This window comes from Heterodontus francisci, chromosome 16 (genome assembly GCF_036365525.1).
Source record: "Heterodontus francisci isolate sHetFra1 chromosome 16, sHetFra1.hap1, whole genome shotgun sequence".
Classification (NCBI taxonomy): Eukaryota; Metazoa; Chordata; class Chondrichthyes; order Heterodontiformes; family Heterodontidae; genus Heterodontus; species Heterodontus francisci.
The window spans coordinates 93,809,812-93,931,707 of NC_090386.1; the positions used below are offsets into that span (position 1 = coordinate 93,809,812).

General features: G+C 43.8%; 1 protein-coding gene across 1 annotated transcript; it reads left to right on the forward strand.

Annotated features, from left to right (window-relative positions):
- Positions 1-48,259: 48,259 nt before the first annotated feature.
- asip1 (agouti signaling protein 1) lies at positions 48,260-120,730 on the forward strand. Its single transcript, XM_068048860.1, has 4 exons — positions 48,260-48,356; positions 108,717-108,898; positions 114,186-114,256; positions 116,555-120,730. Exons 2-4 carry the CDS (start codon positions 108,733-108,735, stop codon positions 116,744-116,746), a joined length of 429 nt encoding a protein of 142 aa, XP_067904961.1. The 5' UTR covers positions 48,260-48,356; positions 108,717-108,732; the 3' UTR covers positions 116,747-120,730.
- Positions 120,731-121,896: the final 1,166 nt, after the last annotated feature.

Here is a 121,896-nt window from a genome sequence, read left to right on the forward strand (position 1 = left end):
GTGCCTCTAAACATATATTACCCTCTTTGTTCCTAATAGTCCCCACTCCACCTCTTACTACCTGCTTACTAGTTACATGCTCGTAGAAGATTATTGCGTTCCCTTTTATGTTGACTGCCATTCTATTCTCATATTCTCTCTTTGCTAGTCTTATTTTCCTCTTCACCACCCCTCTCAACTTATTGTATTTGGCCTGGTTCTTGCTTGAATAATTCACCTGACATGCATCATATAGCCTCTTTTTTTGTTTCATCATAATCTCTATCTCCCTTCACAATCAAGGAACCTGATGTTAGGTTCCCCTACCCTCCGCCCTTGTTGGAATGTGCCTAGCCTGTATCTGAAGCATCTCTTCCTTAAAGATAGCCCATTATTCTGTTATAGATTTTCCTGTTCATTTTACATTTTACCCTGGCTAGATCCCGTTTCATTGCATCAAAATTAGCCTTCTTCCAATCTAGATGTTCTACCTTATATTGTTTCATGCTTTTCTGCATTACTCGTCTAATTCTTATGATACAATGATTACTCTTACCCAAGTGCTCCCCCACAGACACTTGGAACTTCAAGGAAGTTCTCCCGAACACATGTCAGAAATTCCTCCCCCTCATTTCCCTTTACTCTAAAGTTTTCCCAATTGATATTTGGGTAATTAAAGTTCCCCAATATCACCACTCTATAGTTCTTGCACATCTCTGTGATTTCCCTGCAGATTTGCTCCTCTCTCTGTCTCTCACTATTTGGAGGCCTATGGAATACTCCCAGTAACATGATAATACCCTTTTTGCTTCTCAACTCTAACCAAATAGATTCTGTCCTTGCCCCTTCAAGGATATCCCCTATTTCCAATCCTACAATGTGTTCCCAAATCAGTGCTACCACTTCACCTCCCTTTCCTCCTTCTTTATCTTTTCTGAAAGCTTTATATTATTGTACATTAAGCAGCTAGTCCTCACCATTTTTAAGCCACGTTTCCGTTATAGCCACTACATCATATTTCCATACTATTTGTGCTTGTAGCTCACCAACCTTATTCTCCAAACTTTGTGCACTTACATACATAGCAGAAGAAACGATGGGGAATGGAGCCATTGCTGGACAAAGGTAGAAGGGGAATGAAGGAGGCAGCATCAAGGCGGGTGGGGGGCTGGCATTTGAAGGTGGCAGCACTAACAGGAGGAAGGCATGTGAAACTAGCAGCACCAATTGGGAAGCGGCCATATGAAGGTGGCAGCACTAATAAGGGTGCATGTGAAGGTGGCAGCACCAACAAGGGGCGGGGGGGGAACATGTTGCAAGGGTGACAGAGGGGCAGTGGCAATTGCTCCCAAGGGGCTAGCCAGGTCTTGGACGAGGTGGCCTGCAAAGAACACGCAGGACTAGGAGACAGCCTACCTGCCATAGGCCTGATACATCCAGTCTTCCTGGATCCCCACTGGAGGAGCAGTGCAGAGGGAGGGAAGCCCAGGCAGAGGCAGAGCAGGAACCTCAGAAACAAAAAGAGGGCCAGCCTCTGGGTAGGCACAATGGAGAAGGGTGCAGAGGGCAGCAGGAGCGAGTCCACTATACACACATTGACTGTCTCTAGATGTCTGAGTGGCAGTGCCATCCTTCAGGACGAGCTGAGACCTATGGGATTTGATGGACACCCAATGCCAGGGGCCCTGAAGACTACCATGGCTCTCAACTTCTACTTCTGGTTTTTTTTCATGTTTGCACTTGCTGCTGTTCAATATTCAGTCCGTTAACACCTATTCTGTACTAATGCTTTGTCTTTCAACACACCATTAACATATTGTTTGCCTTTGCTCCATGACCTTTTGGTCAGCTATGTGGCCTTGTCCAATCTGCACCTTCTCCTTTGTTATCTCTTGCCCCACCCCCACCTCACTTGCTCATAACCTGTGACATTTTTAATATTTGTCAGTTCCGAAGAAGGGTCACTGACCCGAAACGTTAACTCTGCTTCTCTTTCCACAGATGCTGCCAGACTGCTGAGTGGTTCCAAGCAATTCTTGTTTTTATCTCAACTTCTACGCGTCCTGATCTTTCCAGGGATCATGGGGGCAAGTGTGGAATCTCACATGTTGAGGCCCATCTGTGCATCAAGCAGGTGACCAATGCCATGTTCAAGAGGGCCAGCCACTATGTGCACTACTGAACCAACATGGACAGTCAGGCAGAGAGGTCCATCAGCTTCGGGGTCATCGCTGGATTCCCCAGGTTCAGGGTGTGATCAACTGCATGCATGTGGCCATCAATCAACAGGATGGGCTTCCATTCCATCAACATACAACTGGTCTGTGACCACCAAAAACAGATCCTTCAGGTCTGTGCACGGCTCCTGGAAAGCAGCCACAACGTCTACATATTTCAGCAGTTCCAGGTCCCAGAGCTGTTCTGACCCCCTGCTCACCTTCAGGGATGGATTCTTGGGGACAAGGGCTACCCACCAAAGACATGGCTACTCACGCCAGTGAGGAACCCTCGCACTGCAGCAGGGAAAAGTTACAATACCTGCTACGGCTCCACCCGAGCAACCATTGAGCAGGCCATTGGTCTCCTGAAAATGCAATTCAGGTGCCTGGATTCATCCGGCGGAGACCTTCAATATGCCCCAGTGAGGGTTTTGTGCATCGTGGTGGTCTGTTGTGCACTGCAAACCCTGGAATTTCACAGAGTGTGAAGAAGGGAGTTTGGTAAGTGAGTGAATTTTAAGGGTTAATCCCTCAAGACTAGTTTTTGTTTTGTTTACATCTAGTAATTAATTGAAATTCAGTTGAGGTAAGTTAGGTTTCTTGCAGTTTTAAACAGGGGTATACTAACACTCTGAGAGCATCTGTAGCTAGTTAATTAGGTAGCTAGCTTAAACTGGTTTCTGAACTGTAGCAGAGCTCTCGCAGAGCTGACACAGCATTGTTTTCAGAGTTTAAATTCAGGGGACGCTCAGGGCTGCTTGTCCGCATTGAGTGCTGCTGGAGGGCACAGAGTGTTAAGAAGGCAGTTTGGTAATTGAGGGAGTTGGTAAGGATGGGAACTATAAATTAAGAAGAAAATAAATCTAGGTGCACAGAGTGTAAAGTGGTAGTTTAGTGCATGAGTCCTTCCTTCCTTCCTCCCTTCCTTCCTCCCTCCCTTCCTTCCTCCCTCCCTCCCTCCCTCCCTTCCTCCCTTCCTTCCTCCCTTCCTTCCTTCCACCTTTTCTCAGTCTCCAGTAGCTGCCTCTCTCTTTGATACGGGAAAGAAGTTGATTGGTGAGTAACTGGTAAGTTATTTTACTTTTCATTGTAATAAAACATTTTTAAAGTTATGTTATGGCAGGTCAACTTGGCCAAGTTGAATGTACGTCCTTGGGTATGTGGAAGTCATGGACGCACCATGTGTCCTAGACGAACACATCTGCAGGACGTGTCACTGGCTACAGAAGATTGAGCTCTGGATTTCAGAACTCGAGCGGCGGCTGGAGTCACTGTTGTGCATCATTTAGGGAGGTGGTCACACTGCAGGTTAGGAGCATGCAGGTGGAGAGGGAACAGTGACCACCAGGCACTCTAAGAGAACCAGGCAGGCAGTGCAGGAGTTCCCTGAGTCTATCTTGCTTGCTAATAGGTTTTCCATTTTGGATACTGGTGAGTGCGATGGTTCCTCGGGGGTGTGCAGCCAAAGCAAAGTCTGTGGCACCATGGGTGGCTCAAATGCACAGGAAAGGATGAAGAAAAGTGGAAGAGCAATGCTGATAGGGGAGTCAATAGTCAGGGGATCAAACAGGCGTTTCTGCGGCAGTAAACGTGACTCCAGGATGGTGTGTTACCTCCCTGGTGCCAGGATCAAGTATGTCACGGAGCAGCTGCAGGACATCCTTCTGGGGAAGGCTGAACAGTCAGAGGTCCTGGTCCACATTGGTGTTAATGACATAGGTAGGAAGAAAGATAAGGTCCTGAAAGCAGATTTTAGGGAGTTAGGAAGAAAATTAAAAAGCAGTACCTCCAAAGGAGTAATCTCAGGATTACCCCCAGTGCGAGCGAGCATAGGAATAGGAGGATTGTTTGACTGAACACATGGCTGGAGAATTGGTATAGGAGGGAGGGCATCAGATTTCTGAGCCATTGGGACCGATTCTGGGGCAGGCGGGACCTGTACAAGATGGATGGGCTACACCTTAACAGGACTGGAACTAATATCCTCGCAGGGAGATTTACTAGTGCTGTTGGGGAGGGTTTAAACTAGCTTATCAGGGGGATGGGAACCTGAGGGCTAGCTCAAATTGGAAGGAAGTAAAGCTGGTAACAGGAGGTAGAAAAGTAGCAAGCAACATTAGAAGGCAGGCAAAACAAAGACGATCATCAACGAGGCGTAGAATTCAGAATTATGTCAAGAAGACAAGGTTAAGAGCACTCTACCTGAATGCATGCAGCATTCGCAACAAGGTAGATGATTTAAAGGCACAAATAGAGGTAAATGGGTACGATCTAATTGCCATTGCAGAAACGTGGCTACAGGGTGACCAAGACTGGTAACTGAATATTCAAGGCTATTCGACATTTATGAAGGACAGGAAGAAAGGGAGGTGGTGTTGCACCAATAATAAGGGATGGGATCAGTATGTCAATAAGGGAAGATCTCAGATCGGAAGAACAAAATGTGGAATCTGTTTGGGTGGAGCTAAGAAACAGCAAGGGGCAGCAAACATTCGCAGGAGTTGTTTATAGGCCACCAAACAGTAGTGGTAGTGTGGGGCTTAGTATTCATCAAGGGGATTTAGACAGACTTAGTGAGTGAGCAAGAACGTGGCATATAATGTGGAAAAATGTGAGGTTATCCACTTTGGTAAGAGGAACAGATGTGCAGAGTATTTCTTAAATGGTAAGAGATTAGAAAGTGTAAATATACAAAGGGACCTGGGTGTCCTTGTCAATAAGTCACTGAAAGCTGACATGCAGGTGCAGCAAGCAATTAAGAAGGCGAATGGTATGTTAGCCTTATCGCAAGAGGATTTGAGTACAGGAGTAGTGAAGTCTTGCTTCAATTGTATAGAACCTTGGTTAGAGTGCACTTGGAGTACAGTTTTGGTCCCCTTACCTTAGGAAGGATATTATTGCCATCGAGGGAGTGCAATGAAGGTTCACCAGACTTGTTCCTGAGATGGCAGGACTGTCCTATGAAGAGAGATTGGGGAAACTGGGCCTGTATTCTCTAGAGTTGCGAAGAATGAGAGGTGATCTCATTGAAACCTACAAAATACTTAAAGGGATAGACAGAGTAGATGCAAGTAAGATGTTTCCCCTGGTTGGGGAGTCTAGAACCAGGGGACACTATTTCAAAATAAGGGGGAAGCCACTTAGGACAGAGATGAGGAGAAATTTCTTTACTCAGAGGGTTGTGAATCTTTGGAATTCTCTACCCGAGAAGGCTGTGGAAGCTCAGTCATTGTGTATGTTTAAAGCAGAGATTGACAGATTTCTAAATACAAATGACATAAAGGGATATGAGGTTAGTGTGGGAAAAAGGCATTGAAGTGGATGATCAGCCATGATCATATTGAATGGCGGGGTAGGCTCGATGGGTTGAATGGCCTACTCCTGCTTCTATGTTCCTGTGCAGAGTGGGGATAATGAGATCATCGATTGCCACCCCTCATCCAACGAGGAAAGTGTGAAGAAGGCTGCTGAGTAGGCAGTACAGGATGAGGAACCTCTTGCACCAGAGGCAAGATGAAATGACAGACATACAAGGGAGGGTCGGGACAATCTCATAAGTACCTGTTTCTTGTTACCCTGATGCCCTTTCACAATCAATGCAATAAACACTCACCTTTGTGCAAACATGACGTTGCCTCCTACATCTTGCACTCCATTGCCTAGCGCCAAGGTTTACAGCATGCACTGACAAAGCTGAGAAGCTGATCAGATGTGGCCTACTCCAACAATGGCAGCCCATTGAGGGAGTAAGGCTGTAGATAACATCTAACAAGGCAGCAAGAATGGAAAGGATAACCAACAGCAGTGCCTCTAACATTTATTGAGTGGCATAACATAATAAAGCTTAACATGTACAAAGTCTAAACTCCATGAACCGCAAGTGTATCTAGGTGCTCCTCTTAACTCGATTATGTGTTCTCTTACTTGGTGCCACCCCTCGGCTCACAGATGACATGGAGGCAGGTTACTGATCGGGCTGTCCCATGGCTTGGGATGACCTTGGCAGCTGTCCTCTGGCTATCTGAGACCTGGAGGGCCCTGTGATGCTGAAAGGCTCCTGCACAGGTGCAGTACCCTCCTCTGTCATTGCAGCTACTGGAGCTGCTGCGGTCAACGGCAGAGTGGCTGAGCAGCCACTGTACATTAAAGGTGTGCAAAGGAAACCCGACCCCAGTCTGAATGCCAGAGCCAGAAGCCCAACATGACCGGCCCAAACCTGACACATGTCGTCGGATCCCGTTGGGGTCAGTTCAGGTGGCAGGCCTTTACATCAGTACATCAGACCTTTACTGTACATACCAGGGGTACCCTGAGAGGAGCCCGCAGATGCAGAAGGTGACCACTCCTCCTCCCTTCCAAGGCACACTTGTATATCCCTGCTGACCCGAGAAGGATGTGCATCTGGTGGAAACTCCAGGCACCTCCCACCCCCCTCTCACATTGCCACTGCTGCATAGAACTCATGAACAAGGTGATGGCGTGCAGATCTGTGCTCATCTCCAGCATCCACCCAGTTGTTTGCTTGATCTCCAGGAGGGTCGCCATCCTCTTAATGGACGAAGCCATGCACCAATATGCCTGAGACACAGCAGCACTCATGGCCTGGATGGACTCCTCCACAGTTGGTGCATGGGTGCGCATAGCCACTGGTAGCTCTTCAAATGTTCCCATACCTCTCACTGTACTTCCAGCAGGTGCCATGTTGTCGATGACTGCAGAGGCATGTCATCAGCCTGGGGATCACTTGGGCCTGGCCTACCACAGTCCTCTGACTGTCAGTGACCTCAGCTGTCACAGCCTCCGTCAGCTGCTTGAATGCGTCTGTGCTTTGTTTTTTTAAAAATTCATTCATGGGGTGTGGGCATCGCTGGCTAGGCCAGCATTTATTGCCCATCCATAATTGCCCTTGAGAAGGTGGTGGTGAGCTGCCTTCTTGAACCGCTGCAGTCCTTAGGGTGTAGGTACACCAACAGTGCTGTTAGGAAGTGAGTTCCAGGATTTTGACCCAGCAACAGTGAAGGAATGGCGATATAGTTCCAAGTCAAGATGGTGTGTGGCTTGGAGGGGAACCTGTAGATGGTGGTGTTCCCATGCATCTACTGCCCTTATCCTTCTAGGTGGTAGAGGTCACGGGTTTGGAAGGTGCTGTAGAAGGAGCCTAGGTGAGTTACTGCAGTGCATCTTGTAGATGGTACACACTGCTGCAACTGTGCGTCAGTGGTAAAGGGAGTGAATATTGATTAGGGTGCCAGTCAAGTGGGTTACTTTGTCCTGAATGGTGTCAAGCTTCTTGAGTGCTGTTGGAGCTGCACCCATCCAGGCAAGTGGAGAGCATTCCATCACACTCCTGACTTGTGCCTTGTAGTTGGTGGTGAGGCATTGGGGAGACAGGAGGTGAGTTACTCGCTGCAGAACTCCCAGCCTCTGACCTGCTCTTGTAGCCATAATATTTATGTGGCTGTTCCTATTCAGTTTCTGGTCAATGATGTTAATGCCATTGAACATCAAGGGGAGATGGTTAGATTCTCTCTTCTTTGAGATAGTCATTGCCTGGCACTTGTGTGGTGCGAATGTTACTTGCCACTTTTCAGCCCAAGCCTGGATCTTGCGACCGGCTTGTGACCCTGAATCTAATTGCGAACACATATCCACCAACATGAGAGTATTTGCACTGATGGAAGGTGCAGGAGTATGATGTGATGGTGCACCCTCTGAGGATTCCTCCTCCTCCTCGGAGGTGGACTGATGGCCCCCACTCTCTATAGCTGTGTGTCCTTCAGGATTACTGAGACCTGTATGACAGAACACAAACATTTAGGGGTTAAGGGTTTCACATCTCCTCATCCCAGTCATGTACCCTTCTGCCCCTGCACTTGTTCACTCATCTCTTGTGATGGCACTCCTGTATTGCCATCAGCAATCGCTTTGCTGCCCTGAGACCCAGCCAGACCCAAGGCTCTGCTAGGTCAGGATACCCCACTCTGCAAGACCTCCACCAGTCTTGGCCATCTCTTTATTGTTGTGTGCCCGTTTCTCCTGCAAAGAGAGGTATTGAGTACAAAACCAGGGAGATTGTGCTGAACCTTTATAAAACTTCAGTTCGGCCACTACTAGGGTATTGCATCCAGTTCTAGTCACCACACTTTAGGAAGGATTTGAGGATCCTTGAGATGGTGCAGAGGGGATTTACCAGAATGGTTCCAGGGATGAGGAATTTTAGCTACAAGGTTAGGTTGAAGAATCTAGGGTTGTTCTCCTTGGAGTTAAAGAGATTGGGGAGAGATTTAATAGGTTTGGATAGGGTAGACAAAGAAAAGCTATTCCCATTAGCTGATGGTACAAGGACGAGGGGACAGGGATTTAAGGGTTTGGGCAAGAGATGCAGGGGGGATGTGAAGAAGAACTTTTTTACACAGCACGTCATAATGGCCTAGAACATGCTGCCTACGAGGGTGGTGAAAGCAGAAACAATTAATGATTTCAAAAGGAAATTAGATGGACACTTGAGGGAAAGAAATTTGCAGGGCTACAGGAATAGAGCCAGGAAATGGGATTGATTGGATTGCTCAGCAGGGAGTGGCTTGAATTCAATGTGTTAGATTTTGTGGAGGAGGCGGGGCTCCTGGCGCCGGGCCAAAAAGGCGGACAGAACACCGCCCTGGCCTTTTCATGTCCCTCCCCACCCCCCACCACCGGACTGTTCCTCCATTGTTTTGCTGCCTAGGTGCCCCACACCAGGATCCCCATCCTTTTAAAGACAGGGATCCAGCTTCCAAGAGCTGCCGGTCATTCACAGGGCCAGGAACTCAGCACTATCAGCAGCATCACCGCAAGCGGTGGCCACTCTCAGTACTGCAGAGGCCTTGGACCCAGGCCCAGCACTGGAACCCCGGAGCTCAAGTAAGTGAGGCAGGGTTGGCGGGGCCAGTCCGGAAGGCCCCAGAGAGGACGGTTGGGGGTTGGGCATGAAGTCCAGGGGGAGCGGGAGCCATGGAATTGTAGGTTTTGCCGGCAGGTGTCCTCCGTGAGCCACAGATTGCCCACGAAGGAGGGACCCCCCCCCCCCCAAAGCCCACAGGGAGGGCGCCTGGTTTTACAAGGCGCCCTCCCCGCATGGCGAAGGCCTGTCCCCCTTATCACCGGTCACTACCTCCCACCTAGTATACCCTCTTCTGTTGCCACATGCAAAAAGAGGAAAGTAGTCTGAAGAACTCACCTTGGCGGAGCAAAGGAGGTCATTGACCTGTTTGCGGCACTGCACCCATGTTCAGTGGTGACACGAAGGCTGCTGACCTCCTCTGCAATCTCTGCCCAGGATTGCTTGGTCAGGCGTGCTGGTATCTTCTCATGCCTTGCCCTTGGAAACTGGAGGGGAACCTGCAGGAAGGCATCACTGAACCATTGGGCCATCTTCTGCCATGGCTGCAGCAGGCTCAGCTCCTTTGGGGTCTTCTGCACTGCTGGTCAGGTGGAGGGGTCTTCTGTGCTGATGGTCATGCAAGCATTCAAACATTGCAGCAGTGTGGGCTGCCATTTAAATATGGCGCCAGCACCTGCCTTTCAGTTAGTTGACGACCTCTTGGTGCCTCTTTGCCCACCTCCGCTCTTTAATTGGATGGTTCCTGGGCCTCCCCTCAATTAATTCACTGGCTGCCGCTTAGAGTCATAGTGTCATAGAGTTATACAGCACAGAAACAGGCCATTCGGCCCATCGTGGCTGTGCCAGCCATCAAGCACCTATCTATTCTAATCCCACTTTCCAGCACTTGGCCCGTAGCCTTGTGTGCTATGGCATTTAAAGAGCACATCTAAATACTTCTTAAATGATGTGAGGGTTCCTGCCTCTACCACCCCTTCAAGCAGTGTGTTCCAGATTCCAACCACCCTCTGGGTGAAAAATGTTTTCCTCAAATCCCCTCTAAACCTCCTGCCCCTTACCTTAAATCTATGCCCCCTGGTTATTGCCACCTTTGCTAAGGGAAAAAGTTTCTTCCTATCTACCCTATCTATGTCCCTCATAATTTTGTATACCTCTATCAGGTCCCCCCCTCAGCCTTCTCTGCTCTAAGGAAAACAACCCTAGCCTTTTCAGTCTCTCTCCATAGCTGAAATGCTCCAGCCCAGGCAACATCCTCGTGAATCTGCTCTGCACCCTCTCCAGTGCAATCACATCCTTCCTATAGTGTGGTACCCAGAACTGTACACAGTACTTCAGCTGTAGCCTCACCAGCATTTTATACAGCTCCATCATAACCTCCCTGCTCTTGTATTCTATGCCTCAGCTAGTAAAGGCAAGTATCCCATATGCCTTCCTAACCACTTTATCTACCTGTGCTGCTGCCTTCAGTGATCTATGGACAACTACACCAAGGTCCCTCAGACCCTCTGTACATCCAAGGGTCCTACCATCCATTGTATATTCCCTTGCCTTATTAGTCCTCCCAAAATGCATCACCTCACAAACAAGGTGGCCGACCCCATGGTGCTCATGTGTAAGTGGCATCCGCTTCCAGTGCCACTGACAAGACCTGCAGCCTCTGAACAAAACTCTGGCCAATGTGTATGAGAGAACAGATAAGTTAATTTTTCAGGTGTGGTCTCTTCATCAGGCCCATCTGTTCTGATGATGGGTTCTTACCTGAAATATTAATTTGCCTGTTCTGTCCACAGATACTAATTGACCTGCTGAGTGCTTCCAACATTTCTTGGTTTTGTTACAGATTTCCATCATCTGCAGTTTTTTTCTTTTTCTTTTTATTTAAATGGTTCTATTTGTGTTCTTGCTTTGAAAAACTACTTCGTTGCATGTAGTCACAGTATTGCATCAAATGGTTTTCATGCAGAATTAGCTGCTACTAATCCAGTGGCTCACATGTAAAATACTTCATAGCTCTCTTGGTATTAACTTGAGATAAGTTGACAGTTGCAACAAACTGCTGACTAAAGTTTAAACCATATGCAAATTTTTGTACTTTTCTACCTATCATCCCATTTTTAGTGATATATACTAGGAACTGAGTGGTGAATTTCCTCTCTGAATTTATCTCTGCCATCACTACTGCTTTTAGACACTATGAACTCCATCTGGCGCCTTTCTGCTTTAAGTAGCTCTTAATAAATAATAATACTTACATTTATATAAGTGCTTTATCGCATTGACAAAATATCTCAAAGTGCTCCTCACATTGAATTATTTTTGGAATACTGTGGTTTGTTTTGTATCTGAGAATAGCCATTGAGAGGATCGGATTTGCCCTCGCGTCTGCCGCTGCTAATATTCAGTACCTTCCTGGTATATATTTGCACTATTGGAATGGCATCAACCAAGGAAACAAGTAGCAAAGCATTGTAATCCAAGTTATTGAAGTTTATTGAGGGTGAAAGGTCATAAACCAGACACACCATGCTTTATATTGAGGCTGAAAGGTCATAAACCAGGCATACTACACTTTTCTTTACCTCGTATCAGCCTGGCAAAGACTGTTTTATCACAATGGAATCAGGAGCGAGGAATGATTTACAGCAACATCTTGAGTTCATTTTTAAAAATGATTGAAGTTTTTAAAAAAGCATAAAAAAGCATTCTGTCTACACATACCTCAGAGGAAGTTGAGGTAAAAGACCCGGTGTTTTGGTATTTGAAGGAAGTCAAGGAAGCCATAGAGGAACACTGGTAGGATGCCAGGAATTGACAAAATGACAGCAGAAATCCCAAAGAATTGTTGCGATATAATGGTAAAAATGACAATAAGGGTCAAAATTGGACCTTGTTTTACCTCTTCTCTGGGCATGAAATGGGATCAAAAAGATCCAGTTTTTTGGGGTTATGTCGCACACTTCATGGGCATCTGAAATATATTCAATGCCATACTGGCTCAGGCAAAATTCAGGTGCTCTTAAAAATCACCTTAAATGCATTAGGCCCCTTGCACGTGCTAATATGGATATACTGGTGCGGTAATATAATGGTTGTTACAACATGAGTAATCCAGAGACCTGGACTACCAATCCAGAGTCATGAGTTCAAATTCCACCACAGCAGTTGGGGAATTTAAATTCTGTTAATTAAGTAAGTCTGGAATAAAAAGCAAGTATCAGTAATGGTAACTATGAAACTATCAGATTGTTGTAAAAATCCATCTAGTTCACTAATCTCCTTTGGGGAAGAAAACCTGCCGTCTTTACTTGCTCTGGCCTATTTGTGACTCTAGACCCACAGCAATGTGGTTGACTCTTAACTGCCCTCTGAAATGGCCTCGCAAGTCACTCATTGTCACCACAACCTTTTCAATGGCAATTATGGATGGGCAATAATACCAGCGACACACACATCCTGTAAATGAATAAAACAAAATAAGGAGCCTAAAGTTGGTTTAAGGACCCCTCTCTGAAATTGGTCGGGGCAAGTTCTGATTAGCTTTTTCAGGCTCTACAGCAGCCTAACCATTTATTCTTAAAGGAAGGTAAAGATAAGGTAGCATAGCAGCATATAGCCCAGGAGGCCACTTGGCCCATCATGCCTCTGCTGGCACTTTGAAAGAGCTATCCAATTAGTTCTTTCCCCATAGCCCTGTATTTTTTTCACTTTCAAGTATATACCCAATTCCCTTTTGAAAGTTACTACTGAATTTGCTTTCACCAGTCTTTCAGGTAGTGCATTCCAGATCATAACAACATGCCCCTTTTTTTTTCACTTACCTTGCGTACCTTCAGGCTCCACAGTAATGCTACCGACCTGCCTTCATCTAGCCTTCTGGTCGCTTCCCTACACCCTTGCAGGAGCTACTTATGGGGCTCTGACGGCATCACAACTGGCCCAAATTGGTCTTCAGCAAACCAGTGAGCTGCCACTGGATGCATATTCAGCTGAGGTTCAAGGGCCAGTTTTGGATGAGCCTTGAGCCTTCGGCCTTCTCCACATTCTGTAAGCACACCAAGCATTTTGTAACCACAAACGCTCCTCAACAAACTTCCCCAACACCAGTCCCCCACCTCCCCCAACAAACCCCAACTGTATCAATCAAACATGGTATGGTCAGAAGAAAATAATTCCATGGACTGGATGAAAGGTATCTAGCAAACAAAAGGAGGCTTTAGATTGTAACAACTGATGTGGCTGACTTAACTATCCATTTAACAGAAAGGAGTTTGACTGAATTGGATTCGTAAACCTGCAGACAAGAAAGTGTGTGAAGTTAGAAATGGAGTACTGTGCAACAATCAAACCTCTTTACTCAGCAATATTTAGATTGGGGGTGGCTGTTTGAGGGTAAATCAACATCTGACATGTGGGAGTCTTTCAAACGTCAGTTGATTAGAATCCAGGACCAGCATGTTCCTGTGAGGAAGAAGGATAGGTTTGGCAAGTTTTGGGAACCTTGGATAACGAGGGAAATTGTGAGCCTAGTCAAAAAGAAAAAGGAAGCATTCGTAAGGGCTGGAAGGCTAGGAACAGACGAAGCCCTTGAGGAATATAAAGACAATATGAAGGAACTTAAGCAAGGAGTCAGCAGGGCTAAAAGGGGTCATGAAAAGTCATTAGCAAACAGGATTAAGGAGAATCCCAAGGCTTTTTATACGTATATAAAGAGCAAGAGAGTAACCAGGGAAAGGGTTGGCCCACTCAAGGACAGAGGAGGGAATCTATGTGTGGAGCCAGAGGAAATGGGCGAGGTACTAAATGAGTACTTTGCATCAGTATTCACCAAAGAGAAGGACTTGGTGGATGATGAGTCAAGGGAAGGGAGTGTAGATAGTCTGGGTCATGTCGTTATCAAAAAAGAGGAGGTGTTGGGCGTCTTGCAAAGCATTAAGGTAGATAAGTCCCCAGGGCCTGATGGGATCTACCCCAGAATACTGAGGGAGGCAAGGGAAGAGATTGCTAGGGCCTTGACAGAAATCTTTGTGTCCTCATTGGCTACAGGTGAGGTCCCAGAGGACTGGAGAATAGCCAATGTTGTTCCTTTGTGTAAGAAGGGTAGCAAGGATAATCCAGGAAATTATAGGCCGGTGAGCCTTACGTCAGTGGTAGGGAAATTATTAGAGAGGATTCTTCGGGACAGGATTTACTCCCATTTGGAAACAAATGAACTTATTAGCGAGAGGCAGCGTGGTTTTGTGAAGGGGAGGTCATGTCTCACTACGTTGATTGAGTTTTTTGAGGAAGTGATGAAGATGATTGATGAAGGAAGGGCAGTGGATGTTGTCTATATGGATTTCAGTAAAGCCTTTGACAAGGTCCCTCATGGCAGACTGGTACAAAAGGTGAAGTCACACGGGATCAGAGGTGAGCTGGCAAGATGGATACAGAACTGGCTCTGTCATAGAAGACAGAGGTTGGCAGTGGAAGGGTGCTTTTCTGAATGGAGGGATGTGACTAGTGGTGTTCCGTAGGGATCAGTGCTGGGACCTTTGCTCTTTGTAGTATATATAAATGATTTGGAGGAAAATGTAGCTGCTCTGATTGGCAAGTTTGCGGACGACACAAAGGTTGGTGGAGTTGTGGATAGTGATGAGGATTGTCAGAGGATACAGCAGGATATAGATCGGTTGGAGACTTGGGCAGAGAAATGGCAGATGGAGTTTAATCCGGACAAATGTGAGGTAATGCATTTTGGAAGGTCTAATACAGGTGGGAGGTATACAGTAAATGGCAGAACCCTTAGGAGTATTGACAGGCAGAGAGATCTGGGCGTGCAGGTCCACAGGTCACTGAAAGTGGCAACGCAGGTGGATAAGGTAGTCAAGAAGGCATACGGCATGCTTGCCTTCATCGGTCGGGGCATAGAGTATAAAAATTGGCAAGTCATGCTGCAGCTGTACAGAACTTTAGTTAGGCCACACTTAGAATATTGCGTGCAATTCTAGTCGCCACACTACCAGAAGGACGTGGAGGCTTTGGAGAGGGTACAGAAGCGGTTTACCAGGATGTTGCCTGGTCTGGAGGGCATTAGCTATGAGGAGAGGTTTTTTTTTAAAAATTCATTCATGGGATGTGGGCGACGCTGGCCAGGCCAGCATTTATTGCCCATCCCTAATTGCCCTTGAGAAGGTGGTGGTGAGCTGCCTTCTTGAACCGCTGCAGTCTATTTGGGGTAGGTATACCCACAGTGCTGTTAGGAAGGAGTTCCAGGTTGGATAAACTCGGATTGTTTTCACTGGAACGACGGAGGTGGAGGAATGGCATGATAGAGGTTTACAAAGTTATGAGTGGCATGGACAGAGTGGATAGTCAGAAGCTTTTTCCCAGGGTGGAAGAGTCAGTTACTAGGGGACATAGGTTTAAGGTGCGAGGGGCAAAGTTTAGAGGGGATGTGCGAGGCAAATTCTTTACACAGAGGGTGGTGAGTGCCTGGAACCTGCTGCCGGGGGAGGTGGTGGAAGGTGGTACGATAGCGACGTTTAAGAGGCATCTTGACAAATACATGAATAGGAAGGGAATAGAGCGATACGGTCCCCGGAAGTGCAGAAGGTTTTAGTTTAGACAGGCATCAAGATCGGCGCAGGCTTGGAGGCCTGTTCCTGTGCTGTACTGTTCTTTGTTCTTTGTTCTAATATCAAAGTAAAAGTCATTAGTAAACAAAAAGGCAGCTTTATTGAAGTCAATTTTGAAAAGGCCTTTCAGAGCCCAATAGATTTACACTGCATTATGGATTTCCTCAGAAGTACTTAAACACTTTTAAGGAATTCCAGAATGATATATGACCAAATGAAGTTGACAGCTCACCCATATAAAAATAAGGACAGAAAGCATGACATTAAAATGGAAACTGGATAACATCTCTGCACAAGACTTTCATGCTTCAATTTTTACCTGCCACATCCCCACCTCTTCAGTTATTCTCTATCTCATAAATGTATTTAACTTATCATAGAATCATAGAATGGTGAAGGCACAGAGGGAGGTCATTCAGCCTGTCAACCTGTGCTGGCTCTCTGTCAGATAAATTTAGCTAGTCCCATTCCCCCGCCCTTTCCCCGTAGCCCTGTAAGTTTTTTCCTTTCAGGTGCTTATCCAATTCCCTTTGAAAGCCACGATTAAAATTCCAGATTGTAAGCACTCAATGTGTAAAAACATTTTTCTTCATGTGGCCTTTGGGTCTTTTGCAAATCAACTTAAATCTGTGTCGTCTGATTTTGAGACTATTTTGCCAATGAACAGTTTCTCTATCAACTCTGTCTGAACACCTCAAGATTTTGAACACCTCTGTCAAATCACCTCTCAATCTTCTCTGCTCTAAGGAGAACAACCCTAACTTCTCCAGCTATCCAAGTAACTGAATTCCCTCATCCCTGGGACCACTGTCACAAATATTTTCTGCACCCTCTCTAAGGCCTTCACATCCTTCCTGAAGTGCGGTGCCCAGAATTGGACACGATATTCCAGTTGAGACCGAACCAGTGTTTTATAAAGGTTCATCATAACTTCCTTGCTTTTGTACTCTATGCCTCCATTTATAACGCCCAGGATCCCATTTGCCTTTTTTAATCACTTTCTCAACCTGCCCTGCACCTTCAATGATTTTTGCAGATATACCTCCAGGTTTCTCTGTTCCTGCAGCCCCTTTAGAACTGTACCCTTTTGTTTAGATTGCTTCTTCTCATTCTGCTGACCAAAATGTATCACTTCGCATTTCTCTGATTTAAATTTCATCTGCCACATGTCTGCCCATTCCACCAACCTGTCTATGTCCTCTTGAAGTCTATCACTATCCTTACAGTTTACAATACTTCCATGTTTAATGTCATCTGGAAAATGTTAAATTGTGTCCTGCACAGTCAAGTCCACGTCATTCATATATAACAAGAAAAGCAGTGGCCCTAGTATCAACCCCTGGGGAACCCCACTGTATAACTTCTTTCAGTCCGTAAAACCACTGTCCACCACTACTCTCTGTTCCCTGGCACTGAGCCAACTTCATATCCATGGTGTCACTATTTCTCTTATTCCATGGACTTCAACTTTGCTGACAAGGCTGTTTTGTGGTACTTTATCAAACACGTTTTGGAAGTCCATATACACTACAACAACTGCATTAACCCTCATTAACCCTCTCTGTTATCTCATCCAAAAACTCAAGCAGGTTAGTTAAATAAGATTTGCCTTTAACAAATTCATGCTGGCTTTCCTTAATTCATCCACACTTGTCTAAGTGACTTAATTTTATCGTTTCTAAGAGCTAAAAGTTTAAACTTACAGGTTGCTGGGTTTATCCTTACACCCTTTTTGAACAAGGGTGCAACATTTACAATTCTCCAATCCTTTGCCACCCCTCTCCCCACAGCTCCCCTCCCACCATCCCCCTCCCCCCATCACAACACCGCCCACCCCCACCCCCAAACCATCGTATCTGAGGAGGATTGGAAGATTATGGCCAGTACCTCTGCAATTTCCACCCTTCCTTTGCTCACTATCCTCATATGCACCCCTTAGGTTCTGGTAACTTGTCAACTTTAAGTACAGCCAGCTTTTCTAATACCCTCTCTATCAATTTTTAGCCCATCCAGTATCTCAACTGCCTCCTATTTCACAATGACTTTTGCAACATTTTCTTCATTGGTAAAGACAGATACAAAGTACTCATTTAGTACCTCTGCTTCCATGATTAGGTTTCCTATTTGGCCCTTCATCGGCCTCACCCCTCCTCTTACTATCCATTTACTATTTATATGCATATAGAAGACTTTTGGATATTGTTTTATGTTAGCTGCCAGTCTCTTCTCATATTTTCTCTTTGTCCCTCATTTCCTTTTTCAGTTCCCCTCCAAACTTTCTATATTCAGCCTGATTCTCATTTGTATTATCAACAGGACATTCATCATACACATACTTTTCTGCTTCATCTTACTCTCTATCTCTTTCATCACCAAGGGAGCTCTGGCTTTGATTTCTCTCATATGTCTCTTATTAAAGCACAACTTTCTCCCTTTTGTATTCCAGCTACCTTGAGCTCAAGGCCAACATTCCATTAGTCTTTCCATTTGCCTTTTGTACTGTCCAATAGCTTTCCGTGCTCTTCCACACTCCTAGTTTTTCATCATTTAGAAAATTCTTCCGATTTCATTCACAGTGGATGACCTCACACTTCCCAATAATGAACTCCTTTTGTCATAGTAGTGCTCACTCACTTAATCTGTGTATGTTTTGTAACATCTTGCTTCTACCTACACAACTTAACTGTACTTCGCATTTTAGTCTTATCTACAAACTTGGATATACAACTCTCATTCCTTTATCCGAGTCATTGGTAAATAAGATGAAAAGCTGAGGTCCCAGTACAAATCCCTAGGCAATACCACTTGTCACATTCTGCCACTGAAATATGTACCCTTTATCCCTGCTCCCTGTCTCCTACCTCCCAACCAATTTTCAACTCATGCCGCTTGATTACTTCCAATTCTGTGTACTTACATTTTGCTAATAATCTCTTGTGCAGAACCTTATCAAGTATCTTATGGAAGTCCATGTAAACAACATCCATAGACAGTCTCTTATCCACCCTATTCGTGACCCCTTCAAAAATTCAACTAAATTTGTCAGAAATAGCTTACCCTTCACAAATTCATGCTGACGTTCTCTGATCAACTTAAACTTATTCAAATGCTGAGCCACTGTGTTCACATTGATAGACCCTGTCCACAAATTCTCTAGTCCTGACACACTGCTATTTTCTATTCTATGTTCATTTATTTATCCAGTGCTAACTGAATTGCCTTTAGTGTTAAATTAGTTTCTTCCATTGCTCCATGTAGTAAATTTATTCAATTAGGTCTATTTACTTATTTAAAGTTGATAGTTTGGTATTTTTACCCTTGTGTTATGAAAACCGTACATGACAAATGGGAAATAATAATTTCATTGATTGAAAATTTGCCTGAGACTTTTACTGGAAATTGTTACAAATAACTTTTAAAAAAAGAAAAGCTAACAGCCAAGATGGCCATGACAATTTGCATGTGAAACAGCAACAGAGGAGACCAGAGGCAACCTCGCCAGAACAATGGGGTGCTCTCTCATTAAATTACCTGAGATGGCTTTCTCAACACAGTTATCAACAGCCATTGACACCCATTGACTTTGAAAGAGCCAACTCCCACCAAGTGTGACTGGACAGCCTAAGGGGTGGGGGGTGGGGGGGGGGTGCGGGTAAAGCCTTCAATCTCAGTGAAAATTCCAGAAGGACCTCATTAAAACACAAAGAGGTGGTAATGTCATATGCCTGCTTGTGCAACTCTGGGGAGATTATGAGATGTGACTCAGACAGCAGAACTGTAACTGTAAGCCATCAAGGGAGCCGAACTCTCTCTCTCTCTCTCTCTCCCTCCCTCTCTCCAGTACAGATTCAGAGAAGGCCCGGCTGCTAAAGCTTGGCTCAGGTATAAAATTAAAACCTGAACTGGGCCCGACCTGACCACAGCCACCTAAGAAAACCTATCTGATTGGTCTGATTAGGTTTAAACAAGAAAGATGTAAGTTTATTAGCCTTACCACTCTAACTCGGTTAAAATTACTGAAATACGCAATGCAAACACGCCAGCATGCATACGAGATAAACACACACACAAACAGATACAGAGGGGGAGAAAGAAGTAGAGGGGTGTTGAAGTAGGGTTGTCAATAAAGGGAATTCAGTTACTGTCTTTTGCTTTTGATTTAAAGGCCTTGGTTGAAGTTGAGGTCTTGGAGTTCTCGCTGGGGCCCAGTGTACAATTTCTGACTTTCTTCTCTGGTATCAGAATGCTGAAGAGGTCCTCTGTCTTGAGGCTTAAGCTGCTACTGTGGGTCCCTGGGACTTTGCTGGAGAGAGAGACCGAGAGAGAAGTCTTCTCCTTGGTGTTTAAGTTTGCCGTCTGTCTCCTTTCTGTGTGGGACAATTCAAAAAAGCCCCCAGTCTGGTTCATTTGCAATTACAATTAGAGAGCAGTGAGAAAAGACTCACTGAGGAGGTAAGCTAAAACACTGTGTTTTATAAAGATAAACCCTGTTACGGCCAAACCAGGAAAGGGGCAAAAGGGGAGCCTGAGACCCCTTTCTCACCTGGTCCTAACACTTGTATTAAATCATCAACTGGTTTATTTACAGCACTTTAAACTATCTCAGCTCTTACAAGATCTCAGTACATGTCTTCTAAGAACAGTCGCTGTTTAGTAGAACATTTTAGCTCTGTGTCTTTTAGTTTCAGTTTCAACTCTTCAGCTCCACCCATAGGCTTAGTCAATCAAGCACAGTGAACACAGATAAGTGGACAGACTAATACAATCAAACCTAGATTAATCAAACACTACATGCAGATCATACATTAAATTTCTCAGGGACTGATATTCCTCCTGCTGTGTTGACTATGAAATCCCTTTTCCAAATGTTTCCCTCCATTTGTTTAATCTCTCCTACTGTGCTCCATTGCTTTAAATAAGGTCTGGGCACTTCTTTCCCAGTGACAGTAGCAGCATGTTTATTCACTTGAAGCAAATGCAGCACCATATGATATGCTTTAATCCCATCCCAACTCAATCAAAGAAACAGAAAAACATTATCAATGGATGGATCATGAGAATCACAAAGATACATTGAAGGCAACACTTCAGGAAACAAAATATTGGAACATCTAGAACAAAACCTTCAGGAAATACAGGTTACCTTCTTCAGGATGGATGGAGAGTCTGTACCAAGCAAAGCCCCCAGAAACCAATGGGGAGGACCAGTTCCTGACATATCTGGATGCCACCTAATTCTCAGTCTTTCCACTGCAGTCTTGCCAGACTTATGGCAAGTGGGGCTGTGAATGTTTGAATTTCCATACCCGGAGACAGAAAAAAATATTGCAGGAGTATTATGTTACCATCATTCAAAGATCCCAATTGTCAGGCAATCAAGTTTTAAGATACTTTTTTTGAAATAGGCTGTGTAAAGAGTTATGGGAAAGGTTAGTTAGTGAGGATTAAGGACGTAGGGAAAAGTGGTGAGCATCAATGAACAAACTTCCCTTATCTGAGTACAGGTCTGCCACATTTCCTTATCCTTGCCTTGGTAAGGATGTCTCATTGTTTTTGATTGGTATTAACTTGCAATGTGAGTAACCACTAACTAGATTATCTGCATCTAACGTTATCTTCCTGTGCAAACTATCTTGTGAACCTTCGCTTCTGCCCGGCCTCACCTGAAGTCAGTTTTTGTCAGAAGTATATCCCTGATGATATGACTGGCTCTGCTAAATAGATAACATGTTGTCAGGGGTCATTGGTGGGGGAGTGGTGGGAGGAAGAGGGAAGGTGCTGGTGTTGCTGACCGACACATTTTTCCAAAATAGGCAAGAGTGGTGAAACAAGAAGATATAGGCTATGTGAGGATATTTAAGGATGAGGTTTGTTAAAGAAGTTAACGCCACTGGGTGGCACAGTGGCGCAGTGGTTAGCACCGCAGCCTCACAGCTCCAGGGACCCGGGTTCAATTCTGGGTACTGAGTGTGCGGAGTTTGCAAGTTCTCCCTGTGATCGCGTGGGTTTTCGCCAGGTGCTCTGGTTTCCTCCCACTGCCAAAGACTTGCAGGTGATAGGTAAATTGGCCATTGTAAATTGCCCCTAGTGTAGGTAGGTGGTAGGAAATATGGGATTACTGTTGGGTTAGTGTAAATGGGTGGTTCTTGGTCGGCACAGACTCAGTGGGCCGAAGGGCCTGTTTCAGTGCTGTATCTCTAAATAAAAAATAAATTTGTGTAGCTTGGAGCACCTGGACTAGAGACAAGAACTGGAGAGCCGGGTTATCCAATGAATTGTTTCCTTGTTACATCGAAGTATGTATAATCTGCCTTCTTATTATAATGGCATGCCCGGTACAGCCATATTACATTATTACTTTTAAGATATGAACTTAATTCAAGGTGGACTCTTTAAAATTGACTTTACCTTTTAAACAAGGTGGAAAATGTTGCATTAGATGGCCACTGAAAGTCAGATGACCTGGCCTGTGTAGTTGAACATTGCCTCACTGTCTTGAAATGACAAAAGGATATATTCCAGACTAAGATGTGTCAGTTACACCGATCCTGAAACCATCAAGAGACATTCCTGAATTGAATGGTTTCTTCTGAACCAAAAGATGTGAAGTAGCTACATCATAAAAGGATTATACTCATCCAGACATTAATGGATGGCCATGAATTCCACATCCTGGTCCATTGTGTGGTCACACCAGGGGAAAGGGCATGTGTCAACTAACAAAGACTCTAATTTGATGGATTTTAACCTTAAAAGGCAACCCTCGGAGGGGGGAAGGTGAGAAAGAGAGAGAGATCACAAAAACGTTACCGAAGGTATCCAGCCAAAGGCTGTGGAAAGACCCAGTCTAAACAAGAAGAAGCCACCCTATTGTTGATTCTACACTTCAACCTGGTGCAGCAGAGAACTGCAAGTGACCTCCATCTCCAATCTGATATCTTAATCACCAGAAATCTACAATACCTGAACCAAATTCAAGACTACAAACAACCCAGGCCTGCACCTTTAAAAAGACTGCTCTACTTAGAAGATTCAACAGGTTTACCATAAACCACAAACACCTACCACACCTTGAACTCCAACCCTTTGCCTTCTTTCTGTCTTTTCCTGAGAGGGTGTGAGAGGTGTTGCGAACATTTCAGGGAATGAATATTGTTCAATAAATAGTTAATCTTCTTAACCCTACAAGGAAACCTGTCACAGTCTATTTATTTGACAAGCAAAACACTCGGGCTAACTCATCATCATTAAACAAAACACAATTGTGGTCAGTTGGGAGGTGAACTGTGGGAACCACCCACACCCTTTACCACCTGTCTGTAACAGTAATTAACATTTAAAATAAAGAATGTCAATTGCTGACACCAGAGTCCAAATCTGATGATTATTTAAGATATCAAGACGTTATTTTAGTACCTTGCTCTACGGCAGCGAGGCCTGGACAACGTATGCCAGCCAAGAGCGACGTCTCAATTCATTCCATCTTCGCTGCCTTCAGAGAATACTTGGCATCAGGTGGCAGGACTATATCTCCAACACAGAAGTCCTTGAAGCGGCCAACACCCCCAGCTTATACACACTACTGAGTCAGCGGCGCTTGAGATGGCTTGGCCATGTGAGCCGCATGGAAGATGGCAGGATCCCCAAAGACACATTGTACAGCGAGCTCGCCACTGGTATCAGACCCACCGGCCGTCCATGTCTCCGTTATAAAGACGTCTGCAAACGCGACATGAAATCGTGTGACATTGATCACAAGTCGTGGGAGTCAGTTGCCAGCATTCGCCAGAGCTGGCGGGCAGCCATAAAGACAGGGCTAAATTGTGGCGAGTCGAAGAGACTTAGTAGTTGGCAGGAAAAAAGACAGAGGCGCAAGGGGAGAGCCAACTGTGCAACAGCCCCAACAAACAAATTTCTCTGCAGCACCTGTGGAAGAGCCTGTCACTCCAGAATTGGCCTTTATAGCCACTCCAGGCGCTGCTTCACAAACCACTGACCACCTCCAGGCGCGTATCCATTGTCTCTCGAGATAAGGAGGCCCAAAAGAAGAAAGATTTTACATCAATCAAATTTGTTAACAGTGAAACAGATTCAAGAACAAAAGCACTCTCTCTCTCTCCCAATAATGGAAACGAATAACCAAAAACAATAAGCCTTCCCTCCTTAGAATATTGCCATGAGATCCTTTACATTTACTTGAGAGGTCAGATAGGGCCTCGGTTTAAAGTCTCGTCCAAAAGATAGCACATCCAACAGTGCAGACTCCTTCAGTATCAGCCTGAATTATGTACTCATGTCTCTGGAATGGACTTGAAGCCACTAGTAATTGTAATGAATTTAATCACTGAACATACAAGTTCCCCGATTTTAATTGGCAGTCAGGCCTCGAGCTGTCTAGGCCCTAAGCTCCATAATTCCTTCCTTAAAAGTCTTTGCCTCTCTACTTCACTTCCAAGAACAAAGAACAAAGAAAATTACAGCACAGGAACAGGCCCTTCGGCCCTCCAAGCCTGCGCCGATCCAGATCCTCTATCTAAACATATCGCCTATTTTCTAAGGGTCTGTATCTCTTTGCTTCCTGCCCATTCATGTATCTGTCTAGATACATCTTAAAAGACGCTATCGTGCCCGCGTCTACCACCTCCGCTGGCAACGCGTTCCAGGCACCCACCACCCTCTGTGTAAAGAACTTTCCACGCATATCCCCCCTAAACTTTTCCCCTCTCACTTTGAACTCGTGACCCCTAGTAATTGAATCCCCCACTCTGGGAAAAAGCTTCCTGCTATCCACCCTGTCTATACCTCTCATGATTTTGTACACCTCAATCAGGTCCCCCCTCAACCTCCGTCTTTCTAATGAAAATAATCCTAATCTACTCAACCTCTCTTCATAGCTAGCGCCTTCCATACCAGGCAACATCCTGGTGAACCTCCTCTGCACCCTCTCCAAAGCATCTACATCCTTTTGGTAATGTGGCGACCAGAACTGCACGCAGTATTCCAAATGTGGCTGAACCAAAGTCTTATACAACTGTAACATGACCTGCCAACCCTTGTACTCAATACCCCGTCCGATGAAGGAAAGCATGCCGTATGCCTTCTTGACCACTCTATTGACCTGCGTTGCCACCTTCAGGGAACAATGGACCTGAACACCCAAATCTCTCTGTACATCAATTTTCCCCAGGACTTTTCCATTTACTGTATAGTAAGATGCTTGTTGACACCTACCTCTTTGATCAAGCTTTCGGTCATCTGTCCTAATATCTCCTTTTGTGGCTCGGTAATAAGTGTTTGCTTGATCACGCTCTTGTAAAGCGCCTTGGGACATTTTACTACAGAAAAGGCATTGTATAAATGTACGTTGTTATGGTTGTTCAGTTCTGTAACTGATCCGTGTAGCAATGATGCAACATTACCAATTGTCCCTGCTACTATATACTTCATTTAACACAACTGTACCATCTTTACCGTGCGAACCTTCCCTTATAGTAAGTTTAAAACAACAAACACAAATAGGCCACAGCTGGCAAAATAAATCTAAATGGAAATTCTCAATTAATTATACGAAAACAGCATGCACAAACATATTAAAATAGTTTTCTGAGCTAAGCATGCCATAAATATCCTGAATTAAAAATACAAATGGCCTTGGGCATGTAAATGGAGTTTTCAAACTCTATTCCGGCAGAACTGATGAAAAGCTACCTTTGTTTTAAAATAATTAGATTCAGGGAAAAGAAAATTAATCTCTAGGACGTGCAGTACCTTTGTCAGAACAGACTAAGTTATTATCATCCTGAACAATGGCAGTTTTCACAACAGAGAATGTCACTCACATTGCCAGACAGGAAGCACAGAAAACATTGCTCCGGTTTTCCTCAGCGCAGTGTCCAAGGCTCAACCATCTTCAGGTGCTTCATCAATGACCTTTTCTCTATCATAAGGTCAGAAGCAGGAATGTTTACTGATGATTGCACAGTGCTCAGTTCCATTCACAACTCCTCAGATAATGAAACCCACATGCAGCAAGACCTGGATAACATTCAGGCTTGGGCTGATAAGTATGTGGCAAGTAACATTCCCGCCACATAAGTGCTAGGCAATGACGATCTCCAACAAGAGAAAGTCTAACCATCTCCCCTTGGCATTCAATGGCATTACCATTGTTGAATCCTCACCATCAACATTTTCGGGGTCACCGTTGACCAGAAACTTAAATGGACCAGCCATATAAATACTGTGGCTACAAGAGCCGATCAGAAGCTGGGTATTCTCAAGTGAGTACTTAACCTCCAGACTCACCAAAGACTTTCCACCATCTACAAGTCACAGACACAAGTGTTATAGAATACTCACCAATTGCTTGGATAAATGCAGCTCCAACAACAGTCAAGAAGCTCAACACCATCCAAGACAGGACAGCCTGCTTGATTGGCACACTTTCCACTATCTTAAACATTTGCTCTCTCCACCACCAGAGTGCCATGGTTGTAGAGTGTACCATCTACAAGATGCATTGTAACAACTTGCTAAGGCTTCTTTGACAGCACCTTCCAAACCTGTGACTTCTACCACTGAGAAAGACAAGAACAGCAGGCAAGTCAGGAAATGGAAGGGAGGGAGGAACTCAAGAAAATTGCAATCACCAAGGAAGTGGTACTGAACAAATTGTTGGAGCTGCAGGCTGACAAGTCCACGGGTCCTGATGGACTTCATCCTAGGGTGTTAAAAGAAATGGCTAGTTGATGCATTAGGTTTAATTTTCCAAAATTCCCTAGATTCCGGGAAGGTTCCGTTGATTGGAAAATAGTGAATATAACTCCTTTATTCAAAAAGGGAGGGAGAAAGAAAGCCGGAAACTACAGGCCAGTTAGCTTAACATCTGTCTTAGGGAAAATGTTAGAAGCTATTATTAAAGACGTTACAGCAGTGCATTTCGAAAAATTCAAGGTAATCAGGCAGAGTCAACATGGTTTTGTGAAAGGGAAATCATGTTTAACCAATTTATTGGAGTTCTTTGAGGGAGTTACATGTGCTGTGGATAAAGGGGAACCAGTGGATGTATTGTACTTAGATTTCCAGAAGGCAGTTGATAAGGTGCCACATCAAAGGTTATTGCCGAAAATAAAAGCCTATGGTAAGGGGTAACATAATGGCATGGATAGAAGATTGGCTAGTTAATTGGAAATCAGAGAGTAGGCATAAATGGGTCATTTTCTGGTTGGCAAGATTTAACAAGTGGTGTGCCACAGGGATCTGTGCTGGGGCCTCAATTTTTTACAATTTATATAAATTACTTGGATGAAGGGACCAAACGTATAGTTGCTAAATTTGCTGATGACACAAAGATAGGTAGGAAAGTAACTTGTGAAGAGGACATTAGGGGGCTCAAAGGGATATAGTTAGGTTAAGTGAGTGGGTAAAGACCTGGAAAATGCAGTATAATGTGGGAAAGTGTGGAATTGTCCACTTTGGCAGGAAGAATAATAAAGAAGCATATTATCTAAATGGTGAGAGATTGCAGAGCTCTGAGATGCAGAGGGATCTGGGTGTCCTCGTGCATGAATCACAAAAGGTTAGTATGCAGGTACAGCATGTAATTAGGAAAGCTAATAGAATGTTATCGTTTATCGCAAGGGGAATTCAGTACAAAAGTAGGGAGGTTATGCTTCAGCTATACAGGGCATTGGTGAGACCACACCTGGACCAGTACTGGTCTCCTTACTTAAGGAAGGATGTAAATGCTTTGGAGGCAGTACAGAGAAGGTTTACTAGACTAATACCTGGAATGGGTGGGCTGTCTTACAAGGAAAGATTGGACAAGCTAGGCTTGTATCCGCTGGAGTTTAGAAGAGTAAGAGGCGATTTTTGGAAACATATAAGATCCTAAGGGGTCTTGACAGGGTGGATGTGGAAAGGAAGTTTCCCCTTAAGGGAGAATCTAGAACTAGGGATCTAGAACTAGAACTGTTTAAAAATAAGAGGTCGTCCACCATTTAAGACAGAGATTAGGAGAAATTTTTTCTCTCAGAGGGTTGAGTGTCTTTGGAATTCTCTTCCTCAAAAGCAGGTGGAAGAAGAGTCTTTGAATATTTTTAAGGCAGAGGTAGATAGATTCTCGATAAGCAAGGGGGTGGAAAGTTAACGAAGGTAAAGCCTGGCTCAGGTATAAAATTAAAACCCGATCCAGGCCTAACCCGGCAACAGCCGACCCGAACCTGACCCGGGCCCAAGTCCTTCGATTTTTTAAATGCCTGACCCAACATGAACCTGACACATATCAAGGTTTGGTCGGGTAGCCAGGCTTTACTGCAGAGTGCAGAGTCCGGATTGCAGGTTTCCCATCTTGACGTCCTGAACGTTCATTTGAAGGTTACTTCCCGGAGCAAGGCAGCACTGCCCACATCCAGCCCGACCCGACCTGAGCCCGCATGCTGGGCCCAGAAGACAGACCCAACCCCACCCGACCCTAACCCACACATGTCATCAAGTCTGGTCAGGTTCGGGTCAGGTAGCCAGTCTTTAATCGGGGGTAGGTGGTAATGTGGAGTAATCAGTTCAGCCATGAACTTATTGAATGGCAGAGCAGGCTTGAAGGGCTGAGTGGCCTACTCCTACTCCTAATTCGCATGTTCATATAGAGACACCTCCACTTCCAGTTCCCCTCCAAGTCACACACCATCCTAACTTGGAAATATATCGTCGTTCCCTCTTTGTCACTGGATTGAAATCCTGAAACACCCTACCTAAATTCACCATACAGATTGCAGTGGTTCAAGAAGGTGGCTCACCATCACCTTCTCAAGGGCAATAAATACTGGCCTTACAAGCAAAGGCCACATCCCATGAATGAATAACAAAAAACCAGCCTGCTGCTTGAGACAGTTCTTCTCTCAACTCCAGCCTACAAACTTTCACATTCTGGACAGGCTGGGAGGTGGGAAGACTGGCAAGATGATGCAGGAAGGTTGCAGGTGGAGTGCCCATTGTCTTCCTGCTGCCGTGCCATCTTGCCAGCAGTGGGAAAGGTGACAGGTGGCCTGTGCACCCAGAGCCCAATTGAGCCACTTAAATGGCCAGCCTGTTCCCACCTCTGCTGGAATTTTACTATCGGTGGGGGTCGGGGAGGGGCGCCCGTCTGTGGGGAGACCACCAGGTAAACCTTGGTGATCTCCCAGCGGACACCAGGAGGACACTCTCCTCTTTGGGCACTCTTTGGCCCACGGAAGGGCCCCTGGTGGGAAAGGCCATCCACACAAAACAGCATTGCTTGCCCTCACCAACCCTTGCCCCACCACCCCCCCCCCACACCCGTCTGAGGCCTGCGTGACTGGCCCCAGCACACCTACACATCACCTACCTAGTTGTGAGGGTATACACCCATCAATGCACCTTCTTCCTCCAGCAATGGCCATCACTCCCGGTGGTGCTGCTCAGGCTGCTGAGCTGGTTAGCCAGCAGCTCTTGGGGGCGGGCAGCCATCCTTAATAGAGACAATTGGCTGCCACTGACAAGATGCGGTCCGGGTCCCACTGACCACCGAAGCGGGATTGCCACCCACCACCCCCTCCCCCCACCACTTCTGCTTTCAGGCCCAGCAGTGGGACCCCTGCTGCCAACATTAATTCCAGCGCAAAGGTTTTCCCTCTCCTATCAATACTACAATGCTTTACATGCTATAAATGTCATCTCATGTTCAATCTACGCTCCTGTGTACCATCTTCCATTCTGTATCCTCACTCTGTTGTAATTGAAACTTGCTGCAGAACATCCTCTCAAATTGATTCTCTCCAATGGCCTCAAAACTGTTGACAACTTACTTCGTTCCATTTTCTTTTTTTCCGACAACATACAGACTTTTTACACCCCAGTTTGGTGTCAGCTATGTTGGTAAAACTAAGGGCATCTTTTTTGGCTCCTGCCGGTATGTAATGGCCTTGCCTCCATCATCTTTGTTGGTTGTAATGTAAGGCTTGGTGTGAAACGTCAGCATGTTGTTCAGCCCTGAGCTGAGTTCCTTCTCAAAAACTCCTATTATAAAGATTGGTTTCTTCCACCTTCAGCAAATCATCTGTTTCTGCTCTAACCTTCCTCCCTCCCCATGCCACTGGTGCTGAGTCTCTATTCCATGCCTTTATCACCTTCAGGTTCAATCTATAATATACTCCGAATAGGCTTTACTACATTCATCTTCCATCAATTATAACTCATATAGAACCCTCTGTCCTCACCTTCACAAAGTCCATTATCCTGTGTTCCATGTCTTTGTGTGCACTTTTGTATCAAGGATCATTGGTGCTTCCCCAATTTTTGGCTGATTTCAACCTGACATATGAGGCGTTCCATCCCTCCACCACCTGCAAAAAGAATAAAACACCAGAGCTGCAACCAACAAGGAGTTCTGTGGTCAACAATCCCTCTCCAATCCCACGAGGTAGAGCTTGGCTACCCGACCCGGACCCAAAGACATGTGTTGGGTTCAGGTCAAGTCGGGTCGCTCTTCCGGGTCCAGCACTCGGGCTCTGGTCAGGTCGGGTCGGGTCGGACACAGTGACAGCCAGGACGTCAAGGCGGGAAACGCTCTGCACTAGTCTACAGTGAGCGATTTCATTGAAGGCAGAGCACAACCTCTTTAATATAATCAACTTTATTCCGGTGGTCGCGTCAGGTCGGATCGGGCGTGGGAAAAATGAAAGGACTCGGGCCAGGTCAGGCTCAGGTCAGATGTGGTTCTGTCGGGCTCGGGTCGGGTTTCATTTGCAGACCCGAGCAGGCCTTTACCATGAGGGCCCTTACCAAGCTTCATTGACCCAAGATCAATACTGAAATATCCTCATCCTAAAATTCCTCAATGGTCTCACCCCACTTTATTTCACTGATTTCCAATTCGACATCATTATATTTCCCTCCCCCCCGCATTCCTCTGACACTGCGTTATGATTGTTTCTCAATCCATACCAAGGAATATCATCAGTGGTGGTCAATCCAGTATCGCCTGTATTCTGTCAGATTGTGAAAGCTAACCCGGTGACAGTGTCAGGATGGTGTGTGGCTTCCAGGGGAACTTGCAGGTGGTGGTGTTCCTATGCATCTGCTGCCCTTGCCCTTGTAGGTGGTAGAGGTTGCGGGTTTGGAAGGTGCTGTTGAAGGAGCCTTGGTGCGTTGCTGCAGTGCATCTTGTAGATGGCACACACTGCTGTCACTGTGCGTCGGTGGTGAAGGGAGTGAATGATGAAGGTGTGGATGGGGTGCCAATCAAGTGGGCTGCTTTATCCTGGATGATATTATTGAAGCTGTATCCATCCAGACAAGTGGAGAGTATTCCATCACACTCCTGACTTGTGCCTTGTAGATGGTGGACAGACATTGGGGAGACAGGAGGTGAGTTACTCGCTTCAGAATTCCTCGCATCTGACCTTCTCTTGTAGCAACAGTATTTATGTGGCTGATCCAGTTCAGTTTCTGGTCAATAGTAACCCTCAGGATGATGATAGTGGGGGATTCAACAATGGTAATGCCATTGAACATCAAGGGGAGATGGGTTAGGTTCTTTGTTGTTGGAGATGGTCGTTACCTGGCACTGATGTGGCACAAATGTTACTTGCCATTTATCAGCCAAGCCTGGATGTTGTCTGGGCTTCAGGAATCTCGCCTGATTACATCTCTGCAATGGCACCTTACAACACTTTTTATATTAACTATGTTTTATAAATGCCATTATCATATGCATATTAAAAAATTATTTCACAACCTTCAGTTTCCAGTGCACTGTCCAGTATGGACTGAGCCATACAGAAGAGAAACATAAGAACATAATTAGGCCATTCAGTCCCTTGAGTATGTTCCACAATTCAATTAGATTATGGCACATTAGTACCACAACTCCATTATCTCAAAAAAGAATCATAACAATAAGCTATCAACATTTGTGGAGAGAGAACAGTGTTTACATTTCAGGTTGATGACCTTCCATCAGTTCTGATGAAAGGTCATTGACCTGAAATGTTAATTCTGTTTTTCACTCCACACATGCTTTCAGAGCTGCTGAGTAGAGGCAGAGCCATTAACCTCAGTTCCCCTGGGCTAGGGAAAGAAAAATCAACTGGGGTTCCCCTCCTGATCACTATTTAGTGACCCTTTGCGACAAAACATGCATATGGATGCCAGATGTAGAGATGTTAAGCATCAGCTGTGATGCACCCCAACATACAGAATAGCCTGTCGATACAGCCAAGCTCACACGGGCAAATTACAGGAAGGCTGGCAGAAAACATAGAACTAAACTCCATCCTAAATTAGTGCCTTGAGAAAGGGGAAGAAAACTAGGGGTGGGGGAGGGGGGTGGAGTGGAGTAGGGTTACAGTTTTAATGCCAAATAAAATGCTGTGATATGAAAATAGATCTAAGTGAGTGTTACCGACACTCTGTAAACCATTAGTGAGACCACAGTTATGGTCATAGAACTGACAAAAATATACAACAGCAATCATCGGCCTGGCAATAAAATGCTTATTTGGACATTGTCCATCTGAAGAAGTGAAAGCGCAATTGTATGGTGATACTGTTAGGTTTTTCACTACAGCATTTTAAAACTTTTACAATCACAATTGTTAGTTCCTTTCATGACCTCAAGATGCTGTACAGTCAATTAAGTACTTTTGAAGCGTAGTCAATGTTGTAATGTAGGAAACATGGCAATCAATTGCACACAGCAAGATCCGACAATCGTAAAGCGATCATGACCACATAATCCATTTTAGTGATGTTGGTTGAGGCATACATGTTGGCAAGACACTAGCAGAATTGCCAAGCTCTGCTTCGAAATAGTATCATGGCACTGAGAGGGCAGATGGGATCTCACCTTAATGTTTCATGTGAAACACAGCACCATGACAGTGCAACACGTCCTCTACACAAGAAGTGACAGCCTTGATTATGTGCTCAAGATTCTGAAGTGGGTCTTGAACCCATGAGCTTCTGATTGAGAGGTGAGTGTCCACCACCACCATGCAGAGCAACTAGGGATAGGCAACAAAAATGTGGCCTGGTCAGTGTCACCCACATCTCAACAGGAAATAAGAGAACAAAATTATTGGAGAGGGGATCTAATTAAATTTACAGCCACTGTCATTTCTGTGTCATTATTATCTGGTGCACTGTTTGGAAGTTGTAATGCATGCTTCAACTGAATACTATTGGAAAAATGTCAGTGTGATAAAAGTTGGTGCTTACAAACATAAACAATGTGTTAGGCAAAAGAAGTTCTGTTCTAGATTGATGCATTAGTCGAAAGAGAGGCACATTGCTGAATAGTGAGTTATGCAGCAAAAATCAGTTTGCTTTGCCCTATAGTGGTGCATTAGTTACTCTAAACAAACATATACAAACATATATGCATGCATTTTGCATAGAGAAAATAAAAAAGTAGGCCTTGCATTTATACAGCATCTATCACAACCTTAGGACATCTCAAAGCCTTTTACATTCATGGAAGTACTTTTAAGAGTAGTAGCTGTTGTAATGTAGAAAACATTGCAGTCAATTTGTACAGAGCAAGCTCTCAAGCACAGCAATGAAATAAATTACCAGATAATCTATTTTTCAGCCAGGAGACCAGGAGAACTCCCCTGCTCTTCTGCAAAGTGCCGTAGCATCATTTACATCCATCTGAGCATGCAGACTGGGTCTCAGTTTAATGTCTCAACTAAAAGACAGCATTTTCAACAGTGCAGCACTCTCACAGTACTATACTGGAGTGTCAGCCTAGTTTATGTGCTGAAGTTCCTGGAGTGGGGTCTTGAAATTGAAACATCCTGACTCAAGGCTACAGTGCTACCCACTGAGTCACGGCTGACATGTTGCTCTTGCACAACCAGCACAAGTCAGCACACTTTTTTTGAGTATTATAAGAGGAAACGTTTTAATTTAATGCTGTCTGTGCAACAAGAGCCCATACTCAAGCACAGAGGTCAACTTCCTGACTTGAAGCCTATGTTATTAATGGTGAAAAGGACAAGTAATCTTACCCGCTATTCTTCTACTCCTTTCAGTGTTGCTGCTACCCTGGATTGTGGCCATTGAACCTTAATCTAGGTTTTACTATAATTAATAAACTCATCACCCCAGGAGCAGTCCAAGATCCACATAGTTGAGTAAACTCCATGTTGAAAATTCCATTTCACATGGATATTGAGCTTGATAGACTGACAATGTAGAAGAGGAAGATGCTGTGTATTAGAGGTGAGAATAATAAACAGCACGAGTAGTGAAATCAGGAAAAAAAATGCAGTTGCCTTTGAAAGGATTGATAAACTGTGTGAAATAAAAGTAATGCATTTTCAAGATCAGCCATAACTTGATACTTCTGTACAAAAGTTAAACAATGACAATAGAGTCACAGAGTCATTACAGCACAGAAGGAGGCCATTTGGCCCATTGAGTCCATGCCAGCTCTCTGTAGAGTAAACCAATCAGTCCCATTTCCCCACTGTATCCCCATAGCCCTGAAAGTTTATTTTCCTCAAGTACCCATCCAATATTCTTTTGAAATCATTCTCTCCACTTCCACCACCCTCCTAGCCAGCGAGTTCCAGGTCATTACCATTCGCTGCGTAAAAAAGTTCTTCTTCACATCCCCTCTGCATCTCTTGCCCAACACTTTAAAGCTGTGTCCCCTAGACCTTGTACCATTAGCTCAAAGGAACAACATTTTTTGTTTACCTTATCTAAAACCTGTCATATTTCTGTACACCTCTATCAAATCTCCTCTCAATCTCCTTTGTTCAAGGAGAACAACCCCAGCTTCTCCAATATAACCTTGTAGCTAAACTTCCTCATCCCAGGAACTATTCTGGCAAATTTCCTCTGCACCCCTGTTTTTGTACTCAGTACTTCTACTTATGAAGCTCAAGATCCCATATGCTTTGCCAACTACTCTCGCAATGTGTCCTGCCACCTGCAAAGGTCTATGCACATGAACCCCACGTCCCTTTGTCCCTTTACACTCTAGAACTGTGCCAGCCTGTATAGAGCATATAGTACAAAAGCAGGGAAGTTATGCTGAACCTTTATAAAGCTCTGGTTAAGACACAACTAGAGTACTGCATCCAGTTCTGATCACAACACTTTAGGAAGGATGTGAGTGTTAATCTGTTAATTGTGTATCAATTGTTTGATTATATGCAGGTGAAGGGTGTTAATTGGGGTCTTGTGCACTTATAAGCAGACACTCACTGAGACTGGTGGAGGAGCTACATGTTTGTAATCCTTTTGCTCTGTACAATAAGTGTGAAACTGAGTAAAGATAGGCTCCAGCATTATCCTTCCATAAACAAGCTTTCTTGAGTTTAACATGGTAGTAGAGAATGGTTGCCTAAAGCTGAAAGTTGGAAACTAAGAAAAGTTTTTTTACATAGAAAATTAAAATCTCATGGGCTATTGTGGAAAATATGGCAGAAAGCAAGTGTAAATTATCTGATGTTCTCTGAGTCTGAACCATATGATCAGTGGAAGAATGAAATGATGTGGACATGGGTTACATCTCTACCAAACAGGAAACAAGGTATGGCCTTGGCATTGTAACTTTCTATCAAAGTAAAATCAGAAATAAAATGTTTTGTGAACTGGATGGTTGTCAGTTGGATACTGTAATTTACAAGAAAGATGACCTATTGAATGCGTATGAGGCGTGGTCAGACTTTGATAGATTTTGGAAAACAGTTGGTTATTCAACAGAGGACTATATCATGGACTTTAGCAGACTATATAGAAGATTGAAGAAATTCAATTTGGAGATCCCTGGTTCAGTGCTAGCTTTTAAATTGCTAGATTGAGCTAGGGTGTCGCATATGGACAGCCTCCTGGTTCTTACTGAGGTTCAGTTCTTGAAAGATGACTCTCTGTTGGATCAAATGTCTGCTGCCTTAAAGAAATTCCTGGGGAAACAGCCATATCCTGCAGCCCTGGTAGAACAAACAGGGCATTCTGCGGTGACACAAAGAATGGAGGACTTAATGTTTACTAGATTTCAAAAAGTATCATTATGCAGTGAACTGCTCTAAGCGAAGGGGCACAGTCCTCGAAATAACACATGATGCAGAGAATTCTGAAGCAGAAGAGGAAGATACTGATGAATCTGAATGAATTGTACTAGTCACAAGGAGTTTTAGTCCTGTGATTAATGTCAGTTGTGGATTCGTTCAACTGTGCTGTATTGGATAGTGCTTGGACGTCAACAATATGTGGAACTGATTGGTTACAGTGTTATCTGGATTCACTTAGTAGTGAGGATTAATGCAAGATTAAGGAGTATAAAAGTACTACCAGCTTTAGACTTGGTGATGACAACACAATGAACTCACTGAAGAGAGTAGTAATTCCATGTTATATAGCTGAAGTAAGCCACTTTATCAGTACTGATATAGTCTCTAGGGAGATACCTTTACTGTTGAGTAAGCCTTCAATGAAAAAGGCACAAATGAAACTTGATATGGAGCATGATAAAGCAATTGTTTTTGGAAAGTCAGTGAATTTGCAGTTTACCCAGTCATGGCATTATTGTACACCTTTAACAAAACCTGATGTTTCTAGACAGTGTTAGAGAAGTATTAATGGCATCCGGTTCTAAGAATCAGAGATAAAAAGCAAATTGTCTTAAAATTGCAGACAATTTGCTCACCCTACCTGTCAGCGATTAAAAACCCTGCTACAGGATGTAGGTGTGATTGATGAAGAGTATTCGAGGATAATAGAAGAGATTAGTGAAAAGTGCAAAATTTGTAAAAAGTCTTGGACACCATTATATCCTATTGCCAGTCTTTCATTGGCATGTGACTTTAATGAGGTAGTTACCATGGATTTAAAGGTGTGGGACAAAGACAAGAATATTTTCATTCTACATTTTATATACCTAGCAACTAGATTTAGTCTTTCTACAGTAATAAATTGCAAGGACAAAAGGGTGATTATACACAAAATTATGGAGGAATGGATAGGGACTGGACTTGGGGCACTAGCTACGTTTCTGACTGACAATGGAGGGAATTTGCCAATGATGAATTCAGGGACATGTGTGAAAACATGAACATTATGGTTATGAACACTTCAGATGAAAGTGGTTGATGAAATACTGCATAAAATCTTAGCTGACCAGTTAACCTGCAAGTTGACAACTGCCCTGGCATAGGCAGCTCATGCGAAGAATTCAGTTCAGGTGGTTGGAGGATATAGTCCCTATCAATTGGTCTATGGGCAGAATCCCAAATTGTCTTCTGTACTGTGCTACAGTCCTCCTGCTCTAGAGGGTACTACAATTAGTTCCATTTTTTTTCTGCACATTTGAATGTTTTACATGCAAGGAGACAGGTTTTCATCAAGGCTGAGGTCTCTGAGAAAATTCGGAGAGCTCCAAGGCATCGTATAATAACATCTGAGGCAGAATTTAATTCAGGACATTTGGTACATTATAAAAGAGAGGGTCATAGGAAATAGAAGGTAATTGGTCGTGATGGTAAGACAGTAGTGAATAGGCATGGAAATCAAACTGTTAAGGTTCATTCCTCGCGATTGATTGGGGTTGATTACAAAATCTCAGAATCTGAGCAGTTGATAGAGGGAAACGATGCACCTTGTACTTCAAATACTCATGTGTTTTGTGATGAAGGTCCTGAGGAATAGAATGGGGTAGATCAAGGGTTGGTCAGTAATGTGAGGGATCATAACGCTCAAGAAAGAGCTATCGCATCCAAAGAACAATTGCCTCGAGTGACACATATTCCCGAGGGGTCTAATAGATGGAGGGATGCAACAATTGTGGGATGTGCAGGAAAATCTACAGGCAAGTTTAAATATTGGTTAATTTGTTCAAGATAATGACCAAGAAGCAAGGTCCAGGGACTGGCAGAATGGGGGGAAAGAGTGGAGGGTAAGAAAGTGCAGTGCAAGTTCTAATAGTGCATCTGGAAGTGACTCTTGCATATAGAAGTGATCATGTACTGGAGAAAGAGCCTCCTATATTGTGTGAGAGAGATCTTCTAGCTATAGTCCCGAAAGACATCAAAGGCTGTAGTTTGAGCAGATTCCACAATGAAACTAAGGCTAGAGAGCAGTCAGGGAATAGAACTAGAAGCAGAGGTCTTCATAACTGTGAAGTTTTAGTGGTCGCCAATAAACTTGAGGATAAACTAATAAACTTAGAAGAAAAGCATAAGGAATTGGAGAGAGTTTGGTGTTTATTCCAAGGTACCAAATAGGGCACAGCCTGCCTTATCACATATATGGATTTGTACTGAAAAAGTACTTCCTGATGGAACTTTTAAGGCTAAAGTGAGGCTAGTTGTGAGGGGTTTTGAAGAGCGACTGGGTGATACCAATGTTAGAATGGACTCTTCTACAGTTGGAAAAGTAATCTTGAAAATCTTTTTAGCTCTTTTGGCTATATATTCATGGGAGTGTAGATCCATTGACATAAAAGCTACATTTCTGCTGGGTGATACTTTTCACAGAGAAGTGTTTCTGAAACCACCCAAAGCGGCAGCAGATACAGACAGAAAGCTATCAAACTGAACAAATGTGTCTATGGTCTTAATGATGCTTCCAGGATGTGGTATTTCTCGGTGAGATCTGTTTTGATGAAAATTGGTTGTGTTCAACTAAAAGCAGATCCTGTAATGATTTCTTATGGGGTGGTTCTGCAGATTTTAAGAAATATGTTAGAAATAAGATTGGGGCAGAATTTAAGATTGATAGTCAGGCTTGTGAGCCTTTAAGTATATTGGTTTAGATATCAAGCAGAATAAGTCTGGAATAACTTTAAATCAATTTTGAGAGTGTTGCTCCCATGTTAATCACGTTAGGTCATCACAGAAAGATCTATCCAAAGCACAGACTGAGTAATTGTGAAGCTTGATTGGCCAATTAAACTGGTTGTGCTCTCAGACTAGGCCTGATGCTAGTTTTGATGTGCTTAACTCCAGCACAATCATGAAACATCCAAAAGTTGAGAATGTTTTAAGGGCAAATAAAACATTAAAAAAATTAAATCTGGAGAAATGTGTACTGAAGTTCCCATCCTTAGGTGACCCAAAGAACATGAAGCTAATATTGTTTAGTGATGCTTCTCATGCTAATCTTGCTGATGGGTATTCAAGTGCAGCTGGTTTCATAATATTTCTGATGGGTGAAAATGGGAAATGTTGTCCTTTAGCTTGGGAGGCTAAAAAAAGGTCATTAAAAGCACTTTAGCTGCGGAAACACTGGGTCTTGTGGAGGCACTGGATATGGGGTTCTATTTGTTAAGTACTTTGGGTGAAATTCTGAACAAGAGACATACTGAAGATAGGATACCAATTGAATGTTATGTTGATAATTATTATTTGTGGGACAATGTACACTCTACAAAAAGTGTGACTGACCTTGCTGGATTGAAACAAATGCCGGAGAGAAAGGAAATCTTCAAACTTAAATGGATAGATGCATGTCATCAGCTAACCAATTGTTTCACAAAGAAATGCTAGTACAAAGAAATTATAAGGTGTGCTAGAGGAGTAGTGTTTTACAATGTAATACTTTGTACCCAATATGGAATTTATTTTGATTTATTTTGAAATGTTCTTTGAGCATGTTAATCCACATTATATTATCAATTGTTTAATTATATGCAGGTGGAGGGTGTTAATTAGGGTCTTACTTGAGCACTTACAAGCAGACACTTAGAGACTGGTGGAGGGTTTAAGTGAGGAGCTACATGTTTGTAATCCTTTTACTATGTACAATAAATGTGAAACTGAGTAAAGGTAGGCTCCAGCATTATCCTTCTGTGACAAGCTTCCTGGAGTTTACCTGTAGCTATTAGAAACATCCTTACACTCTTTCTTGAATAAGGGTGCCATATTGGCCACTCTCCAATCCTCTGGCACCTCCTAGGGAATATTGGAAGATTATGGCAAGCCCTTCCACAATCTCCACTCCCACTTCCATTAGCAACCTAGGATGCAAGCCATCCAGACACGGTAATTTATCCACTCTAAGCACAGCCAGCCTATCAATTTTCACCCTATCCATTACCTGTACATCTCCGCTTCTACTGATATTTTGTCAGCATCCTCAGAGAATCAAAGAATGGCTTCCTTCTGTGCTGTAACCATTCGGCCCATTGTGCCTGTGCCAGCATTCTGCAAGAGCAACTCACCTAGTAATACATAGTAAATATAGATACAAAGTACTCATTAAATATTCTAGTTTTGCCCTGTGCCTCTAAGCATATATTACCCTCTTTGTCCCAAATAGGCCCCACTCCACCTCTTACTACCCGCTTACTACTTACATGATGGTAGAAGATTTTTGGGTTCCCTTTTATGTTAACTGCCATTCCATTTTCATTCTTTCTTTGCCAGTAATATTTTCCTCTTCACTTCCCCTCTCAACTTATTATTTTTGACCTGGTTCTCGCTTGAAGAATTCACCTGACATGCATCGTACACCCTCTTTTTCTGTTTCATCATATTCTTTACCACCTCCGACATCCAAGGAGCCCTGGTTTTGGTTCCCTTATCTTTCATCCTCGTTGGAATGTACCTAGCCTGTTCCTGAAACATCTCCTCCTTAAAGATCAACCATTGTTCCTTTACAGATTTTCCCATCCATCTTTGGTTCCATTTACCCTGCCAAGATCCCCTATCATCCCATTGAAGTTTGTCCTCTTCCAATTTAGAAATTCTACTTAAGATTGTTCCTTGCTCTTCTCCATTATTAATCTAGACTTTATGATATGATGATCACTCTTACCCAAGCATTACCCCATTGATACTTGCTCCACTTGGCCTATCTAATTCCCTAGCACCATATCCAGCAATGCCTCCTTCCTAGTTGGACTGAGAACATACTGGTCAAGGAAGTTCTGAACACATTTTAAAAATTCCTCTCCTCCTTACCCTTTACTCTAATGTTATACCAATCAATATTTGGATAATCAAAGTCCCCCAATATCACCACTCCATAATTCTTGCACACCTCTGTGATTTCCCTGCAGATTTGTTCCTCTATCTTTCCCTCACTATTGGAAGCCTATAGAATACACCTAGGAGTGAGATCATACCCTTTTTGCTTCTCAACTCTAATCAAATTGATTCTGTCTTTGTCCTCTCAAGGACATCGTCCCTTTCCAACACTACAATGTTTTCCATATTCAGTACTGGCACCCCACCTCCCAGTTTTTCCTTCCCTATCTCTTCTGAACACTTTGTATCCATAAATATTAAGAGCCCAGTCCTCACCATTTTAAGCCATGTTTCTGTTATTGCCACAACATAATAATCCCACACAGCTACAGACTACAATACTCTCATATTACTGTCTAGTATGAAATGTGCTGAAATAAAAATAAAAACATGATTTATCATTCAGATACAGGCCTGTTGTTCTATAGGAAGTGATGGGTGGATCATTTCAGTCATAATGAAATGGAACAAAAAACAGAAAATGCCAGAAATACTCAGCAGCTCAGGCAGAATCTGTGGAGACAAAAGCAGAGTCAACGTTTCAGGTCGGTGACCTTTCATCAGAACCAATGTGTTAAATATGTTAGCATGCTGCCAAAAGGCCAGTCTTGCTGACACATCTCCCTGCCATGGAAAAACAGTGTGCTAAGACTCATTGGGCTGAATTTTATGAGCCCTTCAATGCCGTGGGTCGCGGCGGGGGGGCCTGTAAAGTTTTGCAGGGATAGGCCCGCCTTGACCCGCGACGTCGAGAAGGCCCCGTCACATATTACCGGCAGCGGGAGGACCTCGGTGCAGCCCCCCCAACCGCTTGGCGGCGGGGCCTTCATATACATATTTAAATTATACGCAAATTCACTTACCTGCTGGCTGCAGCCATCCCACGCCAACTTTACGGCTGCCGTTTGTCTCTCGTGTGCCTTCGGAACTCTATACGGAGTTCCGAGATGAGAACCTGGTGGGGAGCGGGGAAAACAATTTTCATTGATTGTGTGAATGGTGGGAAGGGGTTGAAGGGCAAAAGTTTGAAGGCTGGGGGAATAAGGTTCAGGTAGGGAAAAAGGCATGTTTTGGTTATCTCAGACAATGAAATGACCATGAGGGGGGGGTGGGGGGGGTTGGGGAAGGGTCTCCATCACAAGTTTTTTTTTAATAAAAATTAATACTGACACACCTTTAAAAATTGTAATTTTTTAAGGGCTTAAAGCCCTTAAAGCCCGGACACCGTTGCCGGGGATGCAGCAGCCACCTCCTCTACATCACCGGCCACTCCACCCCCTCTATTTAAATCAACCCCTGCGCATAATATCGCGGGGGCTGTGCAACGGCCTTTCCACGTTGAAAGGCCGCTGAGTTCAAAGCGCGCCGCCACAGAGCAGAACAGCTACTTAGAACTCATACTGGAGAGCTTGTGGTACCTGTGAAACTGGCCTCCAGTATGAGTTGCACCAGAAGAGGAAGGGAATAAAAGAAGCCAAAATGGGCGACACAGTGGCGCAGTGGTTAGCACCGCAGCCTCACAGCTCCAGCGACCCGGGTTCAATTCTGGGTACTGCCTGTAGAGTTTGCAAGATCTCCCTGTGTCTGCGTGGGTTTCCTCCGGGTGCTCCGGTTTCCTCCCACAGCCAAAAGACTTGCAGGTTGGTAGGTAAATTGGCCATTATAAAATTGCCCCTAGTATAGGTAGGTGGTAGGGGAATATAGGGACAGGTGAGGATGTGGTAGGAATATGGGATTAGTGCAGGATTAGTATAAATGGGTGGTTAATGGTCGGCACAGACTCGGTGGGCCGAAGGGCCTGTTTCAGTGCTGTAGCTCTAAATCAAATAAATCAAAAGGAAGAAAATAAATGAGGGTTGAATTTCCTCTGGAGCCTACGGAGAACCCTGGCAGATTCCCACCACACAAAAGAAGTCTACTGTGGCTGTCTGCAAAAATGTTGCACGGCTACAGTGGAACATCCAAAAGGGGAGGATGCCCTAAAATGTATTCATTGATGGGATATGGGGATGCTGGGATCAGCATTTTTATTGCTGATCCCTAATTGAATTTAAGAAGGTGGTGGTGACCCATCTTCTTGAACTGCTGCAATCTGCATTGTGAAGGCACCCCCATAGTGCTGTTAGGGAGGGAGTATCAGGATTTTGACCCAGTGAGGATGAAAATTTGATATATTTCCAATTCAGGATGGTTTGTGATTTGGAGGGGAACTTAGAGAAACAAACTAAACAAAAATAAACACATAAAAAGAAAAAAAAACTAAAAATAAAAAGGGGGGCCCGTCATGCATTGAAACAAGCCCCGCTTTTTGTTATTTTTATTTTTAGTTATTTTTTCTTTTTTATGTGTTTATTTTATTTTAGTTTGTTTAGTTTGTTTCTACTGTGCCTACCCACTTTTTTCATGTTTGTGCTTGGGGCCAGGCTGTTCAGTTTTCTGTCAATTAACACCCTCTCTGTACTAACGCGTTGTCTTTCAACACACCATTAACATACCATTTGACTTTGCTCCATGAACTTCTGGTCAGTTATTCTCCATGACCCTGTCCTATCAACACCTCTTTTGTTATCTCTTGCCCCAACCCCGCTTTACTTGTTTAAAACAGAATCACAGAATACAGTGCAGAAGAGGCCCTTCAGCCCATCGAGTCTGCACTGATGCATTAAAGACACCTGACCTGTCTACCTAATCCCATTTGCCAGCGCTTGCCCCATAGTCTTGAATGTTATGACATGCCAAGTGCTCATCCAGGTACTTTTTAAAGGATGTGAGGCAACCCAACTCTACCACCCTCCAGTGCATTCCAGACTGTCACCACCCTCTGGGTAAAAAAGTTCTTCCTCAAATCCCCCTTAAACCTCCTGTCCCTCACCTTAAACCTGTGTCCCCTAGTAACTGACCCTTCAACTAAGGGGAACAGCTGCTCCCTATCCACCCTGTCCATGCCCCTCATAATCTTGTACACCTCGATCAGGTCACCCCTCAGTCTTCTCTGCTCCAGCGAAAACAACCCAAGCCTATCCAACCTCTCTTCATAGCTTAAATGTTCCATCCCAGGCACCATCCTGGTGAATCGCCTCTGCACCCCCTCCAGTGCAATCACATCCTTCCTATAATGTGGTGACCAGAATTGCACACAGTACTCCAGCTGTGGCCTTACCAAAGTTCTATACAACTCCAACATGACCTCCCTGCTTTTGTAATCTATGCCTTGATTGATAAAATCAAGTGTCCCATATGCTTTTTTCACCACCCTATTAACCTGCCCTTCTGCCTTCAGGGATCTATGGACAAACACGCCAAGTTCCCTTTGTTCCTCAGAACTTCCCAGTGTCAGGCCATTTATTGAATACTTCCATGTCACATTACTCCTTCCAAAGTGTATCACCTCACACTTTTCAGAGTTAAATTCCATCTGCCACTTTTCTGCCCATTTGACCATCCCGTCTATATCTTCCTGTAACCCAAGACACTCAACCTCACTGTTAACCACTCGGCCAATCTTTGTGTCATCCACGAACTTACTGATCCTACCCCCCAAATAGTCATCTATGTCATTTATATAAATGACAAACAATAGGGGACCCAGCACAGATCCCTGTGGTACGCCACTGGACACTGGCTTCCAGTCACTGGAAAACAGCCGTCTTTCATCACTCTGTCTCCTGCAGCTAAGCCAATTTTGAATCCACCTTATCAAGTTACCCTGTATCTCCATGTGCATTTGCTTTCTTGATAAGTCTCCCACGTGGGACCTTGTCAAAGGCTTTGCTGAAATCCATGTAAACTACATCAACTGCACTACCCTCATCTACACACCTGGTCACATGCTCAAAAAATTCAATCAAATTTGTTAGGCATGACCTCCCTCTGACAAAGCCATGCTGACTATTCCTAATCAAATTTTGCCTCTCCAAGTGGAGATAGATTCTCTCCTTCAGAATTTTCTCCAATAGTTTCCCTACCACTGACATGAGACTCACTGGTCTATAGTTCCCTGGCTTATCTCTACAACCTTTCTTAAATAGTGGGACCACATTAGCTATTACATTTGCAGCCTCTGCCAGTTCTGATGAAGGGTCACTGACCTGAAATGTTAACTCTGCTTCTCTCTCCACAGATGCTGCCAGACCTGCTGAGTATTTCCAGCATTATTTGTTTTCATTTCAGATTTCCAGCATCCGCAGTAATTTTCTTTTATCTTTGACAAAGCTTTTGGTCATCTGCCCATATCTCTCCTTAAGTGGCTCAGTGTCAAATTTTGCTTTATAATGCTCCTGCAAAGCACCTTGGGTAATTTTATTACATTAAAGGTGCCATTTAAATACAGGTTGTTGTTGGCAGTGGTCATGAGTACAACCTGTAGATAGTTTCAACCTACCTCATATGAAGAAGCCATAGTGGGCAGAATTCTCCCTTGTAAAATTAGTCATGTAATAGGGTGTGGAAGCTTGTTCCCAGTCAGCCTTTACTTCTCTCTACCCAAAACAAATATCCTAGTTCAGCCATCTTGTTAATGCAGTACCTCAGCACCATTCCATCCTGATAAATGATATAGAAAAGTTCCATTTCACTGTTGGTTACTTTGTCGTGCTGCATCCTGTGAATCAGAAAAATATGTTGGTAAAATGAGAAAATAAACACTCAGTGAAAATTACTAGCATGTACGTTACATTTTTGCATAGGTGAAACAATACACTCTGAATAATAAATATAGCATTACATATTACATTGGCTACACTATCAGATTAATGTTATATTAGGTACAATATTACATTTCATATTATGCTGATATAATAAACATTACATTAAGTAGGAAAAATATATTACACTACATTTAGGACTTCGTACCATGAATAGTATATTACTGATTATACCAAGTAGAACTACACATCACAACACACAGACCAGTGATTACCATAAGTTCTATATTCCACATTACATTCAGTGCAAAAACTACTGCATTATCCATTACATTTAATACAATGCATTACAGTGAGTAAAATAAACATTACATGACAGAGTACAATAAATACTATATTACAAAGTACTGAATATAATTATATATATTACATTAGACTGAATAAAACAAAATAACATTAAACTATTTATAATAAATACTACAGCAAACTGAGTAACCTGCTCAATTACACACTATATAATGAGTGCAATAAATACTACTTCACACTGAGTGCAATAAATGTCATTTATTGATTACCCTGAGTGTAATAAATATCACATTGAATACGATAAGTACTCACTTTACATGTTCTGCATTACAGTTACAATGAATACTAGATTATAATGGATACTAACAGTACAGCTAGCAATCTTCATCTTATTGCCATTTCATGTTTTACGAATTCCTTAAACTAAACATAAAAACCTCAATGTGCTTTACTGGTTAAATGTAAATTGCACTGTTAGGAGATCATGTAATTATGACGTTATGACGGAATATTATTGAATTACATTCTGTTAATTATTTTTTCTTTTCAAATAGTATGAGCGTCTTCGTGTTAATGTTTTATTTACGTTATCATCGATTGAAATTTAAGATAACTACGCCACTGTACTTTTCTCTTTTCCCTCCTGTTCACCGTTTAGCGAAATCTATAACGAGTAGTTAAATTTAAAATAAATTCTTCGAACTTTAATTCCTCAAATAAATTCAACTCGTTTTCTTCAAGTGCCCAATATTGGATATTTTAGTTTCGGTGATTTCAAAATAAATCTGATTTATGTTTCCAACCCATTCTAATTTATAGAAACCGTTTTATTAATGTGAATATTGTTTATATTTAAAACGCCGCGAAGTTTTCGTTTGTAATGGCTTCAATTGTGAATTTACTTAGTAATTCTTAACATAGCAAAACAAAGAGAGACATAAACAATTGATGGCTGTGGTCTACATATTAATAGGTGATTAAGTTCAAATTCATCACGGTTGAGGAAACGCCCACCTGAAGGAAATTATCTTAAAACGAATATAAACTTGAAAAGCATATAAATATCTATTCCATACATACATAAATATAATGTTTCTGATATACTGCGCGGGAAGTTTATTTGTACAATAAGATCCATTATGAGATTAAATATTTTAACTGCATAAACTTCCAATTTAGTGTGTAAGCGATACATATAAATATAAATAAATACAAGCGGAAAAATGTTTCCCAAGTGAAAAATATTTTTTAGTTGAAAGAAATGCACGAGAATGGACGGGGCTGAAAACGGGAAGAAGCGAGAAATAGTTCGGCTGCATTAAAAAGAGATGAAACTCGGAGGTTCGTTTAAATTTATTTTTGTAATTTTACTCATGGTTTTAAAAGGGTTTTTATTTTCTACGGGTTAAATTTTAATTGCTACAGTAACTGATATTTTTCATATATATGTTCATAGCTTGTAAAATAAATAACACAAATAAATGCATCAAAACACAATTTAACGTCATAATTACATCCGATATAATTGGGTTTTTGAGTATAGTTACACGCGGTATTCGCAAACTTCGAGACTGTTTCTGCACGGGAAAAGAAACAATTATTTATACTTTCTCGTTGTTATCCAATAACAAATTCCAATGTATTAAATTCAAAGCAATTTGAATTAATCTATTCAAATGTATATTTACCAAATTGCTATATGTTGCGTTGCATTCGATTAAAAATAAGCAGCATTTAAATTTATTTTCCACTGGGGTGTGTTTAAGGATCAAAATATAGGACTGGAATTCAACATTACAAATGGTAATTGCAAAAGAGCTTCCGTTAAATGTAACTATTGTTTCAAATATCACGTCAAATGGAAGTGCATATAGCGAAAGTTCATGGCAACGCGGTATAGTGTGTCCATGCATTGCTTGTACATATATTCAATTTGGTGTCATCCAGGTCAGTTAAAGTGTGTTTTTATCGAATGAGAGAGCAACCCAGGTGAAGAGCCAAGGTCCATTGTGTAAAGTAGAGAAGAAGGGCATCAACCAGGAGATCTTGAACAGGCCCCGAGTGATTATAGTGCCTCCATGACTATTTCTAAAATAAACTGTGCTTGCCGACGAGATAATAATTCCCCGCCACCCTTTTAAAAAAGTTACAATAATTAATTTGATAACTGTCAGGCGTGTGGAATTATAATTCGTTATACATCTTTTCCAAAACAAATCTCTTTTTAAAAACCCTGCTAAGTCAGAATCTCAACTGTCAGTCACTTTTTAAAGTCCCCCTCTTCCTCTATGGTTGCTCACATTAAAAAAATTCGAATTATCTTTGAACTCCAGTCAAAATCATGTGGTTATGAACTCTTTAAACACACACGCACTTTTGTTTTCTCTTTTTAATGAATGGTTTCTTTTAAAAAAAGAAATACTCTCCTCTCTGACTCTTAACCTTCAAACAGCCAGTTCTCAAATGTTTGCCTTTTGTTGACAAGGGATGTGTCATTCTTCCTTCCACCCTCCATCCGCACCCCCCCCCCCCCCCCCCCCAGCCCCGACCCCAAGAGGGGGTGGGAGAAAGCAGGGGACGAAGGGAAACGGTATACTGCTTGAGAAGGGGAGGGGGAAGACTAAAAAAGTGTTTATTTAAGTCGTTCCCAGATAGCTGCGCTGTACATTCACAGACTCAGAGCCAGCTTCTGTTGAGCAACTAAGCAGTCTGGACGGGTAGGTGAACTTCTTCAAACAGTCATCATTCAGCCTCAGTCTTTATGTAACTAATTCAGCCTGTGAGTCTTGCGAAGACTCTACACATTTCTGATTTTTTTTTGTCCTGAAATTTGCTCTTGGGGAGACTATGAGAATGTGAATTAAATTCGACAAAACGGTTTTCTTAAAAAAAAAATGCACACATTCCCTCGAAAAGAATGTGTGAAAGAATGGTTTAATCCCCATACGAGGAGCTTGCTGTGATTTACCTTCCGAAATTCAATTACTAATTTATAGTGGCTTTTTACAAGACTTTCCAACCTCGGATTTAATGCAAATTTCATAAAACAAACTTTTTTTGGCGGGGCGGGGCGGGGCGGGGCGGAGAACAGGGAAGAGGACGGGGTGTTGATTGTCGTTTTGAGCGAATCCGTTCGGAGATAAAACTCTCTCGGTTCGGAGAATCTGACACGTTTTAACATAGGTTTTGATAGGAGGTCGGATCTGTCCAGGCCTTCCAAAGCGTTTTCACCAGGAATTGGTTCTGTTCGTATTGGAAAGAATGTGACTGAAGTGAAATAATGTTTTTATTTATTTATGTTTAATATTATACAAACTCGTTCAATTGAGATTTTAGGAAACAAAAAATCAGCGGCATTCTCCAGTAACAAAAGTTTTTTAAAAAAACAAATGGGGCGGCACGAGAATGCATGGCGTCGGGGAAGAAACCGTGCTGGAAATTCTGAACATAAGACTGTTGCGTACGTTTTCCGGACTGTAAAATGTGGTGCAAATTCACTTCTTAGCAAAGGACGTTTTTCTTTGGCATGTGTTCCTGCCGTCCAATTATATGGTCGATTAAAACTTTTTAGCCCTTTCCCATCAATGGTCCTTACAACTATCCAAATATGTAATGTTTTAACTGAACTTTGCATTCGTTTAAATCATGTCTCCCACATGTTGTTTGTTATAATTCCCTAAATTACAACAATGTGTAAAAGTGCATTTAAATATAAACTGCCCAAAATATGTAGCACCAGTAAGTTTTTGTCAGTCCCTATATGTAACGGAATATATTGGACTTTTAAAAAAAATTTTTGAGGACAAATTCTAAACTGACCTAGAATAAATCTGGAGTATCTGTTCACACAACTGAGTTCCAAGCCAGTTTGGCGGGTAACTCAAAAGGAAATCTGAAATAAAAACAAGAAATGCTGGAACCACTCAGCATTGAGTGGTTCCAGCATTTCTTGTTTTTATTTCAGATTTCCAGCATCCGTCGTATTTTGCTTTTATCAAAAGGATATTTGTCCGCTCTGGTCTCGCATATACCATGGAGTACTCAGCAAAGAAAACCATGTGCACAGGGATGAAATATAATCTGGGCCTGCACTGAGAGCAAACATTATCGAGACTGGTCTGACTTTCTTCTAAAGAGTGGGCGCCACCCGTCCTTCTCAAACCCTCTTTTACTCTTTCTCCCATATCAAAGTTTACATATAGTAGCAGATTTTCTTCCTTTTTACCTTTAAACCATTCTCCAATAGAAGCTGATCGATCAAAATTAAGCTTACAGAAAATCTTCATCTCAGTGCAATACGGAGGAAACTATTATTGAACATGTTATGGACTAAATGTTATGGACTTTAGGTGATTCAGGCAGGTAAAAGATTCAGTGGCACTATTCAAATAGAGAGTTGGTCATCTGTCCTGGTAAGTATTGCGCCCTCACTCAAACAGCATTGCCAGAAACAAATTAACTTGGACTTGCTATTTGTGGGATGTGGTTGTAAACAAAAATGTCTGCTGCTTTTTACCTAAGTAACAACAGTCACTGAACACCAAATACAATGAACAACCATTTGCGTTCATAAAGCGCCTTTAACACAGTAAAGCAACCGAAGGTGTTTCAGAGGAGCCAAACAAAATTTGACCCCCAGCTACATAATATATTGGGACCGATGAAAAGCTTGATCAAAGAAGCAGTTTTTAAGGAGGAGTGAAAGGTCGAGGAGAGGTTGAGGGAGGGAATTACAAAGTTTAGGCCCAGGCAATTGAAGGCAAGGCCGCACATGGTGGAAAGATTAAAATCCGAATGTGCAAGAGGCCAGAATTAGAGGAGTGCAGAGATCTCAAGGGTTGTAGGGCTGGAGAAGGTTACAGTTGCAGGGATGAGACATTTTGAAGAGATTGTGATGCAAGTTTTTTTTTAATGGGTAAACTTGTGGGGCTACCTCAACCATATAGAACTCATTCCTGCTGTGACCCAGTGGCTACACTTGGGGCTAAAATAAAAGCAAAATACTGCGGATGCTGGAAATCTGAAACAAAAACAAGAAATGCTGGATTCACTCAGCAGGTCTGGCAGCATCTGTGGAAAGAGAAGCAGAGTTAACGTTTCTTCGGGAACCGAAGAAGGGTCACTGACCCGAAACGTTAACTCTGCTTCTCTTTCCACAGATGCTGCCAGACCTGCTGAGTGAATCCAGCATTTCTTGTTTTTGCTACACTTGGGGCCACTGGATAGCGAACAGTGGATCTTTCAGTCCCAGCCGCTGAGGCCAATTAATATTTTATAGAACTCCTCTTTAAAGTGGGAATTCTAAAGGCTTTGTAAAAAAAAAAATTAAAAATTAGATGCACTGGCATTGAATTCGCGTAGACTCTGGTAAGTGGACCAGCACTGGACCAGAATTGTGTCTACCTTTGGGAATGTGGATTCCAGCTGAGAAAAATCCAGGGCGGTTCTCGCCCATTAATGAATTGTGAAAATAACTTGATGGATCCATTTGTTAAAGCTCAATGTAAGTGAAATTCCTTTTTAAAGTGAAAAACAAAGGCCACTTTTCTTCATAGGCAACAAACCGCGAACAATATCGCATTCTCAGAACTTGGATATATTGCATACCTTCGATTTGTCAGCGGATTATTAATTATGGAGAAAGCCGGGACATCACCCTAATTTAATGTTGGAACATTCACAATATCGACATCTTGATTGCCACGCCAAATTAAATGATCCCACCTCTTTTTTAAAGAATTACCATCCCCGATAGCCAATATTGAAGAGGCTGCAAACAAGGTACCTGAAAATGCAATTGATTTTCACCGACCGTGGGCACAGTCTTTCTATTATTTCAGGCTGCAGTTATACCGTAACTAATTCCTCGAGACCGATTAAGTGTTGGGTGCAATACACATTCAGTGGGCCCTTGTCACTGATGAATAAGGTCTGTAGTCTGACTGGCAGTGAGGTGTAGCAACAAGATGTCTCGATACCAAAAGTCAATGTAAAGACAGAACTCCGGGGTTCCAGCAATACATCTTAATGTTCCGATAGCTCCGGGAATCACCGTCCTTTTTTTTTCAACATTTAAATAATTCCATTCAACGTTTGAGAAGTTAGTAGGAAATCCAACTTAGAAAAAATAGGAGCAGGAGTAGGCCATTTGGCCCTTCGAGCCTGCTCCACCATTCATTATGATCATGGCTGATCATCCAACTCAATAACCTGTTCCCGCTTTCGCCCCATACCCTTTGATCCCTTTAGACCCAAGAGCTATATCTAACTCCTTCTTGAAAACCTACAATGTTTTGGCCTCAACTGGTTTCTGTGGTAGCGAATTCCACAGGCTCACCACTCTCTGGGTGAAGAAATTTCTCCTAATCTCAGTCCTGAAAGGTTTACCCCGTATCCTTAGACTATGACCCCTGGTTCTGGACTCCCCCACCATCGGGAACATCCTTCCTGCATCTACCGTGTCAAGTCCTGTTAAAATTTTATAGGTTTTTATGAGATCCCCCCTCACTCTTCTGAACTCCAGCGAATATAAGCCCAATCGACTCAATCTCTCCATTCATACGTCAGTCCTGCCATCCCAGGAATCAGTCTGGTAAACCTTCGCTGCACTCCCTCTATAGCAAGAACATCCTTCCTCAGATAAGGAGACCAAAACTGCACACAATATTCCAGTTGTGGCCTCACCAAGGCCCTGTATAATTGCAGCACGACATCCCTGCTCCTGTATTCGAATCCTCTCGCTATGAAGGCCAACATACCATTTGCCTTTTTTACCGCCTGTTGCATCTGCATGCTTACCTTCAGCGACTGGTGTACGAGAACACCCAGGTCTCGCTGCATATTCCCCTCCCTCAGTTTATAGCCATTCAGATAAATAATCTGCCTTCCTGTTTTTGCTACCAAAGTGGATAACCTCACACTTATCCACAATATACTGCATCTGCCATGCATTAGCCCGCTCACTCAACTTGTCCAAATCACCCTGAAGCCTCTCTGCATCCTCCTCACAACTCACCCTCCCACTCAGTTTTGTGTCATCTGCAAATTTGGAAATATTACATTCAGTTCCCTCATCTAAATCATTAATATATCTTGTGAATAGCTGGGGTCCTAGCACCGATCCCTGCGGTACCCCATTAGTCCCTGCCTGCCATTCGGAAAAAGACCCATTTATCCCTACCCTTTGTTTCCTGTCCGCCAACCAATTTTCTATCTATCGCTATACACTACCCCCAATCCCATACACATTAATTTTACGCGCTAATCTCTTATGTGGGACTTTGTCGAAAGCCTTCTGAAAGTCCAAATAAACCACATACACTGGCTCTCCCTCATCAGCTCTACTAGTTATATCCTCGAAGAATTCTAGTAGATTTGTCAAGCATGATTTCCCTTTTGTAAATCATGCCACTGTTCTCTAAGTGCTCGGCTATAAAATCTTTGATAATGGACTCTAGAATTTTCCCCACTACTGACGTCAGGCTGACTGGTCTACAATTCCCTGTTTTCTCTCTACCTCCCTTTTTAAATAGTGGGGTTACATTAGCTGCCCTCCTATCTGTAGGAACTGTTCCAGAGTCTATAGAATCTTGGAAGATGACCACCAATGCATCCACTATTTCTAGGGCCACTTCCTTAAGTACTCTGGGATGCATACCATCAGGCCTTGGGGATATTTGTCGGCCTTCGATCCCATCAGTTTCCCCAACACCATTTCTCTACTGATACTGATTTCCTTCAGTTCCCCTCTCTCATTAAGCCTTAAATCTTAACCTGGTAGTACCTTTGTCTCCAACACAGACAGTTGTAGGTTCCTCCAGGAATCAAGGCTGGTACTTCAGTGCAGTACAGAGGCAATGCAGTATTGTTGGATGTCCTGTCTTTTGGATGAGATATTACACTCAGACACCTTTTTGAGGAAGACTGGGGAGTTCTGCAGGTGTCCTGACAAGAATTCATCGCTTAACGAACATCATGGAAGCAAATTAATTGGTCATTCAGCTCACTGCTGTTTGTGGGATCTTGTTTTGCACAAGATGACTGCTCTATTTGACTGAACAACAGTAGTAATACTTCAAAAGTAAATCATTGACTGTGAAGCACTTTAGAACACCCTGAAGGCTATGTAAATGCAAGTTATATGTTCCTATGTCCTATTACCTACAGATTTCAAAAGCCTAATCTTGGTGTTATCAAACTACTTGATTTACCTGATCCATCATATTCTCTTTCAAACTTAATCCTGCACTGGCAGTCTTGGACCTTCAATCAGGCTTCTCAATAAAATTATCTGAGAGGTTACATGCTTTTTATTAAAATTAAAATGGCTTTTGCAATCTGCTAACAAAATGAAAAAGGAAAATATTAAGAAAGACCACGGAGGTCCTGGCTGAGCATCGGGTGAATAGTTACAATTCTGCAAATTTCTTACTTTACAGTCACATGTATAAATATACTCAAAATGACATAGACTAGATGTTAATCTGATGCCTGTTTAACAGACATAAAATAAGTTCCTGAGGTCAGCTTGAAAATTAAGTTCAAGCTATTCTGGTGCCCACTTTTACATATATTGTTGCTCAGTATGTTTATTGAGTCTAGAAATTGTCTGCTGGTTAACCCCTTGGTGATGTAACACAGTTATGAATCATCTTGTGTGGAGAAAGGTCACACAGTAGGGAATGGAACACACACACACTTGGAGTCACTGCTGGCAAAGAGAGGACTCAGAACTGAGAAAGTCATTCAAGGAATGTGAAACTGGTCACAAGATCTTAAGATAGTTAGGGATTAAAATGGCCATTCGGCCCATCTCATTTCATCCTTCCAGAAAGATTCTCAAAGACCCCATTTCAGTGTCCAATTGCTTCTTAACTGAATTCAGGGTTTTCATCTCTGTTTCTCTGCCTAGAGGTCTATGCCATATGCTGGTCACTCTTCATGTGAACAAGGATTTCCTAATGAGTCCCAATGACACCTTTTACTAACTTGAATCTATGTCCCTCTTGTCCAACTTTCAGAACTTAAGTAATATTATACTTTTCTAATAAATAAAAACAGAAAATACTGGAAATATTCAGCAGGTCAGGCAGCATCTGTGGAGAGAAAAACCGAGTTAATGTTTCAGGTCAATGACCTTTTGTCAGAATTGGAAGCAGTTAGAGATGTAACATTTTAAGCAAGTGAAGAGGCAGGGAAAGCAGGGGGGTGGGGTGCGGGGTGCGAAGAAAGAACAAAAGGGAACGTCTGTGACAGGGTGGAAGGCAGGAGAGATTAAATGACAAAAGGGATGATGGTTCAAGGCATAGAGTCATAGAGTTATACAGCACAGAAACAGGCCATTTGGCCCATCGTGTCTGTGCCAGCCATCAAGCACCTATCTATTCTAATCCCATTTTCCAGCACTTGGCCCGTAGCCTCGTATGCTATGGCCTTTCAAGTGCACGTCTAAATACTACTTAAATGTTGTGAGGGTTCCTGCCTCTACCACCCCTTCAGGCAGTGTGTTCCAGATTCCAACCACCCTCTGGGTGAAAAGTTTTTTCCTCAAATCCCCTCTAAACCTCCTGCCCCTTACCTTAAATCTATGCTCCCTGGTTATTGACACCTCCGCTAAGGGAAAAAGTTTCTTCCTATCTATGCCCCTCATAATTTTGTATACCTCTATCAGGTCCCCCCTCAGCTTTCTCTGCTCTAAGGAAAACAGCCCTAGCCTATCCAGTCTCTCTTCATAGCTGAAATGCTCCAGCCCAGGCAACATCCAGGTGAATCTCCTCTGCACCCTCTCCAGTGCAATCACATCCTTCCTTTAGTGCGGTGCCCAGAACTGTACACAGTACTCCAGCTGTGACCTAACTAGCGTTTTATACAGCTCCATCATAACCTCCCTGCTCTTATATTCTGTGCCTCGGCTAATAAAGGCAAGTATCCCATATGCCTTCCTAACCACCTTATCTACAAAATGAGATGGTAATGGGACATGTAAAGAAACAAAAGATGGGTCTAGAGCAGGTGTAAATGGGAATAGCAGAATCATTACCAAACAAATGGAAAAAATGGGGGCAGAGTTTATGATCTGAAATTGCTGAACTCAATATTGAGTCCAGAAAGCTGGATAATTGATAGAGGTGCTGTTCCTCAAACTTAGTGTTGAGCTTCATTGGAACGGTATAGGAGGTTGATGACAGAGAGGTCAAAGTGGGAGTGGGTTGGAGAATTAACATGAAAGGTGGCCAGAAGCTTGGGGTCATGCTTGTTAACTAAATGGAGGTTTTCCACAAAGCGGGCACCCAATCTGCGTTTGGTCTCCCCAATGTAGGGGAGATCACATCATGAGCCACGAAAACAATGTATTAAATTGAAAGAAGTACACGTAAATTGCTGTTTGAACTGAAAGGAGTGTTTAGGGCCCTGAATGTTGGGAAGGCCGGAGGTAAAAGGGAAAGTGGTGCATCTTCTGTGCTTGTACAGGAAGGTGGCGTGGGAAGGGTGTTAGGGTGATTGAGAAGTGATCCAGGATGTAGCAGAGGGAACAATCCCTTTGGAATGTTGAAAGGGGGTGAGAGGGGAAGATGTGTTGGTGGTGGAAATGATGGAAGATGATGTATTGACTGCAAAAACTGGTGGGGTGGAAGGTAAGGACAAAGAGAATCTTATCATACAACATATTTGGAAGGAAGGTGAAGGAGTGACAACAGAAGTGCAGGAAATAGGACAGAGACAGTTTCTTCTCATAGCTCAAGTGGGGGCAATTTTAAGGCCACGACAAAAGCAAACCAAGTGCTAGGGTTTATTTCTAGAGAGATCTGAAAAATAAAGAAGTTACACTCAACTCGTATGAATCTTGGTTAGACCACACTTGTGGAAGTATTGTGTTCAGTTCTGATTGCCATATTATAAAGAGGATACAAAAAAGATTTTAAAGGATGCTACCACAACTGTAAAGTTACATCTATCAGGAAAAGAAGAACAGTCTGGGTCTCTTTTCAAGAGTACAGATATCACTGAGTCATTACCGAATAATGGTCTTTAAAATAATAAAAGATTTTGATAGAGAAAATGAGTGTTTTTACTTGTAGGGAAGAGCAAAACTAGAGGCCATCAATATAAGATAGTCACCAAGAAATCAAATTAGGAATTCAGAAGAAACTTCTTTAATCTGTGTGGTGAGAATGTAGAACTCATTACCACAGGTATTAGTTGAGGTAAATAATATAGATTCATTTAAAGGAAAGCTAGAAAAACATATGAGGGAGAAGGGAAGAGGGGGTTATGTTGATCAAGGTGAGATGAGGAAGGACTGGAGGAGGCTCGAGTGGAGCATAAACGCCAGTATGGACTGGTTGGGCTAAAAGGTTTGTTTCTGTGCTCCTATATTCTATGCAATTTTAACCTAAATGAAGGTAATTGTGGTCCCATTTAGGAGGCTATGATGAGCCCTGTCAGGGTATGGTGAGCCCAGTCAGGAGGCCACTTACCCCTTGTTTATTTAATTTCCTCTGGTATAGTATGGCTTAATGTGTAAAATACTGTTGTATGCAATTTTAACTCCATCACTAACCAATTTATCTTAAACAGGTTCTCTGCATAAAAATAAAGGACAAACACTTATACAAACACACTAACTATTATGCTGCCAGAGGAAATTAAAATCTATGGTGAGCTAATTTCTTTCTGTCAGATTTTCTCCCCCAAAATTGTATTAACAGCTGTATATTTTTCAGTCACAATCACCAGGATAAGGCCTTTTGTAGGAATGGAGGAACAGGAGAATGGTGCTTTAAATTTCAGGATTCCTTCAACAGGAAATTAATGCTTTAATGATAACGTCCTGAACTATGGGCTATGTTTTGACTCTGCCACTGATTGAACAGCAATTACAAACTGGAAATCTTAATTGCAGACTTGCAAAATTTCAAATGAAAGTCAAGCCTTTCCAAAGTAATTTGTAAACTTGAAATTTATGCACCAATTTCAATAAACAGGGTTTGTAGAGAGCTGCTTAACTGTTTAATATCGGCAATGAAAAGTGAAACAAAAAACTTTTTCATAGGAAGAGGAGGCATCCATTTAGTCCCTCGAGCCTGTTCCAACATTCATGGCTGATTTGTGACCTAACTTAATATAGCTGCCTTTGTCCCTATGCCCTAATACCTTTTGGTTAACAGAAATCCATCAATCTCAGATTTAAAATTGACACTTGATCTAGCATCAATTTCCATTTGTGGAAGAGAGTTCCAAACTTCTACCACCTTTTGTGTGTAGAAGTATTTCCTAATTTCACTGCTGAGAGGTCTAGCTCTAATATTTTAGGTTATGCGCCCAGTCCTATACTCACTGACTAGCGGAAATAATTTATCTCTATCTACCCTATTGGTTCCCCTTAATGTCATGAAAACTTTGGATCATATCACTCCTTAACCGTCTAAATTTCAGGGAATACAACAATAGTTTGTGTAATCTTTCCTCTTAATTTAATCCTTTGAGTCCCAGTATCAATCTGGAACCTCTATGCTGCACTCCCTCCAAGGCCAGCAGATCCTTCCTGAGGTGTGGTGCCCAGAACTGCTTACAGTACTCCAGCTGTGGTTTAACCAGGGTTTTTTATAGCTGTACCATTACGTCTATCTCTTGTATCCTAACCCTCTCGATATAAAGGCAGCATTCCATTAGCCTTTTTGATTATTTTCTGTACCTGTTCATGACATTTTAATGATCTTTGTACCTGGACCCCCAAGTCTCTTTGTAACTCCACTGTTTCTAGCTTTTCACCATTTAGAAAGTACTTGTTCCATCCTTTTTAGGTTCAAAGTGGATGACCTCACATTTACCTACATTGAAATCCATTTGCCACAGTTTTGCCTATTCACTTGATCTATTAATAGCTTTTTGTAATTTATGCTTCCATCTGCACTGCTTACAATCCTGTCTATCTTTGTGTGATCGGCACACTTGGAAATGTGGCTGTCTATAGAGTCATAGATATATATACCATCACGTAAAATGTTAATAAATACATTGAATAGTTGAGGCCCTGCAGGATGCCACTAATCATAACCTGCCAGTTAGCGTACCTTACTCTATCTCCTAACACTCACCCAATCTCCCAATTTACAATTCAATGAGCTTCAACTTCAGCTAACACTGTCTTATCTAATGCCTTCTGGAAGTCAATCAAAATTACATCCATAGACATTCCACGATCCACTATTTTAGTTATCACTTCAAAAAATTCAGTCAGGTTTGGCAGGCATGACATACTCTTTACAAGTCCATGCTGGTACTCTCTGATCAGCTGAAAATGTTCAAGATGTTCAGTCACTCCATCCTTCTTAATAGACTCTAATGAGGGTGGCGCAGTGGTTAGCACCGCAGCCTCACAGCTCCAGGGACCCGGGTTTGATTCCGGGTACTGCCTGTGTGGAGTTTGCAAGTTCTCCCTGTGTCTGCGTGGGTTTTCTCCGGGTGCTCCGGTTTCCTCCCACAAGCCAAAAAGACTTGCAGGTTGATAGGTAAATTGGCCATTATAAATTGTCACTAGTATAGGTAGGTGGTAGGGAAATATAGGGACAGGTGGGGATTGTGGTAGGAATATGGGATTAGTGTAGGATTAGTATAAATGGGTGGTTGATGTTCGGCACAGACTCGGTGGGCCAAAGGGCCTGTTTCAGTGCTGTATCTCTAATCTAATCTAAAAAAAATTTCCTGACAACAGATGTTAGGCTGACTGGTCTATAATTCCCTGGTATAAAAACAAGAAATGCTGGAAATACTCAGCAGGTCTGGCAGCATCTATGGACAGAGAAGCAAAGTTAATGTTTCAGGTCAGTGACCCTTCTTCAGAACTGGCAAATATTAGAAATGTAAGAGGTTATAAGCAAGTAAAGCAGGGGTGGGGCAAGAGATAACAAAGGAGAAGGTGTAGATAGGACAAGGTCACAGAATAGCTGATCAGAAGGTCGTGGAACAAAGGCAAACAATATGTTAATGGTGTGTTGAAAGACAAAGCATTAGTACAGATAGGGTGTTAACGGACTGAAGATTGAACAGCCGCAAGTACAAACATGAAAAAAGAAACAGCGGGTAAGCAAACTGAACAAACTAAGATGAAATGAAATAAAATAAACACAAACAAAAAAAAATATATATATATATATGGAAAAAGAAAAAAAACCTAAAAATAAAAGTAAAATGGGGGGCCTGTCATGCTCTGAAATTATTGAACTCAATGTTCAGTCCGGCAGGCTGTAGTGTGCCTAATCGGTAAATGAGATGCTGTTCCTCGAGCTTGCGTTGATGTTCACTGGAACACTGCAGCAATCCCAGGACAGAGATGTGAGCATGAGAGCAGGGGGGGGAAGTGTTGAAATGGCAAGCAACCGGAAGCTCGGGTCCTGCTTGCGGACTGAGCGGACATGTTCCGCAAAGCGGTCACCCTGTCTGCGCTTGGTCTCCCCAATGTAGAGGAGACCACATTGTGAGCAGCGAATATAGTATACTACATTGAAAGAAGTACAAGTAAATCGCTGCTTCACCTGAAAGGAGTGTTTGGGGCCTGGGATAGTGAGGAGAGAGGAGGTAAATGGGCAGGTGCTACACCTCTTGCGATTGCAGGGGAAGGTGTAATACCTGCTCATTTACCTCCTCTCTCCTCGCTATCCCAGGCCCCAAACACTCCTTTCAGGTGAAGCAGCGATTTACTTGTACTTCTTTCAATCTAGTATACTGTATTCGCTGCTCACAATGTGGTCTCATCTACACTGGGGAGACCAAACGCAGACTGGGTGACCGCTTTGCGGAACACCTCCACTCAGTCCGCAAGCAGGACCCCGAGCCTCCGGTTGCTTGCCATTTCAGCACTTCCTCCGCCCCCACCCCCTGCTCTCATGCTCACATCTCTGTCCTAGGCACGACCTTCTGGTCAGCTATTCTGTGACCTTGTCCTATCTACACCTTCTCCTTTGTTATATCTTGCCCCACCCCCGCTTTACTTGTTTATAACCTTTTACATTTCTAATATTAGCCAGTTCTGAAGAAGGGTCACTGACCTGAAACATTAACTCTGCTTCTCTCTCCACAGATGCTGCCAGACCTGCTGAGTATTTCCAGCATTTCTTGTTTTTATTTCAGTTTTCCAGCATCCGCAGAATTTTGCTTTTACTATAATTCCCTGGTTTCCCTCTTTCACTTTTCTTAAATAGAAGAGTGATGTGCAACTTACCAATCTAAAGGAACAGTTCCTGAATTGACAGAACTTTGGAAGATCATATATATCCCAAAGTACTTCACAGCCAATTAATTATTTTTGAAGTGTTGTCATTGTTATGTAGATAAACATGGTGGGGGAGTGGGGCATGGATTGTAATCATGGGGAGTGGGGATCCAGGGGTGGCTTTGGCCAAGTTTATTTTTGTTGAGTGCTTCCCCAGGACCCATCAAAATAGTTCAAGACTAACTTTGGTCAGACATCTTTGGTTTTATCACCCATGGAACTGGTCAGAGTGAGCAGAGCGCAGGCTATGGCCATTCCAACTTAAAATGGCAATCGGGGTACTATTTACAACAACAATGCATTTATATAGCACTTTTAATATAACTAAATAACCCAAGGTTCTTTACAGGAGTGTTATCAAACAAAATTTGATGCCCATCCACATAAGGATATATTGGAGCAGATAAACAGACGCTTGCTCAAAGTGGTAGGTTTTAAGAGGTGTCTTAAAGGTGGAAAGTGAGTTAGAGAGGGAATTCCAGAGCTTAGGAGCTTGATGGAGTCAATGGCTAGCAAATGGAGTTTGTGGCATTTAAGTTGATTGACATAAGAACTAGAGGTGACATGAGGAAACATTTTCTACACAGCACGTTGTAATTTGGAATGCACTGCCTGAAAGGGTAGCAGAAGCAGATGCAATAATAACATTTAAAAGAGTTTGGTAAATAATTGAAAAGAAAAAGAATTACAGGGCTGTGGAAAAGAGCAGAGGAGTGGGATTAATTGGATAGCTCTATCAGAGGGCCGAAAGGCCTCTTTCTGTGCTGTATCATTCTATGATCCTATTATATACTTGTGTTTGACAAATGGACACTTGGGTAAAGTATTTCAGGGCCACTGATTCCTGTGAAACTGCACTTCAGCACAAGTCAGCCTCTTCAGGAGAGGAACAACAATAACGACAACTTGTATTTATATAGCGCCTTTAACATAATAAAACATCCGAAGGCGCTTTACAGGAGCATTATAAAACAGTATGACACTAGGCCACAAAAGGAGATATTATGTCAGGTGACCAAAAGCTTGGTCAAAGAGGTAGGTTTTAAGGAGGCAAGTGAGGTGGAGAGGTGTAGGGAGGGTATTCCAAAGCTTGGAGCCCATCAACTGAAGGCATGGCCATCAATGGTGAAGCAATTAAAGTCAGTGATGCACAAGAGGCCAGACTTGGAGCAGTGCAGATATCTTGGAGGGTTGTGGGGCTGGAGGAGAATGCAGAGATAGGGAAGAGTGAGGCCATGGAGGTATTTGAAAACAAGGATGAGAATTTTAAGATCAAGATGTTGCTTGACTGGGAGCCAATGTAGATCAGTGAGCACAGGGATGATAGGCGAACAGAACTTTGTGCAAGTTAAGACACAGGCAGCAGAGCTTTGGATGACCTCAAGTTTATGTAGAATGTGGGAGACGAGCCAGGAGTGAATTGGAATAGCCAAGTCTAAAGGTAACAAAGGCATGAGTGAAGGTTTCAGCAGCAGATGAACTGAGACAGGGGCAAAGTTGGGTGATGTTACAGAGGTGGAAATAGGCGGTCTTAGTGATAGCACGAATATGAGGTCGCAAGATCACCACGGTCAAATGTGACACCAAGGTTGCTTAATCTCAGACTGTTGCCAGGGAGAGGGATGGAGTCAGTAGCTAGGGCACAGTGTTTGGAGCGAGGACTGAAAACAATGGCTTCAGTCTTCCCAATATTTAATTGGAAGAAATTAGGGATGGGCAACAAATCCTGGCCTTGCCAGTGACACTCTCATCCCATGAAAGAATTAAAAAAAACTCTGCTTATCCAGTACTGGATGTTGAATAAGAAGCCTGATAAAGGAAGGGTAAGAGGAGAAAATCGAAGATACTTATTTAAAGAAAAGTACCGTTTTTAATTCTGAATATTTTGTCATGCTATCCTTCTTTCCTATATTCACTGAACATTGCTGAGCATGGGGTTTCACAGCAGCCAACTACTCTCCAGTATCTTTCCTGATTAACATTCATCATATGTGAGCTTTAATAGTGAGTGGAAAAGGCTAGTTGATCTTTAGGGAGAATCATACCCCAGTATGACCCTTTCCACACCTAACTTCTATCCACCCACACTGTTCAGCAGAGGTTAATGGCTGTCGACAAGGAGCAAGAACCCTGGATAGTTGACCTCCCTCTGGTCCAGGGGAGCTCAGGCCTGTTCTGAAGACCCCACTGCTGAAATGTCTGAGATCAAACTCAGAATTTGCATAGGTTTGTATGGCCGAGTTGCACATTGCACAGTGCATCTAACAAGTAACATTTGTGCCAAGAAATGACCATCTCAAACAGGAGAGAATCTAACCATCTCCTCTTGACGTTCAATGGCATTACCATCACTGAATCCCCCACTATCAACATCCTGGGGGTCACCATTGACCAGAAACTGAACTGGACCAGCCATATAAATACTGTGGCTACAAAAGCAGGTCAGAGACTGGGAATTCTGACGCAACTTAACTCACCTCCTGCCTCCCCAAAGCATAGCCACCATCTACAAGGCACAAGTCAGGAGTGTGATGGAATACTCTCCACTTGCCTGGATGAGTACAGCTCCAACAACACTCAAGAAGCTTGACACCATCCAGGACAAAGCAGCCCACTTTATTGGCACCCCATCCACAAACATTCACTCCCTCCACCACCGACGCACAGTGGCAGCAGTGTGTACCATCTACAAGATGCACTGCAGCAACTCACCTAGGCTCCTTTGACAGCACTTTCCAAACCCGAACCTCTACCACCTAGAAGGACAAGGGCGGCAAATGCATGGGAGCACCACCACCTCCAAGTTCCCCTCCAAGCCACACACCATCCTGACTGGCAACTACATCACTGCTCCTTCACTGTCACTGGGTCAAAATCATGGAACTCCCTTCCTAACAGCACTGTGGGCATACCTACACCCCAAGGACTGCAGTGGTTCAAGAAGGCAGCTCATCACCACCTTCTCAAGGGAAATTAGGGATGGGCAATAAATGTTGGCCTAGCCAGCGAAGCCCTATCCCACGAAGAAATAAAAAAAGAAGCTTATTGGGACTATCATTTTATCAAGCTTTGGGCCAGTTTTCCTGAGCTCTGCCCTTGGAGGAATGCTCAGTTCACCAACAACAACCTATATTTATACTGCACCTTTTAACATATTAAAACATCCCAAGGCGCTTCACAGGAGCATTATAAAACAAAACGTGACATCGAGCCAGATAGGAGATATTGGGCTGAATTTTCCCAGACCATTGGCGGTGTGCTGGGAGGCTGGAGGGGTCGGGATATTGTGTTGGAAAACATTGAGACAGAAGCCCAACGTATTCACATTGGATTCGGATATTGGGAAGGGAGGTTGGCATGGCAGGAGGATGTCGTGCCTGCATGTGGCAGGCAGGTAATTAAGCTTGTTTAAAATGCAATCAACTTAAATTTTACCAGGGTTTTCAGATTTTTCCAGACCTGCACATAAACCACGGGGCTTCAGAGCTGTGCAGGTAAAGAGGAGTGGTGAGCAAGTGGGAGTCAGTTCTGGCTGCAAATGACAGCCATCGTGAGTACTGGTGAGCATTGGAAGGGCAAGTGGAATGGTGTGGGCATTGACATAGACGGTGGAGAGAAGGGGAAAAGGTGTCACAGCTGTGGGGACAGACCACCAGAGTGGCATATTGATACTGGCAGTCATGTTGGTGGAGGAAGGAGGCCCTGGAGACTGAGTGAGTTTACATGCTATGGGCCTTATTCAGTCAGGTTGTGGCTCCTCCTGTGAGTAGGAGCGTTAGAGAGGGAGAAAGCTTCAGCCAAGGGCAGCAGGACAGCAGCAACCAGAGGGGCAGCAGGAACGCCAACCCCGGTGGGGAATGGAGTATAAGGGTGCAGAGGGGGATGCAACCAACCTCCTGTGTGGAGAATAGGTTACCCACCAGAGAGGGTCTCCAGACCAATGGCTCTGCTACCTACATGATGTCAGAGCAGCAGTGTCACCAAAGAATCCGCCTCTCCAGGGAGGCGGTCACAAAGCTATGTGCCATGCTGGAGGACAAGCTACGCCCCATGGGAAGTGGTGCCAGTCATGCTGAAGATCACCATGGTGCTGAATTTCTACCCCTCAGGATCATTTCCAGGGACCCACCGGAGATATGTGTGGGATCACCCAGTCTGCTGCTCATCACTGCACCAATGCCATGTTCAAGAGGGCGGACCAATACATTCACTTCCGTACTAACGCAGGCAGGGTTCGGGTCCATCGCTGGATTCCCCCAGGTGTAGGGCATCATCAATTGCATGCATGTAGCATCAAAGCTCCCACTAATCAGCTTGCAGCCTCCTTCAACAGGAAGGGCTTCCTCATGCTCAGTGTACAACTGGTCTGTGACCACTGAGAACGCTGCCTCCAGGTGTGTGCACAGTTCCCAGGAAGCAGCCACGATGCCTACATACTAAGGCAGTCCCAAGTGTCAGAGCTTTTCAGACCCCCTGTGAGCCTTCAAGGATGGATACTGGGTGACAAGGGTTACCCATTGAAGTCATAACTTAAAACGTCTGTGAGGAACTCTAGCACTGCTGCGGAGGAGAGGCACAACACCTTCCATGGCACAACTCAAGCGATTATCGAGCAGGCCATAGGGCTTCTGAAGATGCCAAGACAGATCTGTTGGAACCCTACAATATGCTCCAGCAAGGGTCTCATCAGTGTGGTGTCCTGCGCAATGTGGCTCTATAAAGGGGAGAGCAATTAAACAGTGGAGATATCGTTGAGCACAATGCCTCCTCCGATGATGAGATGGAGGAAGATGATGAGCAGGCTCAGGACACTGCAGAGCCCCAGGGACCACAGGCAAGGTGCCATGAGATACACACAAGGAGTGCACTAATACAGGTGTGATTCTCACAATCCCTCCTGACGGATGTATGCAATGTAATAAAGATGCCGCCTCCTTCATTGCCCTTACCAATTGCCTGGTCTCAGTTAGACAGATTGCTACAGCATGAAAAGTGCCTGGACCTCAAATGGTGTGGTCCCACCCACCACACCCTTTGACAGAGCCAGGGTTCTCCTGAATTCCAAGCAACCCCCAGGAAATGCAAGGAGAATGTCAGCGTTGCAACATCAGATATTTAATGGTGGAACAAATATTTGCCAAGTTCCAGGGATCCAAAAAAAAGTAACCCATGAACCCTGAGCATAGCTCGGTGCACTTCTTAAATCTCTTGCATATACTCCTACGTGGTGCTCCCCCGTGCTTTCAGCTGAGGTGGATGCAGGCTGCTGACTGAGATGGCCTTGGCCGCTATCCTCTGGCTGCCTGGGGCCTTGAGGGCTCTGGCACATTGAAGGCCTCCTGCACAAGTGCAGCAGTCGCCTCTGTCATCACGCCTGAGTGAAGCACTGGTGTCACTGACAGAGGGGACAAGGGGTCACCGTGCACATCCGGAGAGCCTTGAGGAGTCCTCAGATGCATCGGGCAGCTGCTTCTCTGCCCTTTCAAAGCACACCTGTAATGCCCTGTTCACCTGAGGAGGGCAAGGACCTGGCAGTGGCTCCAGCCATCCTTACACTAAGCTCATGGAGTTGAAGATGGTGTGCAGGTCGACACACATCTCTACCATCCACTGGGTGGCTTGCTGGATATGGCTCTGCATGAGGGTGGCCAATCAATCTCTCTCTCTGTCTCTGTCTGTCTGTGTGTGTGTGTGTCTCTCTTTGTCTCTCTCTCTCTTTGTCTCTCTCTCTCTTTGTCTCTCTCTCTTTGTATCTCTTTCTCAGTCTCTCTTTCTGTCTGTCTCTCTTTCTGTCTGTCTTTCTCTCCTTCTCTTTCTCCCTCTCTCTCCCTTTGCCTGTCTGTCTCTTTGCCTCTCTTTCTCTCTCTCTCTTTTCCTCTCTCCCTCCTTCTCTTTTTTTCTCTCTCTCTTTCTTTCTCTCTCTGAGAATCATATAAAGTTTAAGGCATAGAAAGAGGACACTTGGCCCATCTTGTCTGTGCTGGTTGAAAAATGATCCGCCTATTCTAATCCCACTTTCCAGAATTTGGTCCATCACCCTGCAGCTTACGGCACTTGAGGTGCATATCCAGACTCCTTTTGAATGAGTTGAGGGTCTCTACCTCAACTACCCTTTCAGGCAGTGAGCTCCAGACTATCACCAACCCTTGGGTGAAAATGTTTTTCCTCATCGCCCCTTTAATATTTCTACCAATCACTTTAAATCTATGCCCCCTCATCACTGACCTCTCTGCTAAGGTAAATAAGCCCTTCACATCCACTCTATCCAGGTCCCTCAAATGTTTGAACGTTTCAATCAGATCTCCCGTTAGCATTCTCTGTTCCAAGGAGAACAACCCCAGCCTATCCAATCTTTCCTCATAGTTGCATTTTTCCAGTCCTGGCAACACCCTCATAAATCTCCTCTGTACCCTCGCTAGTGCAATTGCATCTTTTCTGTAATGAGATATGAGAACTGCACACACTACTCAAGTTGTGGCCTAACCAATGAGTTATACAGTTCCAGCATAACCTCCCTGCTCTTATATTCTATACCTCAGCTAATAAAGGAAAGGATTCCATATGCCTTCTTAACCACCTTATCGACCTGTCCTGTGACTTTCAGAGATCTGTGGACATTCACACCAAGGTCCCTTACTTCCTCTACACTTCTCAGTATTTTCCCATTAATCGTGTATTCCTTTGCCTTGTTTGACCTCCCCAAATGCATCACCTCACACTTCTCCAAGTTGAATTCCATTTGCCACTTTTCTGCCCATCTGACCAGACCATCAATATCTTCCTGCAGCCTACAGCTATCCACCACACGGCCAATCTTTGTGTTGCCTGCAAACTTCTTGATCAAGCCCCCTACATTTATGTCCACATTGATAATATATACCACAAAAAATAGGGGAACCAGTACTGAGCCCTGCAGTATACCACTGGAAACAGCCCTCCAGTTGCTAAAACACCCATCAAGTTTCTCTCTGTCTCTCTCTCTGTCTCTCTCTGTCTGTCGCCCTCTCCCTCTGTCTGTCTCTTCTGTCACTCTCTGAGTTTGTCTGTCTGTCTGTCTCTCTCTGTCAGTGTGTGTGTTTCTCTCTCTCTCTCTGTCTGTGTGTGTGGGTGTCTCTGTCTCTCTCTCTGTCTCTCTCTCTCTGTGTCTCTCTCTCTCTCTGTCTCCCTGTCCGTCTGTCTGCCTTCCTGTCTGTCACTCTTTCTGTCTGTCTGTCTCTCTCTCTCCCTTTCATTCTCTTTGCCTGCCTGTCTCTTTGTCTGTCTGTCTTTGTCTCTTTCTCTCTCTGGCTGTCTCTCTGTCTTTTTCTCTCCCTCTTTCTCTCTTTCTGTCTCCCTCTGTGTCTCTCTCTGTCTCTCTGTGTGTTTGTCTCTCTGTCTCTCTCTCTCACTGTGTGTGTGTGTGTGTGTGTGTGTATCTCTCTCTCTCTGTATCTCTCTGTGTATCTCTCTCTTTGTCTGTCTGTCTGTCTGTCTCTCTCTCCCTCTCTCTCTCCCTTTCACTCTCTTTGTCTCTCTGTCTCTTTGCCTCTCTGCCTCTGCCTCTCTTTCTCTTTGCCTCTCTTTCTCTCCCTCTCTCTCTTTCTTTCTCTCTTTCTTTCTCTCTCCCTCTCTCTTTCTCTCTCTCTGTCTCTCTTAGAATCATAGAAAGTTTAAGGCACAGAAAGAGGTCACTTGACCCATCTTTGTGCCGGCTGAAAAACGATCCACCTATTCAAATCCCACCTTCCAGCATTTGGTCAGTAGCCCTGCAGATTACGGCACTTGAGATGCATATCCAGACTCCTTTTGAATGAGTTGAGGGTCTCTGCCTCAACTATCCTTTCAGGCAGTGTTCCAGACCATCACCACCCTCTGGGTGAAAAAGTTTTCCCTCTTTGCCCCTTTAATTTTTCTACCAATCACTTTAAATCTATGCCCTCTCTGCTAAGGTAATTAGGCCCTTCACATCCACTCTATCCCAGGTCCCTCAAAATTTTGTGCATTTTAATCAGATCTCCCGTCAGCCTTCTCTGTTCCAAGGCGAACAACCCCAGCCTATCCAATCTTTCCTCATAGTTGCATTTTTCCAGTCCTGGCAACATCCTTGTAAATATCATTTGTACCCTCGCTAGTGCAATTACATCCTTTCTGTAATGAGGTGACCAGAACTGTACACAGTACTCAAGTTGCAGCCTAACTAATGAATTATACAGTTCCATCATAACCTCCCTGCTCTTACATTCTATACCTCGGCTAATAAAGGAAAGGATTCCATATGCCTTTTTAAACCACCTTATCGACCTGTCCTGCTACCTTCAGAGATCTGTGGACATTCACTCCAAGGTCCTTTACTTCCTCTACACTACTCAGTATTTTCCCATTAATCGTGTATTCCTTCTTCAAATGCATCACCTCACACTTATCCAAGTTGAATTCCATTTGCCACTTTTCTGCCCATCTGACCAGACCATCAATATCTTCCTGCAGCCTACAGCTATCCACCACACGGCCAATCTTTGTGTTGTCTGCAAACTTCTTGATCAGCCCCCCTAAATTTATGTCCAAATTGTTAATGTATACCACAAAAAGCAGGGGACCCAGTACTGAGCTCTGCGGAACGCCACTGGAAACAGCCCTCCAGTCTCTCAAACACTGGTCAACTTTCTCTCTTTCTCTCTCCGTTTTTTGTCTCTCTCTCTCTGTTTCTCTCTGTCTGTCTGACTCTGTCTGTTTCTCTCTCTGTCTCTCCCTCTGTCTGTTTCTCCCTCTCTTTCTCTCTCTCTCTCTCTTCCGCTCTCTCTGTGTTACCCTCTCTGTTTCGCTCTCTCTCTGCCTCTCTCTCTCTCTCTGCCTCTCTTTCTCCATTTCTTTCTCTCTCTTTGCCCCTCTCTCTCACTGCCTCTCTCTCTCTCTCCCTCTCTCCATTTCTCTCTCTTTGTGTGTGTGTCTCTCTCTCTGTCTCTGTTTTTCTCTTTCTCTCTCTCTCTCTCTCTCTCTCTCTCTCTCTACCTCTCTTTCTGTCTCCCAGTGTCTTTTTCTCTCTCCCCCTCCCCCGCTCCTTCTTCCTCCCCCCCTCCTTCATCTCCCCCCCCCTCCTTCTTTCCCCCCCCCCCCCCCACCCCCCGCTCCCTCTTCCCCCCTCTCTTTTTCTCTCCTAATGTCACCATCTAAAAAGTGAAGGAGGGCATGCCAGGAGCAGCACCAGGTATACCTCAAAATGAGGTGTCAACCTGATGAAGCTACAACACAGGACTACTTGCCTGCCAAACTGCATAAGCAGCATGCGATAAACAGAGCTAAGCGATCCCATAACCAACGGATCAGATTTTTAAAAATTCGTGCATGGGATGTGGGCGTCACTGGCTAGGCCGGCATTTATTGCCCAAATCTAATTGCCCTTGAGAAGGTGGTGGTGAGCTGCCTCTGCTGTTCTGCCACATCCAGTCATGAATGGTGGTGGACAATTAAACAACTAACAGGAGGAGGAGGCTCCACAAATATCCCCATCCTAAACGATGGGGGAGCCCAGCACATCAGTGTGAAAGACAAGCCAGAAGTGTCAAGTGGATGATCCAGCTCTGCCTCCTCCTGATGTCCCCAGCATTACAGATGCCAGTCTTCGGCCAATGCGATTCACTCCACATGATATCAAGAAACGGCTGAAGCACTGGATACTTCAAAGGCTCTGGGCCCTGACAACATTCGAGCAATAGTATTGAAGACTTGTGCTCCAGAACTGGCCGCACCCCTAAACAAGCTGTTCCAGTACAGCTACAACACTGGCATCTACCTGACAATGTGGAACATTACCCAGGTATGTTCTGTACACAAAAAGCAGGACAAATCCATTCCAGTCAATTACTGCCCATTAGTCTAAATTTAATCATCAGCAAAATGATGAAAGGTGTTGTCGACAGTGCTATCAGGCCGCACTTGCTCAGCAATAACCTGCTCACTGACGCTTAATTTCGGTTCCACCAGGGCCACTGAACTCCTGACCTCATTACAGCCATAGACAAAAGAGCTGAACTCAAGAGGTGAGGTGAGAATGACTGGCCTTTTTAAAAATTCATTCATGGGATGTCAGCGTCGCTGGCTAGGCAGCATTTATTGCCCATATCTAATTGTCCTTGAGAAGGTAGTGGTGAGCTGCCTTCTTGAACCACTGCAGTCCATGTGAGGTAGGTATACCCACAGTGCTGTTAGGAAGGGAGTTCCAGGATATTGACTCAGCGACAGTGAAGGAAAGGCAATATAGTTCCAAGTCAGGATGGTGTGTGACTTGGAGAGAACTTGTAGGTGGTGGTGTTCCCATGCATTTGCTGCCCATGTCCTTGGTAGAGGTCGCGGGTTTGGAAGGTGCTGTCTAAGGAGCCTTGGTGCATTGCTGCAGTGCATCTTGTAGATGGTACACACTGCTGTCACTGTGCATCGGTGGTGGAGGGAGTAAATGTTTGTGGATGGGGTGCCAATCAAGTGGGCTGCTTTGTCCTGGATGGTGTCGAGCTTCTTGAGTGTTGTTGGAGCTGCATCCATCCAGGCAAGTGGAGAGTATTCCATCATACACCTGACTTGTGCCTTGTAGATGGTGGACAGTCTTTGGGGAATCTGGAGGTGAGTTACTCTCCTTAGAATTCCTAGCCTCTGACCGGCTGTTGTACCATGATATTTATATGGCTGGTCCAGTTCAGTTTCTGGTCAATGGTAACCCATAGGATGTTGATAGTGGGGGATTCAGCAATCGTAATGTCATTGAATGTCAAGGGGACATGGTTAGATTCTCTCTTGCTGGAGATGGTCATTGTCTGGCACTTGTGTGGCGCGAATGTTACTTGCCAGTTATCAGCCCAAGCCTGGATATTATCCAGGTCTTGCTGTATTTCTACACGGACTGCTTCAGTATCTGAGGAGTCATAAATGGTGCTGAACATTGTGCAATCATCAGTGAAAATCCCTACTTCTGACCTTATGATTGAATGAAGGTTATTGATGAAGCAGCTGAAGATGGTTGGGCTGAGGACACTACCCTGAGGAACTGCTGCAGTGATATCCTGGAGCTGAGATGATTGACCTCCAACAACCACAATCATTTTCCTTTGTGCTAGGTATGACACCAACCAGTGAAGCATTTTCCCCCTGATTCTCATTGACTTCAGTTTTGCCAGGGCTCCTTGATGCCATACTCGGTCAAATGCTACCTTGATGTCAAGGGCAGTCACTTTCACCGCACCTCTTGAGTTCAGCTCTTTTGTCCATGTTTGAACAAAGGCTGTAATGAGGTCAGGAGCTGAGTGGCCCTGGCAGAACTCAAACTGAGAGTCACTGAGCAGGTTATTGCTAAGCAGGTGCTGCTTGATCGCACAGTCGATGACACCTTCCATCACTTTACTGATGATTGAGAGTAGGCTGATGGGGCGGTAATTGGCCGGGCTGGACTTGTCCTGCTTTTTGTATACAGGACATACCTGGGCAATTTTCCACATTGCTGGTAGATGCCAGAGTTGTAGCTGTACTGGAACAGCTTGGCTAGGGGCGCGGCAATTTCTGGAGCACAGGTCTTCAGTACTATTGCTGGAATATTGTCAAGGCCCATAGCCTTTGCAGTATCCAGAGTCTTCAGTCATTTCTTGATATCACACAGAGTGAATTGAGTTGGCTGAAGTCTGGCATCTGTGATGCTGGGGACTTCAGGAGGAGGCCGAGATGGATCATCAACTCGGCACTTCTGGCTGAAGATTGCTGCAAATGCGTCAGCCTATTCTTTCGCACTGATGTGTTGGGCTCCTCCATCATTGAAGACGGGGATATCTGTGGAGCCACCTCCTCTAGTTAGTTGTTTAATTGTCCACCACCATTCATGGCTGGATGTGGCAGGACTGCAGAGCTTCGATCTGATCCGTTGGTTATGGGATCGCTTAGCTCTGTCTATCGCATGCTGCTTACGCAGTTTGGCACGCAAGTAGTCCTGGGTTGTAGCTTCACTAGGTTGATACCTCATTTTGAGGTATGCCTGGTGCTGCTCCTGGCTTGCCCTCCTGCACTCTTCATTGAATCGGGGTTGGATTCCTAGCTTGATGGTACGGTAGAGTGTGGAATATGCCAGGCCATGAGATTACAGATTGACATCAAGGCAGCATTTGACCGAGTGTGACATCAAGGAACCCTTGCAAAAATGGAATCAATGGGAATCAGGGGGAAAACTCTCCCTTAGTTGGAGTCATATCAAGCACAAAGGAAGATGGTTCTTTTTGTTGGAGGTCAATCATCTCAGTCCCAGGACATCACTACAGGAGTTCCTCAGGGTAGTGTCCTACATCCAACCATCTCTCAGCTGCTTCATCAATAACCTTTCCTCCATCATAAGGTCAGAAGTGGGAATGTTCACTGATTGCACATTGAGGTGTCACTAATGATGCTTTACAGATACTGAAGCAGTCCATGTCCATATGCAGCAAGACCTGTATAACATGCAGACTTATGCTAAGTCGCAAGTAAAATTCATGCCACACAAGTGCCAGGCAATGACCATCTCCAACAAGAGAGAATCGAACCATCTCCCCATGACATTCAATGGCATTACCATCACTGAATCCCCCACTATCAACATCCTGGGGTTAACTTTGACCAGAAGCCGAATTAGACCAGGCATATAAGTACTGTGGCTACAAGAGCAGGTCAGAGGCTGGGAATTCTGCAGAAAGTAACTCACTTCCTGAATCCCCAAAGCCTGTCCACCATCTACAAGGCACAAATCAGGAGTGTGATGGAATACTCTCTACTTGCCTGGATGAATACAGCTCCAAAAACACTCAAGAAGCTCATCACCATCCAGGACAAGCAGTTCACTTGAAAGGCACCACAATCACCACCTTCAACATTCATTCCCTTCACCACCGACGCACCACCGGCAGCAGTATGTACCATCTACAAGTTGCACTGCAGCAACTCGCCAAGGCTCCTTCGACAGCACCTTCCAAACCCATGAGCTCTACCACCTGGAAGGTGGCAGTAGATGCATGGGAACACCACCAGCTGCAAGTTTCCCTCCAATCACACACCATCCTGATGGAACTATATCACCGTTCCTTCACTGTCACTGGGTCAAAAACCTGGAACTCCATTCTTAATAGTACCTTGGGTTTACAGACACCACTTCAAGAAGGTGGCTCACCACCATCTTCTTGATAGCAATAAATGCTGGCCTAGCCAGCGATGCCCACATCCCTTGAAAGAACTTAAAAGAAAAAGCCAAGTGCGCACACACCAGAGAAATGGTGGCACTCATGGCCTGGATAGATGTCTCTGTCCTCCGTTCCAGGGTGCATATAGCCTCTGGAAGCTCTGCCAGATGTTCCCTCAACTCGCGCTGTAGCTCCAACATCTGCCACCTTTTTGTTTACGACTCCAGAGGCGTGTCATCAGCCTGAGGCTCAGCATAGCCAGGCCTCCCAGCAGTCCTCCATGTCTCACAGCCCCCGTCAGCTGATCATGCACATCAGTGCTGTACTCACTAGCTTGTGACCCCAGATCTACTTGTGAATACATACCCACTAATGTGAGTGTATCTGTACTAGTGGAAGTTGTGGGTGAATGATGTGACTGTGCATCTTCTGAGGCTCCATCCTCTTCCTCAGAGCAGGACAGCTGTCCCCCGGTCTCTTGAAGTGCCTGCTGTTCTCTTTCAGCTGCATGAGAGAAAAAAGTAATTACAGGATAATGTGCATTCCATCACATCTTTCAGTCCACTCCTAGTGTGGAGCTCCATGTGATCTATGGTGGGCACATGAGCACTATGCTTCATGTTCACCAGAGGATCTTGTGTGACCATCCATTAGGTCACTCTTTCTCTTGACTCTCCACTCCCGTCTCACCATCTGGGATGGAATAGCCCCCATGCTGACCTCCAAGCTCCTTCTGTGCTGTATCAGTTCAAGTTACCTCCAGTGGATCTGTGGATACACTCTGAAATTTTGCTTGGCATTTTGAAGGCACTTTTACATTAGAGGAGCATAGCCTCCAGAGAGCCAACTCTGTATAATAAAAGCAAAATACTGCAGATGCTGGAAATATGAAATAAAAAGTGCTGGGAATACTCAGCAGGTCTGGCAGCATCTGTGGAGAGAGAAGCAGAGTTAACATTTCAGGTCAGTGACCTGATGAGTTCTGATGAAGGGTCACTGACCTGAAACATTAACTCTGCTTCTCTCTCTCCACAGATGCTGCCAGACCTGCTGAGTATTTCCAGCAATTTTTGTTTCAAGCCAGTTCTGTATGTTTGCTGTCTTTAGTCTTTGTGTTGCACAGTGGAGCCCAGTGTGACTACAGAGGTTGGATCCTGGTGCCAATGTCAAACCAGGAGAGTAACGGTGGAGGTCACTTTCTGAAAAGACCAAAAAGGTAACCTATGTGTAGGAGTGGAAGATATTAGTATGGTTCTTAATGAATACTTTGCATCTGTCTTCACAAAAGAGGGGGATGATGCAAATATTGTAGTTAAGGAGGAAAAGTGTGAAGTATTGGATGTGATAAACATAGGGAGAGAGGATGTATTAATGGGATTAGCATCCTTGAAAGTTGATAAATCACCACGGCCAGATGAAATGTAAATTAAGCTGTTAAAAGAAGCAAGAAAGGAAATAGCAGAGGGTCTGACCATCGTTTTCCAGTCCTCACTGGATACAGCTGTGGTGCCGGAGGATTGGAGAATTGCTAACATTGTACCTCTGTTTAAAAAGGGAGCGAAGGATATACCAAATAATTACAGGCCAGTCAGTCTAAACTCAGTAGTGGGCAAATTATAGAATCTATTCTGAGAGACATGATAAACTGTCACTTAGAAAGGCATAGGTTAATCAAGGATTAAGCAAACCTAAGCAAGGAGTCAGGAGGGCTAAAAGGGGTCATGAAAAGTCATTGGCAAACAGGATTAAGGATAATCCCAAGGCTTTTTATACAAAAATAAAGAGCAAGAGGGTAACTAGGGAAAGGGTTGGCCCACTCAAGGACAGAGATGGGAATCTACATGTGGAGCCAGAGGAAATGGGCGAGGTACTAAATGAGTACTTTGCATCAGTATTCACCAAAGAGAAGGACTTTGTGGATGATGAGCCGAGGGAAGGGAGTATAGATAGTCTCAGTCATCTCATTATCAAAAAGGAGGAGGGATTGGGTGTCTTGCAAAGCATTAAGGTAGATAAGTCCCCAGGGCCCAATGGGATCTACCCCAGAATACTAAGGGAGGCAAGGGAAGAAATTGCTGGGGCCTTGACAGAAATCTTTGCATCCTCATTGGCGACAGGTGAGGTCCCAGAGGACTGGAGAATAGCCAATGTTCCTTTGTTTAAGAAGGGTAGCAAGGATAATCCAGGAAATTATAGGCCGGTGAGCCTTACATCAGTGGTAGGGAAATTATTAGAGAGGATTCTTCGGGACAGGATTTACTCCCATTTGGAAACAAACAAACTTATTAGCGAGAGACAGCATGGTTTTGTGAAGGGGAGGGCGTGTCTCACTAATTTGATTGAGTTTTTTGAGGAAGTGACAAAGATGATTGATGAAGGAAGGGCAGTGGATGGACTTCAGTAAAGCTGACAAGGTCCCTCATGGCAGACTGGTACAAAAGGTGAAGTCACACGGGATCAGAGGTGAGCTGGCAAGATGGATACAGAACTTGCTCTGTCATAGAAGACAGAGGGTAGCAGTGGAAGGGTGCTTTTCTGAATGGAGGGATGTGACTAGTGGTGTTCCGCAGGGATCAGTGCTGGGACCTCTGCTCTTTGTAGTATATATAAATGATTTGGAGGAAAATGTAGCTGGTCTGATTGGCAAGTTTGCGGACGACACAAAGGTTGGTGGAGTTGTGGATAGTGATGAGGATTGTCAGAGGATACAGCAGGATATAGATCGGTTGGAGACTTGGGCGGAGAAATGGCAGATGGAGTTTAATCCGGACAAATGTGAGGTAATGCATTTTGGAAGATCTAATACAGGTGGGAAGTATACAGTAAATGGCAGAACCCTTAGGAGTATTGACAGGCAGAGAGATCTGGGCGTACAGGTCCACAAATCACTGAAAGTGGCAACGCAGGTGGATAAGGTAGTCAAAAAGGCATATGGCATGCATGCCTTCATCGGCCGGGGCATAGAGTATAAAAATTGGCAAGTCATGCTGCAGCTGTACAGAACTTTAGTTAGGCCACACTTAGAATATTGCGTGCAATTCTGGTCGCCACACTACCAGAAGGACGTGGAGGCTTTGGAGAGGGTACAGAAGAGGTTTACCAGGATGTTGCCTGGTCTGGAGGGCATTAGCTATGAGGAGAGGTTGGATAAACTCTGATTGTTTTCACTGGAACGACGGAGGTGGAGGGGCGACATGATAGAGGTTTACAAAGTTATGAGTGGCATGGACAGAGTGGATAGTCAGAAGCTTTTTCCCAGGGTGGAAGAGTCAGTTACTGGGGGACATAGGTTTAAGGTGAGAGGGGCAAAGTTTAGAGGGGATGTGCAAGGCAAGTTCTTTACACAGAGGGTGGTGAGTGCCTGGAACTTGCTGCAGGGGGAGGTGGTGGAAGCAGGTACGATAATGACGTTTAAGAGACATCTTGACAAATACATGAATAGGATGGGAATAGAGGGATACAGTCCCCGGAAGTGCAGAAGGTTTTAGTTTAGGCAGGCATCAAGATCGGCACAGGCTTGGAGGGCCGAATGGTCTGTTCCTGTGCTGTACTGTTCTTTGTTCTTTGATAGTCAGTATGGGTTTGTTAAGGAAGATCTTGTTTGACCAACTTGATCAAATTTTAAAGAAGTAACAAGGAAAATAGATGAGGGTAGTGCAGTTGATGTGGTCTACATGGATTTTAGCAAGGCCTTTGACAAGGTCTCACATGACAAACTGGTTAAAAAAAATAAAATCCCATGGGATCCATGGAAATGCAGCAGGGTGGATACAAAATTGGCCCAGTGCCAGGAAGCAAAGGGTAATTGTTGACGGGTGTTTTAGCGACTGGAGGGCTGTTTCCAGTGGCGTTCCACAGGGCTCAGTACTGGGTCCCCTGCTTTTTGTGGTGTATATTATCGATTTGGTGTAAATGTAGGGGGCATGATCAAGAGGGTTGTGGGCGACACAAAGATTGGCCGTGTGTAGACAGTGAAGAGGACAGCTGTAGGCTGTCTGGTCAGATGGGCAGAAAAGTGGCAAACGGAATTCAACCTGGAGAAGTGTGAGGTGATGCATTTGGGGAGGTCAAACAAGGCAAAGGAATACACAATTAATGGGAAAATACTGAGAAGTGTAAAGGAAGTAAGGGACCTTGGAGTGAATGTCCACAGATCCCTGAAGGTAGCAGGACAGGTCGATAAGGTGTTTAAGAAGGCATATGGAATCCTTTCCTTTATTAGTCGAGGTATCGAATACAAGAGCAGGGTGGTTATGCTGGAACTGTATAACTCATTAGTTAGGCCACAACTTGAGTAGTGTGTGCTGTTCTAGTCACCTCATTACAGGAAGGATGTAATTGCACTCGTGAGGGTACAGAGGAGATTTACAATGATGTTGCCAGGACTGGAAAAATGCAGCTATGAGGAAAGATTGGATATGCTGGGGTTGTTCTCCTTGGAACAGAGAAAGCTGACGGGAGATCTGATTGAGATATACAATATTTTGAGGGGCCTGGATAGTGTGGAGGTGAAGGATCTAATCACCTTAGCAGAGAGGTCAGTGACGAGGGGGCATACATTTAAAGTGATTGGTAGAAAAATTAAAGGGGAGATGAGGAAAAGCTTTTTCACCCAGAGGGTAGTGATGGTCTGGAACTCACTGCCTGAAAGGGTAGTTGAGGCAGAGACCCTCAACTCATTCAAAAGGAGTCTGGATATGCACCTCAAGTGCCGTAATCTGCAGGGCTGCGGACCAAATGCTGGAAGGTGGGATTAGGATAGCTGGATCGTTTTTTGGCCGGCACAGACAAGATGGGCCAAGCGGCCTCTTTCTGTGCCTTAAACGTTCTATGATTCTATGATTTCTATGAGTACGCTGGGACCAACTCCCCAACTCTTCTTCAAAATAGTATCATGGGATCTTTTACGTCACCTTTAAGAGAGTAGACTGGGCATCAGTGTAATGTTTCATGCAAAAGACAGCACCTCTGATGTTGCAGCACTCCTTCATTACTGCACTGAAATGTTAACCTAGATTAAAGCGTGGCTACCCGACCCGAACCCGACCAGGCCCAACAACATGGCTCGGGTCGGGCTGGACATGGACAGTGCTGCCTTGCTCCGGGAAGTAATCTTCAAATGAACATTCAGGACGTCAAGGTGGGAAACTTGTAATCCGGACTCTGCTCTCTGCAGTAAAGCACGGCTACCCGACCAAACCCAAGTACATGTGTCTGGTTCGGGTCGGGTCAGGCATTTAAAAAAAATTAAAGGGCCCGGGTCGGGTTCGGGTTGGCTGTTGTCAGGTCGGGCCCGGGTCCTGTTTTAATTTTATACCCGAGCCAGGCTTTAACCTAGAGTTTGTCCTCAAGTCTTTGGAGTGGGACTTGAACACACAATGGTAACACAAACATTATCACATGACTCCTGTTCCAGGCGAGAGGGGCTGAATGGCCTACTCCTGTTCCTCGGTTCCTATGACCTAAGAAAAAGGTTTCCCACAATGGCAGTGACTGGTTGCAATCAGTAGATGGTGCTCTTTCACTGTTCAAAACATTCTTAGAAAAGGACTTCCATGTCGTGCCTTGCACAACCTCAAGATGTCTCGAGGCATTTCGCAGATCATTAATTACTTTTTGAGTGGCAATGTTGTCTAACAAATCTATGAACAGGAAGGTCCCACAAATAAAATTAAGGCCAATTAATCTGTTTTGGTGGGGGGATTCACATTTGCTTGAGCACCTTACTCTTTCAAATAGTTGTCATGGAATGTTTTATGTCTACCTGAACAGTTAGAGAGGACTTCAATTTAGCACTTCACCTGAAAAGCAGCAACTTTCCCTTACTGTTCATGTTGGGTATTCAAGTCCTGGAGTAAAGCTTTAACCTACAACCTTCTAATGCAGAGGTAAGAGTACTACCAACTAAGACAGGTTGATCCTTTAGCAGCACCTTCCAGTCATACTTGGTGAAGAATAAACTCTATTCACAACTAATCTTGACCCTTAAGTGTCCCACAGTTCAGTCGCTTGTTCCTACCAGCGGACAGTGATCTTGATGACGCAATCCAGCTTTTTTTTTCTTCAAATGGTAAACTGTTCTAGAAGTGCAGCTTAGAGATTGTGCGGCACTTTTTCAAGAGCAAGGACGTCTTTCAGCACCCTGGCTAACATTCCTCCTTCAGTCCATATCAACAAAAACAGATTACCTCATCAATCATCTCATTGCTATTTGTGGACCTTGCTGAGCATAAAAAAAGCTCCACAGATGATGGAATGACAACACACTCAGCACTGCAAATGAAATTAACTGTATGTGAAGCGTTGTATGATATTTCTGAGATTTTATAAGATGTTATATAACAACTCTTTGTTTCTGGAGAACACTAAGGAAGGAGGTAGGGCTAGTCCAGCAGCTGAAAGGGGTCCAATAAACACTACATCCTGTAGTTTTAATAGCACCGACCTTGGCATATTGGCAGTATGGAAGTTTTGGTCACAAAATTCAGCTCTATAGTGCTGCTGGTTTCGGCGTTACTGGAGCTGGGTGATGTCAAAAATTGGCGGGGGTGTAGGTTGACTGCTGACAGGGACCATGCTGATCACCATGTTTTGAAGGGAAGGGTGATAGCGCAGACATCCAAGATGTGTGGCAGAATCATAGAATGGTTATAGCACAGATGGACCCGTTGTGTCCATGTCAGTTCTCTGTAAGAGCTACTCAGCTTGTCTCACTCCTTTACCTTTTCCTCATAGCCCTGGAAATCTTATCTCATTAGATAATTATCCAATTCCCTTTTGAAGGCCTTGTTTAAATCTGCTTCCACCACACTCTTGGGCACAGCACTCCAGATCCTAACCACTTGCTGCATAAAAAAGTTTCTCCTTACATTGCCTCTAGTTCTTTTGCCAATCACCTTGAACCTGTGTCTTCTGGTTCTCAACCCATCAGCCAAGGGGAACAGTTTCTCCCTATCTAGTTTGTCCAGACCCCTCATGATTTTGAACATCTCTTTCAACTCTTCTCTCAACCTTCTCTTCTCTAAAGAGAACAGTCTCAGCTTCTCCAATCTATCCACATAACTGAAGTGTCCCATCCCAGATCCATTCTCATAAATCTTTTCTGCACCCTCTCCAATGCCTTTATATCCTTCCTAAAGTGTGGCATCCAGAATTGGACACAATACTCCAGTTGAGACCAAACCAGTGTTTTATAAATGTTTGCCATAACTTCCTTGCTTTCGTACTCTATGCCTTTATTTATAAAGTCCATATAATCCCATATGTTTTTCTCAACTTGCCATGATACCTTAACAATTTGTGCAGATTTATCGCTAGGACCCTCTGCTCCTCCAGCCCCTTTAGAATTGTATCCTTTATTTTATATTGCCTTTCCTTGTTCTTCCTATCAAAATATATTTCACACTTCTCTGCATTAAATTTTATTTGCCACCTGTCTATCCATTCCACCAGCCTGTCTATGTCCTCTTGAAGGCGATCACTATCCTCCTCACCATACACAATAATTTCAAGTTTAGTGTCATCTACAAATTTTGAAATTGTGCCCTGCACATCCAAGTCTAGGTCATTAACATAGATCAAGAAAAGCAGTTGTCCCAGTACTGACTGCTGGGGAACCCCACTGTATACCTTCCTCCAGTTGGGAAAAACAACCGTTCACCACTACTCTCAGTTTCCTGTCTGTCAGCCAACTTCGTATCTATGCTGCCATTCCCTTTTATTTCATGGGCTTCAACTTTGCTGACAAGACTGTTATGTGGTACATTATTAACATCAATCGCTTAGCCTCATCAATCCTCTCTGTTACTTCATCAAAAACACAATCAGATTATTTAAACATGATTTGCCCTTAAAGAAAGGCAGCATGGATTTTTTAATTAATCCATTTTTGTCTAAGCGGCTTCATTTTGTCCTGGATCATCGTTTCTAAAAGCTTTCCCACCACCAAGGTCAAGCTGACAGGCCTGTAGTTGCTGGGCTGGTTCTTACACCCTTTTTTGTGCAAGGGTGTAAGATTTGCACATTCCCAGTCCTCTGGCACCACCCCTGTAACTAAGGAGGATTGAAAGATTATCGCCACTGCCTCCACATTTTCCACTCTTACTTTCCTCAGTATCATCAGGTGCATCTCATCCACTCCTGTGACCTAGTAATCTTCTAATACCTCTTAATCAATTTTTCGCCCATCCAGTGTCTCAACTACCTCTTTCACATCCACTTTGGCAGCATCTTCTTCCTTGGTAAAGACAAATGCAAAGTAGCCATTTTGTACCTTAGCCATGCCCTCTGCCTCCATGTGTAAATCCCCTTTTTGGTCCCTAATTGGCTCTACTCCTCCTTGTAACATCTTTTTTACTATTTATATACTTATAGAAGACTTTTGGATTCCCTTTTATGTTGGCTGCTCGTTTCTTCTCATACTCTCTCTTTGCTGCTCTTACTTCTTTTTTTACTTCCCCTCTGAACTTTCTATCTTCAGCCTGGATCTCACTTGTATTATCAACCTGACATCTGTCCTATGCACCATTTATCCACTTCATCTTGCTCTCTATCTCTTTCATCATCCAGGGAGCTCTGGTTTTGTTTGTCCTACCTTTTCCCCCTCATGGGAATGTACCTGACTAATTCCTCTTTAAAGGCAGCCCATTATTCAATTGCAGTTTTGCCGGATAACTTTTGATTCCAGTTTATTTGGGAGAGATTCATTCTCCCCCCATTGAAATTGGCCCTCCCCCAATTAGTTATTTTTACTCTGGATTGCTCCTTGTCCTTTTCCAAAGAAAACCTAAACCTTATGATACTGTGATCACTGTCCCCTAAATATTTTCCTACTGACACTTGATCCACTTGTCCCACCTCATTCCCAAAAACCAGATCCAGCAATGCCTCCTTCCTTGTTGGACTGGAAACATACTGTTGCAGAAAATGCTCCTGAACACACTTTAGAAACTCTTCTACCCCTCTGCCCTTTAGACTATTACTAGCCCAGTCTATATTAGGATAAAGGTTCGCCATTATAACTACTTTTATAGTTTTTCCAGCTCTCTGTAACTTCCTTGCAAATTTGTTCATTTATATCTTTCCAATGAGTTGGTGGCCTATAGAATACATCCAGTAGTGTACCTCTATTGTTTCTTAGCTCTAACCAAATAGATTCTGTCCTTGACCCCTCTAGGACATCCTGTCTCTCCAGCACTATAATAATAGCATTAATCAACACTGTCGCCCCTCCTCTTTTCTTTCCTTCCCTATCTTTCCTGAATGCCTTATATCCAGGAATATTTAGTACTCAATCCTGCCCAATTTTGAGTCAGACTTCATTATGGAGAAAACATCATACTCCCACATAGCTACCTGCACTTGCAGCTCACCAACCTTATTTACCATGCTTTGCACGTTCACATACATGCTCTGTAAATCTAATTTAGACCGTATTGCATTCCGTCTTACACTGTCCCCACCTAATACCTTACTATTTCTTACTCTAGTGTTATCTGTCTCTCCCAATTCTTTATGCACCTTGCTTTTCCTCTCTAATGTTACCTTCCTTCTGGTTCCTATCACCCTGTCAAGTTGGTTTAAACTCTCCTCAATAGCACTAGCAAAGTGCCCCACAAGTATCTAACTACAACATTTTAGTGATCTGTGTACATGGACCCCTAAATTTCTTTTGGACTGCTACTGTTCCTAGCTTTCCACCATTTAAATACTATCCAAAATGGATGACCTCACACTTACACTGAAATCCATCTGCCCCAATTTCACCCACTCATTACATCTATCAATGTCTCTTTGTAATTTTATGCTCCTGTCTGCTCTACTTACTACACCATCAAACTTTGTGTCATTGGCAAACTTGGATACCTGGCTTCCTATTTTGTTTAAATAATTAATAAATATAGCGAATAGTTGAGGCCCTAGTGCAAATCCTTGTGGGACACCACTAGTCACACCCTTCCAATTCAAGTGCATACACATTATCCCTACTCTTTATCTTCTACTGGCATTCAAGTGTGACAAAAACGTCACAAGAGGAAGTGAAGTTTCATAAACTAGAATCCACACTGATAATAAGGTTTTTATATATTATAGATATGAATTACCTCAGTCACCTAAGGTGCATACTGAAGGGCATAAAATACCAGTCAAATTGATGAATAGATAAGGATACAAGAAACTATAGGTCAAGCAAACACTCTGTCAATGATCTGGCCGACCACAAAAATTTACACCTCTTAAACACCTGCGCTGTCAAATATCTATCCAATTCTCCAAAATGTTTTCCCACACTGTCTCTCTTTAAAAGCAAATGTCAAAATAAACAACACTGTTTCTCTAGACAGTCTGTATTATGCAATCGCCATCCTTTACATAGTTAAATCTAGACTGGCTGGGCACTTGCTCACTGCTAAATTGTGTCCCTCAGTTCTAGAGTCAATCCTTTAGCAATATCTCCCCTGAGCCTTCTCTTCTCCACAGTAAACAATCCCAGGGACTTAAGCCTCTCCTCATTACTCAATGCCCTAAAGCAAGAGTTCATTTAGTTGCCCTTTTCAGTGCTCCCTACAATGTCTGGATATCCTTGCTGCAGTATGATGAACAGAACTGTACCCAGTACAGTTGTGGCCATCCAAGTGCCTTGAACAGTTTTATTATCCATTTATAACAACCACCCATTTATACTAATCTTACATTAATCCTTATATTCCCTACCACAACCCCACCATTCTCCTACCACCTACCTACACTAGGAGCAATTTACAATGGCCAATTTACCTATTAACCTGCAAGTCTTTGGCTGTGAGAGGAAACCAGAGCACCCAGCAGAAACCCACACAGTCACAGGGACAACTTGCAAACTCCACACAGACAGTACCCAGAACTGAACCCGGGTCGCTGGAGCTGTGAGGCTGCAGTGCTAACCACTGTGCCACTCTTGGTTTACCTTTCCTTACTGCGGCCACACATTGTGTTGTTGGCTTCAGAGAGCTCCAGCATCAGCCCCACATCCCTTTCATGTATTGTGCCCTGTACCTTGCATGTATCCATTTGCCAAACAAGATCCCCTTGTCCTCACCTTCCAGACGACCAGCCTCTGTATTCAACAGGTCATCCTCCACAATTTCCATGACCCCCCCACCAAACATGTTCTCCTCCCCTCTGCTTTCTGCATTCCGAAGGAATGAAAGTTTTCCAGTTCAAGACGAGAGCAGGAAACGGCACCGATACAGTCATCAACGTACCAGAAAAAGAGGTGAGGGAGGGGGCCCGAGTAGGACCGGAACAAGGAATGTTCGACATAATCCACAAAAGGCAGGCATAGCTAGGACCCATGCGAGTACCCATAGAAGCAACTTTTATTTGGATGAACTGAACAACTCCTTTAAATGCGAGAACAAGTTCAGCCAGGAGGAGAATGGTGGTGGTGGATGGAAACTGGTTGGGCCTCCGTTCAAGGAAGAAACAGAAAGCCCTAAGGTCATCCTGGTGGGGGATGGAGGTGTTGAGAGAGTGAATGTCCATGGTGAAGAGGAGACAGTTAGGGCCAGGAAATAAGAAACTGTTGAAGTGACAGAGGGAATCAGAAGAGTCATGAATGTAGGCAAGGAGAGATAGAAATCAGTTTATTGGGGCAGAAACAGGCTGAAACAATAGGTCTACCAAGGCAGCCCTGTTTGGTTGGTTCTGGCAAATAAGGTGGGTAAAAGGGATCAAGTGTCAGTAGGGGAACATTTAGACAATAGTGATCATAGTATCATAAGATTTAGATTAGCTATGGAAAAGGCAAGGAGCAATCTCAAGTAAAAATACTTAATTGGAGGAGGGCCAATTTCAGCAGGTGAAAATGAATCTGAAATCAAAGATTGGAAAGCCAAACTGTAATTGAACAAAAGGCTGCCTTTAAAGAGGAAATTGATCAGATACAGTCGAGGAACATTCCCACGAGGGAAAATGGTAGGGCAACCAAAGCCAGAGCTCCCTGGATGATGAAAGAGAGAGCAAGATGAATCAGAAGAAGAGTGCGTATAAAATAATACATGACAGGCAGGCTGAATACAGAAAGTTCAGAAGGCAGGTGATAAAGGAAGTGAGAGGCAAAGATAGAGTATGAGAAGAAACTTTCAGCTCACGGGAAAGGAAATCCAAAAGTCTTCTATAGACATTTAACTAATAAAAGGGCATTAAGAGGAGGGGTGTGGCCCATTAGGGACCAAAAAGGAGACCTATGCATAGAGACAGATGGAATGCCTGAGGCCCTAAATGAATGCTTTTCATTTACCTTTACCAAGGAAGAAGATTCTGACAAAGTCATAATGAAGGAGAAATGCGAAAGAGGAAGTAGTAGAAAGGGTGGCTGTACTTAGTTGATAAGTCACCAGGCGGATGCAATATATTCGAGGATGCTGAGGGAAGTAAAGGTGAAAATTGTGGAGATACTGGCCACAACATTCCAATCTTAGATTCAGCGGTGGTGCTAGAGGACTGTAGAGTTGCAATGTTGCATTCTCTCTTTGAACAAGGGTGTAAGGATAAACCCAGCAACTACAGGCCAGTCAGTTTAACCTCAATGGTGGGGAAGCTTTTAGAAATGATAATCTGGGTCAAAATTAACAGTCACTTTGGCAAATGTGGATTGATTAAGAAAAGCTAGCACGGATTTGTTAAAGACAGATACCATGCGTGCACATGCCATAGTCATAGCTACACTCATGGCATGGATGGACTCCTCCATTGACAGCGCATTGGTGTGCATAGCCTCTGGAAGCTCCGCAAGCTGTTCACGCATCTCACGCTGCAGCTATAGTATCTGACGCCTTGTTGATGACTCCAGAGGCATGTCGTCAGCCTGAAGCCGAATATTGCCAAGGCCTTCCACAGTCTTATGAGTGTAAGTGGCCTCAACTGTCACTGCCTCTGTCAGGTGCTCATTCGCGTCTGTGCTGTGCTCACCAAATTGTGACCACCTTACTAACCACAGCTGCTGACCTCCTCTGTTATCTTCGTCCAGGCCTGCTTGGTCTCCTGCTGTCCCGAGAGAACAGGACTTCCGTCCGAGCCTGTGCAGCTGGAGGACCACCTCCAGAATGATTCAGTGAATTGTGCAGCAATCCCTGATCTGCTTTCAGTCATTTCAGCAATATGTGCAGTTGCCAGGGCTCCCTCGCTGTTCCCTCCGGGGCTGCTGCAGGTACAAGTACTCTGACTGCCTTTAAAGATGGTGCCAGTGTTGCCTGAGCCAAAACCTTCCCCCGCGCGCGCCACCTAATTGGCTGGCTCCCCTGCCTGCCAGCTGTTAATTGGCTGGCTCTGAGAATATCACGTTCGGCACTCCACCCCCACCAGCCACCCCCCCCTCCCCCCCCCCCACGTGGCCATGCCACCCGCATTTGGTCTCAATGTGGGAACTTGGTTACTGCCGGTAAAATCCCAGCCAATGTGTCCAATTCTCTGCATCACACTTTAGGAAGAATGTGAAGGCTTTAGAGAGGGTGCAGAAAGGATTTACAAGAATGAATACAAGTGTGGATACACTAGTGAAGAGGAAATTTGATAGAGGTGTTCAAAATCATGAGGGTCCTAGACAGAGTAGACCGAGAGAAATTGTTCTCATTGGCAGAAGGATCAAGAAGCAGAGGATAGAGGCCTGCTAACCGACCCGAACCCGACGACGTGTCGAGTTTGGGTCGGGCCCGGCCCATCTTCAGGGTCCGGCTTTCTGGCTCGGGTCGGGTCGGGCCGAGTCTGGCCAGACATACATGGTAAGTGCTCTGCTGGTAAATATTGAAATTTTAAAAACTTACTTGAGCTGGGAGTCCGGGACAAAACTGAGTCTGCGCAGTGAGCGAGTGACGTCACTATGGCATCATCACGCATGTGCTGCAGCTTCTTGCAGGTTCGGTGTCAGGAAATTAAGTAAATGGATGGTCAGGTCGGGCTCGGTCGGGTTGAGTCGGGGCGTGTTCAGGTCGGGTTGGGCTCGGGGCAAAATTGGAGGGACTCTGGTCGGGTCGGGCTTGGGTCCTCTGTGGTTCGGTCGGGTTTGGGTCAGGTTCTTTTCTCCTGACCTGAGTAGGCCTCTAGCAGTGGACACAGATTTAAAATGATTGGCAAAAGAACCAAAGGCCACATGAGAAAAAACTCTTACAAAGCAAGTGATTATGATCTGGAGTGCACTGCCTGCAAGGGTTGTGGAGGCAGATTCAATCCTGGCTTTCAAAAGGGAATTGTAAAGGGGAAAAAAATGCAGGACTATGGGGAAAGGGTGGGGAACTGGGACTAGCTAAATTTCTCTTGCAGAGAACCAGGACAGGCTTAATGGGCTGAATGGCCTCCTTCAGTGTTGTAACTATTCTATGATTCTTTATGTCTACCTTATCGACTCCCTTCGTCATTTGAAACACTTGCATCAGATCATCCTTCAATCATCTAAACGCAAGGAAATACAAACCAAATTTTAGGCAACCTAGTTTCATAATTTAACTCTTTAAGCTCTAGTACAATTCCGGTGAATCTTCAAGGTCAATATATCCTTCCTGAATGCTCCTGCTGGGTTCAGACCAAGGCTCTGTACAACTGAAGCATACTTCCTCACTTTAGTATTATAATGCTCTAGAGAAAAAGGCCAATATTTCATTTAGTATTTTGATTATTTTTTGTACCTGTCCAGTAGCATTTGGTGAACTTTGCACAAAGACACCCAAATCGCTCTGCTCCTCCACAGGTATGAGTCTCTCACAATTAAGAAAATATTCAGATTTGTCTTTCTCGGATCCAAAGTGGATAACCTCACACATTCACTTTTCTCAGGTAACACTCCTGTGAAGTGACTTGGGATGTTGCTACTACTTTCATATGACAGGTAAAGCTTACAATGAGATGTCTAGTTTGGCTAGCCATTTAACAGTCTCATGAGATGCTGAGTAGAGAAATGAGGTGCCTCCTGCAATCGATGGGCAGGTTGGTGTGATGCGTTCCATGGTTTGAGACTCATGGCCACAATCCCTCACCTTCTGCTTATGGAACAGATGGCCACATCATCCATGCCCATTGCGGGTTCAATTGAATGCTACCCACTGTCTTCAAGGGGAGTCGAAGCCAGGAACCTCTGTTGTTGGGTCAGTGATGAGGTGTTGCGAATTTATGCTGCTGGCATTCCACAATTCCATCCATCTAAATAGTGGGTTGGCACCAGCTGCACGAATATTAGCTGCTGTCTCCCAGAATGGCTGGTGCAATTTCAAGCATTTTTTTGCTGGCTTTTTCAAGTCCTTATGAATGGGAAGGTTGGTTTTGCTCATGACCTTTTCCATCTCATGGAGCACAATGGCGTCTCACCAAATGGCAGGCAGGGCAATGTGGAACAGAACTGGGAGCCACTCAGTTGGAGTGGACTTGAGTGTCCTTGACACTGTGAAACCTGGGATGCTTTACATTATTAAAGGCACTATGTAATTGCAAGGTGTTGTTAAATAGGAAACATAGGACAATAAAAAAGTGGAGGGGATCTGGATATAATTATGGATCCTTTATTAGGTTTCATGTCAACGTGAAGCTATTATGAACAAAGTTAATCAAATACTTCAGTATGCAGGACACAGCAAATGATTAAGTCAAAACAAGTCATCCGATTGAATGACAACATATTTAAAATATTACATGCACTTTCCTGCATCCAACCTTCAAAGGCACCTTGGTTATTTACAGAAGGTTCAGAGAAAAGCAACAAGGATGATTTTGGAAATAATGTTTCCTGTTCCGAATTACAAAGACTGACTTGCAAACTCAGCTGTTTATTTTCCAATGAAAGTAAGTTGAGGGGGTCGTGGTCCTTTGAAATCTAAGCAAGGTTGATTAACTTAGACAATAAACGCACAACTAAGAGGATACAAAGTACATAATTAACAAACCTTACAAAAGGCTACAAATGAGAATGGATAAAACCAGAAAATATTGAAACTAAACAGCAGGCCCATTAGCATCAAAAAAGCAGAATGTTAAAGTTTGGGATTTGCTCCTATGTCAGAAGAGAAGAATTATTTTTTTCCTCGCAGTATAGTGGGTATGCGGAACTATTTCCCAGCAAATTGCCCCTAGTATAGGCAGCTGGTAGGGGAATTGAGGGAAGGTGGGGATGTGATAGGAATATGGGATTAATGCAGGATTAGTATAAATAGGTGGTTGATGGTCGGCACAGACTTGGTGGGCCGAAGGGCCTGTTTCAGTGCTGTATCTCTAAATAAATAAAAGCAGTTCAGGTTTCTTTCTTTTGGGCCTCCTTATCTCGAGAGACAATGGATACGCGCCTGGAGGTGGTCAGTGGTGTGTGGAGCAGTGCCTGGAGTGGCTATAAAGGCCAATTCTAGAGTGACAGGCTCTTCCACAGGTGCTGCAGAGAAATTTGTTTGTCGGGGCTGTTGCACAGTTGGCTCTCCCCTTGCGCCTCTGTCTTTTTTCCTGCCAACTACTAAGTCTCTTCGACTCGCCACATTTTAGCCCCGTCTTTATGGCTGCCCACCAGCTCTGGCGAACGCTGGCAACTGACTCCCACGACTTGTGATCAATGTCACAGGATTTCATGTCGCGTTTGCAGACATCTTTATAGCGGAGACATGGACGGCCGGTGGGTCTGATACCAGTGGCGAGCTCGCTGTACAATGTGTCTTTGGGGATCCTGCCATCTTCCATGCGGCTCACATGGCCAAGCCATCTCAAGCGCCGCTGACTCAGTAGTGTGTACAAGCTGGGGATGTTGGCTGCCTCGAGGACTTCTGTGTTGGAGATACGGTCCTGCCACCTGATGCCAAGTATTCTCCGGAGGCAGCGAAGATGGAATGAATTGAGACGTCGCTCTTGGCTGACATACGTTGTCCAGACCTCGCTGCCATAGAGCAAGGTACTGAGGACACAGGCCTGATACACTCGGACTTTTGTGTTCCGTGTCAGTGCGCCATTTTCCCACACTCTCTTGGCCAGTCTGGACATAGCAGTGGAAGCCTTTCCCATGCGCTTGTTGATTTCTGCATCTAGAGACAGGTTACTGGTGATAGTTGAGCCTAAGTAGGTGAACTCTTGAACCACTTCCAGAGCGTGGTCGCCAATATTGATGGATGGAGCATTTCTGACATCCTGCCCCATGATGTTTGTTTTCTTGAGGCTGATGGTTAGGCCAAATTCATTGCAGGCAGCCGCAAACCTGTCGATGAGACTCTGCAGGCACTCTTCATTGTGAGATGTTAAAGCAGCATCGTCAGCAAAGAGGAGTTCCCTGATGAGGACTTTCCGTACTTTGGACTTCGCTCTTAGACGGGCAAGGTTGAACAACCTGCCCCCTGATCTTGTGTGGAGGAAAATTCCTTCTTCAGAGGACTTGAACGCATGTGAAAGCAGCAGGGAAAAGAAAATCCCAAAAAGTGTGGGTGCGAGAACACAGCCCTGTTTCACGCCACTCAGGATAGGAAAGGGCTCTGAGGAGGAGCCACCATGTTGAATTGTGCCTTTCATATTGTCATGGAATGAGGTGATGATACTTAGTAGCTTTGGTGGGCATCCAATCTTTTCTAGTAGTCTGAAGAGACCACGTCTGCTGACGAGGTCAAAGGCTTTGGTGAGATCAATGAAAGCAATGTAGAGGGGCATCTGTTGTTCACGGCATTTCTCCTGTATCTGACGAAGGGAGAACAGCATGTCAACGGTCGATCTCTCTGCACGAAAGCCACACTGTGCCTCAGGGTAGACGCGCTCGGCCAGCTTCTGGAGCCTGTTCAGAGCGACTCAAGCAAAGACTTTCCCCACTATGCTGAGCAGGGAGATTCCACGGTAGTTGTTGCAGTCACCGCGGTCACCTTTGTTTTTATAGAGGTTGATGATATTGGCATCGCGCATGTCCTGGGGTACTGCTCCCTCGTCCCAGCACAGGCATAACAGTTCATGTAGTGCTGAGAGTATAGCAGGCTTGGCACTCTTGATTATTTCAGGGGTAATGCTGTCCTTCCCAGGGGCTTTTCCACTGGCTAGAGAATCAATGGCATCACTGAGTTCTGATTTGGTTGGCTGTATGTCCAGCTCATCCATGACTGGTAGAGGCTGGGCTGCATTGAGGGCAGTCTCAGTGACAGCATTCTCCCTGGAGTACAGTTCTAGGTAGTGCTCAACCCAGCGGTCCATTTGTTTGTGTTGATCAGTGATTATGTCCCCTGATTTAGATTTGAGGGGGGCGATCTTCTTGATGGTTGGCCCATGATTATTAATGGAATTAAAAATTATCGGGATACATAAAAATTTACACCACATGAAAGCACTCAGTCCATTGTACTTAGAGTCATAGAGTTATACAGCACAGAAACAGGACCTTCAGCCCATCATGTCTGTGCCGGCCATCAATCACCTATCTATTCTAATCCCATTTTCCAGCACTTGGCCCGTAGCCTTGTATGCTATGGCGTTTCAAGTGCACATCTAAATACTTCTTAAATGTTGTGAGGATTCCTGCGTCTACCACCCCTTCAGGTAGTGTGTTCCAGATTCCAACCACCTTCTGGGTGAAAAATATTTTCCTCAAATCCCCTCTAAACCTCCTGCCCCTTACCTTAAATCTATACCCCCTGGTTATTATCCCCCTCCACTAAAGGAAAAAGTTTCTTCCTATCTATCCTATCAATGCCCCTCATAATTTTGTATACCTCAATCAGGTCCCCCCTCGGCCTTCTCTGCTGTAAGGAAAACAACCTTAGCCTATCTAGTCTCTCTTCATAGCTGAAATGCTTCAGCCCAGGCAACATCCTGGTGAATCTCCTCTGCACCCTCTCCAGTGCAATCACATCCTTCCTATAGTGTGGCAACCAGAACTGTACACAGTACTCCAGCTGTGGCCTAACTAGCGTTTTATACAGCTCCATCATAACCTCCCTGCTCTTATATTCTATGCCTCGGCTAATAAAGGCAAGTATCCCATATGCTTTCTTAACCACCTTATCTACCTGTGCTGCTGCCTTCAGTGATCTTGTGCTGGTTCTTTGTTATAGTATCCGAAAACTAATCCCTATGCCCTTCTCTGTCCCCATAGCCCTAAATCTTCCACTACTTCAAGTATTTATCCAACTTTTTCTCAAAGACGCAATGGTCTTTGTTATGTGAGTGTTTCTATTTTTCTTTGCAAAAAGTGTTTTAAGAGCTGATATTTGAATTGTGGACTGAGTGAAGTGTGCATAGACTGCAAGGCACCTGTTTCCAAGCAGCTCAATTGGGAAGTCATAGAGTCATTTATAGCACAGAAGGAGGCCAAGATTTATGACTGTCGCATGACTTGATTGTGGGTTTTAGTTTCACTTTGCATTGTACAAGAAGTGTGGGCTGGACCAGCAGCATGCAGTGAGCTGGCTGGGACCTATTTGCAGACCAGACAAAAGACCTACTCTTTGTAAAATAAGACTTGCCTCTCTTGGAAAAAGAAATCCTACATTTGAGATGGTGGCTGTGATCTGCCTGGTGAAATGAAAAGACCCCTGGAGAGAGAAAATACCCAAGAAAAGAGGAGTTGCTACTCCCTGTGGAAGAAAACTGCTTTGCAGAAAGAGACCCCCTACAATTTGAAAGGTAACAAATTCCTATTGCCTCCAGTCTCTGGAAAACTTCTGCCTCAAGAGTGATTCCTGTTGCCTTTTGTGTTTGGGTGATCCTGAAATCTCAAGAAAGCTTCTATTGCTAGACTGGTACTGCAAAAACCCAAATAGACCTGTTGCTACATCCTTTTGCTGAAAGATCTGTATGGTGCCTGCTGCAGACGATTTGCCTGGAACACCTACCCATTACAGACTGTTCATCAACTTTGCCTGGAGAGACTTAGAGTGGCATCCAACTATTCGACTCTGGGACACCTCACCGACCCAGAAATATCCTACCAGACCGTGATAACCCAATTATTTTATTATTTCGAAGAAACTGTTGTAAACCAAAAAAGTATTTTTCCCCGGTTAACTGGATTTTGAATGTATGTGTGTGTGCATGAGGGTTAGGAAGAATAAGGAGTTATAAAATCTTTTCATATATATAGATTTATCTCATTATTGTTTAAGACTTAGTTTATTAATAAATAGTTAATTTGTTGTTGTTTAAAGAAACCTGGTTTGGTGTGCTTTATTCTGGGGGACAAATAGAGCGTTTAATTTGGCTACCTTCAGGCAGGTGGGAAACTTTACTAATATGCTATTACCTGTGGAGTAGTGGGACTGAATTAACAGTGTATTTCTCCCACCTTGGTCATAACCTCTTTGAATCGCATTCTATGCTGCATTCCAGCATGGACTCGATGGGCCAAATGGCATCCTTCTGTGCCGAAAATGACTCTATCCCTCTATATACAGAAATTCCCCATAAACTCATCTTCACATTCTTAGTGTCAATTTTAAGTTGAGCACCTCTTATCATTGCTTCTCAAACCAATGGAGCTATCAAAATCCTTCATCAAATTCAAACCCTTTATTAAAATTCTCCTCGACTTCTCTGCTCCAGTGGAAATAGTCTCAGTATGTAAAGTATTTCCACATAACTATATTTCTATATTTCTCATCCTTAGTGTCATTTGGCTGAATCTACAATGTACGTTCTATATGCTTTTAATATCCTTCATCCGAGGACTTCGTCCTAGGGTGTTAAAAGAAGTGGCTAGTGAGATAGTTGATGTATTAGTTTTAATTTTCCAAAATTCCCTAGATTCGGGGACGGTTCCGTTAGATTGGAAAATAACGAATGTAACTCCTTTATTCAAAAAGGGAGGGAGACAGAAAGCAGGAAATTACAGGCCAGTTAGCTTAACATCTGTCTTAGGGAAAATGTTAGAAGCTATTATGAAAGACATTATAGCAGGGCATTTAGAAAAATTCAAGGGAATCAGGCAGAGCCAACATGGTTTTGTGAAAGGGTAATCATGTTTAACCAATTTATTGGAGTTCTTTGAGGAAGTTACATATGGATAAAGGGGAACTGGTGGATGTATTGTACTTAGATTTCCAGAATGCATTTGATAAGGTGCCACATCAAAGGTTATTGCAGAAAATAAAAGCTCATTGACATGGATAGAAGATTGGCTAGCTAACAGGAAACTGAGAGGAGGCATAAATGAGTAATTTTCTGCTTGTGGCAAGATGTAACAAGTGGTGTGCCACAGGGATCTGTGCTGGGGCCTCAACTTTTCATAATGTATATAAATGACTTAGATGAAGGGACCGAAGGTATGATTGCTAAATTTGCTGATGACACAAAGATAGGTAGGAAAGTAAATTGTGAAGAGGACAAAAGGAGGCTACAAAGGGATATAGATAGGTTAAGTGAGTGTGCAAAGACCTGGCAAATGGAGTATAATGTGGGAAAGTGTGAAATTGTCCACTTTGGCAGGAAGAATAAAAAAGAAGCATATTATCTAAATGGTGAGAGATTGCAGAGCTTTGAGATGCAGAGGGATCTGGGTGTCCTAGTGCATGAATTGCAAAAGGTTAATATTCAGGTACAGCATGTAATTAGGAAAGCTAATAGAATATTATCGTTTATCGCGAGGGGAATTGAAAACAAAAGTAGGGAGGTTATGCTTCAGTTATACAGGGCATTGGTGAGACCACATCTGGAGTACTGTGTACAGTACTGGTCTCCTTATTTAAGGAAAGATGTAAATGCATTGGAGGCAATACAGAGAAGGTTTACTAGACTATTACCTGGAATGGGCAGGTTGTCTTACGAGGAAAGATTGGACAGGCTAGGCTTATATCCACTGGAATTTAGAAGAGTAAGAGGTGATTTGATTGAAACATATAAGACCTTGAGGGGTCTTGACAGGGTGGATGTGGAAAGGATGTTTCCCCTTGTGGGAGAATCTAGAACTAGGAGTCACTGTTTAAAAATAAGGGGTTGCCCATTTACTACAGAGATGAGGAGAAATTTTTTCTGCTAGTGGGTCGTGAGTCGTTGGAATTCTCTTCCTCAAAAAGCAGTGGAAGCAGAGTTTTTGAATATTTTTAAGGCAGAGGTAGATAGATTCTTGATAAGCAAGGGTGTGAAAGGTTATTGGGGTAGGTGGAAATGTGGATTAATCAGTTCAGCCATGAACGTATTGAATGGTGGAGCATGCTCAAAGGGCCGAGTGGCCTACTCCTGCTACTAATTCGTAAGTTCGTAATGGGAACCGAAAACTTCATACAGCACTCTTAATTTTGACTTAATCAATAGTTTGTGCAAATTTGACATAACCTCTGTCTCAGGTATACAAATAGTCATTTGGTAGTACAGAACTTGAATATTGCTGAAAACAGACATTTTGTCTAAGCTTTTCGTATTGTACTCATCAGGACAATTCGCAAGAATGCCAATGTAAGAGAAGCAACAAATTTATTCCAAATGAGAAGAGAGTGCTGATTGGTTGGCAGAAGGGAATATCAACTACTTACCTATTAGTTGATGGTCAACTTCTTCCAGCTGTTGGTACGAATCTATAAACATTTGGTGCTTTCCATAGTTGTTTCAAGTTGCAAAGCTTTACAGGGAATGGTATGGCAAGTGCTGAAGGATTTTTACCTGATTTCAAGGCTTTTTCACATGCCAGTTGTTGTCTGGCATGGGTACACTAGTAGGCATTTCCCCTGGAATACAGCATCACTAGGAGAATGAACAGAGACATGCTAAACAAGACAAGCTGCTAAAAGAGGGAGGAGGAAGAGTAGAGGGGAAGGAGGAGGAGCACAAGGAAGAGAAAGAAGGGGAAGTGGAAGGGATGGCAACCTAGATGCCCCTTTCTTCTCAGGCTTATACATGAAGAACTACTTTGAGTGAGATACCAGTAACCACAACCCCAATTTCCCATTCACCAACAGTCCCACACTTCTCACCTTCCCTATGTCACTGTCATTACATTGTCGTCCTGGCCACAATACAAAAATAAAAGCTACCACAAAATAAACATTCCAAACCAAATTTATAAATGAAATCATGCCATATGGTATACAAATGTAAACTGATATTGTGCATTCCCTTGCCTGCCTTCTGTGTGCCTTTGCCTGTCCTGGTGCTCCTCTGCAGTGCTATCTCAGTGGCTGCAGCATGGGTGATGGAAGGCTGTTGAACTTCAGTGTAGGAGACTTCAGATGGTCCTGGAGAACAACCTCAAGCAGCTCTTTGTCTAGAATACCTAGCTTCAGCCTGCACTGGCAAAGTGACAGGGGTGGGAGCCTGAATACTGTCATCCTGAGAGCAATCTGTGCTTGCATAACAGCAAGTTGACCTTGCATGACTTCAGTCTGAGCTTCCACTGCAGCACTCAGACTTTTGGAAGTTGCCATTAGATCGTGTATCATATTAGGTCCACAAGTGTGCTAATGGAGCTGACCACCACTTCCATGCTGGAAAGCATGGGTTCTATGCTCTGCTCAAAGCCTTGTGCCAAGTTGGCGCTGGATTCCTCTATCTGGCAGGCTTCACAATGCACTAAGCATTTAATTGTGCATGCCCATCAGCATTCTCCCAGCATTCCATTGAAGTTCTCTGCAGCAGAACTCCTGTGCAACCTCACCGTCCAGCAAGTTGGCACCTGTACTATCCTTGCCCCCTACCCTAGCTGCAGGCCACTCATGCCTGGTGTCTCACTATATGCAGATCCCACCTCTATGCCACCCTCTAAATTACACAGTGTCAGTATCTGAGCTGATGGCTCCAAATGTGAAATCGAGTGATGGTATATCTTCTTCTTCACTGTCTTCTTACTGTTCCTCCATTGTCTGAGAACACAGCTCTTGGGTATCTGAAAGGAGGAAGGCACAAGGGTAAGGGGACTGGGGGGAAGTAAGAGGTGCATAATTATACTATCTGCAGCTTGTAAATCAAAAGAGATTATGAGATGAGGAGTGTGAAGGGAGAAGGCGGATTAGGTATGTGGATACAGTCATCAATTATTTCAGCCTTACCACTGGCCACGAGCTGAGCAACTGATGTTCCATTAAGGGCTAGCATTATCTCCTCCATGGAAGGTAGGACATGCAGGCATGTTTGTTCCTTTTCGGTTACCTTCTGCTGCTGATGTTTGTGCACCACCTTGTTCTGCAAGACAGAGGGAAGTGTGTCAGTGATTGACATGAAATCTGTTTGAGTATTGTGGCTATCATGGTAGAACAGCTGGCAGTGTGTGCAAGCTGCGAGATGTGAGCCTTGCAGCAGTGCTAAGTGTGTGAGGGTGCAGTGGAGCATATGCACATTAGGTATGAGTCCTGATTGATAGAGATTGTTGGTAGGTGAGTGTTGGGAGTGTGGAGAATTAAGGAGTGTCAGAGGCTAATGGAGCGGTTGGTAGGATATAGTATTTGAAGATACATTCACTGACCTTGACCACTTGTGTGAGGCCATTGAACTTCTTGTGTCACTGCATCCAGGTCTTCGGGGCTAGAATATTGGCATTGACCTCTACAGCTACCTACTCCCACTGTCTTTTCAGTGTGTGTTTCGAGGACCTCTTGAAGATACAGGACATCTCTCCTATTTTCCACCTCATCCACCAAAGCCTCCAGTGCAGTGTCCAAAAACCTTTTGAAGCCTGTTGCCTGTTTCCCAGCACACATTCACTTCCTGCATGACTGCCATCACCTGCTCCAGCTACGCCTCTCCTTTAAGCAGTGGAGGCTAGCTTTAAGTGGTGCTCAGAAGTGATGATTTTGAATCCCCTATGATGCATGCAGCCAGTGAAAATGCAGTTAGCATTGGCTGCATGCAGCAATCACTCTAATGAGCAGGCTGCATGAAGTTGGCATGCTGCCTATATTTCAATCAATGGGCATTATGATCGCCGAGCTCATTTTCGGGGGCTATCCAATTTAGCCCCCATCATATGAAATGTTCTTGGTATATAATGGTTCCCATGATGCTATTTGTGGAAAGGCCACTCGCCAGTGGATAAAATATACTTTGTGGTTTTTGTTTGATTACTCTTGGGGGTCAGTGAAAACATTTTTATAATAAGCACAAAGGCACATAAATTTAAATAAATGTAAAGTAAATTAAAAGCAGATTTTGAGGAAAAAACTTTTATTCAAAGGGTGACTAATGTTCGTAATAATCTATGATGTAAAGTAGATGGAAAGATGCTGGGGAGTTCAAAATACAGTTTGAGGGATAGATAGGTGAGTTGGAATACTTAACGGATGAGTTTCAATTGGTTGAATGGCATTCTCTTGTCCTTTACATTTTCTTGTATTTTAGAACTTTTTCAGAAGTTTAAAACAAGTGATAGAATCCATTACTGGGTAGATTGTCTATGGTTTGTGGAAGCAGTGCTCTAAATGGGGGGGGGGGGGGGAGCTGAATGGCCTTTCTTCATTCTCTGCTTTCTTACATTCTCAACAGGGTAATAAAGGGGACCCACAATTAATAGAGAAAAATATGAAGACAGCTCCTGAATCTATCTTTTTGAAACTGACTATCAGAATCATAGCAGTAAAATGGAATACAGATTTCAGGACACTGCTTTGTTGAGGTGAATGAATGCACGGTACAGGGAAATGAATACACCATTGTTTTATGTGATGTGCTCCCCCTCCCTGAGTGCTGCAAAGTTAAGCGGTGGGACTTTGTTTTTACCCACTGAGTGACTGGTTTTAATAATGAGCAACCTCCCAGTGCCTGAGGCATGCATTAGATCCATGCAGCTCAAACTAAATATTAGTTTAGTTTGTAGAAACTGAGATTAACACTGCACGACAAAATGCTTTCAATCATACTTTCACCAGGCCAGAGACATCTGGAGCCTGCAGCCAGAGTTCTGGAATACTGAAATAGTCTTTAAAACCTTTCAGATGTTAACCATGACCTAAAGCATAGGTTTTCAAATGGTGTTCCGAAGAAGATGCCATGAGATTCATGAGATCAGCCGAGTTCTGTCCATTTGGGGCTATCTTGAGCATACAACATTTTTTTCTCAGCTTCTTTAGCTCCATGGCACCTTGGTTCTGTTGATGCATTGTTTTCCTTTGGGGAAGCTAATACAGTCTTTCAGAAGTTCAGAAAAAGTTTGCCCAGGAGTATATCAGTACTTGCAAAGGGTCCCACCTGTGTGTCAATTATTTGCACAGGGTTCCCAGAGTTATGTCAGTATGTGGCGAGGTTCCCCCTCGAGTTGTCAATATTTGTGGTCCCACCACACAGAAAAGTTTGAAGGCCACAGGCTCATGGTTTGCAAAGAGTGAGCACTAACTAGCATTATTATGAATGTTTTAAGCAGAACCACATACAAGGCTTTTACTTAGTTGGTAAATGCAATGACTGGTGTTGATCTGAATGATACAGACCAAGAAAGTACCAATTTTGGTCCCTATTGTGTACTGAGTTCGGTAATCTCAGACAGGAAGGTGGTGCTACCTGGTTGGGTTGAGGGAAGGAGGAGCCGTGACTCAGTGCAAGCACTTCCTGCCTCTAAGTCAGAAAGTTGTGGGTTAGCCCCACCAAATAGTGGGAAGGGGGCAAGTAATGTCAAAAAGACAAGCCTTAAGGCTTTGTGCCTTAATGCGTGGAGCATTCGCAATAAAGTGGATGAATTAATCGTGCAAAAAGATGTAAATGGGTAAGATATAGTCGGGATTATGGAGGCATGGCTGCAAGGTGACCAAGGATAGGAAATGAACATCCAGGGGTATTCAGTATTGAGGAAGGACAGACAAAAAGTAAAAGGCGATGGAGTTGCATTGCTGGTTAAAGAGGAAATTAACGCAATAGTGAGGAAAGATATTAGCTCTGACGATGTGGAACCTGTATGGGTAGAGCTGAGAAACACGAAGGGGCAAAAAACGTTAGTGGGGGTTGTATATAGACCCCCAAACTGTAGTGGTGATGTTGGGAATGGCATTAAACAGGAAATTAGAGCAGCAAGCGATAAAGGAACATCTGTAATTATGGGTGACGTCAATCTGCATATAGATTGGGCAAATCAAATTAGTCGCAATACCGTAGAGGAGGAATACTTGGAGTGTATACAGGATGGTTTTCGTTGAGGAACCAACTGGAGAACAGGCCAGCCTAGACTGGATATTGTGTAATGAGAGAGGAATAATTGACAATCTAGTGGTGTGAGACCCCTTGGGGATGAGCGACCATAATATGATGGAATTCTTCATCAAGATGGAAAGTGACGTAGTTGATTCTGAGACTCGGGTCCTGTATCTTAATAAAGGAATCTACGAAGGTATGAGGTGCGAGTTGGCCATGATGGATTGGGAAATGTTACTTAACGAAGATGGTGGATAGGCAATGGCAAACATTTAAAGAGCGCATGGCTGAACTGCAACAATTCTTTATCCCTGTCTGGCGCAAAAGTAAAATGGGAAAGGTAGCCAAACCATGGCTTACAAGGGAAATTAGAGATAGCATTAGATCCAAGGAAGAGGCATATAAATTTGCCAGAAAAAACAACAGACCTGAGGACTGGGAGCAGTTTAGAATTCAGCAAAGGAGGACCAGGGGATTGATTACGAAGGGGAAAATAGAGTATGAGAGCAAGCTTGCAGGGAACATAAAAACTGACTGTAAAAGTTTCTATAGGTATGTGATGAGAAAAAGATTGGTGAAGACACATGTCAGAAACAGGGGAATTTATTATGGGGAATAAAGAAATGGCTGACCAACTAAAATGTATACTTTGGTTCTGTCTTCACAAAGGAGGACACAAATATCACACCAGAAATGTTGGGGAACACATGGCTTTGTAAGAGGGAGGAACTGAAGGAAATCAGTATTAGTAGAGAAATGGTGTTGGGGAAATTGATGGTATGCATCCCAGAGTACTTAAGGAAGTGGCCCTAGAAATAGTGGATGCATTGGTGGTCATCTTCCAAGATTCTATAGACTCTGGAACAGTTCCTACAGATTGGAGGGTAGCTAATGTAACCCCACTATTTAAAAAGGGAGGTAGAGAGAAAGCAGGGAATTATAGACCAGTCAGCCTAACATCGGTAGTGGGGAAAATTCTAGAGTATATTATCAAAGATTTTATAGCAGAGCACTTGGAGAACAGTGGTAGAATCAGACAGAGTCAGCATGTATCTTCCTCTGTGAAGACAGACACAAAGTAATTTTCCCATTCTCCATTACAAATTCTCCTATCTCTGCCTGTAAAGGACAGAGTCAGCATGGATTTACGAAAGGGAAATCATGTTTGACAAATCTACTAGAATTCTTCGAGGATGTAACTAGTAGAGTTGATGAATGACAGCTAGTGGATGTGGTTTATTTTGACTTTCAGAAGGCTTTCGACAAAGTCCCACATAAGAGATTAGCGTGTAAAATTAAAGCGCATGGGATTGGGGGTAGTGTATTGCGATGGATAAAAAAATTGGTTAGCAGACAGGAAACAAAAGGTAGGGATAAATAGGTCCTTTTCCGAATGGCAGGCAGTGACTAGTGGGGTACCACAGGGATCGGTGCTAGGACCCCAGCTATTCACAAGATATATTAATGATTTAGATGAGGGAACCAAATGTAATATTTCCAAATTTGCAGAGGACACAAAACTGGGCGCGAGGGTGAGTTGTGAGGAGGATGCAGAGAGGCTTCAGGGTGATTTGGACAAGTTGAATGAGTGGACTAATGCATGGCGAATGCAGTATAACGTGGATAAATGTGAGGTTATACACTTTGGTAGCAAAGACAGGAATGCAGACACTATTATCTGAATGGCTATAAACTGAGAGAGGGGAATATGCAGGGAGACCTGGGTGTTCTCGTACACCAGTCGCTGAAGGTAAGCATGCAGGTGCAACAGGCAGTAAAAAAGGCAATTGGTATGTTGGCCTTCATAGCGAGAGGATTCGAGTACAGGAGCAGGGATGTCTTGCTGCAATTATACAGGGTCTTGGTGAGACCACACGTGGAATATTGTGAGCAGTTTTGGTCTCCTTATCTGAGGAAGAATGTTCTTGCTATAGAGGGAGTGCAGCGAAGGTTTACCAGACTGATTCCTGGGATAGCGGGTCTGACGTATGAGGAGAGATTGAGTCGGTTGGGCTTATATTCACTGGAGTTCAGTGGGGGGGGGGGGGGGGGGATCTCATAGAAACCTATAAAATTCTAACAGGACTTGACAGGGTAGATGTAGGAAGGATGTTCCCAATGGTGAGGGAGTCCAGAACCAGGGTCATAGTCTAGGGAAAGGGGGTAAGCCTTTCAGGACTGAGATGAGGAGAAATTACTTCACCCAGAGAGTGGTGAGCCTGTGGAATTCGTTACCACAGAAAGCAGCTGAGGCCAAAACATTGTATGTTTTCAAGAAGGGGTTAGGTGTAGCTCTTGAGTCTAAAGGGATCAAAGTGTAAGGGGCGAAAGCGAGAACAGGTTACTGAGTTGGATGATCAGCCATGATCATAATGAATGGTGGAGCGGGCTGAATGGCCTACTCCTGCTCCTATTTTCTATGTTACCACTCCAGAGACTTGAATATATAGGGCAGATTTTATGCTGCCCTTGGAGATAGGCCTGGAGTTGGGGGGGCAAACAAAATGGCAAGGGTGCCGTTCCCAACGTTGCCTGGACCCCCTGCCATTTTGTCTGGGGCAGGCAAGACCGAGCATGGCCTTCCTGCCCCAGGCCAATTGAGGCCCGTAAGTGGCCAATTAACAGCCTCTTCCCACCTCCACTCCAATTTTGTGGAGGATGGAGAGGCCCGTGACTGTGTGGAGGCATTGCCAGGTGAGACTTGGTAGCATCCCGGGGGGGGGGGGGGGCGCGGTCATGGAAGGGATTCTCCTTTGAGGGCAATCCAGGGCCCCCTGGCAGTGATGGCCGCCCCCACTCCCCAGGAAGAACACCCTCAACCTTACTAACCAACTCTCCCGCACGCACCCCCCCCACCCCAACCGGGTCGCCGGGACCTGCCTGACTGGCCCTGGTGACCCCCGACAGGACTTACCTGTCCCAGGGTCTCCAACGTCCTCAGTACTGGAGGGCCACTTTCAGTGTCACTGCCCTACTGCAGAGCTACCGTCCCTCCAACTGGCTGGCAGCTCTGGAGGCGGGATCCTGTCCCTTAAAGGGATGGCGTCCCCAACGGTGGACAGTTAATTGGCTGCCACCGTTCAATAGCAACGGGGTCTGATGGAGGGCTAAGGAGGATTCTCCACCTGCCGTCCGGCCTGCCACCAGGGCACCTATCGCCAAAACAAAATCCAGCCCATAACCTAGGTTGACACTTCAGTGCAATGCTGAAGGAACACTGCATTGTTGGTGATACCATCTTTCAGATAAGACAATAAACTGTAGGCCCTCTCAGCACTATTCCTAAGACAAGTTGTAGAGTTCTCCCCAGTGTGCTGGCCACTATTTATCTTCCAGCCAACTATTTGTGGGAGTTTGCTGTGTGCAAATTGTCTATCACATTTTTTACATTCCAAAAGTGACTACAATTCAAAAGTGCTTCACTAGCTGTAAAGGACTTCGGAGCAGCCCATTGGGGTCAGGTTGAGAGGCTGGGGGGCTGACAATATGCTGGGGGAATGCTTCAGGAGGCAAGCCCAATGTCCTCCCACCACCATGGCATATTGCCAATGGTAGGCACCTCAGCGGCCAATTGAGCCACTTAAGGACAAATTAACAGGGTCCAAGGGGATTTTTCCAGCATCAGGAGGGTCCGCCACCGAGTGGGGAAACCACCAGGTAAACCCTGGCAGCCTTCAAGTGGGTTCCTGGTGGGGAGCCCCACCCTTGATGGGTGCTCCATGGCCTCTGAGGGCCCCCCCAGTAGCAATGGATGCCCTCGCAGCAAGAGCATTGCCAGTGCACCATGAGCACCTCCCCCACCCCATCCCCCAACCCCCCAGCCGGCCCCAATCGCCTGCCAGTCCCTGGATTCTGCACAAAACCTACCTGCTGTTCGAGGGCACCTCACCATTGAGACACCCTGTCCCTCATGTTGCAGCCTGAGCAGTGGTCATCACTAGTGGTGGCGCTGCTGAGCTGCCAGCCCTCTGAAACGACAGCCCTCGGGGGCAGGCCGCCATCCTCAATTGGACAGCCGTCCCGATGGCGTCCTTTTAATTGGCCACCAGCCACAGGAGCGAGATTAACTCCCGCTTTCAGCCCCGGCTGCAGGACTTTAGCCTCTGCCAAAAAATATTTATTGATTGCACGGGTTAGGATTTTTCTTTCAAACTCACCCTGGACTAATCCATGGGAGAAACAGCACTCAGCTACAACAACATGCATTTATATAATGTCTTTCAAATAGGAAAACACCACCCAAGGGCATGTACTTTCTTCCCTCCCACTTTGAAAGCACTTTTTCAAGGCCATAGTATTTCTGTCATTTCAGTTTTCAGCAGCCCAAAATTTAACTTAAAGTTCACCTTTTCTTAAGAAAAAAGCTTAAAATGAGAGTCTCACTGTGGAACTCTTATTCAAATTTAAACCATCAGAAAAAATTATGACTTCAATGGAACAGAAAATGAGGCAGAGTGTAAAACAGGTGGCCAATTCACTGTTGCGCAATTCCACCCCTTATGACTATCTCGACGAAGAGAGATATATGACGCACTGTGGAATGAGGTTTATGGACAGTTGGTAGTTCTGCTTGAGGAAGAGAAATAGAAAGCAGAGGTTCCTGGCTTTAAGAATATGGTGTGCAAGGACGATGTTGAGTAAGAGCTCAAGCCAGAAAAATGAAGCACAACACATGTGCAGGAACAGAGTGTGCTCCCGTGGGAAATCTGTGATGGACCAGTCATGTGCGTAGTACAGCTAGATTCTAGTTGTCTTGGGACAGCAAAAGCAAAAACCATGAACAAAGTCAAAGCTGAGAGGGTAGTTTATGTACAGAAGACTGGAATGGAAGAATGACATTGTACATAGCAGTTGCTATCAATTTTCCCGCTCAGCCATTTTCCAAACATATTTGTTCTTGCGTTCACAGCCAGATTTAATTGACCTTAACATCCCCACTAAGTGTTGCCTTGGCTCAGAGGTAGAATTGTTGTCACTGTGTCAGTTAACGCCTCACTCTAAGAATTAAACATAATCTAGGCTGACACGTTAATGCAGTACTGAGGGACTGTTACATTGAGAGACATTAAACTGAAGTCCCATCTGCCTATTTAGGTGAATGCAAAAGATGACTTAGCTCAGTTCAAACAGAAGCAGGAAGTTCCCCATACCAACATTTAACCTTCAACCTAATACCACAAAAGCAGGTTAACTGGTCTTTCATCTCATTGCTACTTATGTGGCATCAAGGAACCCTATCAAAATTTAAGTTAATGGGAACCAGGGGGAAAATTCTCCACTAGTTGGAGTCATACCTAGCACAAAGGAAGATGGTTGTGGTTGTTGGAGGACATCACTGCAGGAGTTCCTCAGGGTAGTGTCCTAGGCCCAACCATCTTCAGCTGCTTCATCAATGACCTTCCCTCGACCATAAGGTCAGAAGTGGGGATGTTCACTGCTGATTTTATAGTGTTCAGTACCATTCGCAACTCCTCAGATAATGAAGTAGTCCATGCCCACATGCAGCAAGACCTGGACAACATTCAGGCTTGGACTGATAAGATCCAAGTAACATTCGTGTCACACAAATGCAGGAAATGACTATCTCCAACAAGAGAGAATCTAAACATTTCCCCTTGATGTTCAACGGCACTAACATTGCTGAATCCCCCACCATCAACATCCTGGGGGTTACCATTGACCAGAAACTGAACTTGACCAGCCACATAAATATTGTGACGACAAGAGCGTCAGAGGCTGGGAATTCTGCAGCAAATAACTCACCACCTGTCTCCCCAATACCTGTGCACCATCTACAAGGCACAAGTCAGGAGTGTGATGGAATACTCTCCACTTGCCTGGATGAGTGCAGCTCCAAAAACACTCAAGAAGCTCGACACGATCCAAGACAAAGTAGCCCGCTTGATCGGCATCCCGTCCACCACTCTCAACATTCACTCCCTCCACCAGCAATGCAGTGTGTATCATCTACAAGATGTACTGCAGCAACTCACCAAGGCTGTTTTGACAGCACCTGCAACCTCTACCACCTAGAAGGCCAAGGGTAGCAGATGGATGGGAACACCACCATCTGCAAGTTCTTGTCCAAGTCACACACCATTCTGACTTGGAACTATATCGCCGTTCCTTCACTGTCACTGGGTCAAAAACCTGGAACTCCACCCCGAACAGCACTGTGGATGTACCTACTCCACATGGACTGCAGTGATACAACATGGCTCACCACCACTTACTCGAGGGTAATTAAGGATGGGCAACAGATTCTGGCCTTGCTAGTGACAGTCATAACCCATGAATGAATTTTTAAAAACCACCCAGTAATTAGACAATGTGGCCTTACACAGCCCCACGTTAGCAGCAGAATACAATATTCTGTATTTACATGACATAATGCTGTCCTTTATAAAGTAGCATATCTTCCTACATACCCTGAGAAATACCATAGGCAACGTACCCCACTCCCAAGATCTACCTGCAGGGCACCTCAGCATCGTAAATGATACGAAAATTGGTGGTGTTGTAGATAGTAAGGAGGAAAGTCTTAGATTACAGGACAATATAGATGGGCTGGTAAGATAGGCAGAGCTGTGGCAAATGGAATTTAATCCTGAGAAGTGTGAGGTGATGCATTTTGGGAGGACTAACAAGGTAAGGGAATATACAATGGATGGTAGGACCCTAGGAAGTACAGAGGGTCAGAGGGACCTTGGTGTACTTGTCCATAGATCACTGAAGGCAGCAGCACAGGTAGATAAGGTGGTTAGGAAGGCATATGGGATAATTGCCTTTATTAGCCGAGGCATGGAATATAAGAGCAGGGAGGTTATGATGGAGCTGTACAAAACGCCAGTTAGGCCACAGCTGGAGTACTGTGTACAGTTCTGGTTGCTACACCTATAGGAAGAAGGTGATTGCACTGGAGAGGGTGCAGAGGAGATTCACCAGGATGTTGCCTGGGCTGGAGTATTTCAGCTATGGAGAGACTGGATAGGCTAGGGTTGTTTTTCTTAGACCAGAGAAGGCTGAGGGGGGACCTGATTGAGTATACAAAATTATGAGGGGCATAGATAGGATAGATAGGAAGAAACTTTTTCCTTAGCGGAGGTGTCAATAACCAGGTGGCATAGATTTAAGGTAAAGGGCAGGAGGTTTAGCGTCCATCAGAGTCAAAAGGTGATTCAACCCTCACTCCAGAATTTGTGCACATAATCTGGGCTGATACTTTAGTGCACTAATGAGGAAGTGTTGCATTGTTGGAAGTGCTGCCTTTTTAATGAGACACTAAACTATTATTTTGGCCACATGTTCAGGCGGACTAAAAGAGCCCATAACACTATTCGAAGAACAGCATGGGTTTCTCCTGTAAACATCATTCTTCACCCAATGCAACAGATGAACTGGTCATTTATTTCATTGCTGTTTGTAAGACCTTACTCTGCAATAATAGGCTGTCGTGTTTGCCTATCTAACAGTGATTACACTTCAAAAGTATTTTACTGATTGTAAAGTGGTTTGGGCTGTGTTCAGGATGTAAAAAGTGCTATATAATTGCAAGTTCTTTCTTCATTATAGAAAAATATGTTGTCATCCGTGTTATAGATGCACAAGTAATAACCTGCTTTATTTTGCCTACCCTCTAGTTCTCCAACATTCAAGATGGCTAGGACTATGTATTTCTGCTGGATTCTCCAATACACCTGCTGCCTCCTTGTATACTCACATCTAGTCATGGAAGAAAATAACCCAGAGATTCCACAAAACAAGAACATTTCTGATCTCCATCCTGAGCAACAATCCAAGTACACTGGCATCTCCATAGTAGGTTAGTCATCAGATTGTTTGATACCTGAGTGGGGGGTGGGGTGGAAAGAGAATGCATTTTCATTCTTTTAAATTAGTTGCTTAGCATTTACATTGAGGGTCAAGCAGTTAATGGAGATTAAATGGGGCATTTTCAGGTTGGGAGGATGTGACTAGTGGAGTGCCACAGGGGCCTCAACTATTTACAATCTACATCAATAACTTGGATGAAGGGACCAAATGTATGTTAGCTAAATTTGCAGATGGCACAAAGATAGGTAGGAAGGTAAGTTGTCAAGAGGACGTAAAGAGTCTACAAAGGGATATAGATAGGTTAAATGAGAGGGCAAAAATTTGGCAGATGGAGTATAATGTGGGGAAATGTTCAGAGAAGGTTCACTCAGCTGATTCCTGGGATGAAGGGGTTATCTCATGAGGAAAGGTTGACCAGGTGGCACCTATACCCACTGGAGTTTAGAAGAATGAGCGGTGATCTTATTGAAATATATAAGATCCTGAGAGGACTTGGAGAGGTGGATGCTGGAAGGATGTTTCCACTTATGGGTGAGACTGGAATAAGGGGCCACAATTTAAAAATAAGTGGTCTCCCATTTAAGATGGAGATGAAGAGAAATGTTTTCTTTCAGAGTGTCATTAATCTGTGGAATTCACTTCTTCAGAGAGCAGTAGAGGCTAGGTCATTGAATATATCCAAGGCTGAGTTAGATAGATTCTTGCTAGACAAGGGAGTCAGTGTTATGGTGACAGATAGGAAAGAAGAGTTGAGGCCACATTCAGATCAGCCATGATCTTATCAAATGGCGGAGCAGGCTCGAGGGGCCAAGTGACCTACTTCTGCTCCTAATTCATATGTTTGTATGACAGGCAAGATGCTGACTTTGTTATTAAATAAAAATGCTCTCCAGTAATTTCCATGGGGATTCTCCCAGTAAATCACAGTAATTGCAGTGGAAACTCTGAATATTTGGCTTAAGTGAATACATCAATTAATTTAAAATCAGTCGTGGGCAAACTCTTAAGAGCCAGATTTCTGGGAGTCCCATTCTGGAAGCAGAAGTGCAATGGAGCAGAATTCCCATCTGTCCTTGAATACTAATAGAAAACCATCTCAAACCATAGGTACAGGATTATTTAAATGGTTGGAGTTGCAGCCTGTAAAGTTGCATCAGGGCTGACAGTGGCCATGAAAATCAGACAGAATGCGATGAACAGAAAGATTCTTTAAATTATAAAAAATTCTTCTAAAGGATCATGTTGTCATTTTTGGAGAGTTAATTGATCCCCTTGGGGCTTCACTTGATTTAATACCCCTCACCTGTTGGTTGACATGCTCGCTGTCCAGGAATTTTAGTCCTTTAGTATCTAAATTTCTAAATAAAATTAGTGGACAATTGTAAAAACAGAGGTTACTAAATGACAGTCAACACAGATTTGTTAAAGAGCAATCGTGACTGACAAAACTTGATTTGAGTTCTTCGATGGAGGGGGTTACATAGAAACATAGAAAATAGGAGCAGGAGGAGGCCATTCGGCCCTGCAAGCCTGCTCTGCCATTCATTATGATCATAGCTGATCATCCAACTCAGTAACCTGTTCCCGCTTTCCCCCCATATCCTTTGATCCCTTTAAACCCAAGAGCTATATCTAACTCCAAAACACAATGTCTTGGCCTCAACTGCTTTCTGTGGTAGCAAATTCCACAGGCTCACCACTCTCTGGGTGAAGTAATTTCTCCTCATCTCAGTCCTGAAAGGTTTACCCCGTATCCTTAGATTATGACCCCTGGTTCTGGACTCCCCCACCATCGGGATCATCCTTCCTGCATCTACCCTGTCAAGTCCTGTTAGAATTTTATAGGTTCCTATGAGATCCCCCCTCACTCTTCTGAACTCCAGTGAATATAATCCTAACCGACTCAATCTCTCCTCATACGTCAGTCCTGCCATCCCAGGAATCAGTCTGGTAAACCTTCGCTGCACTCCCTCTATAGCAAGAACATCCTTCCTCAGATAAGGAGACCAGAACTGCACACAATATTCCAGGTGTGGCCTCACCAAGGCCCTGTATAATTGCAGCAAGACATCCCTGCTCCTGTACTTGAATCCTCTCGCTATGAAGGCCAACATACCATTTGCCTTTTTTACCGCCTGTTGCATCTGCATGCTTACCTTCAGCGACTGGTGTACGAGAACACTCAGGTCTCACTGCATATTCCCCTCTCTCAGTTTATAGCTGTTCAGATAATAATCTGCCTTCCTGTTTTTGCTACCAAAGTGGATAACCTCACATTTATCCACATTATACTGCATCTGCCAGGCATCTGCCCACTCACTCAACTTGTCCAAATCACCCTGAAGCCTCTCTGCATCCTCCTCACAACTCACCTTCCCACTCAGTTTTGTGTCATCTGCAAATTTGGAGATATTACATTTGGTTCCCTCATCTAAATCATTAATATATATTGTGAATAGCTGGGGTCCTAGCACCGATCCCTGCGGTACCCTACTAGTCACTGCCTGCCATTCGGAAAAAGACCCATTTATTCCTACTCTTTGTTTCCTGTCTGCCAACCAATTTTCTATGCATCGCAATACACTACCCCCAATCATATGCGCTTTAATTTTACACGCTAATCTCTTATGTGCAACTTTGTTGAAAGCCTTCTGAAAGTCCAAATAAACCACATCCACTGGCTGTCACTCATCAACTCTACTAGTTACATCCTCAAAGAATTCTAGTAGATTTGTCAAGATGATTTCCCTTTCGTAAATCCATGCTGGCTCTATCCTTTACAGGCAGAGATAGGAGAATTTGTAGTGGAGAATGGGAAAATTACTTTGTGTCTGTCTTCACAGAGGAAGATACAAAAAATCTCCCAGAAGTACTAGGGAACCAAGGGACTTGTAAAAATGAGGAACTGAAAGAAATTAGTATCAATAAAGAGGTAGCATTTGAAAAATTAATTGGATGGAAAGTTGATAAATCCCCCGGACCAGATGAGCTACATCCCAGAGGATTGAAGGAGGTGGCTATAGAGATAGTGGATGCATTGGTGGTTATCTTTCAAATTCTATCGATTCTGGAAGGGTTCCTGCAGACTGGAAAGTAGCAAATATAGCCCCACTAACAAGCTAACATGCAGGTGCAGCAAGCAATTAAGAATTAATTAAGCAATTAATGGTATGTTAGACTTTATCGCAAGAGGATTTGAGTACAGTAGTGAAGTCTTGCTTCAATTATATAGAACCTTGGTTAGAACGCAGTTGGAGTACTGTGTGCAGTTTTGGTTCCCTTACCTTCGGAAGGGTAGTATTGCCATAAAGGGAGTGTAATGAAGGTTCACCAGACTTGTTCCCGGGATGGTGAGACTGTTATATGAAGAGAGATTGGGGAAACTGGGCCTTTATTCTCTAGAGTTTCAAAGAATGAGAGGTGATCTCATTGAAACGTACAAAATACTTAAAGGGATAGATAGGGTAGATGTTTCCCCTGGTTGGGGAGTCTCGATCCAGGGGACACAATTTTGAAATAAGGGGGAAGCCACTTAGGACAGAGATGAGGAGAAATTTCTTTACTCAGAGGGTTGTGAATTTTTGGAATCCTCTATCCCAGAGGGCTGTGAAAGATCAGTCATTGTGTATGTTTAAAGCAGAGATTGACAGATTTCTAAATACAAATGACATATGGGGATCTGAGGATAGTGTGGGAAAAAGGCATTGAAGGGGATGATCATCCATGATCATGTTGAATGGCGGGGCAGGCTCGATGGGCTGAATGGCCTACTCCTGCTCCTATGTTCCACTATTTAAGAAGGGAGCAAGAGAGAAAACAGCGAACTACAAACCTGTTAGTTTGACATCAGTAGTACGTAAAATGTTAAAATCTATTATAAAGGATGTGATAATTGGACACTTGGAAAATAATACGATTGGGCAGAGACAACATGGATTTATGAAAGGGAAGTCATGTTTGACAAACCTGTTGGAGTTTTTGAGGAAGTTACTTGTAGCATAGATAAAGGAGAACCAGTGCATGTGGTGTATTTGGATTTTCAGAAGGCTTTTGAAAAGGTGCCACACAGGATGTTAGTAAACAAAACTAGAGCACATGGGATTGGGGATAATATACTACAATGGATTGAGAATTGGTTAACAGACAGAAAGCAGAGAGTAGGAATAAACGGGTCATTCTCAGGATGGTAGGCTGTTACTAGTGGGGTACCGCAAGGATCAGTGCTTGGGCCACAGCTGTTCACAATCTATATAAATGATTTGGATGTGGGGAAAAATTTAATATTTCCAAATTTGCTGATGACACAAAACTAGGTGGGAATGTAAGTTGTGAGGAGGATGCAAGGAGGATTCAAGGGGATTTGGACAGGCTAAGAGAATGGGCAAGAACATGGCACATGGAATATAATATGAATAAGTGTGAAGTTATCCACTTTGGTAGAAAAACCAAAAAGGCAGGGTATTTCTTAAACGGTGAGAGGTTGGGAAGTGTGGATGTTGAAAGAGACCTGGGTGTCCTTGTTCATGAATCACTAAAGGCTAGTATGCAGGTGCAGCAAGCGATTAGGAAGGCAAATGGTATGTTGGCCTTCATTGCAAGAGGATTTGAGTACAGGAGTAAAGATGTCTTGCTGCAATTGTATAGAGCCTTGGTGAGACCAGACCTGGAGTATTGTGTACAGTTTTGGTCTCCTTATCTAAGGAAGGATATACTTGCATACTGGAATAGCAGGATTTTCTTATGAGGAGAGATTGCAGAAACCGAGCCTGTATTCTCTAGAATTTCGAAGAATGAGAGGTGATCTCATTGAAACTTACAAAATTCTTACAGGGTGTGACAAGGTATATGTGGATAGAACATTTCCTCTGGCTGGTGAGTCTAGAACAAGGGGATACAGTCTCAGAATAAGGGGCAGGCCATTTAAGACTGAGATGAGAAGGAATTTCTTTACTTAGACGGTGGTGAATCATTGAAATTCTCTACCTCAGAGGGCTGTGGAAGTCCAATTATTGAGAATGTTCAAGACAGAAATCAATAGATTTCTGGATACTAATAACATTAAGGGATATGGGGATAGTGGGGGAAAATGGCGTGGCAGTAAATGATCAGCCATGATCTGTTTGAATGGCGGAGCAGGCTCAATGAGCCAAATAGCCTTCTCCTGCTCCTATTGTTGTATTTCAGAAGTTCTTGTTCCTTTTCTATCAGAGCAGTTAACACTGTGCTTCAGAATTTGACTCTACAGTTTCCCAACCCCTCTCGCATCTTGCTTACAGAACTGCCAAATAGTAGAAAAATAAATTTCAGAAGAGACGGTGGAAGACGGAGCCCTAATCAACACAAAAAGGTGTGTAAAATTAGACAGTTTTTGTAGATTGACCCTTACTGTAATCTGCATCAGAAATAAGACATTTTAGAGTCTTCCAAATTGCTTGGTGGATAAACCCACTACCCAATGTGGCACTGAGTCATACAGGGAGGTCACAAGTCCAATTCCTGGTCCTAGTTATTTAGCCAGAGCCACAGAACAAGAGTTATAGGTGACTTAGGAGGCAAAATGCTAGCCAGGGTTCCTGCTTCTGGTTGCTATCCAGTGATTCCTGTCAGAATGCATGTGTGAATGTCAGTTGAGGGTAGAACTGGGCTTGGCTGGGATAGATTATTTACAGTTAAGTGACCTACTAAAATGCATGTCTGCTCAAACAAGATACTGGAGAATAGTTGGTGGAATTGCTACTTTACAGAGAAAAAGGGATTGGGGCCTGAACCCCCAGAGATGAGAGGGGTAAAAATTAGTTTTTTTAAAGTCTTTGAAACTTCTGTGATGAGGGAAGTCTGACTGTTTATGGGGTGGGGGGGTGGGGGGGTGGGGGGAAGGGAATGGCTCAACAGCTACCCAGCCCAACATGAGTAAGCCAGTATTGCCTCAGATGCACCCTGCTGTCTGTCAAATGTCCTATCCTCATGGCCGTGCCCCCCATTGCAAAAAACTTTGAGGGGGCGGGGTGCCAGTGATGGAGGCAGTATTCCAGCACTTATACACCAGAAAACTCACTCCTTTCATATTTTTGGGACCTATGTTTATAATGGCAGTCTAGAACCATTGTTTTCTGCTGCATTTGACTGTTGGGTCTGCAAACCAACTGTAAAAATGGTACCAGATTAAGCACTGGGTAGCAAACACACATGCCCACATGTGGATAGGCCTATTATAATTACACACAAATAACAGGAGTATGTCATGCAGTGTATTCCTGTCATTTATATGGCAGGAAAGCTGTGTGCAAGAGACACCTGTTTGTCTGTGGTCCAACACTATTTTGAGTGGCAAAGGTGGGAGTTTAAATTTTAAATCCCCCAAAAAGCAGTTGAATCAATCTAAGGACAGTTAATTCAACTCTCCATGATTTGAAAGATTTCTGCCCTTCTTGGCTACCCTAGAGGCAGCTGAACACACTACACTCGCAGGTCCCTGAGGCTTGCCGCTACCATTCTCCACATCCCATGACCCAGCTGAACTAGCCCAATGCAACAAATTGGGATATATCTTTGTGGAAAACAGAATTCCCACCTCATCAAAGAGTCACAGGGATTCCCAATGATTGAAATCCCCACTGGCATGTCCAAAAATTGAGTTTCTGAGCCCTTTGGAGGAAACATTAAACTGGGATAACTTTAAACAAGCTCAGTCTTTTTTTAAAGCCTGTAGGGATTTAATACAAACATGATATTTGGTACCTCAACTAGTGAGAGTACCTCTGGTGCCTTGTTATCGAGCTCTCTTAATTAAGAAAAATAGTAAAGCTAAAGAATGGAACAAATCGTCAATCCTATTTTGCATGCATTTTGGTACCAAAAGCCCTTTCTTATTTCTGCAGTTCAGCATTTTGGATTACTAACTTGTACTGTCACAGGGTGGTGGGCAGGATCTGTGGCTTTGAGTCTGATCTCAGTTCTGTGGGAAGAGGCAGTTTTCCACAGATAGGGACAACAGACATGAGAGTCATCTTTGGCAGTTAGTCTCAGCCAATTGCTGAACAGCTGCTTATAAAGTTGGAATTGGCAGAGCACTGAAAGGCATATTGCTTACCTATTATGTTGGCCAAGTGAATGGCACACAGTGTGGTGCAAAATAATGAAGGAAAAAGGGGAAAGAAAATAGAAATGTATTCCATTGCAATCTTTCTTGTCTCTTCCTCTATTTGTCAATATTACTGTTTATTCCTCCTCTGAACTTGTTCAAAATACATAGTTCTATATGGTCTTCCTCTCTGTATTCTTATTGTATTGAAATCAAAATTCTTCACATTGTCTTTAAATTGTATGTATTCCATCCTAGGACCTATAGAACTTTCTCCCTCCCTCAATCTTCCCTTCCTCCTACAATCTACAAGTATTTAAAACCCAAGCTTGATGCTATGACCACTCTATGTCTTGACTTACCTCATTTTTGATCCCATTCTCTCCACTCTTTGGTGGTGTCTTGAACTTTGGCCCTTGTCCTTTCACCTTTTGGTTCCACTTTGATTAGGAAGAGAATGCAAATCAGAAATGAAATATGGCCTTAACAAATCTTGTAAGGATGATTAGTGTAGTGATTATATTGCAATCTTCTTGTCTTTAATTTTCATTTCCTTAAATCCAGAACAACAGGATTACAATGATCCATAAGGTGAAGAAGCTAAAGCCACACAATGGTCATTGTGTGCAGCTCTGGGGAATGTGTCTACCACCATCTCCACCATGTTGCAACCCCTGTGCCTTCTGCCACTGCCGTTTCTTCAATACTGTCTGCTATTGCCGGAAGCTGAATGCCAAGTGTTTGGATAGAACATAAGCAGTTTGCTTCGTGATAATAAAAGCACAGCCAGCCTGGTTATAAAAATGAAAAGTAAATAATATGCATGCATAAAAAAATGTTTGGCAAATATTTTTGGAGAGGGAGAGAGAACAGCAAGAAGAGGTGTTCATCAAATTTATATGCAATAGTGGTACTTAACGCGATTTACATCGTCACACAATATCTTCAAAAACAAATTTGCCAAACAATTTATCATAAAGACAGTATACCTTTAAGAGAATCACCAAATGAAAGGGGGCTGGGAATCTTTATTAACAAATATTATTACAATAATTAGCACTGTTGAATTATAAAGTATGAACTAACTTAGGCTTCAGCTCATTAAGGTCTATTTTACCATTCATGCGAAAATAAAAATGTTTAGGAAAAGAAAGGATCAACGGGGCAGATTTCCCTTTAGAGCACTTGAACATAAAGCATTGATTAGGCAGAGCACAAAGAGAAAAATCGGGCAAGTTCTGTTACGTACGTACAACTCTCTCCACTCATGTTTCCTTTATCTGCTCTGCATGTTCTGCTTAGAGAATGCTTTATAACCAAGCACTAATGAGGAAAATCTGCCCCAACAAGTGAATCGCTATTTGATACATTTCACCCATTTCTGTCCACCGTCTCATCATACTGCTCAATCCTTTCTCTCTAGAAATTGCCTCTTGAACCCATTTATAATGCCACTTCAATAGACATTTCCACAGGTCGATTCCTGCTTTACGAACACTTTCACCTGACTTCCCTTCTCTCTTTTAATTCCCAAAGTATTAACTGGAGCCCATTGTCATTTGAGCCCTTATTCAAGGCAATCGTGTGGTCGTCTTACTGTGTAATAATGAGGAATCTTTTGTGTCCATAGAAAACATGTTGCAAGATCTAGGGTCTTGAGCATTGTTCACCACCCAGATTTGTGCAGCCTTGGAGGAATGGTTGTCTGTATTGCAGTCCAGCTGGCATCTGCCAGATGCAGAGAGAGAGGAAATCGCTGTGATAAATTGCACACTGATGAATTACTTGCACTGTAGGATCAAAGCTCCAGGAAGCAATCATGATCCTCCAAGTGCCAACGTTCCATTTTTCTTTCAGCTTCGAACAAGCCTATCTTGTATGTGTGTATCAAGTGAATATGCAAGGCCTTCTGCTACAAGTTACATTCACAGAATTGAATCCCTTTTTCATAAATAAAAACAAAAAATGCTGGAAATACTCAGCAGGTCTGGCAGTATCTGTGGAGGGAGAAGCACAGTTAACGTTTCAGGTCAGTGACCTTTCATGAGAACCTTCTTTTTCATGTAGTCTATGGTATTATGATGGGGTCACTGAAACATTATGTTCACACAACTGCCAATGGAGAAAATTGATCTATTTCTCTTGCTGCTGCTGGTTAATGTTGAAGACAATGTAGGCATTGGCATCTCTGAAGAGGTGATCCATCTGTGACTTCCTATATGCAAGAGTGATTGGCAAACTGGCTGATACCAAGCAGGTCGCCGAATGCTGTGCGGAATAATAATGTTCCATAAAAATTGAGCACTATACTTCATATTGCAGTTACTTCAACTGCAACATGGCAGGTTGCCTTCCACCTGAATATAAGTTACATTAAATTAAAATTTCTATTTATCTGATATAGAATGCACACTTCTTTACCATAGGGACACAACCCACATCATTAAACCCAGAGAACTTAGATATAGGCTGGCAAGAGTCAAGGCTTAGGAATTTGCAAGTGTGCACAGAGATAATGTTGTAGTTTGATCAGTTAAAACCATCTTATTTATCATCACCACTTTGCGGAACACCTCCACTCAGTCCGAAAGCATAACCCAAAGCTTCCGGTTGCTTGCCATTTCAACACACGCCCCTGCTCTCATGCCCACATATCTGTCCTGGGCTTGCTGCAGTGTTCCAGTGAACCTCAATGCAAACTCAAGGAGCAGCATCTCATTTAGGCACGCTACAGTCTACTGGACTGAACATTGAGTTCAATAATTTCAGAGCATGACTGGTCCCCCTTTTTATTTTCAGTTAATTTTTTATTTTTATTTTATTTTAGTTTGTTTCATCATTCATTTTTCCTACCATGTGCCTGCCCACTGTTTTTTTCATATTTGTGCTTTGGGCTAGGGCTGTTCATTTTTCTGTCCATTAACACCCTCTCTGCACTAACGCTTTGTCTTTCAACACACCATTAACATACGGTTTGCCTTTGCTCCATGACTTACTGCTCAGTTATTCTCTGTGACCCTGACCTATCAACACCTTCACCTTTGTTATATCTTGCTCCATCCCCACTTTATTTGCTTAAAACCTATTACATTTCTAACCTTTGCCAGTTCTGATGAAGGGGCACTAGGACACCCAGATCTCTCTGCATCTCAGAGCTCTGCAATCTCTCACCATTTAGATAATATGCTTTTTTATTCTTCCTGTCAAAGTGGACAACTTCACACTTTCCCACATTATACTCCATTTGCCAGGTCTTTGCCCACTCATTTAACCTATCCATATCCCTTTGTAGCCCCCTTATAACCTCTTCACAAGTTACTTTCCTGCCTATCTTTGTGTCATCAGCAAATTTAGCAACCATACCTTCGGCCTCCTCATCTAAGTCATTTATATAAATTGTAAAAAGTTGAGGCCCCAGCACAGATCCCTGTGGCACACCACTCGTTACATCTTACCAACCAGAAAATGACCCACTTATGCCTACTCTCTGTTTCCTGTTAGCTAGCCAATCTTCTATCCATGCCAATATGTTACCCCCTATACCATGAGCTTTTATTTTCCACAATAACCTTTGATGTGGCACCTTATCAAATGCTTTCTGGAGGTATTTCATCACTGGTGCATGATACGACATATTTTCTTTTGTTACGTTTGGGGAACACCTAGTTCGCAGGAAGGGTGAAGAGGAAATGGGGACAGAGATCCATTGCATCAGGCCTCTCCCTTTGCCCACCCCCCCATCCCTCCTCCCCCTTACAATACTGCCCTGGGATTTCTAGATCTTACCCAGTTCAGTGTAACTTGGCCTGCATCTGAAGTAGCTGCAGGCCTGGTGTAGCAATTCATAAGAAGAAACTAGACAGATATTTGGCACTTAAAGGACTCTAAGGATATGAGCTAGAGAAGTGGTATTTTTCAGATTACCAGCTAAGACAAAATGCTGTTTTCTGGTTTTGTACATTATGACATTCCTATGCTTACTTTTCTTGTAAAATAAAATGGCATGGCCAATTCTAGCCTATCCACACAGTATCAGATCCCAGCAAAGGGACAGATACCAACACATGAAGTGGTACTTCTACAATATCAGATACCAAAAAATTAGATATTAATTTTGTCATTTAGAACATTACTTTTGAACTGTTACTGGACTTGACATAACTTGTTTAAAAAGACCACAACAGTGGCTGAAATCATGGCTGCACATTTGCATTCTAAATGGCAGTTACAGGAAGAGTGCCTCCCTGATTCAATTAGCCAGATGGATTTTAATTAAGAGACATTGAATGTGTAAGAGTCAGCATTCTGCCCCCACTGAGAGTGTCTGCTAAGCTTGAAGGAATCCACAAAATCTGGCAGGAGAGATTGTCCCAAACAGGGAGCTAGTTACATGACTAACCTGTTGGCCAATTTGGAGTTCATTGAATTGTGCTCACAGAACAGAAAGGAAGAGACTGCAATTTGAGGACAACAGGGAAGGAAGGTCTCTCCCTCTCTCTCTCTCTCAAAAAGTTCCAGGGACCCACGGAAGTAACTCAAGCCTCAAGACAGAACACCATTGAAACAAGTTTGAAAGAGTGAACTGGGCCCCAACGAGAACTGCAAGCCTTAACTTCAATCAAAGGCTTTACATCAAACCCAAAAGCCAGTAACTGAACTCCAGCTATTACTTTAAACCTTTCCCTTTCTTTCTCCTCCTCTGTCTCTAAAAACGGGAGTGTTTATCGCGTATGCAACCCAGCGTCATGTATTCTTAGTAATTTTAACTGAGTTAGAGTTTTAAGGTTAATAAACTTACACCTTTCTTGTTTAAATCTGAGAAAACCTGTCTGGTTGATTTCTTTGCCATTACAATTCGAGAGCAGTCAGCAAGGACTCACTGAGAGGGAAGTTAAAACATGGTGTATTAAAAATTAAATCCTGTTACGGCCAAACCAGGAAAAGGCTGAGAGGGAACCCCTAGACCCCTTTCTCACCTGGTCGTAACACACATAATATCAGATACTAGCACAAAGACAGATATCCACGCTATATCAGATACCCACACAGAGACCGATACCAGCATAATATAAGATACTAGCACAGAGACAGATACCTGCACAATGTCAAGATACCAGCAAAGGATAGATGCTCACAAAATATCAGATACCAGCACAACGACGATACCAGTACATAACAGATACTGACACAGGAATACAGGAGAGGTGCAAGAGGACTGGAGGACAGCGAATGTGGTACCATTATTCAAGAAGGGTAGCAGGGATAGACCAGGTAATTACAGGTCGGTGAGTCTAACATCAGTGGTAGGGAAACTATTGGAAAAAATTCTGAGGGACAGAATTAATCTCCACTTGGAGAGGCAGGGATTAATCAGGGATAGTCAGCATGGCTTTGTCAGGATTGGTTATCGTGTCTAACTAACTTGATTGAATTTATCGAGGAGGTGACTAGATGTGTAGATGAGGGTAAAGCAGTTGATGTAGTCTACATGGACTTCAGTAACGCTTTTGATAAGGTCCCGCATGGGAGATTGGTTAAGAAGGTAAGAGCCCATGGGATCCAGGGCAACTTGGCAAATTGGATCCAAAATTGGCTTAGTGGAAGGAAACAGAGGGTAATGGTCAAGGGTTGTTTTTGCAAGTGGAAGCCTGTGACCAGTGGTGTACCACAGGGATCGGTGCTGGGACCCTTGCTGTTTGTAGTATACATTAATGATTTAGACATGAATATAGGAGGTACGATAAGTAAGATCGCAGATGACACGAAAATTGGTGGTGTCGTAAATAGTGAGGAGGAAAGCCTTAGATTACAGGAGGATATAGATGGGCTGGTAAGATGGACGGAGCAGTGGCAAATGGAATTTAATACTGAGAAGTGTGAGGTGATGCATTTTGGCAGGACTAACA

Excerpts from the sequence above, each read along its gene's own strand:
- asip1 (XM_068048860.1), top strand. The coding sequence starts at position 108,733 with ATGGCTAGGACTATGTATTTCTGCTGGATTCTCCAATACACCTGCTGC. Across the intron at positions 108,899-114,185 it reads CACTGGCATCTCCATAGTAG|AACTGCCAAATAGTAGAAAA; the intron begins GTTAGTCATCAG and ends TCTTGCTTACAG. Across the intron at positions 114,257-116,554 it reads GCCCTAATCAACACAAAAAG|AACAACAGGATTACAATGAT; the intron begins GTGTGTAAAATT and ends CCTTAAATCCAG.